The following is a 144,179-nucleotide window of genomic DNA, read 5'->3' as shown; positions in this document are numbered from 1 at the left end:
TAATTTTAGTGCTCACTGATTCATAAAAGGTTATTTTGGAATACATTTCGATAGTCCTTAAGGTGCCATGGGACTCCTTTTGTATTTGTTGATATATGAGTTTATATCTGCTTGCCATGCTATGTTACATTGCACCACAGCACACTAAAGACTTTAACAAGCAGCCATGTTTATCAAACTTATAAAACAATTACAATATTGTGTTGCCATCTTCAAAGATGGATACTTAAATTCTGGAGGAATAGCCATTTTAGTCTGCTGCAGACAAAATAACTATGTGGTACTTTAAAGACTAATGGAGCTCTTGTGACATAAGCCTTTGAGAATCAGCTGACATCCTCAGATGAATTAATTAGATGCATAGAATCAAAACTTCCTCCTCTCATTCCTGAAAATCATTTTTTAGGACTGGTTTGATGCATAAATTAACAAAATACATGTTGGTTGTTGTGGGTTTTCCGGGCTGTACATGTTCCTCAAATACTTATACCTAGAAGATAATCTGATAGACAAAGAATTATTAATATATACCTGCTTATGTGAGATAAGAAGCAGGTGTCAGGATTCCACTTAGCCTACAATAAGGTCTAAAATGATTTTGCCTTTTCCCCAGGTAGCTAGATAAGCTAAAAAATTTAATGTTTTTGTGGCTTTAACTGCTTGGCATCCAGATCTTCTGCGTGTTCACTCAGAAAAAAGATACGGAAAGAAAGCCAAGTTTCAGCAAATAAATAAAACAATAGGGGCTTGTGGCACCTTAAAGACTAACAGGTTATTGTGGTATAGGACCTATACCCTATTTAAAATGATACATGTAATGTTTAAGAAAAAAATGTAAGTTTCAGCAATTCATTCATTCTTAGATGCCTCTGTTCATATACTTTCTAAAAATGAAAACTGCATTTATCTCTTGAGTTGTGAATATATATTAAGATTATAACAACCAGAAAGAATGAACTGTTATGTAGGAAAACATGATTTAAATCAAGTCTTCTTGACTACTTATTTAAATCAAATCCACCCTGTATGGATGTAGACCTCGAACACTTACACCATAATATATCGGTCTTCAAGTTAAATTGGAAGGAAGTTCCATTGGATTCCATAGGAATTATTTCCAAGTCACTGGGTAAGAATTCAGCTTTCATCTCCAGTATCAAAGATAGCATTAAGGCATAGGAAGATCCTCTGAAACAACATATCACAGAGAATGCTCAAAATATAGGCCTTTGAGAGACAATGGGAACAACATATAGAGTTCCTCCAGCTTACACCAATGAAACCAGTGGCCCCAGCCTGGAATTACTCTGCATAGGATTGTATAGTAAATTCAGGAGAATGCAGCATATTAGGCAAAGTGGGAAATGCATCCCATCCCTTCCTTTGCCTTCCTTTTTACCTCCCTACCATGCAGCTGACCCTGGTAAGTCCACGAGAGTTGAGTTCTGCATCAGGAGATGCACTTGCCACTATGGATTGCTTTGCCTGCTTCCGCTAGCTAGGCACTGGAACAAAATGATTGCTTCAGGTAGCAGGTCCTCTAATTAATCCTAGCCTAACCTGCTTATGCCTTTGCCTTGTAGGCAGCACTCTTTTGGTTCATGCAAAACTGTGGTGGCTACAGGGACATTTTCTGCAAGTTCAGAAAGTCAATACATTTATGAGTACCCAGTATACTAATAAAATCTAGATGAATCTTAAGACCAGTTGAGCTTCTCACAACTGCGATGATGGCTCTTGCCAAGGGGGTACACTGCAGTGAAAGGAGGGGGCTTGGCCCACCCACCCAAAGCTGACAAAGCTTTAAAGTCTCACAATGGTCCTTTCCTAGAAAAGCAGCCATGTTATTTAAACTGATAGTCACTGCTTTTCAAAAAAGCCATCCGTGTGGTCTGTCAGTGTTTGAACACTAAAGTTTTCTATTTTAAACTATAGCTTGGATCTAGTGTAATGTTTCCATTAGCAGAAGGATTTCCAACTGTGGAGCACAACTTTCTCACATCCCTCATCTTGCTTAAGGTCAAAATGGCCCTCAAAATGTTGCTTCTGGGGCAATCTAAAATAAAGGATGCTATTAAGGTTCTTTATCTATTGTTCAGCAACTTAAAACTAGGAACAACTGATAAGACTATGTGAAAATACATTGCCCATTTATTCAATAGCAACAGCACCTCTGTCTAGAGCCATTATTTATAGTTTAATAATTCGATCTGTATGACTTGCAATGGATTCTATTAAATGTACTATTCTGGTAGTGATTCACTAACAAACCACAAGATGGCAAAGGAAAATAAAGACTAGTAAGTACAAATTTTACATTGGATCTCCAATTATGTATTGCAGATAGGCTTGTGATAAAATCTTGGTAAGATTATAGTTTATCAACCAGATCAGGAACTGGTGACTCTTTTTAATTTTAGAGAGCCAGCATGGTATAGAGGTTAGAATGTTAGACTAGTCTCTGCGAGGCCCAAATCCGAAACCGCACTCAGCCATGGAAGCTCGCTAGCCAGTTATGTTTTCTCAGCCTAAGCAACCTCACATGGTTGGTTCTTGTGAGAATAAAAATGGAGGGCAGAACAGCGTTGTAATCTGCTTTGGGTACACATTGGGGAGAAAATAAGGATATAATTAAATAAATAAATGTTAAGAGACTTTAGATTCTTTAAATTTGAAACCAATCGATGGAGGTTGTTTGCATCCTTTAATGCCTCACAGGTGTCTGTACTGGTTATTAACTGTAAATAAATCTGACTGACTAATGCCTCACAGGAGTGGCCAATACTTACGTACTATCCTACAGATGTTCTGAGCCTGGGGTGTGAACTAGTCTCTCTAATAGATGGGATCTTTTTACTACCAGACCTAGACCACATATTAATAGAATTAGATGGGCTATAGATTTCACACATAGAATCATAGAGTTGGAAGGGGCCATACAGACCATCTAGTCCAACCCCCTGCCCAGTGCAGGATCAGCCTAAAGCATCTCTGACAAATATTCATCCAGCCTCTTCTTGAAAACTGCCAGTGAGGGGGAGCTCACCACCTCCCTAGGCAGCTGATTCCACTTTTGAACTTCTCTGACCGTGAAAAAGTTTTTCCTAATATCCAGTCGGTACCTTTGTGCATGTTGTTTTAGCCCATTGCTTCGCGTCCTACCCTCTGCTGCCAACTGGAACAGCTCTTTGCCCTCCTCCAAATGACAGCCTTTCAAATATTTAAAGAGAGCAATCATGTCCCCTCTCAACCTCCTCCAAACTAAACATTCCAAAGGCCCTCAGCCTTTCCTCGTAGGGCTCAGTCTCCAAACCCCTGATCATCCTCTTCGCTCTCCTCTGCACCCTCTCGATTTTGTCCACATCCTTTTTGAAGTGAGGCCTCCAGAACTGCACACAGTACTCCAGGTGTGGCCTGACCAAGGCAGTATAGAGAGGGGCTATGACCTCCTGCGATTTCGATGCTATGGCCCCTTTGATACAACCCAGGATTGAATTCGCCTTTTTTGCCACCGCATCACACTGACTGCTCATATTCAGTTTACAGTCCACTCTTACCCCAAGATCCCTTTCACATATACTACTGCCCAGAAGTGTATCCCCCATCCAGTATTTGTGCTTCTCATTTTTGTGGCCCAGATGTAATACTGTGCACTTGTCTTTGTTGAATTGCATCCTATTCACAGCTGCCCACTTCTCCAGAGTATTCAGGGCTTGTTGAATTTTAATTCTATCTTCTTGGGTGTTTGCTACCGCTCCCAATTTGGTATCATCAGCAAATTTAATGAGCAGCCCTTCCACTCCTTCATCCAGATCATTGATAAAAATATTGAAAAGTACCGGACCCAAAACTGAGCCCTGCGGCACCCCACTGGACACCTTCCTCCGATCTGATTTCACACCCCAGGCTCTAATGGTACACTCAGATTTTTGTTCAGCCAGGGTATAGTCCACTTATCCATCAGGTCATCATAAATGTGGACACTGTTGTCTTTGTTGGCTTGCACTGACTGGAGATCGGATTACCATTCCTAATACAAACTTTGTTATCCGTCTCAATCAATTTACCATACGCCAATCTACAGGCGTGGCATATCTCATTATATGTAAGTGCAGTATGCTTTATGTAGGAAGTACTACCCGTCAACTTAAACCCGATTACTGGAGCATTTGTTTCAAATCCATACTAACACCTTGGAATCCCCATTGGTGGAGCATTTTTTGAGCTATAAACACAGGGAGGATAAGCTTCGTTATACTGTGTTGTATTCAGGACAAAAGCTTCCACAATGTATTCTGCAGCAAGAGAAAAGAGACATTTTGGATACATACTCTCAACACCATGAAGCCCAGCGGCTTGAAGAATGAATTGAACTTGTCCTGGTTTTTATGATTTTGTATGATTTGTTTATGAATTATTAATGAATTCATAATTTGTGCATTTCTTCATATTCCCATATGTTTTTGATATTTTCAGATTAAATTGTTGCAGGGTTCCTTTAATTCAAAGTGTCTTGGTTAATGTGTATCACTTTAAATTACTGTTGCACTGAGGTGGTTTTGCACTCAGCCGCTGCCTTTGACTCATTGGATTATGATGCTGTAAGAGTTTCTCTTGTAATATTTGGTAAGACTGGCATTTTATACTTTGTACTTTATTGATTTTATGGATTTCTTCAGACACAATTGTTCTTAAATATTTATTTTATCTACTTACTATAGTTCTTAAATGTTCTTAAATATTTATTGCAGTATATTTATGGTGGGTCAATTGTTCGCCCCCGAGGAGGTTTTTATTACGAAACATCAGGTTTCCTGCCAGCCATGAATGCCGGGCAGTTCGGGAGCATCTTTTGACATCCCGACTTCATTGGTACCACCTACAAAAGACAAAGGAAGAAAGTTCAGCATAAAGAATTTATAAAATGTAGCTTGACTTTTCTTACACTTCACCATGGAGGCTCACCACCCCCCACTGCCACAGGGTCTCTCACTCTGCATCTCTGCACAAGCTATTGAAAATGTACAAAGGATCTGCACTACTTTCCCAAAGTAGGAAAGTGGAACAACAGCACAAGCAAAGAAACAATGAGAAGGAAGTTCTTAGAGAATGAATATATGAGCAACCATACAAGATTCAGAAACCTTCCTTATTTTCTATTAGGGAGCTTCCTACTTTCATATTCTCCAGCTATGGAAGTGAAACAGGAATGACTTCAAAGAAGAGTTTCCCATTTTGAGCTTTTGTTGAGCAATAGACAATGCATACAGAATTGGTTGGAGCAGGGCACCAAGCCAGAATAAAAGTAGGATCTCAGACTAAAGATTAAATATCACTAGGGGTGATTGGAGACCAAGCAAAGTGTTGAACTTTCAAACTAATGACAACTATTTTGTCAATGTAAAATAAGATACTAATAAATAGAGAATTCAACAAACCAGTTAAGAAGACAAGGTATTACCAGAAATAACAACAAAGACACACCTCTGCAGGAAAAGGCACTTTTATTTACTAACACATCTCTGAGATTTAACAGTATCTTAAGTAATATGACAGTGCCCTCAGGTGGATAAAAATGTTAAGATGGTTAATTCCTACTGTTGTTTCTCTGTTTTCAGATGGATAGTCTTGTTGGTCTGCAGTAGAAGAGTGAGATTCAAGTCCAGTAGCATTTTAAAGACCAACTACATTTCCAAGATACGACCTTTTGAGAATCCAAGCTTCCTTTTACAGATACATTTAGAAGTGGAACTATATAGGGTTTTTTCCAGCCAAAAGGTGGGAGAGGTTATTTAAAGTAATGGTATAAGGTCTAATAATACTGTAATTAGCTTGATACAGTAGGGGTATGAAAAGCAGAAAATCAGCATCTTTAGTAAGAGAAGACTCCAGAGTCCCTATTAAGCCCGTGGTGGGAGGGTCTATTATTCCAAATTGGCAAATAAACACAATTTCAGCAATCATGCATTGTAATTTTACTTTGATGTTTGTTTGAGAGCTGCTACTCAGGTCAGCAAAGGCATGTCCTAGAAGATTAAAATGTTCACCCACTGGTTATTTAATGTTGTGATTTTTGACATCAGATTTATGTCCATTTTTTCTTTTGCAAAGGGACTGACTCATTTGACCAAAATAGAGAATGGAAGGGAATTGCTGACACTCGATGGCATATATAACATTGGAAGATGAAACAAGTGAATGAACTTGGCAGGATACGTGGCTGGCCCTGCTAATTTCCTGAACTCTCTAGTTCTGTAAATGTAAATATTTAGGGATAACTTTATTTTAAAATGTGCCCAATCTTTCTGGCAAAAGTACTGGAGCAAAAAGAAGGCAGCACAGTGGTTAAGTGGTTTGGCTGCGAATCAGTACTCTACTGGTTCGAATCCCACTACTGCCATGAATTCAGTAGGTGGCCTTGGGTAAGCCACTCCTCTCAGCCCCGGCTCCCCAGCTGTATTGTGGAGATGATAATAACACTAACTTGTTCACCGCTCTGGTTGAGACACTAATCTGTCTAGAAGAGCAGTATATAAGTGCATTTATTAATACCTCTGACCTATGAAGGAGAAAAAATATTGATATTTGAAATAAATATAGATAGAGCCTATGTGAAGCACAGTCATGTCCTGGCAAAAAAAATATGCATAGTTCTTTGATCACTGATAAAGAATTTAATTCAAAAGTTCTACATACAAATGTAATACCTACCAAAGAGGTTGTTTTCAGGCTTGCCTGCTGGTGGCGGATTGGGATCCTCCATGTGTGTTTGGGTAGATGTCTCATCAGGCTTGAAAGATTGGAAGTGTTTGGACTTAGAAGTAGCTCTGAAAGGATCACAGCTTTGAGGGGCCTCTGCTCTATTCCTCCTGACCACAGCTGTTTATTATGATTGTTGTTGTTGCATGTTTCGACCAAGATATGCTCCAACAGGATTATCAAATCCAGGCTAGGCAATTCCTATAAAAGTTGGAGGTGGAACCTGGGGAGGGTGGGGATTGGGGAGGAAGCATCTCAGTGGGGTATAATGCCATTGAGTTCACTGTCCAAAGCAGGGGAACTGACTTCTGTAAACTGAAGATCAGCTATAATTCTGGCAGATCTCCAGGCTCCACCTGGAAGTTAGTACCCCTGGGTATCCAAGGATTCTTCGAACCTCTTTCCTGAAAGCAAACAGCAGGCATAAATGGGGGAGCTGAATCTCCCTTCCGGTATCACTGCAATGCATTGTGGAGGGCTGCAACACTGGATACCATTTGTCATGGCAGAAAACTGCACAAAATCAGGTAAGTATCTGCCAAGAAGGCAGCAGCCAGTCTTTTAAAGTTCATCTTTAGCTTGCTTAGTGGTGGGAATTGCCATCAAGTCATAGCCAACATGATGACACCTGCTCAAGACCAGAGGCTAACAGAGGTGGACTGCCATTGCCTACCTCTGCATAGTGACCATGGTCTTCCTTAGAGGTCTCCCATCCAATTACTAATTAAGGCCAACCCTAATTAGCTTCTGAGAGCTGATGACAGCAGGCTTGCCTGGGCTATCCAGGTCAGGGTTCCCAGGTGTCCATTGGTGGCAGGCAAACTCCTAGGGATTTGCCCCCTCATCCGCCAATCACTCAGCGATCAGCAGGAGGTAGCAAGCACCCCTGGAGGTTGCTCACCACCAGGAGGAACCCAGGGAACATGTGCCATGCACGCATGGCAACATCACTTTCGGAGCATTCCTGCACTTCGTTTGGCGCTCTTCTGGTGCCCTAAACAGGTCAAATCGGCCCTTTGCAGAGGGCGGGAACACTCGCACAGCTGGCACAATGACTTCACTTCCAGAAGTGATGTTGCTGTGTCAGCCCTGGGGCGTGTAAGTGCAAAGGATACTCATGCCTGACATGAAGTAAGTGCCAGGGACCATACCGTCTGGCAGGAGGGGAGAGGGGACATGGCAGCCCTAAGGTCAAGGCTTAGCTTTCTTACAGAGATTAATATTGGCTTGTTCTGTGACAAGTAGATGGCCCTAGAGAACATGGAGAGGGTTAAGAGGGCTCTAAGGGCTTCTGGCTTGTTTTTCTTGCTGATCCCTCAATTTTCTTGTAGGCTGCCCTCATGAACCCGTTTGAATCCACCGGGATGACTGTGGAAGAGCCCAGGGCAGCTACTGGAGAATTAACCAGCAGGATTTTAATTTTTCCACAGCTTGAGGAAGTCAGGCATAGAATCTTTTGGCCAGCTGCAGGCAAGGACAGCTTATCGACTAAATACTTAAAACTCAGAAGCATCAATGAACTCTGGGTGGAAACCCTGGAACCCTTTGGGGTGTCAGCCAGGTTTGTTCTGGCACCTTGAGAACTTTAGAAAAGAACATGGGGATAATATTCTGAGGGAAGAGCCCATTCTAGCTCTGTGGTCCTCCAACCCATTTTCCTACTCTGTTTGGGCAAGGAAACTATTTGATCATTTTCAGGTTGCTGAAAAACCTTCCAATAAAAGAGTATGTGATTTGGTAAGAAAAATAGTGCTCTGCCTTCTCTGCCATTGGTGGTGGTCTCAGATTGGGTCCCTTGAGGGGAATGGTGTAGTGGCCAGTGCAGTGGAACAGACTTGAATTAGAGTCAGGGAAAGAGCCCTTATGCTTCTACTTGGTCTGTTTGCTAGACTGACAACTGCCACTGTGCTAACATGTCTGTACGTCTCATGTCTGGAGCTGTGCCTTTCCCCATATTTGGGCAGGTTACCACCCACCAATCTATTAAAGCTTCAGCTGCCAAGACTCCTGTCTCTTTGGTGACATTATTCTGTTCCCAGGCCAACAAATATGAATGAGCCATATGGACCCAGTAGGGGGAATTCCTTTGCCTTCCTCACATTACTCGCGGTATTCCTTGCTGAGTATGGAACTGTTACAATATTAACCTGTTGTTTGGGCCTCCATTAAAAGGGTACCATTGGAGGTTACTTTGTTGAGGGTTGAATGGCTGTTCTTCAGCTTTGGGGTTCACCTATTTATTTATACCCCACCTTTTTCCCCAATGAAAATCCAAGGTAGCTTACATAACTCCTCCATCTTATCCTCACAACAACCTCATGAGATGGGTTAGGATGACAATGTTTGACTGGCCCAAGTTACCCAGTGAGCTTCCTTGGCAGAGCAAGGGTTTAAACTCGTCTTCCTTGATTCCTAGTCCAGCAGTAGCCACTACACTGCTCTAGCTGATGCAGAAGGACTGAAGTCACAACCCATGCTTAGAGGGGGGTGGGGAGCATGGCACTAGAGAGTTCCAAACAGCCACCATGTTTTTCCCCCTCTCCAGCAGGGCTTTTGTGCTGCAGCTGCACTGTAAAACAACACTCCATCTCTTCAGGGGGAAGCAAAAATCAGGAAATGTGGATGAGAGGATGACACAGTTGAGGAACATTCTTTTCTGGCCAGGATTCTCCCACTTCTATCCCTTACCCTAACTAAGATTTGGGTTAGGGAAGGAGACAGAAATGAAAAAAAAAACCTGAAGTACAGATGGTGCCAATGGCGTTTCAGTAGGAGTGATGCTGCTACCCAGATAGGGTCAGTCTGGATGGCTCCTGTGAACCTTTTCTATTGAGTTTTAATTAACAAAACCCCTGCATATTTACAAGATGAAAGGTACTTCCTAACAGTCATGACTGCCCCACCTGGGAATCAATGGCAAATCTTATTCAGATTTATGTGAGGAAAAATGGCTAGTCAAACTAGTTTCACAAACATTTTTATCAAATCAGCCCTGCACAGGGGCCTTCATTTCCTTGTTGCTCTGGGAATGACATCATTCCCAGCACAGCAAGGAAAAGCCTAGGGGGGGGGTGTACTGTGGGGGCTCCCAGGCCTGTTTCCTATGCCTTCCCTGCCCCTCCCCCCATGGCCAGGTGAGGTGGTGGGAGGCAGAAGCCGGAGCAGGGAATGGGATCCCTATTTGTCAGTGGCATTTTTTTAGAGGTTTTTTCCTCATGTGCTGCAACATTTGGACATTAGAGGGGGTTGTGGTTAACCTCTACCTCACCCAGTTTGAGGTCCAAAATTTAAAAGAAAATTCTGTGTTTTGATTGGCTGAGTTCTAGAGGAAAAGTTTAAAATATTAAGCGAAATTTCTCTTTTTTAAAAAAACAAAACATACTCATGCACAATTGATCCTGTGCTGGTAAGAGGGCAAATTTACTGCCAAGTTCACACAACACACAGCAAATGATGACATTAGGGCCGAGAATGGTGGGGGAAGAAGGGGGGTGGGAGACCCATTGCTGGGGGTAGTTACCCATTGCTGTTCAAGAAATCAGGACACAGAGGGATAAAGGGGAGGGTGGAAGGCAGGGTCAGGGCTGACACCAGAGAAAACAACCTGCATTTCAAAAAAGCTACCATTTAACTTCACTGTAAAAAAAGACTCATTGGGATACGTGCACAGGGAGAAAAAAAATGTAGAAACGCTAGGCAAAAATCACTTCTGCAGCTGATGCAGCCTTTCACTGTGCAGAACACAAAAAATTCTGGAAAGCAGTTTGGAGACTGAATTGGAGTAATATGACCATGTATGCAGAGCTCGGAGAATACATTAAAGCTCTATGGGCCAGAATCGGCGAAAAGGTCCCATGTGGAAAAGGCCCAAATCTGGCTAAATTCGGAGTTTTGTGTCATGATGAAACAGCATATGAACAGTTCACAACTGAAGTTGACTTTACTGTGTCAAATATGTGCCACAAAAGGACAATGAGGTGTTGAACTAAGGACAAAGCAAAAAAGAATTTCAACTGAGCTACAGAGATGAGTTTCCCTGGAAGACTCGGTGGCTTCAGAGGTCAGACGCTGGAGCATCCCATCCTTTATAAACTCTCTCCCCTCCCCAGACTTTGTTCTCCCCAGGTACCAACCTCCAAATTTACAGGAATTTCTCGAGCTGGAGCTGGCAACTCCCGTGGCTATCAATATTCCCTCCTTTCTGGAGTATTTTCAGTCCTTGTCTGGCTGGTTTTGATTTACTTTGGCTTTAGTTTGTAAAGCCATATTTGGTTCTATATCTTGGGAGTTCCCTGAATAAGTAGAGACCCCTACCATATCCGTGGGTGGCCCAATTACGCTGCTTTTATCTTCTGCACAGGAGCCAACCAGTTTCCTGTGAGAAAATGATGATTGTTTTGAGTTCGTCACTAGCCAAAAGACTGAAAAGTTACAAAACTTGCATGAGACAGAGTTAGATCAGAAGTAGGCATGCAATGAGTAGAGTAAGAGTAGTTGTTCAAGTATTAATTACATTGCTTAGAAAACACAAGTCGGAAATATTACATAGTGGATAGAATGCAGCCAGCTTCTTTACTCAGTCACACTCCATTCCATTTCTCGCTACAGCCCCTGTCACTTTTGTACCAGCAGATCTCATGATGTCCAACATAACCTTTTTTTTTATAATTTTTTTATTTTTCAAACTACAAAACACTACACAGCACTACACAAGACTATCACAAGGAAAGGGGAGAGGGAAGGGACAAAGGGGGATGGAAAAAGAAAGGGGGGGAATGAACTACAAACACTAAACACTACACTTCAATGTTTTCCCTTCATACTGTCATAATACAAAAATAGCTCCATAGAATAATGATGTAGTGGTTAATCATACAGAGAATAAACATTTCAAATTCTGATTAAACTTTCCTCCCCCTTCTAGGTCCCGGACGCAATTCTCTCTGTGCAACCGCTATTGCGGTGCTCTCCTCCTCCTCCCCCCCCTCCGGCTTCTCCTTTTCTTCGTTCTCGGTGCAGCAGAATTCCGGGTTTTTATCCTCAAAATCCTTTAGTTGATCTTCTGATAGTATCTTATAGGCCTGATCTTTATATCTAAACCATATTCCTTCCGGGAATAACCATTTGTACTTTATTCCATGGTCCCTCAGAAGAACTGCAAACTTTTTATACTTAAAACGCCTTTTCTGGACTAGAAATGGAACGTCCTTCAAAATCTTGACTTTCAAACCCATAAAGTCCAAATCCGCATTGTATGAGTTATATAGGATGGTGTCCCAAATCTTTTTAAATGAAAAGTCAATAATGATCTCACGAGGCAACTGTCGCTTTGTTGCATATTTTGAAGAAGCCCGACGGACCTCCAAAATGGCGCTTTTAACCTCTTCTTTAGTCGTCCTCACGGGTATCGCCAATAGTTCCGAGACCACCTCCCACAGATCCTCATTTTCCTCCTCTTTCACGTTTTGGAGACGCAAAATTGTCTGCGTTCGTTCCATCTGTAGCCCGATCAGCTGGTTCTCAACCAACTTCAGCTCCTTTTTTGTGGCCTTCACAAGTGACGCACTTTCCAGAGCAGACTTCTCTGCCCCCCCCCCGCTACTTCCTTAATGGTTTTCACTTCGCTTTCAATTAAGCCCACCCTTTGATCAGTTTCGTTCAGCTTGTCAACAAAGGGTTTTATGGCTTCCACCACCGCCCTGCGCACCAACTCTTCGAGCGACTCTCCCTTCAAGGTAGCCGAGATTGACTTACCGAGAGTGGGACTTTGCTTCTTTGCTGCCATTTGGGGGGGGGCAACAAAATTCTGGAACTCACCGAAGGGGAAGAACGAGTCTTCTTCAGATCAACCTCTCCTTCACGAACGCTTGTAGAACAGAAGGGATTCGCTTGTTTACGGGCTTCCGCCTGTTTCTTTATTTGCCGTTTCTCGTTGCCCGGCGGCACTCGAGGCGCCGCGCACGTCTGCCGGCCTCCATAGGGACAAACAGGCAATTCCCCCCCCCCCGCATTGATTTCAGGGAGTTCTTCCCGCAGCGTCCCGGACCCTGGCTCCCTCCCTGGGAGTCCTGGGGGCTAATCCTTGCGGATCAGCCGCCCGGTCAGGGTGCCCGGTCGTTTCCTCCCGGACCAGCTGAGAGGAGCGTCTGGCATGGCTGAGAAAACGAAACCGAATCCAACATAACCTTTTTTGGTGGCACAAAATCTGCTGCTTAGTGAGGCTCATGGCTTCCCATCTGCTACTTCTTCCGGTGGCAGGTGCTTAAAAATAGGAACCGCCTGCCAACCACAAGCCCTGCCCAGAAATAGCCTTCCACTTTCCTGGAATGTGGAGCAGGTGCCACATTGGGGAATAGCGCTCAGAAAGAGTAACGTGGATCCTGAGCCACTGAGTATCATTGCTTTATGCAAAGAGACTGGGGAGTTAAGAAGCAGAATCCTACCATCACTCACCCCCTCCCCGCAACCAGATGTTATGAGAATGAACCGTGTTGTGTGTCTGTCCTTCACAGTGAAAACAGATCAGATCATTGCCCACTGTGTAAATGAGGTGCTGATTCAGAATCTGAGACCTGGCATTATCTGTATCTATAAGTGGCCCGATGGAGTCTTTGATACAAATGCCCCTCCAGCTGCTATTAGCCTACAATAGGATGAAAAGGCAGGAAACTTCCCTATTCTGACATAAAAAAGCAGGGGGGGATCTATTTTTAAACAAATTGGATAACATGGATTAGGAGATCTAAATGCTAATTTGGAATGGAGGCTCTCCTGGGTATAACTCTGAGAATTGGGGTAGGTGGGTGTTACTCCTGGAAATTTGTTTTCCTTTGAAACTAATGGAAGTTATTACCAGATTAATTTACTAATATGAGCTATAAAAGAACAACCCAAGTCTCTTTGTAACATCTCCCCTTTGACATCTTTCTGTTGTTTCCAGCCTTTAATCGTCATCAGCCTTACAGATGTATGTTTTCATGCACATGATGTGATCTCTGCCTCATGAAGGCTTATGGTGCAATACATTTTAATTGTCTGAATTGCCACCAGACTCCTGTTTTACACTTTTTCTCAATATCCTTGTCACCGAAAATCTGGTTTTTCTGCTTCTGATGTCATAAAGGGCATTGTTCTATTTTTGCAACACAGCTCTGTTGAATTGTTATAACTTACTATAGTGCATAGTGTCTCCATTGTACTGGTTTTAGTGCTTTGTTCTCTAATTTTTTGTTCAGTTTTACTAACTGTTGGTTTCATGTTTTAGACTATTATTGCATTGTTTTAATTGTGCAATCTGCCTTCTGTCTATATGAGAAAGGTTGATTATACATGAAATAAAGATATGAAAATGAAATAATTTTAGATGTTTTGTCTTCAAATTCCTTCTTTCTTAACCTTGCCTTGGGTTTGGTAGAAATCATTTTTATGTCCTCTGATCCGGCAAGACCGCTTTTTGAAGCAAGTCTCCTTGCCTTTTGGAGGACAGGGCTGAGGGTTTTGCACCCTCCTGTGACACCACTTCCAGTTACATAAATAGAAGTGATGTCAGATGTCACTAGAGATGCTCTGGCAACCCCCCCCCCCACCAAAAAAAACCTCAGTGGTTGTGCTGGATTGCTAGAGGATCCTAACAATGCACGATGTCACTTCCAGTTAGGAGACTAGAACAGATGTTGCTGCATTGCCATAATGTCCCTTTTTTGGCTTATTTTCTCCCACTGCTGCTCAGCAGCTCTTCTGCTGTAGCAGGAGGCCTGGTCCCCTTACTCTTTCTATCTGCTGCACAAATCCAGCAATGTATGAACAGTTTTGTGGAAATGATGGGTCCCCTTACTCAGTCAGGATATGTGTGCACTAAAGTGTGCTGTTCACAAGATTCCCGGTTCTGACATCTCATACCTGATATTGCCTATGCTGTCCTTCAGTTTTGGATAAGGACTGCAAACACTCCTGTTGAACAGATGGTAACATAGATCACAGATGACATGGCAAGTTAGAGCTGGCAAAGTTGCCAAACATCTGTGCACAAATACACTTCCTTTCATTCAGGTTGATATTATACATGAAGATCTTTTAACAGGGTTCAAGTAGGCTGTGAAAGGTCATTATCTTGCCTTCTCCCTACACGTATATTTGTTTATGTTGCTGCTTCAGCAGAGTTCCTTGGTGAAGGAATGGATAACCTTTCAAGCTCAGCTATTTTAACATGTTTTAACCAAATGGTTAAGCAATTAAAGTCGAACTCAGCCACTTTTTTTAAACTAGTCATCTCTTCCCTTGCAAGAACCACCCATCTTTTAGCAATCCATCTGATTAGAGTTGGTGTCTCACAGTTACACCACTTGGTGCATTCAGCAAGCCAGAATGAGGTATTGAGGTAAAGAGTCAGATTTTATCTTCGATTTCAGCAATTCCCAGGAGAGCACAGAGAGGAGAGCCAGGTGTTCTATTTCACTGCTTACTGCTTGGGCTAAGGTTTCACATTGCTTGGAGCATTTCTATGTCATGGGTTGGGAGGTGAAGTACACCCCTACACTTACACCCTCAGCAATACTCAGCCAGTAGCTAGTTTCTCATTTTAATTTATGGAAGATGACAAAGATCCCCAGTAACATGTTAATGCTTATGCTTTGTTTCAACTCTCTTTCAGATTTCTGCATGTTTTAATTGTGTTGCTTATTGGACGTTCCATCCTGTTGACTGTATTGACTTGTACTGTGTAATCTGTCTTTAGTCATAGTGAGAAAGGCAGACTATAAATAACATTAATAAAATAAAATAAACAAACATGGGAAGGATGTATCTCACTAGTATGTGTAAATACCATTAGGCTATATTACAGTCAGGAACCTAGCTTTCACTGGGTGGGCATGCTCCTGTTCCATTTGTGCACTAGTAAGGCTATATCTGGAAGGAAGATATGGCTGGCTTTTAACAACTAATAAAGACCTTTATAACATCAAATTTAAAGAAAAGCTCAATAATCATAAGAGAAGCCTTTAAGCTGGGGCCACTGGAAAAAAGAAGCAACCATAGTTCAGGACTGCTAAAGCAGTGGAAACTGCAACAGAGTGAGGAATATGGATTTGAAGGGATTTTATATACCACTTCTGTGCCTTTCAGTATTCTGTGCCTTTCAGTATTACATGCCTTGCTCTTTTTTTTTATGCTCAGGAGCCATTGTAGTATTTGTAATGCAACCTGCAAGAATATGACACTTGAAACAAGAAGACCAAAGAAGAATGTACGCTGAAACTCTGAAAGAACTGAGGACTAAACAATATACTGCTTGTAGAGATGCACCTGTAGAAATATTACACAAATGTTATATTATCCTATAGGATTCCAATAGGAATCAATACAAGAGAGCTTTTTGTAAAAACTGATTAATGTAGCAAGCTAGGTCAGCCACCTGTGGCATTATCTCTCTCAAGGCTGCAAAAGGGAGAGAGTGCAGAAGTGGGGGAACATTCCTTCCTGCCCACGGATCTCAGCTATCTGAAAGCCCCAAGGTTGCCAAGATGAGACTTCATGGCGCTGTTGAAGGTAACATTTACAAAAGGGAGGTGGGCAAAGAGGAGGCAGAAGGTGTCCTTCCTAGGGGAACAGGCACAAGGACAAGATAAGGAACTGCAAATCTTTGGAATTTCCCCAATTAAGTGGCTGACCTAGACATGCGTCTTCCAATCAAACTAACCCTAGACACCTGTGTCAAGACTACGAGCCAATAAGATAACAAATATTAGAATATTGTAATATTATTATAGTTAACCTGAGGGTATTAATTGCTTTGCACTTCTATTGTACCTTTGATGAGCTTTGGACACAAGGAGACCATCTACTTCTGTGTAAAATTGCTCCTCCATTGTTTAATTAAACAATCTATTTTGCTTCAATTCAACAGGACTCCTTGGTGTGTGTCTCTTATTGTGATTGGCGAGAGGGACACCTAGGGCACAAGTTTGTGCATAACAAGAGCATAGACTGTTCATATATTGACTCATATTTACAGTATGGATATATTTGCACCTCAAAATTTGTTCAATTGTACCCACCCATGTCTTCTTGGAACCATTTCATTGACATGTATCCCCAAGTAAGCATATCAAAAAATAGCAGTCCTAGAATTTAGCAGAGCTCATTTCCAGCCGATGTGGAATTAGGACAGGATTCTCTTTTGTGGCATCTGTGAACACCATGAGGTCTGGAGGCACTTCTCCGTGTGCCATTGTGAAGGCAAAACCAGTGGCTGGCTGCCATCATGCAAAAAATGAGGCTTTGCACTTGGATCCTCCCCATAATTCACTGATGATCCAGAATCCTTTAAATAGGATCTACAGATCAGCTATGGAGCAGTGGGGACTAGGGAGCACCAGATCACCTCTTTGCACTCTTGATGATCTTTTCTCTGTGGTTTATCCTCCCTTCTCCCCATCACCATTGGTTGTCTTCTTATGTACATGTGTTATCCCCTCTGGCTTCTTTTGTGTTCTTCCTTGTGTGTGTATGCATGTCTAGTTCACCTCCCGTGGAAGCCATTTTGTAGTAGTGCCCATCCTTTGCCTCAATATTCCAAACATGCCCACAAGCTCAAAAAAGTTGGGGACCCCAGGATTAAGTTGTTATACATGTATGATAGTCCCACTTGTACAACCATCATGGGTCATGCTGTCATAGCATGCCTCCCAGAATTGTGGTAGATCCTAGTTTATGCATGTAGATGAGGTCTGCACAGCTGGTGAGCTGCAAAGCCAAATACAGCCCATTCATAAGCCATAAGCCAACTGTTTGCAAACTGCCCAGCACTGCAAAACATGGGGTAGTCAGATCAGAAAACATGATCGGCAAGCTATGCTTAGCACCGTATAAGTCACCTTATAAGTTACATAAGCATGAGCTATTATACCCTTAAGGTCTTATGAATTTGGAGCAGAATTTCTGCTCAGAGCCAGATCCTTAATAGAACACAGCAAACACAGCAGCAGCATGGTAAAACTTGGCTCACCACAGAGGCACCACTCTGAAATTAGGACACATTATGCAGAACAAATCAGCCTCTTCTCTGTGATATTATGCAAAATTTTCATTTCTTGGCCAGGAATCAGGTGTTAGGTGCCATAAAGTTAATTAAACAAACAAAACATACATATAGGGAAAGCGGAAGGTTGCTACAAAGTGAAATATGAACAGAAGGGGGCAGACACCACCAATGAATGCTACCTGTTTAGGGCCAGTGCTAGGGCAAGACTTCAGAGGTACCTCTGGACAGGAAAGATAGACTAGACTAGTCTTGTCAGTCTCTCATCTCTTTGCAAGTTAAGTTCTTATCGTGTTTCACAACTCAACCACTCCTAGCTCCTCCTGTGTAATGGCTCAGAGCTGGAGGATTCTGCCTGGCCTATTCTGCTTCCACCCCTTGAGAAGGGAGTGGGGCTCAGTCATCGCTGAGGATTCCTGAGGTTGTAATACATTGCAGTTTGGAGGGATGGGCCGTGAATCTGATTAAGAGCTATGCTTCTGATTAAGAGCTGTACCATATTTTCTAGTTAACAGGCTTCCATCTTATACAGAACCTTGCTCCTGTTGTCATTGAGTGGGCGAGTGAGAGGGAGAGGCAGTTTTAAACACATTTGTATCAGCTGGAGATGTGGCGATATTTCAGGTGGGAAACACATAACATGTAAATGGCGGTATTGTACGTTGAGACAAAGGAAGATTCCCCATCTCATCATGAAAGAACTTGTAAATGAATGTGTGATTTCAGCCTTAGTCTTGAAAGTAGAACACTGCTTAAAAGTCCTACTTAAGAAGCTGGTTGAACAAGCTCACACATTCTAACTGTGGAGGGGTTCTAGTGAGTGCCATACCAAGAATAACCAGCGCCTTTACCATCAGAAGCTCCCAGCCCATCCCTCCTCACCTGCTCCCAGCCCATCCCTCCTCACCAGCTCCCAGTCCATCCCTCACCTGCTCCCAGCCCATCCCTCCTCACCTGCTCCCAGTCCATCCCTCCTCCACCTGTACAATTCGCTTAAAAAACTCTTACCACCTCTGAAGCCTTGAAGGATAGTAAGGAGTATGGAATTTATCGTTCTTAGTTGTCTTAATGAGAAAAGGGTATTTTAGGCATCTCTATTATACCCTGACCTGCATGTCCCGGGCTAGCTCTATCTCATCAAATCTTGGAAGGTAAGCAGGATTGGCCCTGGTTAGTACTGGGATGGGAGATCACTAAGGAAGACCAGTGTCACTATGCAGAGGAAGGCAGTGTCTAACCACCTCTGAAGTCTCTTGCCTTAAAAATTCTAAGGGATTGCCATAACTTGACTGTGACTTGACAGTACTTTCCTCCCCCACCAAGGAAAAAACAGAGTTGCGCTTACCGTAACTGCTGTTCATTGACGTCTTCTGTGCAGCCCCACATGGGACTGCGCCTGCGCAGGCCTGCCGACCGGATTTTTCTTTTCTAGCAAACGTCCACTAGGGGGCGCACGTCCGACCCAATGCGCATGCGCGGCCGTTTCCCGCCCGAGCGACATTGGGCGACGTCGCCCCCTTTCCCCTCAGTTTCTCCTTTTCCCGCCGAATGCCTTCACATTATCTGGAAGAACACAGCGGGGTAGGAGGGAGGGTTGTGTGTCTGCACAGAAGACGTCAATGAACAGCAGTTACGGTAAGCGCAACTCTGTTTTCACTGTCTGTCTTCTGTGCAGCCCCACATGGGAGACTCACAAGCCACTTACCCAGGAGGCGGGCATGTGTTCTCACCGAAAAAGACTGAAGCACTGCTTGACCAACAGCAGCCTCTTTCCCACACATCTAGTGCGTAATGTTTAGCGAACGTGTCAGAAGACGACCACGATGCAGCCCTGCAGATGTCTTGCAAGGGTACGCCTCTAAGGAAGGCCGCAGAAGCAGCCTGCGCTCTGGTGGAATGAGCTTTTAGTTCCAAAGGGCAAGGTAACTTAGCCTGCGAGTAGCAGGCCCTAACAGTCTGAGTAACCCAGCGAGAAATTGACTGGGCTGTAGCAGCCTTTCCCGTTCTGGGCCCATAATAGCACACAAACAGTTGTTTGGCACTCCGAAACTGTGATGTACGTTGTAGGTAAAATAAAATAGCCCTTCTCACATCCAAGGAATGCAAGGCCCTGTCAGGGTCACTGGAAGGGTCAGGAAAAAATATTGGTAGGACAATGTCCTGTGAGGTATGGAACTGAGTGGACACTTTGGGTCTAAAACGAAGGTCAGGTCTCAGCACCACCTTATTCTGATGGACCTTCAAAAAGGGAGGGTCCCACCTCAGGGCAGCCAGCTCGCTAACCCTACGGGCAGATGTAATGGCAATCAGGAAGGCCACTTTACAGGTTAACCATTTTAAATCACAGGTAGCCAGTGGTTCGAAGGGTGATTTCATAAGCCCCGCCAACACTACCTGCAGTGACCATTGGGGAACAATTTCCTTGACTTGTGGAAACATATTATACAACCCCTTCAAAAAAGACTTCGACAAACTGTGGGAGAACACTGTCTTCCCATCTGTTTTAGGGTGGAAGGCTGAAATGGCAGCCAAATAGACTTTAATAGAAGAATTAGCGAGTCCCCCGTCCTTTAGGGACAGGAGGAACTCAAACACAGAAGACAACTGGCAATCCCAAACATTAACTTCGTTGTCAGCAGCCCAGGCCTCAAAACGCTTCCATTTAGCTGCGTATGACCTGCGAGTGGTGTCCCTACGGGCATTCACCAAAATTTCAGCTACCCTGTCAGACATCCCCTCCGTCCCCGAATGTGCCAAGCAGTGAGGCTGAGTTTGGGTAGGTCGTGATACCAAACCCCTTCGTTGGACAGAAGGTCCGGGTTCAGTGCGAACCGATAATATGACCCCTGCGAAAGCTGCATGACATGTTGGAACCATGCCTGTCTGGGCCAGAAGGGCGCCACCAGAATTAAGTGCGGCCCATCCCTCTGGATTTTGCTGACGACCCGAGACAGCAGTGGGAACGGAGGGAAGGCATAAAACAGGTGCCCTGTCCAGCGTATCTGGAACGCGTCCCCTAGGGAGCGATGACCTAGCCCTCCCCTGGAGCAGAATAGTGGGGCCTTCTTGTTCGCCTCTGCCGCAAAGAGGTCTACGCCTGGGAATCCCCAGTCCAAAAAGATGGAGTTCAGGTAATTGTCTGCTACGGTCCATTCGTAGCTGTCGAATCGCATCCGACTCAGCTTGTCCGCGACGACATTGGTGGTGCCAGGGATATGGACCGCCTGAATGAACACGCCTCTGTCCATGGCCCAGTTCCAGATCCGAACGGCCTCGTCGCAGAGGGCCTTGGATGTAGTGCCCCCTTGCTTGTTCAGGTAGAACATCGTGGTGCAATTGTCTGTGAGCACCTGAACCGTTTTCTGCTGCAGCGTGTCTGCGAACGCGATAAGGGCATAACGGACCACTTTCAATTCTAGCAGGTTAATATGATCTTTCCTTTCCTGCTCCGACCAAACCCCATGTGCCCTCAGGGCACCACACTGGGCTCCCCATCCTACCGTGGAGGCATCAGTCGAGATTGTGATCTCGGTTTGGATGGACCCAAAGGCAATACCCCCAAGAAGGTTAGCCTCATCAAACCACCATCGTAAGGCCCGGATAATCCCTCTGGGGATGGAATATCGTTTATTCTGGGACTCGTGTTCAAAATCATGAACCGATAGGAACCACAGCTGGAGAGGTCGCATGTGCAACCGGGCCATAGGGGTGACAGCTGTAGAAGAGGCCATGAGGCCCAGTAGCCTCTGGATAGCCGTTACGGATTGGAACCTGCACTTAGAAAAAAGGTTCACCATCCTGCCAATCTTTAAGGCACGCTCCCTGGGCAGAAAACCTCTGTTTACGCCACCGTACAGTTCCATACCGATAAACAGTATCCGTCTGGACGGGGTAAGACTAGACTTTTGTAAGTTAACCAAAAGTCCTAGTCTGGAGCAGGTGAACATCACAGTATGAATCTGGGCCAGGAGTGCATTAGCAGAGGGTGCTGCTAGGAACCAATCGTCAAGATAGGGGTAGATGGTACAACCCCATTCCCTCAAATAAGCCACTACCACAGCCATACATTTAGAAAAAACTTGTGGGGCTGTTGAGAGGCCAAAGGGTAGTACCTGGTAATGGTAGGCCCTATTGTTACACAGGAACCTAAGGTATTTCCGATGATCAGGATGGATGGCAATATGGAAATATGCATCCTTGAGGTCCAGGACAGCGAACCACATGTCCTCAGGCATTAACTGGAGGACTGTGTTCAAGGTAAGCATCCTGAACCGCTTAACGAGAACGAATTTATTCAGTTCCCGTAGGTCCAAGATGGGTCGTACCCCTCCATCTTTCTTGTCTACCAGGAACATCCTGGAGTAAAAACCTAAGAGGGGGCCCTGAGGGGGAACCTCCTTCACAGCCCCCTTCTCTAGTAGTGCCACAACCTCAGCCTGTAAGTTATCAGAAGAGGATTGTACTGAGAGGTCAGGAAGAGACAACACTGGGTAAACATCAAACTGAATTTTATAGCCAACTTTAACGATATTAAGAACCCAACTATCAGAGGTAATCTCTGCCCATGCTGATGCAAACTGAACCAATCTGTTTCCAAACACGACAGACTGTTCGAATTCCAGTCAGAACTGCTTTGGTTGCGTTGCTGACTCTTTGGCATCGTGGGCTTGTTGACCGCAACGAGGGCGGTAGCTAGGCCTCCGGCGCTGAAAGGAACTTGCAGGCGGCTGGAATTGCCTGTAGGACCCATAACGTGGATACGGCTGGTATCGCTGTTGCCGTCCACGATAGCCCTGTGAAGAGCGATACTGAAAACGATTCTCGGATGGCCTGGTCGGGAGAATGCTGTAGGAACGGGCCGTCAGCCGATCTTTGCGCTTCTGCGAAAGGTAGTCATCCGTCTTAGACGAAAACAGGGACTGGCCTTCAAAGGGCAGATTCTCCACCTTATTTCGCGTCTCGACGGGTAGAGCAGTCGTGCGGAGCCACGAGTGCCTGCGGAGGACGATTGAGGAGGCCAATGTTCTGGCAGAGGTGTCGACGGTGTCGCGCCCAGCATTTATTTGCTGCCGAGACAGGCGCAAGGCTTCATCAAGAACCACCTTAGCCAACACCCTCTGGTCTGCAGGGAGCTTTTCCATAAAGGCCGCCATGCGGTTCCAAAGGAAAATTTGATATGCCCCCATGATGGCTGAATAGTTGGAGATTTTCAGCGTCAGGGCAGCAGAGGAATACAATTTTTTCCCCAAAGAATCGAGCTTCCTGCTCTCCTTGTCAATGGGCACAGCATAAGACCCTTGTCGCTGACGGGTCTGCATCTCTTCCGTAATGAGGGAAGAAGGAGGTGGATGCGCAAAAAGGTATGCACAGACGTCATCCCGTGTCTTGTACAGAGCTTCCAGTTTGCGGGATGTCGGGTACACCGAAGCCGGCTTCTCACAGACGTTGTTAATGATTTCCACCAAGCCTTCGGTGAATGGGAAAGCAATGGTCGGAGGGTTCCCAGACTGGACATATTGTAAGATTTTATCCTTTGGCTTAGGGTCGACAGCCGATATCTCGATGTCGAGAGAACGGGCCATTCTGACCATCTGCTCAGAATAGAGCCGGTAGTCCTCAGAAGGCGATACCCGACCGGTCCCAATGATGATGTCATCTGGCGATGGGTCAGATGGAGGGCTGGGACTCGGGCCTTGATAAGGTTCAGGATATTGGTAAGGCGACACGTGCCTGGGAGAACCATAGTGGGAGAACTCACTCCTAGTGTCACCCCAGTACTCCCTGCCAAACGATGGAGAGCTGGCATACAAGGAACCCTCTCTGTCATATCCACTCCGAGGGAGGTGATAAGGGCGGTCTTCCCTGTCCGCACAGTCACCAGCACGCCACGGCTGGGCAGCCCTTGGCGGAGCGTCGGGCAGGTCACCATCGTCATCACTGGAGTGGTGCAGTGGAGGCGACAGATGCGGCGATGGAGTCAAAGGCCGCTCCCAGAAGACCTCATCCGTTTGGACCGAAGCCGATTGACTGTGCTTCAATTTTTTCTTGGACTTCTTCTCGCCCTTGGCGGATGAAGCCTGATCCGCGCTTCGGTTCTGGTCCATCAGAGCCGGAGATGTGGGTAACGGATCCGATGTCTTCGGATCCGATCGGGCACTCGTCTTCGAAGCGAGGCTGGTGCGCGCCGACCCAACAATGTTTGGAGCCGATGACGTCGGAGCCGATGTCAGATCCGACGACTTAGGAACCGATCCAGCCGGGATGTTCGGTTCCGACGAAGTTCTCGGCACCTTCGGAGCCGGCGTGGCAGCCGGTTCCGACCTTGACGGGGACCTGGAACGGTGACGCTTCCGAGTCGGATCCGACTTCGAAGCCAAGTGCTTGCGACCCGACGTGGAACCCGTAGCTTCCCTCGGATCCGGGGTCTGGGACCGGGCTTGTTGGGGTCTTTCCGGCGAGCGGGAACGCGAGGTGGCAGCGGTGCTTCGGACAGATTCCATTGTAGAGGGGGTTTCAGCCGTACCACCAGCCGGTGATGGTCCCCCCAGGGTACCAGGGGCCCCCGACGCCCGCATAGCCCTTCTCCACAGCAGGGCGTTCAGCCTGTTCGCCCTCTCAGCCCTGGCCTTCGGGGTGAACCGTCGGCAGTGCTCACATTTTTCGACGATGTGCCCCTCTCCTAGGCGCTCGAGACAAACGGAGTGACCATCCGTCCTTGTCATCTTCGTCGAACAGGTAGAACAACGCTTAAACAGCGACTTCTCCGACATTCTCTCACCGATAAAACAAGTTTCCTCACAGAGTTTCCTCACGAGCGGACAGCTAGGTCTTTACCGGTCGGCGGCAAAGAAGAAACTGAGGGGAAAGGGGGCGACGTCGCCCAATGTCGCTCGGGCGGGAAACGGCCGTGCATGCGCATTGGGTCGGACGTGCGCCCCCTAGTGGACGTTTGCTAGAAAAGAAAAATCCGGTCGGCAGGCCTGCGCAGGCGCAGTCCCATGTGGGGCTGCACAGAAGACGGACAGTGAATTTAGGAATTTCTGCATGCAAAGTGAGCTGAGCCAAGTTACATATCGTTATTATTATAAGCTTCAGTTATAGTCCACTTTTCTCACTGGGACTCAACAGATTACAAATATGATAAGAACTATTCAGTGAATCAGCAAGGGAATTACAAAGTATGATAAAAAAAAATTGAATATAACAGGAAAGATTCCTGATAAAACAGAATAATAAAGTTGTACTGAGTGAGTTACAGGTACAAGAAAGTTTATTCAATCAGCGAGTACAAAGTATGATAAAATAATTCAATATAACAGCACAGATTCTTGAAAAAACAGAATAATGAAATGGGGTTCATGCTGAAGAATTGTTGTCTCAGGCAACAAAACAATGTAGGAAAAGTTTATCCCTTATAGAAGTCACCTCCTGAGTTGATCTATTATACGATAGTTCTGCCCCTTTCACAGTAGATCACTGCTACAGGTGGACTTTCACATTTTGGTTGGTGGGACCCATACCTCATCTCCCTCCAGCTTTTGACAGGAGAGGATAGGGCCCTTTCTGGGGATGTTGTAGCCTTTGAGAGAGGACTCATTGGAGACAGGACTGGCAGCAACTACCATGCAACTTGATACCACCTGACCTGCATGACTCAAAGGCTGGCTGCTTGCTATTGTTCAACAGCAGCCACCCTACAAGTCAATATGGTGTAGCAGTTAGTTTCAGACTAGACCTCAAATGCCCATTCAATTGTGGAAACTCACTGGGTGACCTTGGGCCAATTACACATTCTCTGCATAATTGACCTCACAGGTAGGGTCGGACTGCTGTTAAGAGCACTTGGAACACCTCCCAGTAGGCTGATGGCCTCCCCACCCCCTGGGCCAAGTTAGCCCTGTGAAAGACTGAACCTGAGCTCTGTGCAAAACTAGGGGTGTTGCCCAGCTGATGCGTAGCCTGCTCAAACCCCACATGAGGTGATAACAGTGGTGCTAGGTTCAGCATGCCAGAACTCAATGAAAGGCAGTGGTGCCTAGCTCAGCTTACCTGAGCCTAATGCAAATTGAGGGATGTGGCTCCCACACTGCCTGAGCCGTGTGAAAACAGGAAAACAATGCCGAGCCCGCCCAAGGTGTGCAAAGCAGCACCTGGCCAATTGGTCGATTGCTTCTTCTCTCTCTTCCTCCTTTGGGGAGCAAGGCTAGGGTGGGCTCAGGGAGGGGCCCAGTCTGCCCCTGCTCACAGGATTGTTGTGAGGATAAAATGGAACAGAATAATAGAAGCTGCTTTGAGTTCCTACTGGGGAGAAAGATGAGGTATAAATGAAGTAAATAGAAGTAGTTGAAGATGGGGAACAGATGTTTGGTTGGTAGGTGGATGGGAAGTAGAGTGAGGATATGGGGGTTGTTTGGAGGTGATGCAGGGGGAAATGAGGATCCTCTTGCAAAGAAAAGAACACTACCAAGCTTACATAAGACTATATTGTGAAATGTGGCCATTTTGAGAGTTTCTAGACAATCCTCAATCAACATTGCCATGGCTTCCAACCCTTGGTTATGTCAGCAAAGAGTTGAAAGAGGGAGCCTAAAAAATATAAAAGATAATAGGAAGGGATGGTAAACTTGGAGAGGGGAGGAGTAAAAGAAGGAAAGCTAAAGATGAAGGAGAGGGGGGGGAAGGTAGGTAGGTCAGAGGGAGATAAGAGGAAGGGCTGCAGGAATGGCCAATGCGAGGCAAAGAGAACAGCAAAAGGAACACAGAATGGGGAAATGAGATTCCACCTGAGAGTCCACACAGCCCACCCCCACACATTCAGCTGAGGAGATCTTAACCAATTGGGATTATGTGTTTCCTGTTTGTTTTCTCTGAGTTTAACAACAGCAATCTAATTGCAACAGTCTAGTAGAAGGAACTCATTGGAATACTGCCTATCCTTTCAGCGCCTATTGTTAAAGTGTATACTGCGAGAGGGTGTGGAAGATCACCCAGAAATACAAGGAATGAGCAGAGCTGTTATCTCTGTGTGACTTCCACTCTTCCCACTTCTTGATAGCATCCTTAAACACACACCCTTTAAAATAGGTATATTGCGAAATTTGCCTTCAGCCTGACTCATAATTACCACACAATAACTTTGCACTCTGTCTTTGCCCGCTCTGAACACCATTAATAGAAGGAATTGTTTCCGTCAGCTGGACTTCTGAGTGCTATGTGGGTAAACTTCATCTGAGCCAATGATCTTAATTACCCTAAAGGAGAAAATTTGGTTGATGCTGTTTCTGTGTCACTGCTAAAGGAGAAACAAAACAGAGCCTTGTTTCTTGCAAATTTCTATTTTATTATTATTTACCATTCTTATTAGAGTTCACTTGTTTCCCTTGTCACAAACTTGGAAGAGAAGTATCAAGAATGTTATAGAAGAGGTACTTGTTATCTTGGGTCCCTGAAGCTAACATTGCTGGTACAGTAACTGCTATTCAACCATCACATTGATCTTGCTAACAATCCAGACTACTGGCAATCAACACTGGGCTTGGCACAATTACAAAAGTTGGTTTATGGGCATGCAGCCTATTGGCATATTTAGCATTTTTATTAATTTCCTTCATTTATAGCCCATCTTTCTCCCCAATAGGGACCCAAAGTAACTTACATCATTTTCCTCTCCTTCATTTTATCCTCACCCAAAACTTGTGTAGTAGATTAGCCTGAGTGTGTGTGACTGGACAAGTTCACCCAGTGAGCTTCTATGGCAGAGTGGGGATTCAACTTGGGTCTCCCAGAACCTAGTCCAGCTTTCTGATCACTGCACCACACTGGTTCTTCCAATCACGCTCCGTAAGTACTGTGATTATTAGAGAAAGCCAGTGGATGATCGCTCTCTAGGCAGCTGTCCAGCAATTGTTCAGGTAGATGTTAATACATGTCTTCCAATACAACAATTGTGCAACTTTTTATCAGCTTTTTGTGTAATTGTAGTTTTTAGGATTGTTCTTGAATAATGTAAAACTCACTTTTTTAAAAAATGCAACTTCCAAGGGTACAACACTTTATTCTGGAGGACTCTGCAGTCTTGATTCAGATACAGATGTGCACTTAAGAAGCCCTCGGCATCTAGTTAGCTTTTCTATAGCGGATCATTTAATTACTGGCGAGAGGTACGCCTCAACAAAATTTTAGGTTTATTGCGGATCACGCAACTGATACTATTAGAGAATCTCTGCTTCCATTTTAATCTTTTATTAAAGCTTATCTAAAACATCAAGTACTTCTACAGAAAATACCAACCATAATTGTTACACAACTAAATTAAAAGACAACAATTACATGAGTCCATAAAAGTCCATCTTACTCCCAAAGATAAGCAGGTCACAAGCACAGTGCCCCTTCTGAGAAGAACCTTCCAATCAATTCAGCTTCCCATATTTATAGGTTTTTAAATTATTATTATTATTTTTATTTAAAACGTTTATATGCTGCCTTTCCACCCAAATAGGTTCCCCAAGATGGAGATTTTAAAATCATCTCCTAATAGCTAGCTATATCACTTGATAAGGGTGCATATTTTTATTACTTCTACCATCATATAAAGTTACCTATGCTTGAAATATATTTTTTAAAAATAACAAAACTAGCAGTTCATTCTTGCTATTTTTTATCATAACAAAGTCTATTTTAAAATAGTAATTACAAGTTTCTCATACATAGGAGTATGTGTTGGCCTTCATTCAATACACCCTATTTTTGAACTATATCTTCACTTCTGTGAAGCTTGATATTCTTGCCAGTCTCAGACACTTCTGCACCTGAGTCTCAACACATATCTGTTGATAGCGGTTAGATGGCTTCTAATCTATAAAAGGACGTATACTTGTGTTACTTCTTGGTTCTTGACCCTCTCCAAGTCTGTTCTATTCTGGATCTCTAAACTCCCTTTTGTCATGTTTATCTGGGAGGCTAGATGAGTTCCCTCTTAAATGAGCAGAAACATCCTGCATAATCCTTTTGATCAAGTCCAACAACCATTCCACTATATTTCTGGCCATATACATGACAACCTTACCATTCTATTTATTCCTTCAACCATCTTGTGAGGTAAGTCTTAATGTTTCAGCTATTTTTGTTTGTTCTGGCTGAACAAAAATCTAAACCGGGGGGTCCCCAACCTTTTTGGGCCTGTGGGCACCTTTAGAATCTTGACAGAGGGTGGTGGGTGCAAGCAAAAATGGCTGCCAGAAGAGCTGGAGCCAAGCACAAAACCTCACACTTACTAATATTTAGTAATTTATTTAAAGTAAGTAAAGTATTTGCCCCCAAGGCCTGAACAATAGTGTTGTAAGGCCAATTGTGATTTCATTTCAGAGATTTTCTTTTTCTGAATTTCAGAACCTGTTACCAGAACTGCTCACAGGCCAGCAATGCTCCTGATGCGGGATTCCAGGTCTCCCCATGAGATGCTCCCGGGCTCCACTCCTGCTAGTGCTAGGCGGGTGGTACTATTGAGTCCATCTAAGACTGCTCTCCTGAATTCTAATTCGTCAAAGTCGGGTACATCGCTGGCATCCAAATCTACTTCATCTGCTAGCTCAGCAAGAAGCTGCTTTCTGGCTAAATATGCCTCTGGGTCCTCTCCGGGTTTTTGAGACTCTGCGATGTACAGGGCTTTCAAACTTTTGGTGGGCCACAGGAATGCACAGATCTCCTTAATTGCTCCATACTGGCTGCGTGTGGCTAGCCTTCGGTTAGAGATATAGGCATTCAGGGCCGAGACTATTTCAGGGGCAGCGCATTGGCGGGCCAGCTGGGCCACATCGGAACCACTAGCGGAGGGCTGGGAGGTGGTCACATGGGTGAACCACTGGATGGCCGTGTCTCGGTTTAGGGGTCCCATACGGTCTGCTATGGCTTGGAGCTCATCGGGCCTCCAATTGCGGGTTTCCTTAACGACCCGGTCTGTTTTCCTGCCATCCTCGTCCATGGATACTATTTCCTTGGTAGATATGGGATGGAGGGGCTGTGGGGCTTCCTCGGGCTGGGGCGACTGAGATGCCCAGCTATCCTTACTATCTTCTGGGAGGGCCAAGAGGGCTGAGGGGTGCACGGCGGAAATTACGGCCTGTTGCATCCCCAAGTGTCGCTTTAGGGCCTCTAGCTCCCTCTTACAAGCTGAATGGTCCGCGGCTGCGGTTTTAGACTGGTTGTGGTCCGCCATGAACCGGGCGGCATGGGTGAGCTTAGTAATCTCTTCTTGTCCCTCCGTTAATGCGTGCTCAGCCATATCGGCACGAGCGGTGGCCGCTTCAGCCTTGTGCTGAGCGTCCTGGAGGGCGGTAGTTAGTCCTTGCTTCTCTAGTATGAAATTGACGCGTTCAGCGCGCCACTCAACTGCCTTTTCCTCATGTTCTCTCTCCTGGTCGGTTAGCTTGGTCCTGAGAGTCTGGATTTCTAGGCGCAAGGCGTCCTGCTCTCGTTTTGACCTCTCCTCTAACTCCTCCTGTGCTGTTTGCAACTTGCTAATTAGGGACACACTGTCCTGCAGGGCGGTGAAAAGTGCCCAGGCTCCATATCTGTCCTTTTTGCTAGACCTAGGTTTCTCCTTGTCACAAAAATCTTGGAAGGCGCTTCTGACTATCTGGAGCGGGTCGGGTCCCTTGAAGGAACCGGCTTCCCAGGGGCAATCTCCCTTCTTCACTAGCCACTTCTCCAGGCGGGGCACGGCGGGGTTTGCCCGGTACATTTTTTTTCTTTTTAGTTTAAGGCTGATCTCGGGGGAGGTTAAAGAGTGGATCAGCGACACCAGGGGTGGGGCAATTAAAGCTGCTCAAGGGTTTTAACAACTTCTTCCTCTCTATGTCCCTTTTGGGAGGTTTATCCTTCCCTCAGGTCCTCAAGGGTTTTTACCAGGGGGGTTTTAAGGTTCTACCTTTAGGGTTTACAGGGTATTTTAAGGGTCCTACACTCGGTTCTTCTCCACCAGGGGAGAAGGGAAAATTCCTATTCCCGTTTCAAGCTTGCCTACAAGCCACGGGACCAGGAAAAGTTTACTGGCTCAGAGGGTGCTCTCAAGCTCTCTAAGCCCAAGAACCAAAAACGCTCAGTGCTTCCAAGCCTCTGCCTAGAAGCTAAAGCTCAGGGGTCTCCCAAGCCTATACTCGGAAAACCAAAGCTCAGGGGTCTCCCAAGCCTATGCGCTCAGAAAACCAAAAAGGGTTCCCAAGCCTCTGCTCAGAAACTGCAATTAAGGGGTCTCCCAAGCCTCTGCTTAGGCAACCAGAAATGCTCCCAAGCCTCTGCTCAGAAGCCAAAATGCTCTCAAGCTCTCTGCCCAAGAACTATACTCAAAGTGTCCCCAGGCCTCGTGCTCAGAGACAAACGGTTAAACTGTCTCCAAGCCTCGACCAAAAGACTGAAAGCGCTCAAGGACTGCCTCTGCACGTCCCCAAGCAAAATGGCTCAGGAGTAAAACCACGGTACTCCCAAGCGGAAAAGCGCTCAAGAGTTCTAACAACTCCCAAGCAAAAGTGTGCCCAAGAGTCCCACTGACTCCCAAGCAAGGTGCACCCACGAGTCTAACTTAAAACTCGCAAGTGGAAAGGCGCCCAAGAGTCTACCTTAAAACTCTTAAGCACGGTGCGGCCGGCTGCCGCGGGGCTTCAGGAACCTGGCTTTAGATTCCCAAAGCTAAACTGACTGAACAACCAAACGGACTATCGATCCCTTCCCGTTTCCTCCGGAGCGGGGATTGAAGCCTAAGTGCTGGCAGGAACGGGGTTTGGACGGACTTAGGAGAGACGGGGGCGGGCGGAAGAGAATTTTATATGTGCTGCTTCAGGATATATATATCTATAGAGCCTACTTCTGGGATCCCACCCACATAGACGCGTTTAGGCGGCCCGGAAGGTGGCCAGGAACTTCACCAGTTCAGAGGTCCTCACCCACAGTACACCGGTTATAACGGCTGGAGGGCCTCGCGGTGCACCACAAAAGGCAAGTAGTCCAAAGCTGGCTGAAGGAGGAAATGGGGAAAAGCCAACCCACAAGATAGAAATGCTCGCTAGAGCCACACACACTCACACTTTTAATTCCCTGAGCTAAATTGCGCTCTTTACACTGAGGTCTGGAAAATTTTCCTCTAAGTCAGTTCGCTGAAGACACGCGTGTCGACTCACGTGTATTCACACGAACTGGGTTATGCCCGCATTCTCCACCAGTAAACTGTTACCAGAACTGCTCTTTTATTATAATGGGGAATTAGCTGTAGCAGTCTGTAACTATTAATATTAAGCGAGGATCATAACCTATGTATACGGAGGTCCTGATCCCAGACACTCTAGTGAAAAAGAGGCAGACAACGAGTCAGGTTCAAACACGTGTATTGAGTGTAGCGTAAGCCTAGCTTGCACAATCATACAAAGAACATACAAGGTCTAAGAAATACAGAGTAGGAAATACAGAGACGTTCGCATTAGCTGGTTCCCAACGATGGTAAGGGAAATACTCACTTATCCTGGAGCGAAGCAGAGACACAACAGCGAGGTGGCCCAATGCCAGCACTGGGACCACAGACGGACAGCAAGGAGGTCTGGATAGGGAATGGCCGAGGCACCGAGTGGTCTGGGAGACCAGCTTAAATACCCCAAAACGTACCCTGGGGCTGGTGCTGTACTTGGTGGTTCTCACAGATTAAAACAAAAGGGTCTAATGGGTCACTGAATGGCTTGGATGGGCCACTTTGGTAATCAGATTGTGATAAGTGACACCTCAGGAAGAGGGGACAAAAGAGGGAGGGGGAAATCCAAGTGGGCTGAAAGGATGTTCCAGCGGACAGGGCTTGTCCTGATGTCATCAGCTTTGGAATGCGGAGGTTTCTTTGAGATGCATTCTCTAAGTGCTTGGGATGGTCGGCACTTAGTTCTTCTCCGGGGCGGCTCCTAAGATATGCAGAGCGGGGCGAGGGGCTCTCGCTGCGGACGTGGTGTGCCCGCTTCGCTGAAATGGCTTCTCAAAGCAGTCCTCTTCCCAGGGTCTTCTGGCTGCCTGAGAACATGGATGCCGGCTGGGCATAGCTGGGGCTGGATAGCAGGCTGCCCGGTAGCGAGGGCAAGCTCGGTGACCGGCCCGCGGGAGGCTCCAGGCGGGAACTGACCAGGGAGCGCCTAGCCAGGCTCGCTGGAGGTTTCCCCGGCAGGCGCCCGGCTGCTAGCAGCGGCTTGGGCCCATATGAGGCAGGCTTCCATGGAGGCAGCGGGAACAACACTTTAAAACACAGTTCAAAGCAGGAAACAGGCACGGTCCGTGGCAGATGGCAATGCAGGCACGGGGCACACTTGTAACAGAGTCCAAACACACACTAGGAAGTCCAGATACAGGTCAGGGCAGGGCTGCCCAGAAAGAGAGTCCTTTGTGCAGTTAACCAAACATGGAGTCAGTAAACTACACAGTCTATTGCAGCAGCAGGGTAATTGACACGCAGGCAGGAAACTGACACGTGTATCGGAGCACACACGTGCAAAGCAGTCTTTGGTGCAGCAGTAAAACAGTAACGCAGGAAACTTTAGCACAGTTCATGGCAGGCCTTAAAGCAGGGGAGGGGGCCTACTTGGCAACAAACCAAGTGGGTAGCTTTTTGACAAATTGCTGTGTTGTGTCTCAAAGTGTCTCAATGTTGTGATTTTGGGGGATTGCAACACTAGAATAACACTACAAACATATACATTTGCATTTTGGGTCTACAAAACAGTATGTTCCTTCCATTTAGGATTGAAAAAGTAAGTCCTGGGTTTCTTAATTGGTGCCCTGCTCATTTTGAAAACTGTAGAAAATAGAAATATATTAGATATGCAGTATCTTGCCTCCCTCCAAAGCAGGAGCCTTCACATATTACTTTTAAGACCCTCTGAATTTAACTGAACATACTCCAGAACCAGTAAGCATAAAACTGCTGTCTTCCTTGGAAGTAGAAAGCTTTCACAGTTATTAAAATGACATTGAACCTCCATGGGCAGAGGCAGTATAGTTCAATGCAGACTTTTACCAGTATTTTCCTGTATGTCACTCTGAAAAATTAAGCACTGGGATGGATACAGCAAACTTTTCTGCTGGTAAGAAAGGAAAGAGAAAATTGTGTTCGTGTGTATGTGTGTGAATGTGAATGGAGGTTTCAAGGTCACAAACAAATACTATGAATGCTTGTAATTCATGAAAACTTCCTTCTGATTAAGGCAAAACTTTCCTACCTGAAGATCAGCACAGTGCACCTAATGAAAACTGTATATTGCAAGGCTTTTTCTGACCCTTAAAGAAAACAAATGGGGTGGGTCTCACTGGGGTGTCCACTGATCCCAGCACCCAACCACCCACCGAGTTCTCTTTGGCAATATTTTTGAGAAATACTGACACATCCTCTCCGTACCCATCCACCCCTGTATTTTGAAGATGTAGAAGCTGAACACACTCGTGCTTACCGAAGATCAAGAATGAACTCTAGTGACAACAACAATGGAAAACTGATCATGTTGACATTTACTAATGAGTTTCATCTGTGTCATGATTACCATATCTTTCATGAGATTGGACCACATGATTTTTCTTCCTATTTACAAATCACCTACAGCTGCAGTCTCTATGTGTAAGCATGCAACTTTATTGAGAACGTCAAGGCTGGATACACAGAGTTCTGTGCAAGATGACCCAACTGCTTATCTTCCTTCAGCGCTAACAATGACTTTTTCTTCTGAATAACGGTGCTGGAGACTTTATGTGAACCTGTAATGTGTAAATGTTTCCTTCAAAAAATAATGTGTTCCAGTTTCTGCTCTGTTCCAACAGATGCAGATGTCACACAAATTTTGGAGGATGTGCCAGAAATCACTGATAACCTAGATGTTAACAGCAGCATAGTGCTATTCCCTGTTATCTGAAGACGTATTAGTTAACGTCCAAACTGGCATGGTTAAACTATGTTTTTAAAGCTTAAAAAGCACAAAGAGGGGAGGAAAAGCTTTGTGCCCTCTTCAAGGATGCAAGCGAAGGGAGCGTATGGCTCTTCTGCACCGTCAAACTGCAGCCATCCAGATTCCATTCTGCTTCTCATGATCTCCAGAGTTCCACACGTGAAAGGGAGTCATATGATGCAGAACTGAATTTTCTCTAGCTTTTCCTGCACACATACCACAACTTTTTAAAAGCTGTTGTTAAGTCGGCTTTATGGCTTCTTATATGCTTGCAGAATTCTTACTCTGGTTGTGCTTCTCCTCTCCCACCCTGTTCCTTTTTCCTGACAGCCATCCAGATACCGCTAGAAGTTCATAAGAACACAAATGTGACTTATCAACTTTACTATAGAGAGAAATAAGTCCATAGAATTTATACTTCTGACAAGATAGGATTTCCAACTATTTACACTATAAATTTTATTTTGTTTACAATGTTATTTTTTATCAGCATATTATAAATCAAAACCTGAAAATTTCCAGGGCAACATAAAAGAGTTATATATCAATTTACTTGCTTTTATTTACATACATATGCATATCAGTGTCCTCTGCAAAGTTCTTTGGAGCTATACTGGATAGGGAAAATATTAAATTATCCAGATTAACAAATGACAAATTCTAGAGGCTTGCAGTTTGGAATGGACTAGTTACAATGTTTCCCCCCCACTATTTTAAGAGTTACAGCAAGAGACCCTCTACATTTTTCATCTTTAAAACCCATTACATTACATATTACAGTTCAAAGATTAGATCAATGGCCCGTTCTGTTTCACAACAAAGTTGACTTGCAAGTAACAGACAAGCATTTTTTCTGAACCACGGACATTACACCAATTTTAAGAGACAAAATCAATTAATTTAAACAAGATCAATGCCTAGCATTTAGCATATTTTCATTACAATTTACATATCACTTTTCGCTCTATGATTTACCAGAGTTTGCAAAAGCAGATACATCCAAACCTTCGCCATTGCTGCATTGTTCATATAAAGTCTGAAATTTTAAACAGCAAAATAGATTATCAGACACTAGTACTTTCTTCAAAACATCTTTGGAATGAAGCTTTTGGCTCAACTCCTTCATCTTCATCCCCAACTAAAGCCCGAGTACAATTATTTGCACTTGCACATATAAACTGTGCTTCTTTCTCAACGTTATCCTGGCTTGTTGATTCTATTCACAGTCTGCCCCACTGTTGAAATTTAGATAAGCTAAGTGGATAGGGATTTTTTTTTGCTTATGAAAATGGGTAATACAACAGAGATATGGATGTAGTGATGTAAAATTTCTGTTCTGTCAAAATCATGGAGAATGTTTTTCCGTTGTTCCGTAAATGTTTACACAAGATCTAAAACCTTTTGTGGAAAAATATTATTATACTGTCTATTATCCATCAAGTCACATCTTGCGTGATAGATCCCATGAAGACAAGTCAAAGCCCAATATACCTATTCTAAAGCCTAAAACAGGGATGAACAGATTGCAAACACTGGACCTCTGAGTATTTTACTTTAGCATTGTCATCTGATTTGATTTGTTGTACCATGTTTCTTGGAAGAGTGAGCAATTCAAGTCTCTTCCCTCATACCATGCAGCTCCTTATTTCTGGATATATACAGTTGCATGCACACAATATAGATTCCCCACCTCTACACCTTTTGAGTAGTAGTAGAGGATGAATGTAACAGATCAGAAAATGTACTGCTGAAAGGGGACACAAGGAGGTGGATCTTAAATATACTGTCCTTTATGTTTCTTTGCAACATTTCCCTGATGCCATTAATGTGGATCTACTTAGGAGAGAGACCTTTTGGATCTATAAATTAAATACTTTTATACCAAATGGCTTAAATATCACCTCTGATTTCTCATGTTTCCTGTAATGACTGCATCCCAGGTCAATTTCCCTTTAAGGGGCTTTTCCCTTTTGTCTGCCAGCTGTAAGTGAGTGAGTGAGTACTTATTGACTGCTTGTAACAGCATTGTCATGCAGCCTTTGCTCGACTCAGCACTGGACGTTATGTTACTGAGGGGTTAAGTGCAAGTGAGTAATTATGGGGCTTGTGCAATGAATGTTTTGTTACTGTATTATAAATGGAGTGTGGACCAAGGGCTTAACTGCAAGTGAGTAATTATGGGATTTGTGCAATGAATGTTTTGTTACTGTATTATGAATGGATGGTATACTAAGTTTAATTATCTATAACTTTGCACAAGGTCAAAAGTGGATGAAGGATACGTTGGAGTGCACATATACCATCTTTGAGAAAGGGATTCCAGAAACGGGACTCTGCACTGGTTTCCCGTCAGGTGGATAATTCTACACGATTTATGACCTACAGTGCCTTCCTGGCCAGCTATATTGTTGCATTAAATTGCACTGGACTGAGTTATTCTGTTTATGGATTCATGTATTTAGCTATGTAGCTGTGGTTATGGACTATTTGTTATACCAGCACTGAGCACTATTGGATCTTGTCACAAAGACTGTATGGATTAATATAACTTTGCATTGTGAATGGATTTTGAATATTGTATGAATTGCATGTAATCTGGCAAATTGTAATTGTATTGAATAATTGTACTGAATATATGAGTGTTCACTTTTGAAGTGGGTGTCGTTAGGTGGTCCTGAATTCTTTTGTTAACTTACTCTGTCAGGACTCTCCAGTTTCTGTTACCAAAATGGAAGTTGGTCACTTCTATATTCTCTATTAAGTACCAAATGCATATTACAAATATGAAGTTACTTATACTAGAGGTACTAATTTACTTACCCTAGCAGCTCTAGTAATAGAGTTAGGAGAGTTCAGGCCAATAAGATGACCAAGAATACGCTTCATTTCCTCTGTGGTTCCTTTTGTATCACCTAGAGGTTTATTTAAGGTTAATGTAACAAAAATTTAAAATACGTATTTCCTGCCTTCTCTTAAAAAGATAAATAAATCTTGAGGCCTACAAATATTACCACCAGTAAACAAAAAATGGCATAACAAATAAAACACAATAATATACTCTCATCACAGAAACCCAATTTGATGCCCTCAGAAAAGTGCTATATACCAAATGCCGCTTGAAATAAAACTGCCTTTCAGGTTATGTGTACAGCAAGTGGAACAGTATCTTTTTACACCGTCAGGCATTCTGTTCCTGAATGTAGGGGCCACAAACAGAAATGGTTTGGGATGATAGTGGTGACATGTGACCCACTCAAATAGAGGGCTCATCTTGGAGAAGGTGCGCAGAAGATCTCAGTTCCCATCTGGATTCATAACAAAAAGAGGTTGTCATTCAGATTTTAAAAACTCCTGATCAGCCCACATACCACTTTTGTACACAACATTCTTGTGAAGGTAGACAAACTGCAGTATTAATTTCATAATAGATATTGAACTTACTTGTTTGTGAATTGGCTTGAATATGCACATAAGGATGAATCAACAATTCAGAGACAGATATTCTTTGCTTAGGATTTCTTACTAAACAGCGCTGGGGAAAAGTTACGGGGGGGAAAATTAGAATGTTTAGTATTTAAGAATATATGCACGTGTTCTTAATATATCTACAAATAACTTGATTTTTTAAGGAGATATTTTAAGGAGAACAAGTATACCTCTTGAACTAAATCTGTATTCCATTTATCTAGTTAATTTCTACAACAAGACTTACTGTGCAGATTTAAAGGGGAACTGTTATCTAAATAATTAAGTCACTGTTAGATCTCTCATATGCACATGTAGATCCATTAAAGTTGGTCCTCTTTCACAAATATATTGGGCATTAGTAGTGGTAGATACTCTTAACAGAGGTAGGCTAAAGTATAATAAAATGTAGTTACTCTATTGCCTTTAAAATGGCAAGATGTATATTACTACTGGAACAGACCTTGCAGAGTTCAAAAATCTGTCATTAGCAGAACAGCAAGGCATTATCTGAGAATAATAAATAATGGCTAAATTCAACTTTCCTGCCTCTTAGACACTTCCGCTATAGTATATATTATTGCCAAGATAGATGGAAAATTGGTATGGAATACTAGATCACATTTGGGCACAGATTCGCTTTCTGGAATTGGGAGTTTTATTTAGATCTACAATTTTATAATGACATGAAATGGTACTGAATTATAAAAATCAGCTACTGCAGCTTTAGTCAACCACTTCAGAAAGAGTTCTTACCATCTTAGACATTTCCCTACTGACAGAAAACAAATCATGGAGAAGGGCTGTACTTGAGGGGAGGGGAAAGAGTCAGCATAGGCTGGAGTCTCCAATGGGTAGTTTGTGAGCTGCTGCAAAGCAGATCATGCATCCCCTAGAAGACCCAGCTTTTATTTCACAGGATTTTTCTCTGATAGCTTCAATTCTCTACTCTTCCTAGACCATGTTCCATCTGTAGGACAGAACAAAACTTGGTAACATGCTGGGTGGGGAGTAGCTCATGATATTTTCATCACTCAGAATTTGCTCTCATTAAAGAAAAGGTTTGGAGACTCCTGACATAGATCATTTTGTTTCTATCCATAAATGATTAAAAACTCAGAAATTAAGTCACATTTATGAATTCATGGCAACCATTCTGTCCTTATACAATTACCTTTAAGACATCCTGGAGGTCTTTTTCTGCAATATCGGGAAATGCTATTTCATAACTAGGGTCAATTATAGCATGAAGTTTTGTGATATGATTTTTTATGTGTTGAAATGGAGTTCTCCCATAAGTCATACAATATAAAATGCATCCCAATGACCAGACATCATTTTTGGGGCAGATCTAAAAAAAAAAAAAAAGGTTCCACAGACAATTAGCACTATCACTCACTGTTACAGAATATCACCTACCTGATGCCACAGAATATCACTTACTCGCTAACCGACAGGGCTCCTCCAAGTAAATAAGAACCACTAGCCAAAACTATACCTCGCCAAGAGGTTCAAAGGAAAAGTCACTCACGATTTTTAGAAACTATTTTGTTTTATATATATATATATATATATATATATATATATATATATATATATATATATATATATATATATATATATCAAGTGCATAAGTGCTAATAGTGCTTAATAAATATATAGTAATAGACATTAAACGTCATCTCACACTACATAAATCTAATAACCTTACCAACCTTACCTCATATAGTCTATCCAACAATAAATATCTGTAAATAGATTACAAAAATATTATCACAATAAATAAGACTACAAAAATACTTTTATACAAATAGAAGTCCAAGTGGTGGAAAGTCCTTTAGTTTCTCCATGAAGAATTCACTTCAATAGGGTAAGACTGGTAAGTATCCATAGTTTTATGTAACATAGCCTTGTAAATTATTTTGTGCTTCTTGTTTGATTTTTAGGTCGTTGTTGTTTCTATGACCTCTGAATCAATATGACTACTAGAGTCTACTGGCAAGCCAAAGGAGAGCACTAGAGCCAAATACTACACCTATAAGCCAACGGGTTTTGCCAGCATAGTTTGTGCAATGTCATCAATCAGCCCAAGACTTTAGAGTTTCAGTATTGGGAGCAGCAGATAGTATAACACAGGGGGATAGCCAACAAAAATTATTACAATTGGAATCTCAGTGGATTTTTTGTCTAAACAGCTTATATCCTAATCGTTTGAATAATGAAAGAGACAATTCTTGCTTTCTGTAGAGGGGTCCTTTACTTTACAATATGTTAAGAATGTGTCTATATAGTTAAGGTTGAGGCTGCTTTAAATATGGAAACTTAAACAGACTGGTTGTAAATGCTTCATTATGACATCGATCCATCAGTACAAACCAACATGGTGATGAACCACTGTAGTCTTTGGAAGCAGTGAGTATATGACCAATTGATTATGAACTGTAAAAAAGGAGAACATTTCAGTATAATTGTAAATCTTTATTACAGATAATTGACAATGTATTGAAGCCTGTGAAGAAGTTGCATATGAAACAGGAGTGGATTTTTGAAACTATGCTGGCAAAACCCATTAGCTTTTAGGTGCAGTATTTGGATCTAGTGCTCTCCTTTGGCTTTCCAGAAGACTCTAGTAGTCATCTTGATTCAGAGCTCATAAAAACAACAACAACCTAAAAATCAAACAAGAGACACAAAATAATTTACAAGGCTATGTTATGTAAAACTATGGGAACTTATCAGTCTTACCCTATTTATTTATTTATTTATTTAATTAATTCGATTTGTATTCCACCCTCCCCGCACCAGCAGGATTCCAATTAATAGAATAATATAAAATACAGTATCTTTAAAACCAATAAAACATCTTAAATATCCTACTGAAGTGGATTCTTCATGGAGAAACTAAAGGACTTTCCACCACTTGGACTTTTATTTGTATAAAAGTATTTTTGTAGTGAGGGAAAACTCTCATTCCTGGATACCTTGGTCATCCGCAAAGCAAACTTTCAGTTAGGTCACAAGGTCTACAGGAAACCAACTCACACTGATCGGTACTTACACAAAAACTCCAATCACCACCCCCGACAGAAAAGAGGCATAATGAAAACATTAGTGGATCGTGCAAGACGGATATGTGAGCCGCGCTTTCTCAATGAGGAAATTAATCATCTAAACCACGCACTTCAGGCAAATGGCTACTCCAGAAATGAAATCCGAAGAGCAATCAAACCCAGGATGAATCTAACAACCAAGGAAAAACAGTCACCTACAGGAAAAGTGTTTTTGCCATATATCAAAGGAATTACTGATCAGATGGGAAAGCTTATGGGAAAGCATAACCTTCAAGCAGTATTCAGACCCACCCGAAAAATACAACAGATGCTACGATCAGCAAAAGACAGCAGAGACCCCCTCACCTCTGCAGGAGTATACCGTATACCCTGCAGCTGTGGACAAGTTTACATCGGGACCACAAAGCGTAGCATCCAGACAAGAATAAAAGAACATGAAAGACACTGCAGACTTGGACAGCCTGAAAAATCAGCAGTGGCTGAACATAGCCTAACTCAAACAGGGCACAGTATCTTATTCCAGGACACCAAAATACTGGACAACACTTCCAACTACTTTGTCAGACTGCACAGGGAAGCCATTGAAATTCACAAGCATAAGCAAAACTTCAACAGGAAAGAAGAAACCTTAAGAATGAACAGAGCATGGGCTCCAGTTCTGAAAAACACCAGGCCAACAAAACACTCCACACCCGACAATAGCCCTGCAGAGAAGATTAGCACATCAAGCACCAATCCATATGCAAAAGAACCTCCTCAGGATACAGTGAAGCCTCCCTCCATTAGCATTCCACACCCTGGGAAACTCTTACAGAATGACTCAGCTCAACCCCACCCCTCCTGAGTAGATACAAATGACCTACATCTTTTCCACACTGTGACACTGAGAGATCTCTGTCTTTTGGTGCTACACCTCTGAAGATGCCAGCCACAGCTGCTGGCGAAACGTCAGGAACTACAATGCCAAGACCACGGCAATACAGCCCGGAAAACCCCCAACAACCATATTTTTGTAGTCTTATTTATTGTTATAAAATTTTTGTAATTTATTTATTGTATTTACAGATATTTATTGTTGGATAGACTATATGAAGTTGGTTGGTAAGGTTATTAGATTTATGTAACGTGAGATGAAGTTTAATGTATATTACTATATATTTATTAAGCACTATTAGCACGTACGCACTTTAGAGATACATATAAAAAACAAAATTTCTAAAAATCACAAGTGACTTTTCCTTTGAACCTCTGGGTGAGGTATAATTTGGCTACAGAACATCACTTAGGCAATAAGAAGAGGGCACATTATAAAACTTGATCAATGACACACCTCTTGTGATAATAATACATATTGCCCAAGGACGAAAGTTAGCTGTCGGGACAAATTAATTTACTCACAGGAAGTCAGAGGAATATATATAATTATAAAACAATATTAGAAATGAAAAGCCATTTGACAGGATCATTATGTTTAAGACAAACAAGTTACAATGCGTAGAACATGAAGTCCCTAACGGATGTAGCGATGAAGCACCCAATACAAAACAATGTTCTCTCATTGCCAGTGAACTGTGAACTATCAACCTATTTCACTAGATTATTTGTATTTAAGCCTGCCTAGTCCCAACAACTCAGTCTTTACAATTACACTGATTTACACCAACTCCAGTAGGATCTAGTCAGCTTCAGTGAACATGTACAGAGTTTATATACTGAATGCACAGTGTAGCAAGATACTCCAGTGAAATGGATCTCTGGTGTTAAAATGAGAATTCTCAGGACATTAAAGCAAGTACTTTAATTGCAGGTATTTAAAATTAGGAATCATTTGGGGGTCCCAGGAGTGTTTGCAATTAAATTTGGATTCCTTCTGTTTATAATGGCGCTTATCTTGGAAGTTTGGGAATAGGAAACTGTTTTAACTGTCCAGGCCCCTGAAAACCTCCCTGGCATCCTCAATTTGCTTGGAGTCACGGACACCTGATGCTGGGGCTCTTTGACTTCAGTTTCTTCCTGCACTTGCAGGGAGAATGAAGAATTTCCCATTTAGAAGATCCTGCCCAATGTGGGCTTTGGTATTCTACTTCTCTGGCCGTCGTCACACAGGCTTTTATTTAGCGCTAAAATGGCGCTATTTCCCAGCAAACACCCACCTTATTCCAACACTGTAGCGATTTTCTCTCTTCTGCTTTGTGCTTGATAGTTGCGCTATTTTGTGCCTCAGTGTGAATGCCTCACATCAATGTATTTCGCCTCGCAACGTCCTATGCCCTCCCTTCAATCCCAGAATCCATTTCTTCCTGCAACTCCCCTTTTTTTATTTTATTATGTCCTTATAACGCCATAGCGACATAACACAATGCAAACTTCTGCTGAAGTAAAAATGACTCAGTCGCCATGGCAGAGTCTTCAGCGATGGCGATCATGTCAGACAGGGAGTTTTCCGCGGGCAAAGGGCTATTTATATAATTTCAAAGTTGGAAAAACAAAAGGGTCATAATGTTTTGCTCTAACGGAATGTTTATATGCTGTTATTCCGTTATAGCGGAATTAAACGCCAGAATAATAAAAAAAAGGGGGGAGGAGCTGCTTCTGCGCGGTTAGAGAGAACAGAACAGAGTGCTTCAGTGTGGACAGCTGGTGGCGCGAAGAGCCGTTAGGTGACCCAAAGAAACGTTACTGTGCTGATAACAGGTAGGACACTATATGCTGTAAATTTAATGGAAGAGATGCCCGTGTGACGACGGCCTCTATCCAGGGAATGTATCTTTTCTTACGCATGGCATTCTTAAATCGACAGCTGAATGAATGATGCCATTTTGGTAGTCTCCCCACCCCCTTTACTGCTCCATAGGCAAGTTTGGCCCCCTAGGAACTGAGCTTGCTAGCTTCTGCCATCGTCCCTCTGGACTGGACCTGGGAGCTCCTCTATTGAAATACAAATAGCATTAGATGGAAGGGAGGATGCTTGCTGCTAAAACTAGTTGGTTTCTCTTCCTCTGGATTGGTTTCTTCCTAGCAGTGGGGCCCTTGTACCTGGAACAAGACGGAAAGTACTCAAAGCTTGAAGATGTGGATATACAGCACCTTTAAAAGAACTTTCTTCTTGGACTGCCCAAAACTGCACAGCTCTCTTTTCATCAATATCCAGCTACAACTCAGTAAAGAAATCTCTTCAAGGTTGGAGGAAAAATGATTTCACATTGATGAACATGGCTTTGCTTATTTTTGCCTCTGTGCAAGATCCATGGATAGTTTTTTTCTTTATATGATGGTTTATTTCAGCTGCAGTAAATATTCCAGGAGCGTCTAGAGACTTTGACAGTAACAAGTTGCAGAGGTCCAGGATTTCATCTATAAATGGAGCACTCTGCTTCTGTATCTGGTAATCTGGCCTATTACCAGCCACACTGTGACAACATTCTTCCCATTTCTAACTAATCACAAAAATGGGAAAGGGAAGAAGAGGGAATGAGGAATACCTCAGCTGTCTTTGTGTTGGAGAGACAACAGTATGTGAGCCACTTTAGTTGTATAAGTATTAGCATGGGGCATGTTTAATCCATTTGAACTCTAGGGGGCACTCTAATTATTACTCTCTATTGTTGAGAATCGATTGAATACTTCTGTTACCCCTGTACCTACTGCGCTTCCTTTTTGTGGGTAAGTTAGTTATTGTATCCTGAAGAGATCTAGCTAATGCTTTTTGCAAATCCTGTTGTAAACATTATTGAACACAACTGGTACAGTGTAGGACTGGATTATTTCCCCAGCTTTGTTAATTTTTATCCTCAAACACCAATGCTGAATCTATACTCATTCAGTGGAGGCAATTCTGGCTCTACAACTTGTGTGGTGCTTCCTTATGGAGCCGATTGGTAGTCACAACTTATTTGTTTATTTAAAAAGCTAGAAGGAGCAGCTAATCACATTTATGATGTCCCTTTCCTTCACAAAAAAACCAACAAGTCAGTGTTCTGTTTAACATCAAAATAAGAAAAAGGAAGAACTGGGAACAAACAACCACCACAGGTTTGTGTGTTTTTCATTACTACCACAATAACTCAGCCAACTAAACTCACAGAGCTAGACCAACATACGTGCGTGATTAGGAAGGCCAAGTAATGATTCTGTTAATTCATTCTTTGAAAAAATTACTGGAAGAAAACTTGATTTGTCTTTGGCTTAACCTCCTTGCCAAAACAGCAAAATCAAGTATTTCCTCTCTCTAATGCAATAAAGAGCTTCTTTATCAAGAGAAAACAGATAACACTTGCTACATACAAAGAAGGTGACTCATACTAGGGTGTGACTGTCATATCACAGAAGAGTCAGTCAGAATATTTGACTTTACAATCAAGGCCATGAACCTCAGTCACAAGCTCATTCAATGGCCTTGGGTAAGCCACTGTTCTCAGCCTCAGTTCCACATGCACAGTATGGGGATCATAATACTGGACATAATACTGGAAATCCAGGAAATCTGGATCTGAGTTTTAGGGAAATAAACAAACAAAAAATCCGAGTTCCCTGAAATCCAGGTAAGATTCTCTAATCTGGTTTGGCAAAATTAGAGAATCCTGGATTTATTCGGCCAGAGACTGAATAACCTATCCTTCCAGGAGCTAGCTGGGGATCTGGAGGGGGGAGGGGTTATTTTTCAAGCAAACTCCATCAAATTTGCCAGAAATCTATTCCTGGCTGTCCTCTAAAGACCACCCAAATTTCAGGAAGATTGGATCTCAGAGTCCAATTCTATGGGCCCCTGAACAAGGTGCTCCCAGTCACTTACAATTGTTTTCTATAACAAAAAAAATCAAATGTGACTTCTGCTGCAGAAACACACTGGAGCAGGATGCCATGGTCAAGGCACACTCCCAAATGCAAGGTCAAAGCGCAGAAAGCCCAACAGAATAAAACTGACATCACCCATAAATCCCAAGTGCCTCCTGAGGAAGCTGTTGTTTCCTATGGCGGGAAAGTTTCCAAACTGGCTCCCAGGCAGAAACACACATGGGAAGGCTGCCACTGGCCAGAGACACACTTCCAAATGCAAGTTCAACCCAGAAGAAGCCTAACACAGAGCCAAACTGAAGTAAGGGAATGGAACCCCCCCCGCCCCCCCCCTGGAACCAAAACAAAATAAGACCAACATCAAACCAGAGATTCATGTCAAAACAGAGACTTCCATCCAAATCAAACTGAAGCAAGGGACACTATTGCAACTTAGTCCAACTGATCCAGTGTTACTCACAGAAGCCAGGCAGTTCTTGTACAGATAGGCCACTCAACTTCTCCCTCTCTGCCTCATTCCCCCTTCCTCTGACCTCTGCCTCAATCCCTGTCCCTCTTCCCCATCCCCTCTTGGGAAAAAAGTGGAAGAAGCCCAGGAAGGAGGCAGTCTAAGGCTGAAGACTTCTGAATAAACCTGAATTTATCCAGGGGTCTGGATTCAGAATTCTCTCATTTAATTCAGGAAAGCTGGATTTAGCAAGATCAGCAAAAATCTGCCTTTTTTTCCTGAATCCCGGACCCAGAGTGCACATTTCAATATGGGACTAACTTACAGAATTCTTGCAATGACAAAAAAAGTGGATATGAAGAACTCTGGATACTCTGAAGTGATATTTAAATGTTACAATTTTGCTAACAATACTATGTTATGAGTTTGTAAGAAAACTATTGCTGTACTAAGTTTCAACAAGTCGTATTACTAATTTCCAGTTATTGCAAAAGGGTGTTTTATCTTCTTAAAAAATAGCATACTATAGTAACAACATTTTGTTTAAAGGGTTTTCCTAACTCTTAGAAGTATGTTAATTTGACTGCATAAAACTGAAATCCCACCTACATTTAAATATATGAAAAAAACAAAACTTGCTGTTTTTAAGATAGTCCACTCTTTTCTATATTGCATAGCACATTAGCGTAACATTCTAGTTTTTCTTCTTAAATATTTTCATTGGGTTGACTCTATCCTCCATGCCAGTCTTAAATGTCTACCTTTAATATTTGATGATGCCTACACACCACCATCACCATTCAGGCAAGCCAATTATTTTATTCCTACCATTGTATTCAAGAAAGTAAAACAATCTTGTCCCAGGTTTGCATAAATGTACTGACAAAGATCTAAACATTTAACCCTTTCATTAAGGGTAACAATATTTTACCTTTGATCTTGGTTTTCCATTCTCTGCACAAGATGACATATCTTTGATTGCCTCTGGTGACATATAGTTAACTGTGCCAACCTAATAATATAAAAAAAAGAGTTAAATATGTTTAAACAATTGTATCTGAAAGTATTCAACTTCAGGTTTGTTCTACTTATACATCACTCCAATCTTACTCCATCTATACTGGCTCCCCAATTTGTTTCTGTGCCCAATTAAAGATCTTGGTATTTTTTTTTTATTAACTACATTAACTAACAATACAAAGGGAAGAAAGGGAACAAGGGGAGGAAGGAAAAAAACCATAACAACTACAACATGCAACAGCTATGCTACACAAAATGTTTTCCCTTCATACTGCAATTATTCAAAAGTTAAAGCTTTATGTTATATTGATGGAGTGGTTGACCTTACTAAATGCAAATTACAATTTATATTCAAATTAAATTTTTCTTCCCCTCCTGGGTCCCGGACGCAATTCTCTCTGAGCAGCTGCAGCCGCAGTGCTCATTTCCTCCCCCCCCCCCTCAGACTTCTCCTTTTCGTCTTGCTTGGTGCACTGAAATTCCGGATTTTTATCCTCAAAATCCCTTAATTGATCTTCTGATAATATCTTGAAAGCTTGATCTTTATGACTGAACCAGATTCCTTCCGGAAATAACCATTTCTACTTTATTCCACGTTCTCTCAGAAGAGCTGCGAACTTTTTATACTTAAAACGTCTTTTCCGAACTAGAAATGGGACGTCTTTCAATATCTTGACTTTATTACCCAGAAAGTCCAACTCCGCATTGTATGAATTATATAGGATAGTGTCCCGAATCCTCTTAGATGAAAAATCAATGATGATCTCGCGAGGCAACTGACGCTTCATTGCATATTTTGAAGTAGCCCGACGGACTTCCAAAATGGCGCTTTTTACTTCTTCTTTAGTTGCCCTCGCGGGTGTCGCCAATAGTTCCGAGACCAGACCCCGTAAATCCTCATTTTCCTCCTCTTTCACATTCTGGAGGCACAAAATTGTCTGTGTTCGTTCCACTTGTAGCCCGATCAGCTGATTCTCCACCAGCTTAAGCTCTTTATTCGCAGCCTTCACGAGTGACGCACTTTCCCGAGCAGACTTCTCTGCCCCCCCCCCCGCTGCTTCCTTAATGGTTTTCACTTTGCTCTCAATTAAGCCCACCCTTTGATCTGTTTCATTCAGCTTGTCAACAAAGGGTTTTATAGCTTCACCAACCGCCCTCCGCACCACCTCCTCCAGCGACTCTCCCTTCAGGGCAGCCGAAACTGACTTGCCCAGGGCACGACTTTGTTTTTTTGTTGCCATTTTAGGGGGGGGGGGACCGCCAACCGGATTCTGAAACTCAGCAAAGGGGAAGAACGAGCCTTCTTAGCTTCAGATCCCACCACTCCTTCGCGTGCGCTTGTAGTAACAGAAGGGATTCGCTTACTTGCAGGCTTTCGCCTAATTCTGCTCTTTGCCATTTTCCATGGCCCGGCAGCACTCGAGGCGCCGCGCACGTCCGCTGGCCTCCGTAGGGACAAACGGGCAATTAACCCCCCGCATTGATGCCGGGGGGCTCTTCCCGCAGCGTCCCGGACCCAGCCTCCCTCACTGGGAGTTTTGGGGGCTAATCTTCACAGATCAGCCGCCCGGACAGGGTGCTCGGGCGCTTCCTCTCGAGCCCACGAAGAGGAGCGTCCGACATGGCTGAGAAAACGAAACCGAATCCTAAAGATCTTGGTATTGACCTTTAAAGACAGTTTGGGGGCAGCATATCTTAAGGACTGCTTTCTTCCATAATAAACCTGCCCGTCCACTCCAATCATTTTTGGAGATCTTGCTTTGGGGGTCCCCACTATCTGAAGCTAGACAGGCAGCAACCTGAGAAACCTTCTTGGTCAGGGCATCAAAACTTTGGAACTTCCTCCCCAGGAAGATTTGTCTGTCTCTGTCATTGTCTTCCACCACCATCTTTTCTGTTTTGTTTAAAGTACCTCCACAGTAAACTTTTACTGGCCCTCTTCCCTGGCTGTATCTGTATGTCTTATTTTATTGTTAAATACTTAAATATGCATTTTAAATACTGCTTTAACATTTTAAATGTTCTCATGTCTGTTGTTTGCTGCCTTGGGGACCCTGTTTGGGTAGAAGGGCAACATATAAATGTTTTAAATAAATAAACTTTCTTTTTGAAAGCTTACCCAAGGGCCCGGGGAAACAAGGTCTCCTACCCACCCACCCATTCTCTCTCTCTCTCTCTCTCTCTGCTGGAACACAGGGGAGAGAAAATCCCAGTTCAGATGCCACTCATGCCCAGCAGGATGGGTGCAGCTGAGGAAGTCTGCAAAAGTATTACTGCTATATGAACAGCCTGGATGGAGCCTGGTTGTGCATACACCATTCCCATATTAAGGCTGCCAGATGGCACAGTCAGCAGTGAGGCTGTGCCCCCTTGTTTAAACAATACATAGCCATGAGGTTGTTGGTTACCACTTGGATGTTTCTTCCTGACACATGGGAGTGAAGGTTAAGCAACCCTAAACAAACAGCTTTGAGTTCCAGGATGAATATATGGGATAATTTGTCCTGGGTGGTTCAGACACCATTAACTGAGATGGGCCCTGTATCCACAATCCAACCTGACAGGGATGCATCTGTGGTTAGACTGATTTCCGGCAGCCAAGGGTTAAATGGTACCCCGAACAGATGGTTCAGCTGTAGAGTCCAGCAGAGTAGAAAACAGATTATAGGTCTTGGGATATTCAGCCTTTTCAACTGGGAATCATGACTGGGATTGAATATACTGAGGAACCACAGCTGTATGTGCAACCTTGTATATGGAATTGCTGCAGTACTGGATCCTTTGAATAGAATGTCTTGCTGTAGCCAAAGCCTTTGATAACAGTGTGTTCTCAGCTGAATGGCCAGCACTCTGTTTTAAGTTGGAAAGACCTTTACTAAGGTGGAATCTAAGACCACTCCTAAGAAGGTCACCCTTTTTGTGGGTTCTAACTTGTACTTTTCAAAATTTATTTGCAGATGGAGTGCTCTGAGCACTTGCAAAATTAGGTGGACATCTCATTGCAATCAACTAATTGTTAGGGTTTTCAATCAACAAATCTACAATCAACTAATCATCAGGATACGGATAACTCTCACACCCCAGCATGTGTAAGCGGACCACGACAATGGCCACCACCTTGGTGAATACTCTGGGAACTGCTGCCAGTCTGAAGGGTAGACACATGTTCTGAAAGTGCATAGTGCTTCACTAAAAGCAGAGGCATTTCTGGTGGTTTGACCTGATTTTCATGTGAAAGTAAACATCTTGCAAGTTCAGAGTAACAAACTAGACACTCAAATATAACAAGAGGAAGACCTTAGAGATGGACAACATTCTGAAATGTTTTACTGACAGGAATTCATTGAGATTTCTGCGATCAAGAATGGGGTTTTCTCCGCCCCCCCTTACCCCAATCCCCCATTCACCATAAAGTATCTGGAATAAAAACCAGGCATCTTTGTTACTGCTTTTTTCTTGAGTAGAACCTCCACTTCTGCCAAAAGATGAGAGGATGAGGTGGGTGGGCTGGAAACAGGGTAAGAGTTACTGGGAGGTGTTTGAAACTCTATTGCATACCCCCTGGAGATCACCATTTGTCTTACCAAACATCCTACCAAGTTACACAGAAAAAGATTTCCCTTTTTTGTATGTAATGGTTCTAAGTGTGGGCTCTAATTTTCAAAAAAACTTGACTTAGTAGAATGGGTTGGTTTGGGGGACTGACCTAGACTTTCCCCTGCAAGTTGGAAACCTTCTGTGTTGTGAAAGTGGGTGACTACAGGGTGGATAAAGAGGCCTGTAAGCAGAGGTAGACTGTGAGGTTTGCTGTGCTCTACCTCCATACCCTGAGGGATAAGGCCTAAAAACAAAGTGGTGAGCCAGTGTTGTGTAGTGGTTAGAGTGCCAGACTAGGATCTGGGAGACCTAGGGTCAAATCTCTACTCAGCCATTGAAACTTTCTAGTTGACCTTGGGCCAGTTACACACATTCAACCTAGCCTACCTCACAGGGTTTTTGTGAGGAAAAATGGAGGAATTAGGTAAGCCACTTACCTTAAGTCCCCACTGTAGAAAAAGGTGGGGTATAAGTGAAATAAATAATAAACACAAGGGCCTGGGCCTCCGAGGAGGTGCAGAAGGAATTATATCAAAGGTCTTAGAAGTGAACTTGTCCTTCCTCATCTTATTCAGGACTTCATCAGTTTTATTGCTACTAAACAGATCTGTTCTTTCAAAGGGAAAATTTTCAATCCTAGTAAGAGTCTCATTTGGCACTGTCATTGAGTGTAACTGAAGTGAGTGTAAGGAGATTGCTGTGGCAAGTCTATAGGCCACACAATAAGCGACATGCTCTGCGAAACAGATCTGATGTTTAGATAGCTTTGAAGACTCTAACACTGGGAACTTAGCCATCTTCTGGGAGCTACGCCATCCCACAAGAACAACTGATAATGGGCCATAAGTGCCCCAGGGTGGCAGGGTCCTTCTCCTGCTAATCTGCCATCCACATGTTCTAACATCGGGCATCCTAGGCCTCAGAACTGCAAAACTTCCTGGGAGAAGCTCCACACCTGCATACCACTGCCTCCACCTTCAACAGACATGGGCCCAGCTCCATCCAACCCCAATGGCTCCATGCTGCCTCGGCACCCAGTGCTGGGGCTGGTGTGTCTCCTCCTGACCATGGGTAGGCCACATGACATGGCAATGAGACCACTGTGTGACTAGGCAGTGTGGCTGCCTTGTGCAGGCAGCATCTAGCGGCTCTTGGCTTTGCAGTGGCTGCGCTAGAGCTGATGGCAGCCGTGGCAGGTTGAATGCTGGCAAGCAAGTCTTTGCCACTGGAAGGTTCCCCAAAAGGACCAGTGGGTGAGTTGTAGCTGTTTGGCCTCCTGGTCGAGGGGTAGGGGGAGTCAAGCGTGGGGAAGGCGGGGTAGAACCAGGTCTGAAGACTCTGCTCCCAGACAGGGATTATACACCATACTTGGCTGTTTTAAAACCTAAGGCAGAAGAGGCCTAAACTAGCTGACATCTCACAACATAGAATAGTGAGATCTCAGAACTTTTTAACTATTTTGTGCTTTATTGCACAAGGCCCTTTGGAAGTGAGGGGAACTGTAAGTAGAAGATAAGGACAGGAGAGGGGAAACAAGAAAAAGCTGAGAGGACTGTAAGGAAGAGGAGAGGGGTACCAATAGGGGATGGGAGATAACATTGGCAATGGCTAGGGGGGGAGAGAAGGAAGCACAATCAAATGATGAAGGGAGAGTGAAAGCAGAGGGAAGGGGAAGGTGAGACTTCTCATTGCTCTTGAGTTTTCACATGTTCCCTGCTTGTATTTGTGTTAGGGGGTGCAGTTGCCCAAATGGCAAGCTTCACTCACCTGTGAATCTTTAACAATGCTAGTCACATCTGGTTGCATTTGGTTTGCAATACCAAAATCTATTAATTTTAGCATTCCATCCACTAGCAGAAAGTTTGCTGGTTTCAGATCACTATGAACAATACCTGTAAAATAATAATTGTACAAATCAAGCATGCGGTTTCAGAATTGTCATAAAGCATATATTCAGTCTGTTCTCACTCATCTATACTTATACATGAGAATGGAAACATATTTCTAAATGGGCACCACTATCCAATTCCCAGTTGCAGTTGCAGAACATAGCTAGAATAGGGTGGGCAGAAAGTGACCAGTCACTCTTCAAGCACTGCTGTGGTGATCGCTTCCTTTTCCTTCCCTGGAAAGCTACTACAGCAGTTTCTCTCCACTTTCTCATGAATAAGAAGGAAGCACACACATATACCTTTGCTCTGGATGGTAAAACACAAGCTCTCTTTCGCTTATGTGTCTCCTCATCTTTCATGCAGGCACACCCTAAAGTTACCAGCAGGCCAGGAGGAAAATGTCTTGTCTCTTTAACAGAGGCTTAAAGTGTGGAAATGGTCAGCTGAAGCTTTTCATGGAATGGTGGATATAACATAAAGCCCTATTAATGAGATAGAATATTTTTATTTATATTTATTTACTCTACCTTTTCCCCCCAAAGGGATCCCAAAGTGGTTTACATCATTCTCATCTCCTCTGCTTTATCCTCATAACAACCATGTAAGCTACTTTAGGATGAGAGTATGAGATTAGCCCAAAGTCAGTCAGCAAGCTTCTATGGCAGAGTAGGGATTCTAGCCTGGGACTCCCAGTGCAACACTCTAACCACTATGCTTCACTGGCCCTCCAGGCAGTTGGCAACCAAAGCAAACCTTCTTTCTCTGGATGGAAAAGTAGTATACTACTGACTCCTGCACCAAATCTATTCTTTGCCTCTTCGAGGGCAAAGAGAGATAATTATATATTTTTCCCGTGCAGGCCAAGTTACAATTTGGAGTGGTGGTGGTGGCTGTGATTGCAAAAATAGCAGAGGAAAGGTTTCCCCAGCCAAGCACTGCAGACTTGGCTCTGAAACACTGTAATTTTTGTACAAGCCTTCATTTTGTAACTGGCTTCACCCATCAAACCACCGTTTTGTGAGTGGTAGGTCACAAGGGGAAAAAAAATTACTTCGCTCCTAGAAAAATAAAGCCTACCTTTTCCTGAGCTAGAAAATATTTGGGAACTAACTTCCAAACACCCCAAAGAGGCAACACCTTTCCATATGATAGAAACAAAATCAAATGCTATGTTTAATTGTTCCTTGGCCGCTGTAAAACTCATTTACAGTGCTTGCAGTATGGAGAAACCTGTCACAGAGGCTTCCCGTGCATTCATATACCAGCAATTTGTTAATTCAGTGTATACATACCATAATTTTTGTACATTTCAGGCAATAACTATACCCTCCTTTCAGTGTTAATTATGATTAATATGTACTTAGTAACAACATTTTACTTTTTATGTGAACTGTTTGCCGTGTTGGGATCTGCCTGGAGCTAACTCTTGAATTATTTTTTTTTAAAAAAAAACGTTAATTGCATTACAGACAAAGCTGGAGTCCAGTCTGCAGGCAGACTGAAGACAGCAGGAACAAGGCATGTGCAGGCTAGTGAGTTGCACTGCCTAGAGTCAGCTTAGGAGGTAAGCATTTGATGAACATTTACTCTTAGCTTCCTTTGTCCAAGTAACTTAATTCAGGATTCTCTAAATATTATTGTATCTTAAAAGAGAGGCTGTTTTCATCATGGGCTAAGTAGGAGCAGGGTGAAGAACACACCCCAAAGTAGCAATTTACTACCTTGTCATGTATAGACTGACATCTCTTCTAGGGCTTGGCTTTCTAGTTTGATGCTAACACCCATGTCAACAGAATGACCCTATCTTTTCTCCCTTTAACCTACTCATTTTCAACCAAAAGAGCACACAAGCTTGTAACTATCAACAAAACAAGAAACAGTGGCAAACATTTAAGAAACGAAAGTGCTTTTGCTCAGAGAAAACAATCACATCTTTGTCTTCCCAACTGCTGCTGTTCCGGAAGATCCTTCCACCTTCAGTGACATCTCTTCAATGGGGTGAAGCACAAGGAGTTGCAATGGGAAGGGGATGGCCAGAGAAAACAGGGTTGCACTGTTTTCAAACACAGGGAATGCAATATTAGCTGAGTTCCCGGAATAGAGATATTGTAATATTTTGTCTTTGGGTTTCAGCTTTGAAGAGGACACACCTCTGTCCAAGGATTTTGCCATCCAAAGTATTTGTTCCATGAGAAAAACAGGCTCCTAGTCTCTCATAGTCTCATCTAGTGACAGGCTGGAAGATAGGCTTCGCACTGTTCTCACAGATAGAATTCTGGGTCCGGATCGCTCAAGTGGAGCGGCATGGATGACTTCAGGATGGACTGTGTTCAGTAGTACACTCTGGATTGCATAAAGTTCGGATGCCGATCCTGCAGATTTCATTCTGCAGGGTTCACCCCAGTTGACTCCCACCGGTGGGGGTACTCCATGATATTTGGGACATTTGTGTCCCTTATTTGGGACCCTTGAATAACCCGAAATGCTATTACGTGGAACTGAATACAATTTGATCTGCTTGGATAACTTTTACATTATGGCCTGAAGAAGGATATAAATATCTGAAACGAGTGAAGAGATAAAAGGCCGGCGTGGCTCGTTGCCTTCCAATCAGCCTTAGTTTTGTAGCTGATCTCTGCAGCACCTTCGTCCGTTACCCACGACGAATTTAGAGCTGACTATATCAGCAGCCCAGAGCATTACAACAAATCTACGTACAAGCATTACTACGAATCTACGCACGCCAGCAGAGAGCATAGCGGGGCGGATCCCGCCATTATCTCCCACTCTGAAGTGGTTCCTCTCCCTGATATCGGACTTTTTCCAGGACTCTTTTCTATTAATTATGCACGTTTATTGAGAGTGTTGGTCCTGTTGATTATATAACTTCATATGGTTATAATCTAAACAATACACCACAGGTGATATAAATTGACTACACATTGTGTTGTGTCCTTTTATATTTGTAGCACACTTCCTTGAGTTACGTTTGCTTCGTGTTAATTTTTTGTATCTGAGGAAGTGGTTCCTGTTTTTTCTGCTGTTGACATTTGTGTGTGTACAGCAACTCTTGTGCAAATTCTTCTCATGATCCCTAAGGGTTGTGTGGGAACATTATCAGGATAACTCTCCTTCCTCTTCTGAGGAGTAAACCGACCAGGAGTCTGAACAGGGCGAAGGAATATGTGGAGTGTCCACTACCTCCAGGACTCTGGGCTCCAAGTCAATAATTTGCACTCTGTGAGAACTCCTTTTATGTTTGGAGCACCATGGTTTGGATTTTGTTCTCTTTCTGGGTGGTTCTGGAGAGTCTGTAAGGGGCCTTTCTGTTCTTTTGGATCGGCACCCCACTTGGCTCAAGGGTGTATCTTGATTTGCCATAGCAGGTGTCACTGATGGAGTTAAAACCATCCCATCCAATGGCTCTCTAAATTTAGAATGTTGCCGGATCCGAGCAGCAGTTGAAGCTGAAGGGCTTGGTGTGCTTGAAGTTTTATCATGTCGTCGGATCCCAGACAATGCCAGATCCAAAGGGTGCAAAGTGCCTGAATTGGCCGAGAGTTGGTTCCATGATGGAGCCAGATCCAATGAGCTTGGTGTGTTCAGGGTCGAGCAATATTTTTGGATACGAGGCACTGAAGGCTGAGCCAAGTAGCTCAGTGTCTCTGAAGGCGCAATGGCCTGTGTTGTCGAATCCAACAGATTGGCGAGCTTTGCGAGAGCAGAAGATTTGGCCAATTTAGCCGTTAGATTAGTTGCAGCCAACAGTGCCCTTTCTCATAAAATGGCCTTGAACCTAGTAGCTCTTTTGGCTCTGGCTTTAGGGGTAAAGCTCTGGCAATGTTTGCACAGGCTAATGTCATGATCCTCTCCCAAGCAGACAAGTGCCAGGCTATGGATGACAGGCTGTGGCAGATAGATCCCTGCACCATTGCAGCAAGAATCCAGGCTCTTGGTTAAATGGTTTTATTCAGAAATCAGATCATTTCCACAGATATGTCCATAGGATTACTCAGAAGCAAGGTTAGCAACTAAGCAGCAAGAAACAGGTTGACAGGAATGGCAACATGTGGGAAAACCCTTCCTCTTAACTCACACATTTACTCCTTCCCCCTCCCATCAGTAAAACAGGACTTTTGGCACGAGCACGTCCTGAGAACATCTCACATATTTGCACTATCAAGTCTAGACACTGAGAAAACAGGAGAAAGCAGTGTACAAGGTCAAACGCACTGAGAGCTTCTACAGTCCGTTAGATAAGACACCTGCAACTTCAATAAGCTTGTGAAAGCAAACCAGTTATGGCATTGGCAATATGACATCAAGTTATAGCATGAAACATTGGTTCAGAACAACAGGTCAGCATCAGGCATGGCATGGATGAGGATGAGGCACAGACATGACAACAAGACACAGCAAGTGCCCATCAGTTCTCGTCATCTTGATATTGCACTGAATGCATTTCTTAAAGCTTTTTCAGCCATTCTGACCACTTTTTCCTCCTCTTCCTTCCCAGGAAAGAGTGAAATTGACAGAAGATCGTTGCAGAAAACCTCTCCAACCAGCAGCAAAGAGGAACTGAGGGTCAAGGACATCGCTCCTCTCAAGAGAGTGGGCTGTTTCGGCGGGAAACAAGCCACGCATGCGCTCTGGGAAGGGAAGTCTCCTCAAGGAATTTTATCTATAAAACCTACCAACTGGCAGGCCTATGCACACGCAGTCCCATGTGGGACTGCACAGAAAGACCAACAATGAAGCTTCATGGTGTACACAGAAACCTAGCCCTTTGGTTTCTAGCCAATTAAAAATAAATAGCTTTTTCATCTTTACAAAAGTGTATGCAAATTTAACTTTCATGCACTTAGCAGTAGTAATAACATTTCCCTAATGATGCTAAAGAAAATAAGGAAGGACTGTATAAGTGTTGGCAAGGGAAGGAAAAAGGACAGGATAGGAACTATAAGCAATGACTGACTGAATGGCTGTGTGCAGACAACTCTGGAAACTCACATCATCATATATTCTTGTCCCCACAGGAATCTACATTAGTCTTCATCTCTGTTCATCTCAGAACTGCCACACACAGCAGACCTAAACAAATCTGGGCCCTAACTAGATGTACCTGTGGGTGTTCAATCAGAAGCTTTTACTCTAGAAAATCACACTCATGACAAACTAACAGCCTTCATATCCGTCATTGCTAAATTTTCGATTAAGAACCTGAAGTTACAAGCATGTGAAATACATATTAGAGCCATAACCAAATTTGGTATGCTATTACCAAATTATCAGTTTGCCATAAAATACCTACCTTTCTGGATATTTAACGTTTCTGTTACCTAATTTAACAAGGCATTAAAACACTTGTAAAAAATAGGCTGGGTGTATGCTGTACTAACATTAGTAACAGAGTATGCTATACCAACATTATACTAACAGAGATGAAGGTCATTTCAAATATCAACAATACAGCTCCTGACAAGACGTCAATAAAAATGAAATTGTTATATTTTACATCTGATTCACTGCCATGTGTTATCTGCTGATATCAGACTTAAGATAAAACTTACATAATATGTGAACAGAAAAAAGAATTTTCATCAACACAAGAAATATGAAACAAATAAATGTATCAGGGAAGCAAAGAGCACTAAATATGGCAGTGGCGCCTTATCTGTGGAACGTACCCTTCCCCACTCCAGCAGTTCAGCTGGCATTGCTTCTATGAGTTTGAAAGGTGAAAGAGTTCTTGTTCTCCCAGACATTTAAAGGTTAGGGCTAATCTGTTCAAATCCTAATGATTTTTTGGTCTCTTTATTGAACACTACAGATGTTTAAAGCTTAATCTCAATTTTATTACTTACACTGCTATTTTTAATAACTTCTGCTGTAATACTGCTTTTGATATTTGCTTGAGTTTTATGGTCATTTTAATCATATAAAACATGTAAACAGACTTGCTGTTGATTTCATTGGAACTAATTTCTCAAATACGATTTCTATATTACTCAATATACAGTGTACATATCTAATGCAAATTTGAGTTAACTTGCAGAAGACAGCTATTCCTGGGTATTTCACTTCAGATTTCATTTATGTGCAAAGCAACACGAACACCCTTCTATAGATAACTTGAAATAATAGCAGGCATCCAGTAATGAATAAAATCTGTGTTGGGTACAGCTAACTTCTTATGCTGAATGAACTGTCCAGCTCTGAATCCAGATGCTTGGGACATATTTTTAAGAGGGTGAGGGGTGCATAGCCAAGAGAAAAATCAACATGGATAGTGAATGCAGCATCCAGAGTAAGACATGTCCCCAAAGAATCTGTACAACATCTCTAGGAATGCTTTCACTTCATGCAGGGAGGGGACTCATGCCCGATTGGAAAAGCACAAATCACTAGCCTAAATCATCTTGCAAGCAGGGACCACAGAAAATCATTTTATGAGCCAAATTACCATCCCATATCCAAGACACTGAGTCTCAGCAAGAAAGGCAGACTAAAAAATAAAGAAATATAAATACTAAATGCATTACAGAAACTAGAGACATAAATAGATTTTGATAAATACCATGTTGATGGATTGTATGGACAGCTTCCAACATATTTTTCCAGTAGCTCTTCCGTTCCCATGGGTTAATTGTTTTTTTCTTTTTAAGCCAGCTATTAAGATCAATATTTCCACACTCCATCACCATGTAGATACTCTTCTCATTTATTTCACTAAAACAAGGTTGTTATATAAAAATAAGTATTTGAGAAAGAACTTTGAGGAAAAATGGGATAATTCTGTAAAAGAAAAAAAACTCACTAGTCATAAAGTCGGATAATCTTATCACTGTGTTGTTGAAGCTTATTTAAATGAACAATCTCATTTTTATAACTTTCTATAGTCTGTTGATCTGCCTCTTCCAAATTCACATATTTGATGGCATAAAGGTGCTTCTTTTCGTCAAGTACCTGGAATACCTGAAAAGCAATAATAGGAGCTGTAGGTTTTTTACGGTACTCATCTAATCATAGATTTCAAAGCATGAAGGAAGAAACCAAGGCACTTTCTCAAACAAAGCATAGCACCTCCTCAATTGTATGTCATGATTAAACCAGGCACTAGAGAGCTAATCTCCTCTGCTGTTATGAATACAATAATCTTAGCTATATACTAGCCCTGCTTACATGCTACAGAGAACATGTATGCATTTGGATAAATGTGGAGTATAATTCACAAGTTCAGGACACTCTCTCTCCCTCTTTGTCATTCAGATGCTTTCCTGTACCAGATCCCTTCCTTTTGAAAAATTTAAAGTGGAGGTCCCCAACCTTTTGAATCTGCAGACAACTTTGGTATTTTAAAAGGGGGTGGTGTCACCCCAAAATGACTGCTGCAGGAGGTGGAGGCAGAAGAAATACCTCCTCCTCATATGTCCTGAGAAGGAAAATCTGAAAGGGGCATGGAGCCACACATGGACTAAGGAAAGCTAAGGTGCTTACCAGTTCTGATCCCCCAATGGAAACTGCTTTCATTTGAATAAAGGCAGCCAAAAACATGCTTTGCCTTATAGAGGCTGTCCACTTCTGAAAATCTTGGTGGATGCCAAGGTAAGTTCAAGTGGACACCATGCTGAGGAACCAACTTTAAAGCATGAGATTGTTCTTGATCTACTCATTCTTGAGCATATGGCAAGGATCAGTAGTTTCAACTGATTGCTGCAATTTAGGATGAGAGAAGACTGAAATATTTTCCCCTAACTTAGAAAAATTCACCAGCATGTGCTTGAGAATCCTTGAACTATATCAATGATCTAAAATTGAATTGATCTTCTGGTTGCAGAGCACTTATAATTATTTTTCTTTCCAGTTTCTTTATAGTGCTTCAATATAAGCCCAATAATAGTCTAGGCCCTTAGCCTCTCTTCTCCTAGGAATTAGACTGTGAATATATAGCAGATTGTCAGAAATCAGTATCTCACCAAGTTCAGTCTTTTTAAAGTTTTGTACAAAAAGTTAAGACCCTTTGTAAGAAAAGTGAACATCTACTGAAGAAATAGGACCTTTGTTAGTATAGACAGAGTACCTGAATCTATTTTAATCAATTCTAATAGTTGCATTTCATTCACCGGCCACCATAATCCATGCCCCCTCCCTCTTCCTGCTTTCTTCTAGGAAAGAAATATTTTCACAATTGTTATACCTGTCAAAACAAGGGACCACAAACTCAAGGCAAATGCTTTTTAAAAATTGGTATGGAAATATTTACTTCAAATGAAGCACTGAAAACGTGTCATATATCAAAATCTATGTCAATTCCGCAAGCATTTTAGAATCATGACTATTACTCACTACGTCAAAATTCAATTTATTCTTTCTAGGTATCAAAGCTTGTAATAAGAATGACACTATTAGGCCTTTTCTGTCCAGAGTTGGACCCTTGCAATCTGTTTTCAGGGTATGATAGCATGCATGAGAATGTAGCCTAAGCTGCAATTGTTCAACAACTGTTGCATGTGTTATTCAGATATTGAGAGCACAATTACTTCTAAGTCCATTAAAGTCAATGTGCTTAGAAGGGTGCGTTCTGTTTAGGATCACACTGTTAGGCTGCTATTATAAAATAATTAGCAATAGGCTATGGTCTAGTTCAAACCCAACCAAGACTTGGGCATCATGAGTGTACAGGCTTGGATACTCTTTCCTCCAACTAATTATTTCCTTTACTTTCAGTTTGACCAAACAAATGTTTCCATTACAACAAAAAGAGGCAAACTTACAGATTGCACAAATGATCTAGTAATAGTTAGTGGAAACCAGAAACGGAACCAGTTTGTGGAAGACGGATAAATACAAACCCAAATAAATATACAAACCCAAAGCCCATTAAATGACAGTCAAACTATGACTGGCCATTATGTGGAAAGTAGGTCTCCATCTATGTTCTGTATTGAAAAATATTGCATAGTCTGATTTTAGACTGTTCTTCATGTTATTTTTAGGCACTATCTAGTACATTTTTACTGGAAAGCAGTTAACACATTTTATAAATAAAAACCACACTGCAAAAATACAAGCAGTGTTTTAACACAATAAAAAGTGAACTGTTAATAGATGAATGAGTGATAAGAAGGCTAGAGTATCATGACTCAGTACCTGTTGTGCATTTTAACCTTTAACCTAGTTTATAAATATTTAGTTCTTAAAACTAGCCCATGGTTACTACACTTCTTTTGTCTCTTTTCCATAACTGAATGATCTATCTGTTCTACACTGCAGTTATATATTTTGTAAAACTGTATTTGAATCTCTAATTTCAACAATGCCTTCTTTTGCTACTTTGTAAATAACTTCACATTAAAGTATTCCACGGTCCTTTTCCTGCGTCTGAAAATGACTGATGCAAGAGATTCTAAACATTATTTCCTGCCACAGCCTTTGTGGAAGAGCTCTGAAACTTTCAAAGGTCACAAAAGATTTTGGTTTGAGTTAGCCTATTCCCAAAGGATTTGATCCTTCAGTCTAAATGACTGTGATCTAAAAAATAGGGCGAATATGTCAAAATTAACACAAAACTAGGTATCTATACTTTTTTAAAAATCATCAGACAGGCCCTGAAGTGGTGATTGTTGTTAAACTGAGATAAAGCAAAACTGGTACTATCCATTATCCTCTGGTATATTAATGGAAGCTTCTTTATGCAGGCCTGAATGGGAAGAGCAGCATCTACTCTGATCTACCTCAACTATATCCCACTATCAGGCAGTACCTTGTACTGATGGCAGGTAGTTCAGACAGAGTTGAAGCAAGCTAGCCTTGCTCCCAACCCACCCCAGACTTCTTCGTTATTTCAGCTCCAAGCACAACTGGATTCCACTCAGGACTTCTCAATCTTAATGTGTGAAAATATGCTATTATGAACACAATAGTGAAAACAGTAATAATGCAGCATCAGACTGCTAGGGAAAAATCAGGAAGGTAAGTCTTACATTATTCCTGCAACAACTAGTTGGCTTATCTGCTTGCACTCATGACTTTGCACATGTAACCATTATTGCATTAGAGTGATTTACAGCATTGCATTTGACTTACCTTACTTGAACCTCCACTGCCAATTTGTTTCAACACTGAATACCATTTTCCTTTAATAAAAATGCATTCATTCGAAGGAGCAGAAGCTGAAATCTGAATAATAAAAAGACATATTTGCACACACACTCATTAGATACTTAGCTATTACACCTATTCACTGCTTCATTTGGGTATTTCTTATGGCCTACAACATGTATCATATGCTATAACTAACAAAATAAGCAGATAGATTCTGGATCACAAAAAAAATTACATATTTCATTCACATGTTTTAAAAGTGAAGGATGCTGGATGGCAGATATGACCCTATCCAACCAAAAGTAAATACGTCCACGTCTAAAGTGACAAGGTACTACTGCAAGCAGGACAGCCATTTCACAACTATATCAGAGGTCTATAAAAGGCCTTCTAGGCTGAGGAATGGGACCTCAGCAGGAGCAGCAGGGCTGACAGAGGAGGCAACCACAGTTCTCCCAGGAGGAAGCTGTCAGGTTTTCCCTGGGGCGCCGCAGTGGTGGCGGTGGCCGAGCCCGGAGTTCGGTCGCCCGGCTTTGCCCTAGGGGGGTGGCGCCGGGCATTGGCGTGCTGCCTGCGGGCTCCTGGCTACAGCTAGGGAATATGCGGGGTCCTGCTTTGTGGAAGGAGGGGAGGTATACCTCACCCATACACCCTCTCATGCCACCAGCAAGCTCCCTCAACCTAGAGGTTCTCCGGTGCATCTCCTCCTCCACTTCCCCTGTCAATCTTCCTCCCCACCTCTCCCCATTCGCTTGCTCCCCGTTCCTCCACTCCATCTCAGTCTCTTGCCTTTCGATCCTCCCCTCCACCTCCTCAGTCTCTCGCCTTTCGCTCCTCCACTCCATCTCTCACTCTTCTGCTACACAACCTACCCCGACCATTCTCCTGAGCCTGCATTTATAGGGCATTCCGTCCTCGCCCCCTCTCCTAGGTCCCCGCCCTCGCCTGACTCGGCCCAGCTGTCTCCGCTCCCAGGTGTTCCTTCCTTCTCATTACTCCCGCTCGCCAGCCCACATCTCTCAGGCGGGGTGGGGCTGAAGGCAAACGCCTCCCAGCTGGGGCTTCTATCCAGCACATTTCCTTTCCTTTTCTTCTCCTCCCCCCATCCTCCCTGCTAGACGGGGCTGGCTGAGCCCCTCCAAGCCAGGTGTTGCGTCCTCCGCTGCCTTTGCTCGCGCAGACTGGCACTCGTCTCCCTGCACTTCACCCCCTCCCCTGGCGGGCTGGGAATGCAGCTTTCCCCTTGTGCTCGACCTGGCGCTTCCTACATCGCCCACCTCTCTGCGGAGCTCTGGCCCAGCCCATGAGTTTCTTGTCCTTTTAGGTGAGCTTGGGCATTTCATCCCTGCCTGTCTTCCCCCTCTGATTCCTCCTCTCCCCCCGCCACTGCCTCTGCCTCCCCTTTCCCGGGGCCCCCTGCGCCCGCCTTCCTTCAGGGGATTGTAACCCATCCAGGGTGCTTGGGGTATCCGACCCCGGACAGAAGCCTCAACATGGAAGGCAAGCTGGAGAGGCTTCCCAGAACAGTTGACTGGTTCCCCAGACAAATCTCTATGAAGAACTGTATTCATACAAATCCTTTTCTCCGTTTTGGACAAAATCTTTCAGGAATGTGGGCCCCAGGCTGTGAAGGGCCACACCTCAAAGTGAGCCTGGAATTAGGAGTTAAAGCAGCTGCTGGAACAAAAGCTGAATGCCATTCCTGCACACTGCCCCAGATATGAAGAGGCACCTGAATTCTGCACCAATTGAAATTTGAGTTTTCTTCAAGGGAAACAGGGCCAGCTTATTTCAGAAGGACTCTTACCTGTAATCCACTCTGCACTTGGAATGGAGTTGTTGGAGTACAAGGATGCAGATACGAAAACTGGTTGTAAGGTGTGGTCACTTTACTCCCCGGAAGAAAATCATTATTTATAACAGGAGTACTGAAACTGTCAAAAACATTTTTCATTGAAATCCTTGCAAATATAGTAATAATCTCATTATCAATCAAATATCTCACTAAATAATCAAAATCTTCATTTCCCCTCAGAACACCATTAGTTGAAATTGAACATGTAGCTTGCCTACAATATTTAACAACATGCTGATTCATGAGAAGGTGTACCGCTGCATCACCATTTTTACCATGTTATTGAGATTTATTTTAAGATTTTTAGTCCAAATTTTAACCTCAAGTACAAGATATTTCTTGGACTTCAACCAGGTACTCATACTTGAACCAATAGTTAAGATGTGCCTTTTATCTAGTACACAAATAACTGCTAGCTAATTTAAATGGTACCAAAGCAAATACCAACACAAATCTATTCACTTTTCTAAAATATTAGAACAGAACATAATACACAGAAAGTTACCAAGCCATGTAATTGTTCAGCGTGTTGTTGCATGGAGTGATGCCAACAAATGTCTGATTGTTGCTCTTTGAAGTAGTCTCTGGTGGTGAAAATCTTTTGAAAACTTGAAGCACTGGCTGTTCAAAACATCGGTTTTCTTCCTACAAAATGAAGAAAAGCTTTTATCAGTTTTCCGGTGACCAGTAACAGTACAGAAGTTACTTCTGAGTGACATGTTTGCATTGATGAAAATATAGAGGGTCAGTCAAAGAGAAACCATGCTCACATGACTTCTGTGATGCATAGGACTCCTCAAGTTCAGAGCTACTGCACACTTATTTAACTATATTCACTGCACAAGTATTTGGTTGATAATATGCATGCTAGTGGCTAAGCAACACTAGGCAAATAAGCTTTACCTACTTCATGATAGTTCTGGTCATCATCCCTAAGGGTCTGACTCTCCCTATATGAAACCAGAGCTTTGCTACATTTGTTGCAATAATGTGCTTTTTGTTATCCCTTTCCACAGAACAATTAAAAAAAACAGCTTCACCTTTGTGGGCTTCTTCAGCCGTCAATACCCTTCTTATGGGATGGTCTTCTACTAAAAATAAGGAATTTCATTTACTTTGCCAGCTTTCCAGAAAGCCATGCAAAGCAGTTTTATTTTGGTCATCAGTTTGTGAAAGATTTTCATGAAACCAACGGTTGGATCAGTTGTTGGCTAATGTTTTTAATTTGCTCTGGTATAAGCTATTTTACAATAAAACTGTTTAATATCAGTCTTTAAATATTATGCGAGCCATTAGGAAGTACTCCTACTTTGGGAAGGGAACAGCGAAAGGTAGAGTCTGACAAACAGATGAGAGCTAACATTGTGATGAGTAGAGGTGTGCGCTTTGGGTATCCGATTCGGGTTAAAAACCCGAATCAGGCCCGATTCGGAAAGATTCGGTATTTTCTAATCAGGGCTGGCCCCAATTCAGAAATACCGAAGCAAAGCTTTCTGAAGCAATTCAGATTGCTTCGGGTTAGCTGGCAGCAGCCCTTTCTGCAGGAAGTTAAAACTTCCCGCACTTTCTTAGAAGAGGGGAGGGGGAGGAGTGCGTGACTCACTACCTCTTCCTAACCCCTCCCATCTTGCAAAAAAAAGGTGGGAAGCTTGCTTTGCTAGATGTTTGCAATTACAATGCAATGCAATGCAAGCAAGCAGCAAAGTCAGAGATTCCTGCCTAATTTACAGATTGGGAGGGGTGAGGAGTGACTAGATTAGATTACAAAGGGGAGGAGGGAGGGGATTAGGGAAGGGACGGGGACTTGGGAGTGTCCAATCCCACTGCTGATTCACCTTCCAGCCAATGGAATCTCTGGAAGGAGATGCAGCAGGGGATTTAAACTAGAGGCTGGCCTTCGGGCCAGCTTCCATTGTGTTCCAGCTGGCCTAGAGAGAGGCTTTGAGAGAGTGTGCCTGTTTCTCACTGTCTCTGTGTTGTGGCCTGCCCTGCCTGGACTTCTGCTGCAAGGATCATCTGACTGACTCAGCGCTGGACTTCAGGAGACTGGTAGGAGAGTCAGTCAGTCAGTGGCTCACTGGCTTTTCTATTTACGGGTGAGGTGGTGGGTTTCTGGGGAGGAAGAGAAGGGAATTTTATTTGAAGCATTTTACTTTTAATTACTTTATTTTTTGTGGGGGTGGATTCTTGTGTGTGCGTGTGCATGTTTGTGGTGGCCCTTTTTTGCTTTGAGTGGCTGCTGGCTGGGGCATTTGTTTTTTGTTTTAAGGGTTTATAGTTTAGTGGCTTTTATTTTCCAGTTGCTGGGGGGGGGGCTTAAAGGTTTAAAATGTTAGGGGCTTGATTTTTTCCAGTTGTTGGGGGAGGGGTTAAAGGTTAATCATATTTGGATTAAAGGTTAACTTAATACTTACTAACCAGCTTCCATTCTGTTCCTGGCCTAGAGACTAGAGAGACTCCCGCTGCCGCTGCGGCTGGTAGAGGCTCTCTGTCTCCAGTTTGGCTGCAGCCTGCCACTGAGGAGAGAACTTCTCCTGGAGGATTCCTGCCTGCCTGCCTGACCGTTGCTGGACTACAGGACTAGTGAGAGAGTCAGTCACTGACTCACTGGGTTTTCTATTTGGGGGGGAGGTGGTGGGTTTCTGCAAGTCTGAGTGGGGGGAAGGAAATTAAAAGTTACTGTTGGAACTTAATTTCAATTGTTGCAGGGGGAGTTAAAGTTTTTAAGTGTTAAAGTTAGTGCTGTTAGTTTAGCTGTGTTTGGTTCTACTTTAGGTTTCCCAGAATAGTTTTAAATAGTGTTTTTAGAAGGTAGGCTAGTTGTAGGCCACTAGGCCTTCACTGAATATTTGCCCTCTGAACTAAATTGTCAGGGAACCAAGGGTAGTTCTGCCCAGTAAATAGGCTTCTGTACGAAAAGAATTAGTTAGAGTTAGGGTCTCTTCAAATTATATATAATTATACATACTGACACCCTTGAAGCCAGGCCGGGCATTTATTGTTGTAATAGGCTTCCATTTATATTGGGGTTTAGAGCCAGCTTGATTCCTGATCCTGAAGAGGAATTTAGCTGTTTGGTGTGTAGGTTTACGTCCCCCCCCCAAAATAGGGCCTTTTAAGAAGATATTTAACTGACCATATCCACTAGTAACAGAGCCACAAGAAACACAGATTTAGAAACAGGTAGATAGGTTTTTTAAAAAACTAAATTGTAAATTTGGGGTTTTTTTAACAAAAAATTAACAACAGGTAGTTAGTGTAGGTTCCAGGAGGGGAAAGAATGGCTGATAGGAAAGCTGAGAGGGGCCCTGGGGGAAAGGCTAGAGGTAAGTCTAGAGGGATGGAGTGGAGGGGGACTGCTGCGGCTATCCCCCCATCTGAGCGGAGGAGGCCCTCCCCTGGGCTGCTGCTATTCACCAGCCTGGCTTCTGGCGACAAGAAGAGGGTTCGCAAGGTCTTCTTTCCTGAGGCAGCTGCTGGAGGGCCACCCCCAACCCAGGTGTCTGAGGCAGGGGCTGGCACTGGGCGGGGGCCTTCTGCTGAGGCACTGGCCGGGGTCGCTCATTCAGCAGCTGGGTTGAGACCCAGCTGCTGGAGAAGGGGCATGTGGTGTCTCCTGGGATGGATGTGGGACACATGACTTTTCCTGCATTCCCACTCACCCCAGGGACCCGACGGATGTTGGAGGAACTGCAGGAGGAACCCCCTGCTGGGCGGTCCTCCCCTGTTTTCTCTGAGGCCAGCAGCAGGCCTCTCACGGCTGTGCAGGAGGAGAGGGTGCTGGAGGAAGAGGAAGAGACTGTGGTGGAAGAGCCCACATCTCAGCCCCTCTCTGCTGGAGATGCTTGTTGTGCTGGGTCCTAGTGTGCCCAGAGAGGGGATCAAGAAGGCAACCTGGCGCGTTACGCGCCCCCTCGTCAATATGATTGCAGTTGATGGTCAGTCTTTCTCCGTAGTAGACGACTTCAGCTTCAGTGGGCTGCTCCATGATGCCTTTCCCTGGTACACTACCCCGGCACGCATGACGTTGAGCAGGGCCGTGGTGCCCTCATTTTACAGAGCTGCCAGGGACCACGTGAAGGCACAGTTGTCCTGCCTTGCCGGGAGAACTGTGCACTTCACATCCGACATCAAGACCTGCCCAAGCGTGCAGTATGTGTACCTCTCGCTTACTGCACACTGGTGGCAACCCGAAGACCTTCAGGGTGGGGGTGAGGTGTCCAGAGATAGGCAGGGAAGGATAGGAGACCACAGGGCCGACTATTGCAAGGCCTTGCTCCATGCCGCTGTTCTCAACATGTTGCACATAGCAGAGAACATCACAGCCACCTTGAGGAGGGAGTTAGATAGCTGGATAGGCGAGGGCACCATCACCATGGGATGCATGGTGACGGATGGTGGCCAGAATATGAGGGCAGCAGCACGGCAGGTGAGCAATGAATGCATTTACTGTGCAGCTCAAAAACTTCACCTAATGGTGAAAGCTTTGCTTGGGGCGGGCTCCTCCCTGGAACCCCAGGACCCCACAGCTCGTGACTTCCAGTATCTCCTGCAGAAATGTCGGAGGCTCACGAGTCACTTCTCACGCAGTGTGAAATCCACTCACGAACTGAGCCAGAAGCAGGACAGGACAGGCATGCCGGAGCATGTCTTGATCTCTAACATAGTCACTCGCTGGAACTCCACCTGTGCCATGCTGGAGAGCTTGGTGGAGCAGCAGGCTGCACTTGAAGCGTGGGTCTCGGAGAGCGATGTTGCGAGTCAGGTGAGTGAGTTCAGCCAGGAGGATTGGCTCACCGTATCCCAGACAGTGGATGTCACGAAGCCCTTCAAGGACTTCACTGTAGAGGTCTTGTCTGACACGGCGACCCTGGGTCTGAACGCTCCAGAGTTCATTGGCCTCCTTTGTGGACCCAGACGCACCACGTGCAGTGTTCCAGTGGTGAGCGCTCATGAGAAGATCTAGTTGTACATGTTGGCAACCATGTGCAACCCACGCATTAAGGGCACTTTAGCCGAGCAGGACAGGAACTTCACCTAAGCCAGAGATGCCCTCTGTGCGCGAGTGAGGCGTAGGCAGGCTAAGAGGGGACGCCTGTCATCAGAGGGGACGTGCAAGGGGCCCAGCCCTGCAGGTCCCTCTCGCACCCCTTCTGAGCAGGCTCCCCCCGCAGCTACTACCAGGATGTCCATGGAGATGGAGATACTCCAGCGGCCTCTCGTGAGTCGTGTGAGAGAGGATTCGACAGAGGCAGGGGTCAGGGACTACCTTGCGGAGCCCTGCAAGTTGCTGTTCACCGATCCGCTGAGCTACTGGGCCAAGAAGGAGGCAGTCTAGTTGAACCTCTCCCTTGAGGCGCAGTGGCTCCTCTCATGCCCTCCGATGAGTGTGGAGAGCGAGCACGTCTTTTCTTTTGCGGGCGACAATGTCAGCCCAATGTATTGTCGAAGGCTTTCACGGCCGGAGAACGATGGTTGTTGGGGGTTTTCCGGGCTGTATTGCCGTGGTCTTGGCATTGTAGTTCCTGACGTTTCGCCAGCAGCTGTGGCTGGCATCTTCAGAGGTGTAGCACCAAAAGACAGAGATCTCTCAGCCCACATCGCTCTCACCTTCTCCCATGGAGAGTTGAGCAGTTGGTCTTCCTAAAGGTCAACTCTCGGCTCTTCGATTTCTCAGGAGTGGACTTCCAGATTGAATGAGATGAGCCCTCCTTGTGGTCTGCATCCTCTGCGAGTCTAGGACCTGGGGAACCATGCTCTTCCCTACATGAAACTTTTAGAAGTAGAAAAAAGTCCAGCAGGACGGTGGAACTCAGTGGCAAAGGGAATGCACCCTGCAATTTGGCTCCCCCCCAAAAAAATCAGGAAAAAAAATGACCCAAAACTCAGAGCAGCCAAACTTAGCGATGCTGCAGTGCTGAGGAGAATGTTGTTTGATGTTGTTTTTGTTAAAGTTTAAATGTTCATGTTGAAGGGGTGGGGGAGGAGTGGAGCAGGTAGGGATGGTGCAGGTGGGGACCAGCTGATGATGAAGGCTACATCCGAATACTAACTCACAGGTGTTTTCCAGTTAAGCCTGAGGCTGACGGGGGGTGGGGGGAACCTCTGCAACCATACTCCGCAAATGCCATTCTGTTGTGCTTGTGGCTTGGTACTGTTCTACTTAGTGGTGTTTCCCCACTGGCTGAACTGAGAGCCCAGCTGCAGGAAATGACAATGTTTCTGCTGGACTAAGTTGCAAGAGTTTCCCCCAGTTCAGTTTGGTTTGTGTGGAATGGATGTGTGACACTGTGGTTTGGGCTTCCTTGGAGTCACTATGGTTATGTTGGAGGGGGGGGCGGGTTGTAAATGTTGTGCTCCTGTTGCTGTATGCTGTCTCCCACCCTCAGCCCAGGAACTCCAAGAAATAAAATCTTTTTGCAAGTGATTGTGTGTGTGTTTTGTGATTCTCTGATGTGAGGATAGTTGTGGTACTACTGTCTAGGAGACTGTTGTGATATGTTGTGATGTGCTTTCCATGCTGTGTAAATTAAAGCCAAGAAATAAAATCTTTTTGCAAGTGATTGTGTGTATGTTAATGATTCTCTGATGTGAGGGTAGTTGTGGTACTACTGTCTAGGAGAATGTTGTGATATGTTGTGATGTGCCTTCCATGCTGTGTAAATTAAAGCCAAGAAATAAAACCTTTTTGCAAGTGATTGTGTGTGTGTTGATGATTCTCTGATGTGAGGGTAGTTGTGGTACTATTGTCTAGGAGACTGTTGTGATGAGACACTAGTGTCATGTGCCATTAATGCTGTAACTGAAAGTTAAAAAATAAAAAAATTGAACTTGATTCAATGTGTGTTTGTGTGTTATTCCGTGGTGTGAAGCTTAGTTCCCATTATAGGGAACAATAGGGAGGGGCTGGCCAGCCTGCTCTGGGGGTGGTGGCAAACTTGGGGGTGCATGTTTGTGGTTCAGGTGTGCTTTCTCAGGGATGAGCTTGCACTCAGGAGTGTACCCTCCACTGTGGCACCCATGGCCTGTGCATAATTGCCCTGGGAAAGACAGTTTAAAAGTTCCCATTAGGGAACAATGGGGAGTGGCTGGCCAGGCTGCTCGGGGGAGGGGGGGACTTGGGGGTGCGTGTCTTTGGGTCTGTGGGGCTGCTGGGGGGGTAGATTGAAAGTGGGATTACGCCTGTGGCCATGGATGTCACATTCCATGGGTTCCTGCTGTGGGAGTCTGGACATTTCCCACAACAGGAACCAATGGAGAGTGGCTGGGCAGTGGTAAGTTTGGGGGGGGGGGTTGGTTCTGAGGGGCTGTGTAGAGTGTAGCCATACTGTGGCTGCAGCCATTGGCAGCCACAATCCATGTGTTTCTGCTGTGTGGGAGTCTTCCCCACAGTAGAAATAAAATGGTATGGTGGGAGAATCACCTTTATGGCCCCCCAAAATGCTATCTCCCTAAAACTTGGCAGAGGGCATGGTAGGACAGGTAGGAGGAGCAGGTACCCTGAAAATTGGGTGCATTTTGCTTGCAAAATGCCACCCCAAGCCACCTAGAAAGACCTTTGGGTTTTCCCCATAGGGAATAATGGAGAGTGGAGGAGGATGGGGATACCTTCTTTGGGGGGGCCATAACATGGCCCCCCCGAAGTCTAATCGTTCTGAAACTTGGGGGGTCGTTAGAGGAGAGTTAGGAGAAGGTCCCCACCAAGTTTGGTTTGCTTCCTAAAGAAAATGCCCCCCCAGGCTCCCAGAAAGCCAAGAGCATGTTTCCCATTGAAAACAACGTCCAAAACTTGAAGAAGCAAACCCGAATCGTTCCGAATCAGGTATTCCGAAGCGGCTTGCGACTTTAGAATCCCCTTTATTCTGAATTCCCCCCCCCCGATTCGGTTAAACCAAATCGGGAGACCCAAATCACTCTGACCCTGCACACCATCTTTCAGGGATCCACTTTGTAATATCTTTGAATTCTGAAGATTGAAAAGATAGGTCCAGAATCAATAGCTATCAAATAGCTGCTGTAAAATGAAAAGCTTGATACATTATACCACATCAGTGCTCATATATGTGTACACTAGCCACCACATATTAAAAAGCCAGATGACTCTGGATGGTCTTTCACATTTCATTACTAATGACACAGGGTAGCTTGACAAGGAGTGCTAAAACATCACTTCAATTTTAAACAATTACCTCTGAGTTCTTCTTATGTATTGCTTCAAGATGATACAATTTAGTTCCAGAAGGATTTATTATGGACGGCTCATTTTCTTTTGAGCAGTTTTCCAAAGAAAGCGAACGCTGCTGTTGCATTTCCAGACAGACTGATCCTATGGTTCTTGGCTCTTCATGATGTACTTCAGTTTCTGAAACAATTTTTGTATCATTTTTAAAATGGGGGTGACAGAGTCTTGTGGTGCTGAATTGAGCTCACAGCTTGTGGAGGAAGCAGCTGGACCACTCTGATGGTCCAAGTTCTGTCCCCCTGGAGCCTCAGTCACTTTCAAATGGTGGATTGGAATGTTGAAAATAAAAAAAAAGCTGGAGTTTGGCAGTTTAACTGCTAGCCAATTGACAGAGATAGGGGTTGTTGGATTTTAGAGGAAGAAGGGTTAGGAGATCCATTAGGGACTTTAGATATCTTGAAGATATGTAGGGTGGTTTTGGTGCTATTCCTGTAAAAACAGTTAAAAGGCTTTCAATTCCATATTATAAGTCTGAATCAGTCAAACAAGAAACCTGCTTTGTAATCGTTATGCTTTCTCAGGTCTCAGCTCTCCAATAACTTTATTACTGTAATATTGAGAGGATTGGAGAAAAGGAAAACAAAGAAACAAACAAGCCATACATAGCACGAGAATAAACCTGTTTCTTAGTAGTTTTCATCAAGCCTACTGGGTGGTTCCTTCAAACCAATAATCCCCTCATAATAGGCCAAGGGAATGCCAGGCATTGACCTCATAAAGTACTAGAAGACTAAGCCTCAATTATAAAAAAAGTATTTTAAAAAAAAAAGGTTAGAAAGATGTGAAATTTACATCCCTAGTTTCTATGTTGGGAGACGAGGCAGGGCTGTATTAATGCATGGCTGGGCCCCTAGGCTTTCAGGTATTTCGGGTCCCTCCAGCACTTGTCTTTCACCCCACTACAGCTGACAGCTTGACACTGGTACGGTAGGTACTAGACGGCAGAACATAGCCCTATATCCACTTTGAGGGTCTCCTGAAGAATTCTATTCACAATTTTAAAAATATTTTTATTGCACAAGTAGAACTCTTCAGGAAAGCACATTTTGGGGGTATAATTGTTCAATACTGTAATATTTTGAACTAAGTAACACTTTTATTATTTATTAAAATATATAATTTATGGATAATTTGTTTAGTATAAGAGACAATTTGTTTAACTTCAATAAGGAAGCAGTTGATATCTTATTAATAAAGGTTATATAAGAGAATCAACTAATTGTAATTTATGTGGGAGTGTGCCTCATCAAAAAAAATTGACAGGCCCCTAGTCCCTGTGGGGCCCCTAGACTTCAGCCTAGTCAGCCTTATGAATAATATGGCCCTGACGAGGTATTGTAACATCATTACAGGATGGCTTTTGGCAAATGAGCTAATAAAACTGTGCTGATATTGGCAATAGATTTGTTATTTTAGACAGGTTGTAGAAAGGGATAAAGGAAGGGCTGTTGACAAGAAGGGGTGTGCTGGAAAAGTGACATTTTACAGAGGCCCAAGTTACAAGGCAAGAAAACGATGAGAAATCTGCGTATATGAACTTTGAAGAGCAGTCTTAGCTTTTTTCTCTGTTGTTTCATTTTCAGTACAGCTGAGCTTACCCTGTTATAAAACTACTCCATTGTTCTTCATGGGAACTGGGAAAAATGCACATGGAACTAAGTCAAAACTCCAGAGACACTGAAGAACCATGTCAGCCCCAACCTCACACAGTTTAAAACAAACCTTTTCTTTTAACGTCATAACTGGAATCGTACTTTTTCTTTAAGGTTATGGTTGAATTAGATACTTCTGAGCTCTCTTCGTCCCACAATTGTACTTCTATATGTTTTCTACTTGGCAAAGGCTAAACAAACAAAATACAAAAGTTTGAAAAAAATGAGTCCATGGAAAATTCCAGCCTCAGAACCTAATCTGTGTTATCAAGCAGGGGAATTTTGTTTTTGCTAACTTAAACATACATATTTTACAGGCTGTCTGCTTTTAAAGGCTCAGGAGACAGATTGAAATTACTGAGCTAGATCATTATTATATTTGTTTTACACTTAGAAAAATCATAAACAGATAACCAGAATCAAATTTCCCAGCCCACATATTGCCTTTAGATTGAAAGGTTCTTAGAAAATAAGCCTCACAAGCAGCTGTAAGGCTTAGTTGCGAGACAGACTCCAGAAGCAGTTCTACAGCCTTGATTCTCTCTTGGAGTTAACCGCACAATTTTATCATCTTTTTATCCCCTTCAAAGATCTCAGGGTGATATTTCTCTCTTCCTCCATAATTCTGGGGCATTTCTCATGTAATATTATGACCTACCTTCATGCATGTTCCTATTATCATTCAAGGTGAATGCTCCTTTATCTTCAAAATAAAATATGAGAAATGATCCTGAATGGGAAATCAATGTTTACGTTTGGAAGTGCTCATAGACCTGCATCAGTAAAACTGTGCTAATGCCCATTTTCAAGGTTTTTTTCTAGACTGCTTTAAAAGCTTGTGACAAATTATGTTGCTGAATTTAGTTATTGTGTATTTGTATCTCACATTCCTACAAGACATTCAAGGCAGCACACATGATTCTCTTCTCCATTTTGTCCCCTTAAGAATCCTGTGAAGGAGGTTAATCTTAGAAAGAACGGCGGGCCAAAGTCATACAGTAACCTTGGCCAGCAGGGATTTCAACCCAGGTCATTGTATTCCAAGTCCATCACTTAACCCTATGCTACACTGACTATATTCTTTTTTATCGTAAACTTCTTGGGAGACAAAGCTGTCACATAACTTTTAAAAAGCAAAGCATGTATTTCATAGACATGGATATACACATTGGCCAATTTAAACAAGATGGTTCTACTTCTACTTCATTTCTTTTCTATTATGATCTGCTCAGAGCTGTGGATCATTAGGTGGAGGACAAGCAGTGTACACAAGTAGTGGACTTGTGAAGTGATATAGCACAGCAGTTTGAAGTACAGTGTAGTGAAAATACCCAGATCAAATATCACTTCAGCCAAAAAAATCACTAGGTGGCCCGATAATAACAACAATATTCGATTTATAATGCAATCATCATCTCTTATTCTCGTAGCATTAGTAATACTGACATCCCTTAAAGGGTTGTTGTATAAAGCATACCTTAATCACTTGGAATTATGCAGCACAGTGATTCTCAAGTGGAAAGGAGTATATCAGGGAGTACACTGTTCATATGCCTAGTACCAATACAGTCAAGGCTCAGAAGTTTCCCAAAGTGTGGACTGTGGCTTCACTAGAAGCACTGAAAGGGAGCACCCGTGTTGCTGAGAGCCATTTAACTGAGGCTGGAGTGAAGTCATGCCAGGAGAGGAGAGGTGGTAAATAGGAGCCAAGGAGAAGTTCAATAACTGAGTAAGGGGCTAAGCTGCATGGGGTGGGGGGGCATGTTTAATAGACTGAGAGGTGGGAGGCAAGCAGTACAGAGTTCCAGGAGCTAGTCAGGTTTCCCAGTCAGTAAGGAGGGCAGAATGAACAGTCTATGCATGGCAAATCTATTGTGAACGGAGAGGGGCACAGTTTCATTCAATTGAAGAAGCGCTCGGTGACATGGGAGTTTTATGATCAAGTCTCATGACATTTTATTTAAAACCAGCTAGGAGGAGGAGGAGGAAGAGAGAAGAGACCTCAATCCAGACCATCAACACTTGTAGAAGGGGAGGCTGCTGTATAAAGAACCCACCATTCCCCTGCAAGCCTTACCTAAGACAGAAACAGATCATCAAGTTTCTTTGGGTTTGTGGGTCAGGATAAATATATCAGCAACGGCCCACTAACCTAGCTGCTACATCAGCAGAAACAGAATGACAGCTAATGTCTCATTCATGAAGCTGTTTGGTAAAGTCTGTGTGTCCTGCAACCTGCTGTAATATTGCTCTCATTTACTTCTCCATGCAATTCTTCCACGTAGGACAAATTTTGATGACAAAATTAAACACATGGGGTGGATATAAAGATGCTCCCTTACAAGTGTAACAGCACTTGTATTGTCAGAGAAAAGTTATTTTTACTGATTCCCTCCTACAGAAGTCCAGTTTGCACCAATGTTGCATGGAAGGCTAATTCCTGATTCCCGGGAATTGAAGGAGGGGATGCAGTGGATGAAGGAGGGGATGCAATGGGGGGCGGGTGGAGAATAGGAACTTCATTCTGCTTGTAGGAGACTACTGGCTGGGTCCAAAATATCAAGAGGTTATTTAAATGGCATTTTAAAGCAAAAAAAATATATTGATTTCATGGGAATGATGCATATTTAAAATATAGAAGGACGCCCACTTGTAAGTTCATAACTCTGATGCTGTAAGTAGTCAAAAATTAAGGCATAGGAAAAGATTTTTAGTAATTTTGTAAACATTTTTACCTGTTTTTACTCATTTAATTTTAGCTATTTTACCCATTTACTATTAGTATGAAACTAATATCTTGCTTCGTGGTGTTATTAAATTGCTGTTCACCAAAATAATCTGATTACATTTATTCCACACCCAAACCATTTTATCAATCACAACTGTGAATAAAAGAAGCAAACACTGAAATTACCTTCAAGCCTTCTGGATTATATGAATCACTTCTATTAGGTTTTGATTCAAGCAGAGGTGAATTGATTAAATTCATGTCTTTTGAACCAGATATTTTCCTGATTTATCAAAAAAATAGTAAGTTACAATAAAGCCAAGAAGGTTGTTTTATATCAGAACAATGTGAAATACCCTTCCCAAAATTTTACAAACATACAGAAACAACTGCATTCAAATAACATGTAGAAAATGCTATGCACCAATAAACATGAGCTTTTAAAATATTTTTGTAATACCGTAGAACACTTTCAATTTAACATTGTTCATAGCAAAAAGAAGACAAATACAAAACAGTATACAACATAATTAGAACAGACTAATGAGAAGGTGCAAGCAAAACGAGTAAAAACTCTTTAATGACTTGTATGATTGGTGATGGTGGGGTGTGTGTGTGTCAGGTGAACAGCCTCTAGAAATAAAGTGCTCAAAACAAAGCTTCCCAAATGCACTTACACAAAAGCATACTGATTGTCCTAGCAGCCAGGAGATGTACCAACCTAGCATTGTTTGTGTAAACACTGGTGGAACCTCAGTTGCCTATGCTGGGACAGCAGGGTAACATTAATTCAGAATATTTTCTACTTTTACTTAAGGAAATGTCTATCAGGTAAATTAAAAGTAACAAAGCTTTATTTTTACGCACCACTACACAAACTTTCAAGCACTGCTTCAGCAATATAATCATAAAAAATAATTAACTTCCATCAAGCATTTTGAATAATTCGCTGTTTTGTGGAACTTGACCACTACAGAATTCAACAGAACCCTGATCCTCCTTCCAGCTGCTCTTTGGGTATGTACAGACTGCAGCATGCTGGCCACTACCAACCAGTGTGCACCCCCCAACATACTGATCCTCCTACCCTCCTCTCCCCACCATAGGACAATGAGCTGCAAGTTACTTCTACCGCAAAAAGACAGTATTCCAAATAATTATACTCTCCCATCTATTTTACCAAGCTACCAATAGAAGCAGGAGAAATACAAGTATTTTTCCATTAACATTAACTTACCTCTTTATGACATTAATCAGGTATGGAACATCTATCTTCACTGAATCATCTGTATCATCATCATCTTCATTGTCACTTTTTAATCTGATAGGAACTCTCCCAAAAGGGCACTTCTAAATAATACATATATGGGAATTTACCAGATGCACAAATACGAGCATGAAAAACATAGAAGTACAGATATTTTACCTGGTTAGATTGGTTTAATTGCTTCAAGGGTTTACGTCCACTTGGGATAAATTCAGTCTGTTGAGGAGATTCATTTCTCTGCCTGAACAGAAAAAGGTGGAATATTCTACATCTACCAGCAGTTAGAAATAGAATTTAAATAATTCTGTGGAGTGTTTTATATAACTTACCCCAGACAAATGTTGGAGGCACTCCCAATAATCTCCCTTGTTTCAATTTTCCTGTTCTGGAAACTTCCAGTTATGTTTTGTGAACATGGTACTGTAATTAAGTAATTTATTAAGAGAAGATTAAAAGTGGCTTCAGGCAGGGCTTCCTAGTTTTGCAGCGCCAGGAGAAATTATACTAAACAGTAAGACTCCAGAACTATGCAAAATAAGGAAAATTAAAACATATTTGTATTATTTACACAGGTTAAAGAAATTAGATTTTTCATGGCACAACATTTTACCACTTGAGTACAGAATTTTACAATTTTAGCAAGCAATATTTTATTTGCATTACATACATCCTTGACTATAACTAAACTCAAATAGCAGAAAAAATTAACTTTACACACTGTAACTAGATGCCCTAAGCCACAGATGCCATGACGGGGCCAGATCAGGCTTTTGCCCAGCAGGGCTTCTGACTGGCCACTGGAGATATGATTAGCTGTGCGGATTTCTTAAAATGTTGCTTTGGCCACCACAGCTGCCACCACAGTACAAGGATCATCACTGCGTGACTGAAGAAAACCTATATGTATATAATAAATTATTTTAAACAATGTTCATTTTAGAAGGCATCCTGTTAAACTGACTTTCTGCCTGAAATAGTGAAGAGTTACGCATAAAGGAACTCCCTGACTTTTTGTGGTTGGCATTACTTGTGGCTCTCTATGAGCAATGGAAAGAGTACCACTATTTTAGACCATCAATGGCAAATGAACCAAATCCAGGTCCCTGAAAAGTATTTCCGCTCTTTTTTCCAGTGTCTAGCCTTCTCACACCCATCCCTTTCCCTCTGCATATTTCATTTGCCATGTCTGAAAAAAATGGTAAGAGGGAAAAACCTAAACTCCCCATGCTGGTATCACATCCTCCAAGCAAAGAAACAGCTCAGGAAGGAAGGAAGGATGTTAATGAAATCAATTTCCTCTTATTTTATTAATATAGATTTTTTTTCTCCTTCTTTCCATTATCATCGTATCTCACATCACTGGGGGAGGAGGAAGGTACACCTTGACTTAAACTGGATGCCTTTTGATGTAATGCATATTACATACATAATCCATCATGCAATCCTAAACAGAATTACATACTTCTAAGTTCATTGAACTCAATGTGCTTAAAGACGTAATGCATGCATTTGATGTAACACATATTACATACATAATCCATCATGCAATCCTAAACAAAATTACATACTTCTAAGTTCATTGAACTCAATGTGCTTAAAGAGGTCAACTCTGCTAAGGATTACACTGAAATTTGTGTACAGAATAAAACAAAAACTTGAGTCAGAGTTAAATTATACTTCAGTAAAGCAATTAAACTCACTAGCTTTTCCTTTTAAAATTAGTACTATAAAGGTACTTAGGAAAGAACAAACTATTTCAAATTGTTGGGAAGGTCCAGAGCAACACAGAAGTAGGCTTGCATAGCATTGCTGAAGTTTGGAACCTCAAGATTAATTAATTGCAACAGTGTGAGATTCAAGAAGCTATACTTAGGGTTGTCAACTCCAGGTTGGGAAATTCCTGGAGATTTTAGGGGTGAAGCCAAGGGAGGAGGGTTTGGGGAGGAGAGCAACCTCAGAGCGGTAAAATGTTGTACAGTCCACCCTCCAAAGCCATTGTTTTCTTCAGGATAACTTATTTCTGTAATCTGGCGATCGGCTGTAATTCCAGGAGATCTTCAGACTCCACCTGGAGGCAACCCTAGCTATAATTATTATGAAGTGAGAGAGTTCTCTTAAAGACTTACTTGCCAAATTCTCTTTCTCTTCTTCCGAAAGTAGCTGCCTTTTTTGTAAGCTTAAGTTTTTCAGAGCAATTTCCAACATTTCTGCGGGAACTGCACAACATTCTACAGCTTTTTCAAGAAGCTGTTTAGACTTCTTAATATTTCCTAGTGCAAAAAAATAGGCTTAGAGAGCAAAGCATAACACAAGATATTAAAAAACCCTTTGCCATTAAGCTGATCGATATTATTTTGCGGACTTCTCTTTTTTTACACACGTTACCTTCCCCTTTACAGAACCAGTGTGGCATAGCAGTTAGAGTGTCAAATCTCTGCTCTGTCATGGAAGCTCAATGGATGACCTCAGGCCAGTCACGCTTAGCCAGTCACACTCAGCTTAACCTACCTTAAAGAGTTGTTGTGAGGATAAAATGGAGAGGAGAATGATGTAAGCCAGTTTGGGTACCCATTGTGGAGAAATGTGGGATGTAAATGAAGTAAATAAATCAATAAATAAAATAAAAAACAGCCTTCCCAGCATTCATATTTCTAAAATGGAGCTCACTCCGGAATAGGACATTGGTACAACATTCTTTACTGTAACAAAAACTAGTAAACATGAGCACGAAATGTAGGCAATTTCCCAAATTCTGTTACTTGCATAAGCATAAATATCTGCAGGAAAACAAGATTTGGGTGTTCATGAGGGCTCTTTGGAGATTATAAAAAAGCTTGTGTCTTCTCCATCCACAAACTACATGTTATGAACTAGACAGAGGGGGAAACACTACATGATACAGATACCATATTAGTACTGGAAAGAGAATTAAAGCAGGCAGAAAAATCATTCAGTATATCTCTCACGGCTGTCTTTAAAAATTAAATGCAATAGACAAAGTAGCACAAAAGACTAATCGTGCCCTTATATTAAGCAATTCGCTGCAATCTGAAATAGCCGTTTTACAAGAAAATAAACCGCTACAAGAAAGACTATTACAATTGGAAATCCAGACAAAACAATCTAACAAATTCAGACATTTTGGTGAGAAGATATCTGATAATGCAGATCTACCTTCCTTTTTAGAATCATGGCTGTCACAGTATTTACAACTTGAAAAGGGAGCAACTCCTATAATCACCAAGGCTTTTCGCCTGGAGTCACAAAACAATCCAAAGTATAATAAACCAAGAGATATATTAGCCACAATCCCATACTGGAAGACAAGGAACAAAATACTAGAAATAGCAAGAAATAAAGGATCAATCCCCTACAAAGGGACAAATATTCAAATACTTACAGACTTGCCATCCACAATATTAAAGAAAAGAACTCAGATCTACAACAAAAGCATTGAGAAAAGCCCAAATAAAATATAAATGGGCTAATTATACACTTCTTCAAGTCAAAATACAAGATACAATCTACCAAGTTTTAGATCAGGAAGCTGGAAAGACATTACTGCAAGATCTTGGCATTGAGACTTTTTCAGTCAGAGATAGAATATTACAGAAAAGAAAAACCCTCAGTCCGTTATCACCCTTTAAGGAAAACAAGACCCAAGCAAGACATATTTAACAAGAAAGAAAAAACAGACTGAAATGTTAAAGTCCAAGTTGATAGCAAACTAAAATATCCTGTAAAATGTTATGACTGTAAAATGCATATATTTAATATCAGATTAGAGGCATAGTGGGGAGAGAATGGAGTTCACAGACAGGGCCTCCAGTTATTTACAGTTCTCCAAGTTGGGAGTAGTAGGCCAAATAGTCTATAGGGGGTTACTCTTGGGCTATAGAGAACTGTTATTAAGCAACTGAATTAATCCAATTTAAATAGCACTATTTAGTAAAGTAAGAGGGGACAGAGGGAGGGGGGAGGGGAAGGGGGGTTACTTTAGCAAGGTTTATAAGGGTAACAATAATGAGTATATATTATCATTGTTGGTTCTTCTATTAATATCTTTAAGCGATGGGTAAAAGGTTTGACTTCATAATACTTATTTAATCATTATATATATATTGAAAATATCTTCCTTAAACAGTATTTTTATTAATAATCTAATTATTATCAAAGTAGTTCAATCGTCTATGATTATGATATAAATCCTCTATAATAAGGTTAAGATTTAAGTTATCATTTAGTATATCAACCTTTAATTGAAATCCAAGTTGAAATACTCATTTGTAAGAAAATTCATGGTTATAAGGGCATGCAAATTACTATTAATATGTAACAGAAGATTTCTTAGTTATCAATGTTTAAACACTTTCTCCCAATATTGTAACTATTAATGTGCATAATTATATAAAAACTTTAAAAAAAATTAAATGCAATGTCATCTACTTTGATATGTTGCCACATGAACTCTTGCCAGTAACTGTAGGCTCTAGCAGCAATGAACTTCCCTCGGGAACAAAAGGCAATTCTCTCTGATTGTCAATGACATGAATCCAGCCTACTGCTGGATAAGCAGGTGGCAGCTTTGGCCAGAAGTGTCTTTTACCAGCTTCATCTAGTTAGTCAGATGCAGCCTTTCCTGGGCAGAAAAGATCTGGCCACTGTGGTGCATGACCATGTTACACCTAGACTAGATTAGTACAATGTGCCCTACATGTGGAAGCCCTTGAAAAGTGTTTAGAAACTTCAGCTGATGCAGAATTCTTCCTGGAATTGGTTGTAGGGACCATATCACTCCAGCCTTGGCCCATCTACACTGGCTCCCAATTTGTTTCTAGGCACAATTCAAGGTGCTGGTATTTGGGACCAACATATCTGAAGGACCGCCTACTCTCTTACAAAAATACTCAACCACTGCAATCATCTTCAGAAACTTACTCTAGGTCCCTCCACTTTCTAAGATTTGACAGGTGTCAACCCAAAAGAGGGTTTCTCAATTGTGGCACCAAAACTCTGTAACTCTTCCCAGGGAAATTCATCTGTCTCCTTCTGCTGCCATCTTCCTCTAGCAAGTGAAGACTTCTTTGTTTTGTTTGGTGTACCCTCAGTGATCCATCATTCATGCTCAATGTTTTAAATGTTTTTATCTCTTTGTATATTTTTAAGTTCTAGTTTTAGATGTTCTAATGATGAGTTCCAGTTGATTTTAATGGCCCTTGGGAAGCAACATAAATTTTGTTAAATAAATAAGTAAAACTTTGTATTTTCCTTATGTCAAGCTGCAGATCTAGGAAAATCAGCATCACTTATTGATCTGTTCTGAAATTCCAGATAAGTTGGAAACTTTTCTGAAGAATTCACAGCAGCTGTTCTACAAGAGAACATACAATGGTGTTGTAATAGCAGTTACTCGATATACTTTTTTGGAGCATGAAATCTTATGGAAGTAATAGATCAGTATCAATGCAGCTCCCACAAATGCTTTTTGCTACTCAGTGAAGTACAATCATTGCATTGTTTTCCTCATGCAATGCCTCCAATTTCTCAGCATCTCCTACCGTGCCAGACAATTCCACACTAAATTATCAAAGCCACTTGCAGCTGCAAGTCTTATTCTATATTGCTAAAAATGTATTAACTATTTCAACATGTATTAGAAACCATTTGTCCATTTCATTCTTTCACTTGCAATATCACCTCTTGAGAAAGCCAAAATATACTTGCCACCAAGACCTTCTCAGACACCCAATAAAAAATGCCCAGCATAACAGAACTGTCAAGGGCACTAGACTGTTCATTTGCAAAGTCAACAATGTACCAAGAAAAAGCATTGTAAGATAGGCATGTTCAATCATGTTCATCAACTCCTATGCACCAGAGATCTTTCCACCTACAACTGTGGAGGAACAAGTAGTAAGAAATTAAAGTTCCATGGGAAATTTGTGGCGCAATACTGGAGCATGGCTTTTCTTGAAAATCTTTCCCTGAAGAATTGTAATTTACATTGCCAGGTTTACAGCTGATGTGGGAAGAGAAATGGCCACATAAAAACGGCTTTTATGTCCCAACAAAACAGCTGCAAATACACGAACAGGACTTTGACCACTGTACTTCCACCACATGAACTGTACATAATATAGGTGTTAATGGCAGGTTAGTTATTCCATGGCAAAGAAATCATTCTACTCTTATGGGCTGAAGACATCCCTTCTACTTCTCCATGCATTGCTACACTACTTTCTAGTAAACTAGTTGGCAGAATAGGAAATTAAAACAAGCCCCCACTGAGTATAACTTCATTTAGCCCCAAACACTCCATATGAGTATTCCCTACTGAAGTGGACTGTTAAATGGTTCATCCATTGTAGATGAACATACAGCCTCCATGAAATGCAACAACAACAGAAAGATCTCACCAGCCCTTTCATCACACAGCCATACAAAACTTCAGAAATATCAGAGCAGAATTTTTCAGTAAAGAAAAAAACCTCAAATACATATTGATGAAAATGTAAAATACAAATACAAATCACCATGGAAGTGCATTATGAAATCTGAAAATGACCAAGGAAGAGCAGAGAAAACAAACCTTCCCTTAAAACTCTTCAGCTCAGGAAATTATCTTCTTCCCCACTCATTAACGGTCAGAGGTAACTGTTACAGACAGCCATCATACTTCACAAAATGGTAGGAAGCCTTAATAATTGGCCAAGGCCCCAAACATTACCACACATTATAATGCATGGATTATAGCATATTTGTAGCCATACAGACAACTAAGCAGCCAAAGGATGAAAATTTTACTATATCGATTATCTGTACGGAGGGAAAAAAGTGATAAGCCTCAAAAATACTAAACAAATTAACTATTTGTTGAAAGTATTTCAGGCAATCCTAGATTATGCATGAGACAAACTCATGTTTGTTACTTATTGGTAAGGTTTTTTTAGTTTGGCTCTAGAAAATTGTCAGTGGAAGCTGCCAACAGATACTGTTCTTCCAGATTTCCTAACCCAGCAGCTCTTTCTGGCCAATGGAAAGTTTGTTCCCAGGGTCACGAGACTGACCTGAAGTTAACACTCAAGCCATCAGGAGGTTGTAGTTCTGTCAACAGAACTCCACTGACCAAAGAGGAAGGTGGCAGTGATTTCACCCCATTTCCCTTTCTACTGCAGCCTTCTAACCCCTGTAGGTATTACTCTGAGTGAGTACCATGACCCTGGGAATAAACTTTCCTATGATAGGAAAACACTATTGGCAGAGGAGAAAGCCAAGAAAATCGACAGTCATTGCACAGAATCCAACCCAAGGTACTAAAACAGGAACACTTTTCTTGCTGAGAGGTTGTAAGCGCTCTCTCAGGGCTTATTTCTTCATCTGTCTATAAACTCAATATCAGGCAGCAGTATAGAAACAAAACTGCAATAACCAAAGCTTCCTGCCTTTGAGCAGAGAGTGGAGCCAGCACGCCGGTGCCAGTTCTCAAAACACAGAGAGAGACTGAATGCTCACGGTTAACTGTAGCACATGGTCAGGCCACAGACTGCGAGTAAGTGAAATTACAAGTCATAAATCTGTGAATGGTGAGCGTCTACTGTATTAACAAATTCACACCAATTAAAGAGTGTGCTGTGCTGTTTCCTAACCTTTCTAACTTTTTTTCTTTAACTGCTGGAGTGCTATTAAGTTTTAGTGATAGGAGCAGCATGGCTTCTTGACCAATTTGGGAGGTGGAAACAAAACCCACCAGAAGTCAGCAAGAGAGCGATGAACCCCCCCCCCCACCTGCCTCCAGGGAAGAGATTCTACCTGAGTTGTAACTGCCCCATCCTGGACCACTATAGAAGCTAATATTGCCATAATAGGCTAAAGCTACATTTTTACACAAGGTAGATAGCTCATACTATCAGACCATACCAAATTTAAATGTAAATAGATTTCAACAAACCTTGTGAGAGTTCAAACTGGGCAAAAGCTACATGAACAAAGGCAAGTTTCCTGCAGTTCAGTCGAGCAAGATGAAACTGGTCACGTGCCTCTTCTGGGTCTTGAATACTGCAAAGATTAATAATATTGTCACTCTGTAAGATACTCTGTATCTGTTGAGATAAGTAGTATTTTAAGGGTATAGAAAGGCCACAGAACTGAACACCAAAATATCCTATAGGAGGGAACATTATACTGCCCTCTACCATTGTAACTCTCTGCACCAGTGGTCATCATATCTCTACAAAAAGTCTTCAAGAGATACCAAAAAATCTTATTTCCAAACACAATGCAGCCACCCTAATTTTTTCTATCCTGAATAGAAAAGTTATGCCCTCATAACTTTCTATTGAACAAATACTAACATTACCCATCTACGCCCATTTTGGAGACATACTGTGTGATGGTCTGTCAACCCAAGAAGGCTGTTTTCCAAAAGGAAAATAAGCAGAAGAAGCAAGATAAAGTGTCCAAACAGATTAGAAGATAAAATAGAAGTCCAAAGTAGTTTGATTGACTGATCAGCTCATCCATGTACAATGGCCATGGCAACTTTGCTCAATGTCATTTCAGAAGATTTCCTAAAGACAGTAATTTTGTAGCAAGCCTCTTCCATCTATTTAATGGAAGTATGTCTACAAACACACAAACATTTGCTCAGTCCAACAACCTAAGTTTTTTGCATCGCAGCAAAACACGATTATAAACCAATTAAATATTCATCTATCTGCTAACTTAGAAACTGTCTGACACTCAGTTTCAACTTGTTAAAAAACCCTATTTGCCAGGAAGAGCATGAACTATTTTTTGTTAATATACATGCACGTTTAGAAGCATGAGAGAAGACAGTTGTGGAAGCTGCTTCTTTCACTAACAAGAAGACAAATTAAGAAATAGAACATGGTTAGCAATTAATCTAAAACAGTTCAAACAAAACAAATTAGTTAATTTGTATGAAGTAGTAATTTAATGAAAGCAATTTGTTTTGGTCCAAGATCACGAACATTCAATTATCTCAAGAAGGGTAAGTAAAAGGCCACAATGTATACCTGACACAAAAGCTAGCTACTATGTAACAGAAGCCAAATACTTATCTAGATTAGAAACAAAATCATAAAAACAGGGCTACATAAAATTATTCCATGGCTGCAGCAGCAGAGTTCATCAGCACTGTAGGTTCTAGAGAAGTTAAATGAATGTGCAATCCTTGTTTTGTGATGCGTATCAGTTCTTGGGTCACATAGAATTCATGCTAGGTCTACGATACTTACGCTTTCAGCTCTGCAAATCTCACCAGGATGCAAGCATAACTTTCATTCTGGCTATACTGTTCTGCAGACAATGCTGCAATTGCTTGACTGTAACGGCCAATTAATCTATTCAGTAAGCCAGTGTCAGTCTCAGGAACATACTTTTTTTCCAGTTTAAGTAAAAAACTCAACCAATCTTCAGGATTATTTGCAGTCATCATAATCTGATTAACAGTTCCAGAATTATCTAAGAAAAACAAGAGGAAGGGATTCTTGAGTTTTAGTTATATATAACAGACCACTCAAATATCTGTCCAACACTTGATATAAGAAATTCTCTTATACTACAATCCCATATAGAATTACTCCAGTCTAAACCTCTTGAAATTAATGATCTTAGAATGGATTAACTATGTATTGTTTTAAGTGCACTCAGGAAAACCATTATAAAATTTATTTTGGATTCAGAATCCCCACCTTCTTACCTTATATTCCTCCAAGGGAAACAAAGAAACATAGAACACAGAAGCAGAGCTGGAAGGCTCCACAAAGGTCATCTAGTCCAGCCCCCTGCACAACACAGGAAATTCACAGCTATCCCCCCACCTCCTTCAGTGAACCCCTGCTTTATGCTCAAAGGAAGGTAAAAAACCTCTAGGATCCCTGGCCAATCTGGCCTGGAGGAAAATTCCTTCCTGACCCTGTAGTGGTGACCAGTATTACCCTGGGCATATAAAAAAGGGACACAAGAGGCAAGCACTGGCTCATCCCTTCATGCATTCCCTCTCTTGATCTATGTACATTCAAATTCAGTCAGAGAATCATCATAGCTGTTGGATAACCACTCCCAATTTAGTATCATCTGCAAATTTAATGAGCATCCCCTCTATTTCTACCATATTTTCCTTTAGAATTTAATGAATCATTCTATTAGTCATTGCTCAAGATCATTTGATCATAGGAGGAAAGGAAAGGAAGTGTATAAATAAGTTGATTTTAATGTCTTTTTAGTTGCTTGGCACCCTGAGAACCCTATTTGGGCAGAAAGGTAGCATATAATGCTTTAATAAAATAAGTACCTTACAGTGCCATACTAAGCAGAATTATACCCTTTTAAGCTTATTTTTAGAAGGGGTAACCCTACTAAGGTTTACATTGTTAACACACAGTTTGCTGCTCCATCTCCAACACTCAGAATTATGGTTGAATTAAGTAACAGTATACATGTTTAAATTCATAAATATTTAAACAGCTTATTTGTATGTATGTTCTTAAAGTTGATTAGGAAAGTAAATATTAGAAAATATTTCAATCACCCCTCTAAGTTTCTAACCTTTTTTCACCAAAAAGCCCCCCCACAAAATATTTTTTCAATAGTTTCAGTATGTTCATAAATGGCTCAATGGAATCCCAGCAAATATTTCATTTTCAATATGTGAACTACTATGGCCACATGATGGTTAGTTTTAAGTTTTATTTTTATTGGTTTGGGGTGGCTGATTTTCACAAAAATACTGGTTTTGCAGCCGACTTAAGACATTCCAAGTGATGTATCTGCTGCCTCTTTCACTTGCTGTGCCTCACAAGATAACTACCTTGTTCATAAATCTCAAGTAGAAAATTAGTGGTTATTACATATGCTGGTACTTTATGATGCTAGAGTATATAGGAGCAAACTTCTGGATGTTACGGAAGTACCAAACGTCAGTTAACACAGGGCACTATCTTATGATGGTGCACACTGTAAAGAATACCAGTGTAAACTCAGTGTGAGCCTGGCTTGCATATTCCACCTCTTTCATAACTTTTGCAACTGTTTTACATTTACATGGCCCTCACTCCCTGCACCCTATCCCCCTCCCTTCACCACCTATATATCTCTGGCCAGTTTTTTCATACCCTCCATGCATCTGACGAAGAGAGCTGTGGTTCTCAAAAGCTTATGCTACAATAAAGTTGGTTAGTCTTAAATATACTACTGGACTTTTTACTAGTGTGAACTCTGTTTCATCTGTCAAGCATAAGTTTATTCACTTGCTACTAGACAAACCACGCAAGTGTTGGAACTTAAACTGACTTCACAAAACTGGGGGTAAGAAGGATTTTGAAGAGGTGAAAGCAAAAAACAAAAGCCCTCAAGTCTATGAGCATCTAGTCTGCTTGCAGAACAACAGGAACAATGAACATCAAGATGAAAGGAGAGAAAATCTCATAGCTGAAGGTACAGAAAGCTACAATCCTATGAACATATAAATGGAGTATAGCACCACTAAACTTAATGGGATTTAGTTCCAATTAAATATGCACAAGATTGTGCTACATACGGGCCTGTCTCCAGAAGTTAAATAACAATGAAAGTGCTGTTGACCAACTCTAGACATTTTGTACACTCTAGGCAAAACATTTTACATTCCAACAAGCTTTTTGTTGATTCTGAAGCTTTTTAAACTCTTGGGATATGTCATTTCTGTAACAACATCAGCATAGTTTACCAGGCCAGTTTCTTGCTTTTTTCCCCTCAATGCAAAATTAGCCAGAGTTAAGTACCATTTTCGTCCAGTACATATTTTTGGAGACTCTCTTCATAAAAAGTATTGTGGCATCTTAAAAGATTAACTACTTTATTGTAATAAGTATCTTGAGCTAGCCCAGAGCCCACTTTGCCAGAGGAATGAATATCCTTAGTTAGCTGAAATATATATTCACAGATACAAACAAAAGCAAGGTGAGGAAGAGGCAATTACTGAATTAGAAGATCAGGTAACACAAGGGAAAAGTGTGTTAAATTACTATTCAGAGCCAATCTGAAAATATGACTCATACTTAGTTTTCATGCAATATTCCCAAACAAGATTTTCATATGCATTTGGTATAGTTATGTAACACACTTGTATCTAGGATTGCTTGACCATCTCATTTTCTAATTGCCAGTTCCCCCTGCCCAAATATCTTTCTTCTGTTTCTACTGGTATGGTAGTTTGTTACAGAAAATGAGTTTACAGCCTCTTCTTTGTTCATTTACCACTCACTGAAACCATCTAAGCAAATGTTACAAAACAAACACATATGAAACTCCTCTAAAATGGTATGTTATGGAAGGTGACCTTATAGACTTAGTTAATGTGCAAAGTGAAGCCATCACCTGGCATTACATGAATGAACTGTGGGATCATACACACCCTCTTGGCCCACATGCTCCAATCCCCATTCCCCAGGAAAGTTTGCCAATTCAAATGAAGTAGGAATCTCTACAGGCATACCAGTCCTGCAAACTAGAGCTGTAAAACAAAATCAAACAATAGTTTTCCAGTTCTTGTTTGGAAAGCAATCTATGGGTTTATCACAAACCAAGGGAAAGTGGAAATGCAGCTTGTGAGGAGAGGAAGGAACATGCAAGACTGAGGCTGATTTATGTAATAATCATGGTTTGACTTTATATCTGAACTGTTCCACATAGGTTTGCTTTTTGTACTTAATAAAAACAAATGTAATTAAGTCACATTTCACTTTGATAAGCAAGAACTATTCACATCACTAACTTATTGCATAAATATACAGAACAAAATACTACATACCTGTTGTATCAGCTGATACCTTGGTAAAATTAAGCTCATCTGTAAAGGTGTCTTCATTTTTATATTTGCTTTTCAAGTCTCTAACTCTGCTCATAATAGAAGCTACAAACAGCCCTCTTTCATTTAATTCGTCTTCTTCCATCTTGAAAGGAAAAGAAAAAAAATGAATAAGACAGCTTTCTCCTGCAAAGTTCATAAATTTCAGAGAAACAAAAAGGTACCCTTTATTGTCAATACTTTGTTCAAAGAATGCAATGAAAGCACATGAAAATGCTGTTTTTCAGGCATTTTCATTTACCTAAAAGGATATGACTCTACCCTAAATTGTTGGCTACATTTAGACATGACCAAGGTAATTTGGTATCCTAGTTCACAGAGAGGAAACTAAGTTTGCCCAGGCACTTTCTTGCAAATGTTAGCAAATTGGAGTTTAATGACTTCCCAAACCAGAAACTTTTCAATCAAGCTCCAAATATTGTGTGCGTGGGGTGGGGGAGGGGAGTGCTAGGACAGCAAAGTACAGATTTATGTCAGCCACAATGTAGTCACACTAACTTGGAAACAAATCCAAATGAAATCAACGGGACTTACTTCCAACTAACAGTGTACTATAGCTGATTTTAAATGAGTAAAAAGTATCTTGGCAGGTAAGGAACTACCATTTGCCCTTTCCTTGGAACGCTTTGTTATGTTCCCAATCAGCCAGTTAAACAACTTTTCTAAGGACATGACATAATCATACATGCATGTGCCAGTTTGCTGGTACAACAGCAAGTTAGCAATCTTCTTATGACATCAAGATGTGAACAGAAATTGCAACATTGTCATCTGTTGAAACAGTGTAAGGCCACCCTAAAGACTTGTTACATTTCTCTCTGCACAATCTACTCCTTAACCAACTGCAAAGATTTTATAGCAATGTAGAAAATAGACATTACTTAATTAAAAGGTATTTTGCAGGAAAGCTCGTGTTTTTTTTAAATTAAAGCATTCTATATTAGTCTCAATTAAAACAAAATATAAAGTAACAAAAATAGGTAATTTTATCCAAACTTTCTCCCAGTTTTTTGGTTCAATTATGAAGGTTTATGTCACAGAGTGTATGGTAAGCACTTGCTGTCTGCTTGTAGGGTTAGTTTGATTGGCAGAGTAGGGTGGTACATGTATGGTCTAATGCATGGGAGAACCTGACTCAGGAAAGGGATTTCAGCGTATTTACAAAATGAATTCAGCCGTTTGACCCTTGAATTGAATACTTTGCATTAGATATCGGGGGGGGGGGGGGGACCGTTTCTCACCATTTTGAAACTATAATAGTGAGGTCTTCACCAGCTTTATACAGATGCAAAAAGCACCTGCAAAAATTATGCATGGCAGGGATGGCCACTAGCACCACCTTCCCATCTATATTCTGTTCCACCTTGAATTCATGGGTTTCATTTTTTAAAAAAAAGTTTCTAGTTCTTTTTGTTGTGAGATACAAGGGAAAATGTGCAAGAAATTTGTCCCAAATTGCCTGGGAAGGAACAGGGGAAGAGGAGAGACTACAGCAAGCTGGTTAGAGCTGCTAATCCCCTTCCTGATCAAATTCATTTCTTTCCTCTTTGACCCTTTTCACACTTACGGTTTAAACCGCCATTTATGAGCATTCGCCCCGATCGCAGTGGCTTCGGCATTGCACCTGTTCATTTCACACTGTCCACTGCAATTTCGATTTGGTGTCTGTGCTTCATTTCAAAACCTCGGTGCAATTTTGAGCTTTTGGGGCCTTGCAATTCACGTCACACTTTTTTAAAAAAGATTGAGCATGCGTAGTAACGTTGCAATGTTGGACCCCTTCCCCCCTTTTTGCTGATTGGGCTGTCCCCTGCCCACCGGAGAGGCAATTGGTGGCAGAGTTCTGGGGGAAAACATGTACCACTCTCATTTTTTAAAATCAAGCCAGGAAAGGGTTAAAATGCTGCCGATTAATCTCCTCCCAGGAAGCAGAGGCTTGTTTCCAAAGGGCTGTGCAAAATGCTTGGGTTTTTTCCTCCTCTTTAGCAAAGTCTGAAACATGCCTTGGAGGGAGGGAAAAGCAGCCATTTAATCTTTTCCTGTCTTTTAAAGCCAGGAAGAAAGTGCAGGAACATTACAACGTTGCAACCCATTCTTGTCTTAAAAAAAAAAAAAAGAATGTGTGTGCATGCCCTAAGGGAGGAAGGAGAAAGCAGCTATTTAACACTTTCCTTGATTTTAAAGCTAGCAGGAAATTAGCAGCAAGCTTAGAAATCATTCCTGGCTTTTGAAAAAAAAAACAGCATGCATACAGAAGGAAACCAACGAAGAAGCAGCCTTATGACCCTCAGCTCGCTTTACTAAAAAAAATGGTGGACAAGGAGTTCAGAGAGCTGAGGAGGGTGGGAGTGGTTAATTCTGCACAAACCAATCAGCTCCCAGGGAAAAGGAGGGGGAGGAGAGAAGCAAAAAGGAGGCAAAAGTGTTCACATTAGCAAAATGCGGGCCAGCTGCCAGTCGGCAGCGAACTTAAAAAAACATCGAGGTATGTCCGCAGGGGGAAAAATCGGGGATACAGCGGACAAAAAGCGGGACTGCATCCCATGACTGCTTTTAAGTGTGAAAACCTTGCAAACATGGGATGTGGAACAGGTACAAACGCGCTCTAAAAACCGAGTGCGAAATGTACCTTTGATGTCCTCAGTGATAAGTGAGGGACTGGAAAGAAAACTGGAGGGAAATTTATACTGTTTTGGGGTTGCCTCTTCTGTATGCAGTGGGAATTTGTCTCAGAAGTAGATGGGGCCATGGGAGGGGGATGGAAGCAGAAAAATGAATGCCGGTTTCAATTATTAATTGTAAGCCACCTTGTTGTAAAGTTACCCACACAAAGAAATCATACACAGAATATCTTTTAGTCACCAAACAACCGCCACTGCTAAGTTCCTGCCCACCCACTCAGAGAAATCTGAAATTAGGTCTAAAAGACTGAAAATACATAATGCTCAGGCAGGTTTAAACCCCAGAACCTTTCATAAAAGAAAGGAAGTATTAAACCCCATCATCTCTAACTATAGAAAGTAAGATATTGGGGAGGTCTAGATACGTGTAGGATGATCAGTTCTCTGAATGCAAACTGCAAACACTCCACACATGTGCAGAGTGCTTTTTTCTTACTGCTCAGTAACCACACACATCAGTCTTCTAGGTTTTAGGGAATAATTTCACTCTGAAGGAAGCTATTTGCAGGCATGCATAACTTGAGCATCTCCCATTTCAGTAATCAAGCGCTAATTGTTACTTCCCAACAGTTTTGAAACCCACCCCATAGTCTTATGCCATGCAATATCTCTTGAAAGAATAATGCAGGTACAATAATTAAATCAGAAGACTCATTCAGTTATCTTAATCAAATCACTTTCTCCTGGACAGTTGGTGCCATACTGGCACTGTAGATATATATGGCTTCTTCTAAGCCTTGCTTTTAAGACATGCCTGCTTGTGTTAGCTATTGCATGTGCCAATTGGAGACAGTAAGCAATAATTGGCACTAACAGCTGAACTACGTTTTTCATTTATTTTCATCTCCATGTTATTTTTATTTGTTTATATCATTTTTCCATGCCTTTCTCCCAAATGGTAAACCAAACTGGTTTACATTGTTCTCCTCTACTCCATTTTATCTTCACAACTACCCTGTGAGGTAGATTAGGCTGAGTATGTGACTTGCCTAATAAATCCTAGCATGGATTGTCAAAGGCTTTCACGGCCGGAGAACGATGGTTGTTGTGGGTTTTCCGGGCTGTATTGCTGTGGTCTTGGCATTGTAGTTCCTGACGTTTCGCCAGCAGCTGTGGCTGGCATCTTGAAGATGCCAGCCACAGCTGCTGACGAAACGTCAGGAACTACAGTGCCAAGACCACGGCAATACAGCCCGGAAAACCCACAACAACCATAATCCTAGCATGGAGTTTGCCTTTTTCCACGGCTGCCAAACACTGGGTTGACATTTTTATTGAGCTTTCTACTCCCAATCACTTTCAGTCTCTGCCATTTGAGGCCCCATATATATTTAAAATAAAGGCTTTTTGTTCCAATATGCATCACCTTACACTTACCCACTTTGAACTTCATTTGCCATACCCACATTTAGAGCAATTTGCCTTAGTTTTCACCATGCTGAATAATTAGTATTATCTGTAAACTTGGCTACTACACTGGTCACCTCCAATCCTAAAACATTTATGAACAAATTAAACAGCACGAGATCCAATACCAATCCTTTTGGGACTGCACAGTTCACTTCAATTGACAGACCTGTCCATTTATTCCTATCTTTCTGTCATTGTAAATATTAAAATAAAAATACCTCCATTCATAGCTGCACTAAAGTTTCTAAGCTGTTTTGTTTTGTGGAAACATTCAACAATAGAATTATGGCATGATAGCAGATTACTTTCAACGTTGCTTTGGTGGTGGATTCAATAGTCTTCATCTAAAAACCATGTCAATCTGTACCTTTAAAATATTGTTTCACCACAAAAATGGCACAACAATGTGATTCTTTACTGTGGAATTTTTAAATTTTACTTTATGTATATCCAGCCTTTGTTCCCAGTGGGGACCCAAAGCAGGTGACATTGTTCTCTTCTCCATTTATCCTTGCCTTCAATCCATGAGGTAGGTTAAGAGTGTATGACTGGCCCAGTCACCGAGCAAGCTTCTATGGCAGTGGGGATTCAAACCTGGGCTTCCCAGATCCTCTGACACTCTAACCACTACACCACACTGGCTTTTTTGATGCTTTAGTTCGATCAACATCCCATCTATTCAAAGCCATATGATTTTGATGACACACATGTGGTACATACCTACTGGAATATGGAAGTACTATTATTCATATATTTAATGTATATCATCAGGCCCCACACAGTGACTCTCAGGGTTTAAAATGATGGAGTTTAAAATGATAACACAATCTCCTCCTCAGTGTAACTCATGCCCAACTTCATCATAAAAATTGAGAAGGGCCTGCCAACACATAGGCTAAATTCACCCCCTGGGCCAGTTTTAAGCTGATCTTTGACAGCCCAATTAAATCTTAACAAAACAATGGTAAAATGTTTACTTACTTTCACTGTTTTAAACGTTGTTTTCAAAAGCTACAAGATGTCAAGATTCCTAAATCTGACATCTAAAGGATAAGGAAGGTTACACACTAGACTCATGCAGGATTCTCCAGTACAGACTTTCTCTTTACCTCCTATAAGAAATCCTCCAAGGCAGGAAAGTATCCAAATCCTTCTTAGCTAGGTGGATCACAGAATGTATTGATGGAGCACACAAGAGTATGGGGAGCTTAGTGCAGGGATCTGTCTATTCACTGGAACTATTTACTTGCATTCCCAATTAATCTATCCATCTTGTACTATATATTTACTCCCTTTTCTTATGAAGCAAGTGAGGCACTGAGTATCTTTACTAAGTGTCTGGAGTCAATTGTGAATAGATAAGTCTAAAAGAACAAAACCTGAACATTGGTCTGAAAGTGATAATAATACTGGGAGATTTTATTTAGGAGCTTGCGATTCTTATAAGAACATATATACACAGTCTGGTACATGCCTTGAAAATTTCCAATTTTTGTGAAGCATTACCTTCTGATTGTTCTTTGAATTCTGTTTATATTTTAATACAGAATTCATTCATCAAATGTCAGTTATAATTTAGCTCTCTTTATACCAAAAAAAAAGAAAAAGATTTCCATATAGATACATTTAACAGAAAAACAATGTCAGGAAGCTGAACTTTTGCTGGGAAAAGGCATCTCAAGTATGGATACAGCTTTGGTGTCTAGGCCGAGCACCACATAGCTCTTTAATGCAAGCAACAAACAGAGTTTATGAAGTAAAGTCTTAGGGTAGCTGGTCCTGCATTTTTTGCAAGGAGTGTTTGTGAATTATAGGTAGACATATCCTTAAGGGCAGGTACCTATCCGCTTTTCTAGTTTACATAAAAGGGAGTGTCTAAGGCAGAGCTTTAGGTATTGCTTCATTAACCACTCACTTAAACATATTAAAGGCCTAAAAGGGCTAGTCTTTGGGGGTGAGGCTTCCACGTACTGCAGAACAAGAAAAAACTGTTAGAGTAACAGGAATGACTGCCTCCCCTAAAATAACAAGGGATTACCACACTAAGAAATAAGATAAGGCATAAACCACAGAATTTATTTATTGTTAAAAGACAGTGAAAAGTCTATTGACAATAATGGCAAACATGGTATATTTCTATTATAACAGGCTGTAGGGTTTTACTTACAAGTTATTGACAATGGTAATATATGATTTATGCATCGTTTCTTCAGATTTAGAAATTATGTTAACACACACCTTTATTTCTTCTTCAGTGTAGTGATTCTTAACCAGGAAACTATGGTCCCTCCCAAGGGGGGCTTCCTAAAAACCCTGGTGAGCACATGGAGGCACGAGTTTTTAGGCAAACTGTTCTTCACACTTGCTTTTGACATCCAGAAGGGAAAAGCTGTTTTATACCGCTTACTCCACCCTGAGAATAAAATCTCAGATTTCTGTCCCACATAAAAAGAAGCATCGCCAAACAAATAAGACATCAAATCTAATGCTAGTGAGTTGGCTGATGGACACCAAGCATAAGAATCTCACTGAATGTAAGACTGAAATGTTTTCAGGCATAAGCCATAAATATACCTATATAACGCTGCCTTGTCAAGTGCCGCTCTTATATTCTAAGTATTTACTTGTGGTTTGGGAGGCATCCAGTGGTAACATTGCATACAGGATGAGTTGCAGGTTAAAAGTGACAGATTAAGAAACTGCTGTAGAGAATAAGAAAGGGAATCCAGCTTTATTCCTGTATATTCTTTTCTCTCTTGGCTTTACATTATTCAGTTATTTTCCAGGGCTGTAAATTGTTAATAACAAAGTACAAAAAAAAATGTTCTTTAGTACAACGGTTCTGCAATAGACGTGCAAAGTTTCAGAAAGAAAAAAGATCCTGTAGTAGAGGGAGTCTCCCCTGCCCCCCATCCAAGACATGACTATGTTGCAGGCCTCCTACTAGAAACATCTATACTGGATTTTCATATCATTTCACTATAATTTGGGGAAAGCTACTGTTTTATTCTACTGTATATAATTCTTTAAGGGAATCCTGTTTATTTTTTTTCCAATGTTAATGCTGAATCAGTGGACTCAACTCATCAGTTTTCATATTCAGACATGTAGTTCCAGAAAGTCTTCAGTGCTTTAATTTTTTGTGGAAAGTTCCCCATTTCTAATGATGCATTGGCCCAGAAATATATAATGGATGCCTTACCAAGAAAATATTAAGCAAGCGTGGCTATTTCAAAGTTATAATAAATGTTTTTTCAGATGATTATCCATCATGAGTACATATATCTTTTATTGATTTGTAAACCGGGGGAAGGGGCAGAGATAAAGATAAATAAAAATAATCCAAATTTAAAAGCTATGAATTCACCTGATTTGCCATGAAGAGTCAAATCAAAACCAAAGTTAAAATTTTTATTTATATATCAGCGCTTGGTGGTGGAAGGATTATTGTAGTCACCAGTTTGTAATGCAAGTGATGACAGTGAAATAGGTGCACCAGGGACTCTGTGGAAGAGAATTAAATTATGTTGAAATAGATGGGTGGACAACTATGTCCAAGATATATCATGTCCAGTTCTCTGGGTATGCTAGAAAGTGTGTGCCAATTTCCAGAGACTTTTTAATTTTAAACAACCTAAAGGAATTTCATTCAACATTGACATGTATCCTGTCCTGAGCTGCTGGAAATTCTTCCAGCCTAAGGAACATTCCTCCAACTTCAGTGGTTTTTGTGTTGGAAGAAAGCTTTCAACTTGGCTCAGTGGAGTGGGCTGGATCCAGTCAGCTGTTCTGCTCAATCTCCTATAATACCGTTCCTTACTGTAGCCCCGTCCCATATAGCCTTTGCCCATGATGGTACCATAATCCCCAGTATGGCCCTTTTGGTGGTCAATGCAGACCCTGCCAAACTCTCACCGTCTGGAAACTTGGCTGGATCCAACCCATTGTATTTTGGTTTTCACAAATGTCATTCCAATAAAAATAATTTCCACATAAGGGTTTTGAATATACCATTTAAGTTACAACTGATTTATTTTCACCTAATCAAATATTTCAGTTCAAGTATTTGTTGCTACTGGGACATAAAATTAGTTTGGGGTCCTTTCAAAAATGTGTTTACTACATCTATCAAAACAAATATGTTAAATTAGATAACACTATGTATAGCGCACTGAAAAAAATTCCAAAAGTTTTCTGGAAAAACTCTTTGACATTTTCCCCAGAAAACCCACATTACTGCCCACACTGCAGTAGACTAAATGTACACAGCTGCGGACAAGGATCTCTGCATACTCATCTGTGAAACAGATGGTTGGTGCTGGGTGGAGGAGCAGAAATAAATTTAGAAGAGTTGCCAAGTTCAAGATGCCTACAAAAGTAATTGACACTTGTAAATTAGCTCAGATCCAACTATATTGCCACTTTCTGGAAAGTAGGCTCTTTCGAGCAATGTCTCATCTATTTGATGTTTGTGTGTATGAGCTTGCACACAGGGCAGTTATCTCTCATGGGCATTATTCCACAACAAGATCAAGAGGCAAGGAGCATGAAGTCATGAGTAAAACAGTGATTGTTTTATGGGTCAATCAGGACACCAGAATATCTGCAACTGGTTCTCTGGCTTATTTTTAAATTGCTCATCAGTGGCTTGGGGAGAGAAGGGGATTGGAGCTAGGAGTGTGCAATCCAGATCTGGGATTCTGGAAAAAAAACTGGATTTTGTCTGATCCAGCTAAATACCGCTTTCCCAAATCAAATCAGAGAATCCAAGAACTGATCCAGGAACCCGAATCCAGACCCATGAGGAAATCCAGGAATATCTGGGAAACGTGGCTTCAGTCTCCAGCTGGTTCCTTCCTGAGCTTTTCCTGCTTTTGTTCCCCAAGAGGGGAGTGGGAGGAGGGAAGAGGAATGAAGCAGAGGCAGGAGGAGTGGGAGCAGGGAGTGAGGGACCAATCCATGCAGGAGCTCTCCTCGTCTGCCTGGCTTTTGTGACACTGGTTCAGTTAGACTAAGTTGCACAACTGTCCCTTGCTTCAGTTTGATTTGGGTGGAATTTCTGTTTTGACGAGATTCTCTGGTTTGATGTTGGTCCCCTTGATTCACTTTGGTTGGCGGGGGGGGGATTCCACCCATTCCCTTGCTTCTGTTTGGTTCTGTTGAGCTTCCTCTTGCATTTGGGAGTGTACCTTTAGCCACTGGCAGCCTTTCCCCTATATTTTTCTGCTGAAGAGTCTGCTTGGAAATGTTTTCCCCATATGAAACAATAGAGACTGGCCGGGGGCACCTCCTTCAGGAGCCCATAGAATTGGACGTGTGGGTCCACTCTTCCTGAAACTTGGGATGTCTTTAGAGGACAGTCAGGAGTAGGTTCCTTGCAAATTAGGTGGTTTGCTTGAAAAATGATGCCATCCCAGCCCTCGAACAGCCCCCAGATAGTTTTCACATAGGGAATAATGGCGGAATAAATCCGGGATTCTCTTATCTGTCTTAATCAGATCAGAGAATGTCTCCTAGATTTTAGGAATCCTGGATTTTTTGATGATCCCTGAAACCTGGATTCAGATTTCCCAGATTTTTTGGGGGGGGGCACACCCTTAGCTGGAGCCATACCATGCAAACCATTCTCTTAACCTGAAATGGCTCCCTAGAGATATATTCAGTACCTATCATTCAATAGAACAAACAAGAGGTAGTGAATGGAGGTGGAGTGGATTTGAGGTCAGGAAAAACAGCATAAGAGAAAGCGTTAAAAATCTCTTCCTCCACATTGCAACTCCAACCTGACAGTCTCCATCTGAAGTTGCTGCTTAGCAATACAAAGTGTGTTGGAGATCTAATCATGAACCTTCTAGTATCTTGTCTAGTTTGTCTTTACCATATCTACATAGTAAGTACAATAAGAATGTCAAATGAAATTCTAAAGGAGGCCCACAGAATTTGTGACTAGTTAAGCTAAATTCACCACGTCAACCATGTTTAGCAGCCCAACAGGCACCACTCACATACACTGGATGTTTCTGGAACACTTACAAGACTCTGATGAGCAGAGTTTAGTTTACTGGATCACAAACTAGGCAGGTCTGTTTTGGGTAATCACCAAGGCTGACATGAGACAAAGTTTAAACACAAGGATTTAGCTAAGGAATCATTTCAGTTATTGAAGGAGAGTAAAGGAGCTTAACATGTTAGCCAAGAAAGAACTAAACTGTATTCAGTTCAAGCTAGAGAAGACAGAAGTAGTATAATTCCATAAGGAGCATTTGCACTAAAACTTCAAATAAAATAAACTTGGAGGCATTGGTAGTAAATAGAATCACTTTGTAGCACAAAAGTAAAAATATCTACAGACCACAAAATCTTTCATAATCTAAGAGAGAGATCTTAAAATAATCCTTTAAAATTAATCCCAAGAGTAAGATTATACACAGCTTGTTACAGACTTGTCCTTGACAGACAGCGATTTCCCACACTTCCACATAAGAATTAAGAAACATACAACTGTTACACCAACACCTAGACACAAGCCCCAAATCTCACTCTTGTGGGGGCGAGGGGAAGACTTGTCATTTGCAATTACAATGTCAGAAAGTTATACAACTCTTCCCAGTGGCAACCAAGGATTTTGCTTAGTATGTTTCACTGATTAAACCGGATAATTTTTTTAAAAACAAATCACTCCCTCACATTCTAGTGATGCCAGCATCTTGAACAAATACAGACTTGCAAAAGGTTAGTAGCAAGCAAGTCCTTTTTGGAACCAAACTGACACTATCTCCTGAGGCAATGTTCCTTTTCTCCCTCCAAAGCAACAGTGGCTTCTCATTCAAGAAGTTACTTACATTTCTTTCAAATGCGCATAACAAACTCATGAGGGTACATGGACTTTTTAGTGCAGATTTCAGGAGTTTCTGTACTAATGGCCTATCCCATATTATGGTTCAGAAATCAGGAAGAAGTAAAGCCTTGAAGTGAAAGCAAGAGTATGTATGAACACACCCCTGTATTTGGCTTGACACACTGGATGCCCAGTTAAAGATGTGTAGGCTCCTAAGGACCTGACCTAGATGGCCCAGGCTAGTCAAATCTCAGCTGCTAAGCAGGGTTGGCCATGGGGTCAGTATTTGGATGGGAAACCACCACGTAAGACAGGGTCACTACATAGAGACAGGCAATAGCTAAACCATCTCTACTAATTTCTTGCTTTGAAAAACCAATGAGGTAGCCATAAGTCAACTGCAACTTGATGGCACTTTACACACATACAGGCTCAGAAGAAAAAGGCGCGCGGGCAGGGGTGGTGATAAAAGCACTTTTTTCTTCCTGTTTTTTCCCTAAAGATATTTTCCTCCATTTTTTTCCCAATCGCGGGGAGCAATGAAATGAACTCCTCTGAAATAGTTTCTGCTTCGGAATGAGTAAAAAAAATTTAAGATGAAGTATGAAACTGTCTAGTAGTAAGATTATTATGCAAGACAAATAGCATTAGAGAACATTAATTCCTATGCATGCTGTAAACAGACTATTTTCAAAGATGTGTTTATTACTTAAAAAGGTAAAGATAGTCCCCTGTGCAAGCACTACGTCATTACTGACCCATGGGGGGAATGTCGCATCACAACGTATTCTTGGCAGACTTTTCATTACGAGGTGGTTTACCATTGCCTTCCCCAGACAGCTACACTTTACCCCCAGGAAACTGGGTACTCATTTTACCAACCTCGGAAGGATGGAAGGCTGAGTCGACCTTGAGCCAGCTACCTGAACCCGGCTTCCAAACATGCCTAATTTTCTTACAAGGACTATGCTGAGAATTATATACTGCTGAAGAGTTCAGCGTTTAACATCCAATTTCCAGACGTGCTGCTAGCCCTGCTGTCACTTTATTTGCGCAAATCAAATTTTGTTGTGAAGAATTTGTGTTTCCTATTTTCAAGGGGTTTTTTTTCTATTTTTCAGATGGCAAAAACTCAGATACATGTCCTAAAGTACCAAATAGTACAGCACTTTGAAGAAAACTCTCTCTCTACTATTGGGTATATCTGCAAGTTTGCTTGTAGAATATTAAGATATTTGTATTTTTAAATTTCAGAAACGTATACCAAATCACATATTTATATGAGCCAAGTTATAAGTGATGCATTTTTGTGTTGCTGGAGAAGATTCTTATTTTAAAAAATTATTGGTAGCAGAGAGTATCAGTAGCTCAGAACTGGACAAGGAGACTGCTACCAAAAATTGAATCTTGGCTGCTTAAGGCTTAGTATATTATGCTGCTGAATAAGGTAATAAGGTAATGCTGAATAAGGTAATGACATAAATACCTTTGGGAAAGAAAATCATACTCACAGGAAATATTAATATAATACTTGGCAAGCTTTTGTCCTATATTGAAACAGGATCAAACTGGAGGAATGCCTAAGTGTCCGGGGTCCGCAACCCAGCTCCCGGACTTACCTGTAGAAAAGGACGGGAGACCCCCAGGAGACATCCACCCAGATGCTTCCACAGGCACTTGTCCAGGGGGCTGGAACAGTCACAGCACTCCAGCAGCAGAGCCAAGAGGCTGGAGCAGCCACAGCACCCCAGCAGTAGAGCCAGGGGGCTGGAACAGGCACAGCACCCCAGCAGCAGAGTCAGGGGGCTGGAACAGGCACAGCCCCCCAGCAGCAGAGTCAGGGGGCCCAGAGGCTCCAGGGAAGGCAACACAGCCAGCAGCAAGTGTGGGAGGGGAAGAGCCAGAGGGGAAGCCTGCCAGGGAAGGGCAGCCACGCCCAGCTCCAAGGGACAGGCAGCCCAGATGCCGGCTGGAAGGGCACCTCGTGAGTAGAGGCAGAGACGGCCAAGGCGTGGCACCTGGAAAGGCCCTGCCAGCCCAGTCCTGCAGGGAAAGTTAAAGGAGAATGAGCGGGGGAGAGAAGAAGGCACACCTAGAGAAAGCCTCAGCTGGGACACCTTTACATTCAGCCCCACCCTGCTAGAGAGGCAGGGAAGGCCGGGAGGAGTTAATGGAAGAGAAGGAACACCTGAGAGCAGACACAGCTGGGCAGCCTCAGGAGAGAGAAGGAGCTTGGAAGGAAGGGCGGAGGCAGCCAAGGAAAACCCTATAAAAGCTGGCTCAGGAGAGCATTCAGGGTGGGTTGATTGAGTAGGAGTGATGGAGAGGAGGTGGAGCGGAGCAGAAGCAAGGAGGAAAGTTGGTGGTGGAGGAGGAGGAGATGGCAGAGGTCAAAAGGGATGAGTGGCACAGGTTGAGCAGGCCAGCAAGTGGACTGAGAGGGAGTCTGGGTGAGGTATACCACCCCTCCTTCCACAGAGCAGGATCCTGCAGTATCCCTGGCACCCCTCTGACGTCAGGGCTGGCTATGCCGGGGCCCCGCCCAGCAGCAGCTGCCGCAAGACCTGACACTAAGAAATGCAATTTTGTTGTACATAATTGGTTATATAAGGCAATAATAGAATGGAAACACTATTTCTACTATGTATAATAGTTGTATTTGCATAAACTGATAGTTTTAGTATTTATATATTATAATGAAAAAATATGAAATAAGGTTAGAGCCTGGTAGAAAGTATTATACATATTTCAATTTCCCGCCCCCTCATTTTTTCACTCATGTTTTCCAAAAAATTACTTCCCTTTTAAGCACCCTTCAAAGGCAGCCCTTCTCTTTATCTAAACAACTTTAATTTCCTATCACTGAAGAGACATGTGCATGTTGGGCAGAGGCAAGAAGCAGACTTTGCATACCCAATTCTCTGCCAACACACTGCTCAGTTGGTAAGGCCGAACCTAAGACACTGCACTGCATATTCTGTTATTACCCCTGAAACTGAAAGAAGAGGAAAATGACAAGAGGTCGGTCCAGATCGTTATTGCTTAAAATACTGAAACTCATGCCCACGACAGTCCTCTTTTTAAGCCAGCCAGTACCAAGCTCTCTTTATTTGAAATGTGGACCTGGATAGCCCATGAGAGCCCGTTCTCTTCAGATCTCAGAAGCTAAGCAGGGTTGGCCTTGGTTAGTAATTGGATGAGAGACTTCCAGCAAAGACCAAAGTTGCAGAGGCAGGCAATGGCAAACTACCTGTCAGTCTCTTGCCATGAAAACCCCACCGGGGTCGCCATAAGTCAACACTGACTTCAGGGCAGGATTTCATTTTCAATCTGTCTATACCAATTTCCTTTTCAGTTCTTCAACTGGATGTCTTTATTTCTTCAGAATGGCCAGTTATATCCAGATAGTTACACTTTATGGCATGCATAGTTCTTTCATCCCTTGTTTACACTTACCATCTCTGGAGTTCAGCATATGAAACTACCTTATACTGAATAAGACCATTAGTCCATCAAAGTTAGTATCATCTACTCAGACTGGCTGAGCTGTCCAGGGTTTTATGTAGAGGTCTGTCACATCATCTACTGCCAGACCCTTTTAACTGGAAAATTCAGGGATAGACTTTAGGACCTTAGGACACAAGCAGATGCTCTGCCACTGAGTCACAACCCCTTTTCTTTCTTCTTAACTAATGCAGGCTCCAGGGTGGATTTGATTTAAATCAAACTGATTTAAATCATGATTTAAATCACTAGTCATTAAGGCTTGATTTAAATCATAGTTTTCTACATAAAGACTAATTCTTGCTGGTATAACTTTAATATGCAAGTAGATGCCTGCCTTACCGATAGGTAAAGGAACTTCATTAAAGTATTCCCAAACTGGGTCTCTTTTACGGCCTGCTGCCATTATAGGTTTTTTCCTCCAAAGAAAGAATGTGATAAACCTCAGGTCATACACACAAAAGATCCAAAGACTTGTGCAGTATTGTGCTCAAAAAGTTTCACTTTCATTTTGTACTGCTTGCCCCTCCCTCCTCACACTTAGTTTCTTCTTGTGCAGATCTATTCCACTCCAAACAATCAGAAAAATATTGTTTCTATTCACTGAACTTCTTGAAACTTAGCACTGGAGGGGTTGATTTTGTCTTCATAGGTTTGTAGAACAATAGGATTAAGGTCTTTTTCTCAACTCTGTTCATGTTGTAACATTTTTGCTGTGAAGAAGAGGCATGTGATCTCTGCTGAGCTGACACAAATTCAGTTTTGAGAACTGCAAAACCAAGCATCTGTGATAATATCTTGTAGGCAGAGAAACTGCCCAATAATCTTACAAAAACCTCTGGAAGAGCATGACATTGTGAATGGATTAATGGAATTTATTTACCAAAAAAAATAAACATATACAGCCTTATTCTACATAATTAAAAACTAATATTTATTTCATGATGGAATAACCTTTGGATGGTAATATATTTTCCTCAAAAAGCATTTTATTTAAAAAAATCTGATTTAAATCAAAAAAATCTGATTTTTTTTATTTTTTTTTTAAAAATCATTGATTTTTATCCACCCTGGCAGGCTCTAATCTACAAAGAGGGATGTTCATTTGCCAAGCAGCAATACAAACACTTAAAATCGGGCCAGGAAAAAAAGAGAGAATGCAGCTCCTTTTCCTGCTTTCATAATTCAGGGGCATGTTTGGAAGACCTGTGCTACCAAAACAAAAAAAGAGACAATGTGGTGGGGCCAATATGAGTCTCCCCTACCCAAGGTAAATTTCTGTCCTCCAAGAAGAGTCAAGCTACAGAAGAAACACCTCTCCTTAGACATTCAAGTCACATGACTTTTCTTTACTTATTTTCCTTGCTGCCTCCCAAACATCTGGTGAACAGTAAAAGTGACTGTACTAATATAGTGACCCTAATATGTATCATACACAAGTTACGTTGCTTACACTGAGATCTATATATACAGATCAATTCTAGGGTGTTCTCACGACAATCCAGCTATTATTGCTTTATGGCTTCAATTGCATTAAGTTCACACTTATCTTCACAGGAAGGAGACAGACTAGTTAGTCTGTAATTAAGCAGCTTAAGCCCATGTACACTGGCATGAAGTTAAATGAGATTTATTTAAATAGTTAGGATTGTGAGTGTTATAGTTCAGTCCTATGCAGTTACTCCAGTTTAAATGCACTAATTTCAGTGGGTTTATATTGAAATAAATCTGCACAGGCTTGCACTCAGTGGTGGACTGGGAGGCCCAAATGGCCCTGGAAACTGGCTGAGAGACGGCTTGTTACTGGTGAAAGGGAAAGAGAATGATACTTAATTACAGTGCTGACATTCAATTCTTGTAATATGTATGATGCATTAACTGTAACCTACTTTGAACTTCTGATGGAAAACAGAGTACTAACAAGAACAAATATGTGTTGGAGAGTGAGCAAAAAGTTACAAGGGGATAGGTGCCAACAGGAAGACGAAGATATTTCAGCCTACCCATTTGAACTACCTTTTATACCCAACAGTTACCATCTTGGTCCTCAGGAAGATGACACTCATTTCGTTGGGTACCAGTTAGATTAAAAAGTGAAAGAAATGTTTATCAGAATTATCACACCAGGCTATCACTTACTACTGGAAAGAAATACATTCAATAGGTAGAACTATTAAAAACAATACAGTAATTACTTCAGCTATGCTCAAATACTAAAAAGGACCATTAGCAAAATAAACCCACTTTTTGAAGATGATCATCTCTCAAAAGACCTGCAGTAATTAATCTCAGTCCACAAGCAGAAAATCATAACACTTCCCACGGCGTAAAGCACGGAGCCCACGGCAAGGCACCACCAACATGCAGGACGCTGGCCCAAACGCTTGCCAAACCGCAAAATCGCATTGGTATGCCATTCTCGTGGGGTTGATGTGAGAATAAGATAAACTGGAACCCTCCCCCCCCCCCCGCTAGGTTGTCCTAGGAAAAGAAGCAGGAGGCAAACACGATTAACAAGCGCATAAATGGTGTTTCGGGACTACTGAAAGGCGCTCGTCCTTCTCTTTGCTTCAGAATGAGTATCCCATAAACAAACTCTCACGGATATTGAGCAGTGACCAAAAGACGATTTTTCTGTAGTGGTCCGAGAGCGTAGGAGTCGACAGAAAACAGACCTTCGAAACGCGGTTGCCTCACAACAATTCCCTTTCCCCGCCGGCCGCGGGACCTCCCTCTTCGCCTTGCTACGCTTGAATTTTGGCGCGCCTCAAGAAGGCTTTCCCCACTCGAGCGAAGCCCCCTCTAACTTCTGTCTAAGACACCGCCTAGTTTCTAGACCTGCAATTTCATTCAGGCACTGGAATAAGCGCCTAAAGACTCCAGAGCTTAAGCCTACTCGTCCGCCTGCCCTCTTGGAAGGTGATAGGGGACTGAGGTGGGGGCGTGGGCTGGAGCCGACGACGGGGCGGAAGTGGCACGTCCGTAGCCGGCAAGGGCGGGAGCGGGTCAGCAGTTAATGGAGCTGTACTACAGAAATAAACAGCTTTGTGTGGTAATTTTGGGCCCGCTTTCGGGGGTGGGGGGGTGCGCGCGTGTAGGCGTTTCCTAGTTTTAAACGGATAGTATCAGTCTTGAAAACTCCTGCCTGAATTACATGCTCCTTTCTTTGGCTACATGAAAAGATGAACTGGTCCCAAGTACTGGCAGTACAGTTGTTAATACATTCAGGAAAGACTGATTCAGGTAGCATTTATAACACTATTTTCTATTCAAGGCGTTTTAGCTTCAGTAGACGATTGACTTAAAAATCCTGATCTACACTGCTTTTGAAGCAGCCTGTTAATAAACCCACTGTAGAAATATCCTTTACGAGAAAAAAATGCGTAATTTTCGAATAGATTGATTGATCTCTGTTAAAATTATTTCGACTCAAACATACCAGGCGGAGTGGAGAGGGGGTTTGGGGGGAGGGGGGAAGAGGTAATAAGAAAAACACTCTTAGAAGTTTAGACAATCCAGGAAACAACTTTTGCTTTCTATATTAGATCACGGAATTTAAAAGCAAAGATCCTTGAAATGGGAGGCAGGATAAAACTTTGATCTAAATTATTTTAAATGGATCCCTCCTGAATTCACATCATTTTTGTGCTGAAAACACAAAAACACCATTGTAGAATCATGGAGCTGGAAGGGACCCCAGGGACCATCTAGTCCAATTCCCTGTACAATGCAGGAAATTTACATTCTAACCCCCACCCCACCATGACCCCTGCTCAACACCCAGAGGAAGGCAAAAAAACCCTCCAGGATACCTGGGCAATCTGGCCTGGAGGACAACCTCTTCCTGACCCCAAAGTGGCCCTGCAACATTATCATACCACAGCTCATATCCTTGTCCATAAACACCACAATAAAAATCATATTCTTGTTGGTACAAACCCACTGTAGAAAACATGAACCTTCATGATTTTAAAATTGACACACTCCTGCTGCTTCTCTGTTGAATCACATATCACATCAGTGTATGTAGATTTAACCACAACATACATAGATCCACTGTTTTATGGCACCATCATGCAGCAACATGACCTATATATGGACTCCCTTCAAAATCACCATCAAATGCCCACTGATTACCCAAAAAGAAAAAGATCTGGAGCTTTGTAGCACTGCCTTGGTGCAAAAACATGCATCTAAGGTATGAATCTTTATGGATTTTCACAATTTGTACATTAAATCCACAAAAATCAACTATATTTTCACACATGACATCAACTGATTCCACCACAAATCTACAGATTGAGTGCATCATGGTGTCACCATAGCACAAAAGCATAATCACAGAAGTCAACACTTCAAGGATGCCTTCAAGTTTTATGCCAAGAAACTGCATATTCACTATCACATACATCAAATCCATGTCCGCAGCATCATTTTAAAAAGGTATCCAGAACTTTATGGCATCACCATGCCACAGACTTCATAGGCAAAGACAAGAATCATGATTTTTGCATGGAGTATTCTAAAATCTATGTAAAATCAGGTATCTCATTACATGGCCAGATTCTACCTCAACCTTGGAAATGCCCTTTGGCCTGTTCTCACTGCCCAGGTATTAGCAGGTATTCACTCCCTCCCAGAAATGCAGGCTTGAGACATGTAGTGGCTAAGAGTGCCAGACTAGGATCTAGGAGACCAAGCTTTGAATCTCCACTCTGCTACGGAAGCTTGCTGAGTGATTTTGGGGCAGCCATACATTCTCAACCTAACCTAGCTCACAGGGTTGGTATCTGAAGAGCGAAGCTCTGACTCTTAAAAGCTCATACACTGAAAATCTTGTTGATCTCTGAGGTGCCACTAGACACAAAGTCTGCTGTTCTACAGCAGACTAACATGGCTACCCATCTAAAACTATCACAGGGTTGGTGGCGGGAGGATAAAATAAAGAATAAGCTAATTTGGGTCCCCACTGGGGACAAAGGCAATAAAATAAATTCCACTGTTAAAAATCACATTGTAGCATCATCCTAGAGGTGAAACAATATTATGAAGCACAAATAATAGAAAACTTCGGAATACCAATGTAAGAAGCAACATCACAGGAAGGCCTTGGCCTCTATGCACTGCTTGGAACTCTAGGGTAACTAGATGGTTGCTGTGTGAAATAGTACCCTGGACTAGATGAACCATTGGTCTGAGCCAGCGGGCTATGGTCTTATTTACATAGAGTAACAGAAGTCATAAAATATGCCAAGAAAAAGAACATAAAAGCTTTCATTCATACATATATAAATCAGATATTTCAAATTTGTTTTCCATATAAAATTCAGTGTGTGGAATCCTTGGGAGTGCTGTGAAGAAGAGCACAGCAGCTTGGATTACCATCTTCAAAATGGGGCCAGGATTTCTCACACAATTACAGATGATCTCTTAATTACGTAGAAGGTAAGGTCCTCTGGAGGAAATGGCAGCTTAGGTTGCCAGCAAGTTCCTCACTGGCTGCACTGGATCTAGGACTTGTACAGGGTGAAGCCAGCCGCCACCACATTCCTCCTTGCTTGCAGCACCCAGGCTACACAGCCCCTGCGCCAGCACAGGATAAATCCAGACACAAACATCTTCCTTGTCAGCTGCACGCTAGCCACGATCCTAGCCAAGCTCTACTGAACCCGTGGCCCTCCTTGCCGGTCACAATGAAGGCTGCCTGGTGGGAAGGATAAAGCCACGCACATGGCGCTCCTTCCCCGGAGCAACCACATCGGGGGCTGGGGGGGTGAAGAGGAAGGAGCATTTTGTACGCTCCTTCCCCCTCTCCTCCTTAATAAATATTATAATTCATCGTAATCTGAAGGCATGACGTAATTTCAAGAGGATACGAAAAGCGCTCAACTCCCAACATCACAAAGAAAGCAAATGGGCGGTCTATGCAATTACTGATAAGTTTTCAAGAGGCGCGTATTACATTTTACATATAAAGAGGGAGAGATAGGGAAGCAGGAGGAAAGAAGCGTGGGGGGCGAGGATTTTAATAGGGCGGCAAATACAACCGCAGTTTAAAAAGACACACACCCCTTTTCTCTCAAGCTGCCAGCCCAGGGGCGAGGAAGGTTGACTCACCGGGGCTTGGGGGCTCTCGCCGGCAACGTTCCGCAGTAGGGCAGGCGGGCAGCGGAAGCTTTGCAGCCGGAGTACTCCGAGGGACCGGGGGAAGGTGGAGGAGAGCCGGGAAGGCGATTCCCAGCTGGAGGAGATTTGTGTTTGAATTTCGCTACCAGTAAACAAGCTGGCTTCTGATTAGCCCGTCCAGTAAACGCCCACAAGATGAGGCCTACACTTAATTGGGTGAAGCGGCATGACTGACATGTAAGCAGGCCACTCTTTTGGGCGGAGCCCCTAGGAAGGGTATGAAGAAAACACCGCCTGGGCCCTCGAGACTCGTTCACAAATTCCCCCCCGCCCCCGCTGCCGGGGTCTTGCGCTGGCTCTGGGTGACATTCTTGTGGTTACTTCGCTCAGCCGGCTTCCTCGGAGGCTGACGTGGAGGTTCTGCTCTCCCTGGTTGTCTTTCCCGTTTCTCTTTATCATTCTTAGCCGTTCTACACAGATAGAAGGGGCGGGTGCGTGTGAAAGAGATGAACATGGTTCATTTTAGCACAGGAGCAATCCCGAGGTCTCCTCATTAAAACTATACCGCTCTCAAGGGTATTCAGAACAATGACGACGATCACATCCTCTGTTTCCTGCAGCAACCAAGTTTTCTCATTGCAGGGAGCGATTCTGTGCAGAAGCATGTATGCACTAACACAGCTGCAATTCCTGTAAGGGCCAGTCATGAAGGAGGTGTGTAGGTTCGCCCAAATGCACAGCCTGCCATGGTATTGGGTTGACTTTATGTGAAGCAAGAATTCTGAGCAGTGAGTTGTGGCAATGAAACTTGTCTCCATCTCATTGTGCTCCTGTGGTATTCCCCCCCCCCCCCGGTTTGAATGATGAGCCCAAGATGATGAAGTTGTCCCCTGGCAGGTCTACTCAGTGCGAGAGCCCAAAATAGACATGTTGCCAGTCTGTGCAGTGTCCCTAAGCAGATGATGGTGCAGTCCAGCAAGGAACATGATGAAGAAATAGAGAAGTGCAGGAGGGAGTGTGTGGAGGCCAGTCGCTGAGCTGAGCTGAGACCCTTGAGGAGACAAAATGGGACCACCAGGTAATGAAAGAAGCACTTCACCCTTAAGGAAGCAGCACTGAGCACTTTGAAGACATTGGGGGAATTCATGCTGTAGCAGCATGAATCCATGGAAAGCCTTGGGGCCAGACTCCTAAGTATTTGATCTATTTCCGCTATTTCTGCCTTCATTTCAAGTTAAAAGAGATTAAAAGACCAAAACAATTTTGAAGGTTGACAGACAGCAGAGTGGGTGGGGCCTATCCAGTGTACTGAACAGATTGTTGCATGTATGAGAGCATGCCTACTGCGGAGAAGTTAGAGCTGTGTGCTTAGCTGCAATGAATTCATGCCTTTTGAGGCTAAGGTTGTCAAAAAACTTTTGACAACATTCCTCAATAAAGGTGGGAATAATCTCAATAATCATGTGATAAAAGGACGGGGCTTCATCTGGACTAGAAAATACTTAAACAGAACACAGAGGATATGAATGAGTGGTAAATTCTTACAATGGGGAGAAGTAAATAGGGTTGTGCAGGGACTGGGACCAGTGCTATTTAATTTGTTAAAAATTGTTTGGGAATTGGAGGTAAGCATCAAATTGACTGACAGTGTGATCCTAAACAGAATTACTCCAGTCTAAGCATATTGATTTCAATGGGCTTAGACTGAAGTAGTTCTACTTAGGATTGCGCTGTAAATTTGCAGAGGGCACTAGATTATTGAGGATCATGAGAACCAAAGCAGATTATATGAATGTACGTGCCGTCAAGTAGCAATTAACTTATAATGAAAAGGACTTTCAAGGCAAGTGAGCAGTAAGTGAAAACCATTTCCTTCCTTAAACAGAGTGTTCCTTGGTGGTCTCCCATCCAAGCAGCAACCCAGTTTAGCTTCTGAGATCTGATGAGATTGAGTTATACTATACTGTTCCACATCCCCCAAAGAAGTCTGAGGTCCTCCAAATGGATGTCACCAAATTGAGTGAGTAGATACCATGTCCAAGTAAAATGTGAGTATGTATAAAGTGATGCACATTAGAATGAAAAATCCTAACTTTAAATATGTGCTGATAGTATCTAAACCCACATTGACTGGCTAGGAAAGAGATCTGCAGGTCATTATGGATCAGTTAATGAAAAATATTGTGTATGGCAGTATTGGAAAAGGTAGATTCCATTCTAGGGATAATTAGATGGAATTATAAACAAGACAGTGTCATGATGCTCTTGTATAGATCTGTGATGTGGCTGCATTCGGAATGATGGTGCAGAAATGGACAAATTCACAAGGAGTTGGACCATCTTCCTTATGAGGAAAGGCTTAGGAGTCCGAGGCTTTCATGTATAGAAAATATCATTAAGGGGAAACGTGCAAGATGTTTATAAAAATATGCTTGGAGCAGAGAAAATTGCTAGAGAATTATTTCTTCCTCTCCATAATACTAGAATTTAGGGTCACACAATGAAGTTAATGGCAGATTTAGGGCAGACAAAACAAAATACTTCTCTTAGAGTGGTTGGCTTGTGGAAGTCACTGCTGCAGGTTGATGTGATAACTGTCAGGAACTGGATCAAGCCAGATGTTTCCATGGCCAGGCTGGGAACTGAGCAAGGGTGACATTGACCTGACATGCATTCGTCCCCCACAACAGGAAATGCATCAGTAAGGTGCAGGGAGGAGAAGGGGAGTCAGATCAGTTCTGTGACTCACTTCCCCCAGCAGAGAAGCCACCGTTGCATTGCCAAGACTCAGGACAAAACCAGAACCCAGACAGCGCTTGGACATGGAGAAGCTGCTTGCTGTATGTGTCGGCCACAATAAGATGCTCTCCAAATACTGAGAGGGGAGGCCAGTGAGAGAGAACCGTAGCCCGCTTCCATTTACAAATGCACTTCAGAAGCAGAGAAGGACAAAACTGGCTGGTGATGACATACACCCATAACTAATTTCAGAAGAAGCAGCTGTTAGGGCTGCAGTTGTACTTTTTTCCAGTCCTGGCAGAAATAGCTGAGTATTTCTGAACGTATTCAGGTTCCTTTTCAAACAGAAAGAAGCCTTCAAAAAGAATATAAGTGCAAAACGCTCCTTGGTATTTAAAGAATAGCTTTGTGAATTAAGGGGGAGGTTGGGAAAAGAGGTGGTGGAACTCACTGGGTACCATACACATGCGTGTGCAAAGCATGTGCATGCTCCCGGGACTGCGTGATGATGCCACTTTCAGGAAGTGACATCATCATGCAGGCCATGGCCACACTAGGACCACTCCTGTGCTCCACAGGGGGGGCGATTTAGGCTCAAATCGGCCTGGAATGCACTGATGCCATGCGGGAGAGCACTCTCCTGCCCGGCAGCAGCCCAATACTGGCCATTTCGGGCCAAACTTGGGCCAAATCGGGCATGAAACAGCTCAGATTGTCCTGGAATGGGCCGCCGCCACACGGGGGAAGCCTCTCTGGCCCAGCAGCAGCCTGATCCTGGCCGTTTCAGGCCCAAATTGGGCCAAAACAGTCCCAAAATGGCCAGGATTGGGCCTGAATCATCCTGGAACAGGCAACTGCCATGTGGGGGAACCCTCCCCTGCCCGGCGGCATCCCATTCCTGGCCATTTCTGGCCCAAATTGGGCTGAAACAGGCAAAAAATGGCTGAATCGGCCTGGAACAGGTGCTGCCATGTGGGGGAACCCTCCCCCACCCAGCAGTGGCCCGATCTGGGCCATTTCAGTCCCGAATTGGGCTGAAACGGGCCCCAAATGGCCGAAATGGGCCCAAAATGGCCAAAACGGGCCCAAAATGGCCAGGATTGGGGCCAAATCAGCTTGAAATGGGCTGTTGCCACGTGGGAGAGCACTCTCCTGCCCAGCCACAGCCCGATCCTGGCCATTTCGGGCTCAAATACCCACTAGTCACATGGGTATTTTTAAGAGGTGCCAGAACACTGTTCCACGGCATTCCAGCTTTCTAGAGACAAGAATCTGGTTTTTGTGCCCTAGGATGGCAGTGACTTCACAGCGGAAGAAGTGGAATACCAGCTCTGCTTTGAATTGGATGGCTGTCCTGAATGACATTTTGAAGACTTGTAAGTGTACAGTCTCATCAAATATATGTCACAAAATGGTACCAAACATCTCTGTAGTTTTCCTAAGTGGTGTATATGGAACATCACAATATATATGCTCAAGCAGAGGTCCATGAAGAACTTGCAGGGTGAGCTCATCCCCCCACTCTCTCTTGCTTTTCCCTCTCTGGCAGCACCTGCAGCCTTGCCTACATTTTAACTCATCCTCCCCCATTCCAGATGACTCAGGTCAGGCCTGATGCACTTAAGAGGCCTTGAGCATCTAGTTAGTTTTCTTATATAAAATCATCTATCCCCTGGCAAAAGGTACACCACAAATAATATTTTAGGTTCATTACCAGGTATAGTACACAAATGATACTATTACAGTCTCTGCTTTCATTTCTAAGCCTTTATTATTAAAACATGATTATTCATCATTCTTAATATTAGCTTAATCAACTTAAAATCATACCATTATAACTACATAGATCATTAAAGGAGAGCAATTACATGAGTCCAAGAAAGTATCTTACCCAAAGATAATTAGGTCACAGGCATGGATCCCCTTCTGGGAAGAAGCTCCCCATCAATTCAACTTCTCATATTTATAGGGTTTCAGAACCATCTTCTAATAATAACTCACTGTCCCACTTCAAAAGGGCTCACGTTCTCGGCTAACTAATTATCATATAACTTCAAACACCATACAAGGTTATCTATATTTGAAACATTTTCTTAAAGTATATAAAATTGTTAGTTCTTGCTATATTTTATTTTAACAAAATCTATGTAAAATCAATGATTACAGATTTCTCATACATATGAATATGTATGAGAAATTTGTTATCTTTTGGACTTCGACCAATACTTCTATTCTTCAGTTATATCTTCAGCTTGTATGAAGTTGTACATTCTTGTCATTCTCACAGTATCTGCACCTGGGCCTCAACATATTACACATAACAACAACAGCAAAAACAACAACATTCAATTTATATACCACCCTTCAGGACAACTTGACACCCACTCAGAGCAGTTTACAAAGTATGTTGTTATTATCCCCACAACAATTACCCTGTGAGGTGGGTAGGGCTGAGAGAGCTCTGGAGAGCTATGACTGACCCAAGGCCACCCAGCTGGCTTCAAGAGGAGGAGTGGGGAATCAAACCTGGTTTCCAGAATAGATTCCCGTCGCTCTTAACCACTACACCAAACTGGCTCTATTATCTACTAGTATGGGTTAGATGGCTCTTCTAATCTACCCAAGGCCATACAACTGTGTTACTTGTCTGTTTTGTGCCTCTCTCCAAGGTTGTTCTATTCTAGTTCTCTAGACTCCCTTCTTGGCATGTCTAGCTATGGTGCCAGGTTAGCCCTATTTCCATGTGCAAAGACATTTTCTAGGATTTTCTTGGTCAAATCCAGCAACAGTTCTATATTTCTAGCTATGTCTGTGACGTCCCTATCTTCAGCTTTCCCTGCCCCGGCACTCCTTCACTTTCCTTGTCCCACACCTCCATTGTTATGTTTCTCTTCTAGTCCATTGTCTCCCTTTTCCACCCTATTATTTTGCTTTCTTCCCTCCCCCATCTCCAGATTTTGCCTTTTGTTCTTCCCCCTTCAGCTTTACATTCTCTTCTGTCTTAGACCTTTTTTAGTTTCTCTCTCCGTCTCTCTCTCTCCCTGCCCCCTGCCTCAGCAATGTTGGTTGGTGATTGCCTAACAACCCCCCTAATGGCCTCCCAAGATTTCGAATTGTAGTCTTGTGAGACCTCAGTGGAATGTTTTTTCTTAAAGAAGAAGGCATTAATTCTATATTTTTTTGGAGGGGGTTTCTGCAAACCTAAAACTTCCCAGGCATGTAGAAAAATCCCTGCTGTCTAATTCTGGAGTTTTTGATCCACACACTGTGGTCTGGTTCAGGATTAGATATAATGATTTGCAGGGCTTTTTTTCTGGGAAAAGAGGTGGTGGAACTCAGTGGTGGATCTCAAGACTGCACAAGGACATCACTTTGGGTCAGCTGGAACAAGGGGGGAGTTATTTAAAGTTTAAATTGCCCTCTGCGAAAATGGTCACATGGTCGGTGGCCCTGCCCCCTGATCTCCAGACAGAGGGGAGTTTAGATTGCCCTCTGCGCCATGTGACCATTTTCAAGAGGTGCCAGAACTCCGTTCCACCATGGTCCAGCTGAAGAAAAGCCTTGATGATTTGCGTTCACAAAACATAATTTTTACCGCCCGTGTATCTGCACTATACTGCAAATACAGCTATCATCCAGCAACTCTAAAGCTGTACTACTGTGATAATTGTATGTCTATTTCATGCTTCCTCCTAAAGTTTGTGTTTCTGTTCAGAATTGCCAGCATATAAACAAATGGGCTCTAGGAAACTGAATAGGTCTTATATCTAATAGAATGGTGTGGTAACCAGAACAAGAGTATTGTATATATTTTTAATTTCTACTGCAGTAAAAAAAATATCCAAACATTCGTCTTTCATTGGGCTACCACAATTCTCATCAGTTTGTTTTCTTTGTTCACATGATGGAAATTTGAGTGGGAAACAGGTAGGTCTGAAGTCTCATATTTAAAGAGAACAGTACAGTTCTTACTGTTTGAATAAAAATTCCTCAAAAGTCAGTGCAGGCTAAGAATCATGCAGTAACACATTTTAAGCCCTCTCAAAAATACTTTGAGTCCTCAAAGTAGGAGTGTCCGTAGACCAGAAGGACATGTAGACTATTGTTGTTAAACTTATGTTAGTATTCAGTAAAAGCCCCTCATATATTGATGAAAATATAACATTCTAATAGACAGCTCTGAAAAGCTGTGCTGTCTCTTGTACACTACTATGATTTCTTTTTCCTAGACAAGATTTAGTGTCTCCTTATCAGCAGGCTTGCATGATCGCGCTGCACAATGATTGCTATTCTTACATATTTGTTGTTAGTTTGTTCGCCAGTGAGGTATGAGCCCAACATATCAATAAGAATTTGTGACTACTTATTCTGGAAAATTCCCGTTTATTCCATAGCCAGTGCTGTAGAGTGATTTTTATATATGGCAAATTTATCTTACAGTTGTTTAAGGTATATAGAAACTTGTCTGTGTAAATCTAGAAACATTATTTTAATCTGATTACAGTCTACATTAGACTTGTAAATAAAGCAAATTATCTTGTCACCTGCGGTTTATAAGAATTGCCTCTTGGCAACCAGACAAAGTTTTGCAAATGTTATTTCATTTTTCCTTTTGGACTACAAATGGCTCATATGCGTTTGTGTGGGCAGAAAATTAATAGGAATGTTGTGGGACAATGAGTTCCATAGTCTTGTTTACGAAGCTGATCTCCGTGTTCACGGGAGCTGAAGTGAGGCTTGCCATTTTAAGATGATGGAAGGAAGGCCTGAGACAGGTGGTTGGTGAAGCAGAAGAACAGACTCCCAAGCCAAGTCTGGATTGTTTTCCTTGGTACACCTCTCCTTCTGAACTACATGTTTACTCTGCATCAATATCCTAATTTTATTTTGACTCATTTATTTCACAATAATTTGCATGTGTTCCTAATTGTTACTAAAAATTGATTATATAATAAAGTATCCAAATCATTGCTCCACTGTAGTGAATCCAAGCTAAATCCAAACTAAATTCATGTAATTAATCAAAGCTAAATTCACCACCTCCAAGAATTAAACTAAATATATATGGAAAAAAATAGATCTGGTATCCAGAGATCATGAGGGGCTTAACATTCTGATTTTTTTTCTCTTTTAAGCCATACGCTGTCTTTTTGAACATATGAATCAAAAGCAATAAATTAGAGGTGTCTATCTGCAGGCTTCCTTTTAAAAAAGAAAAAAAAATATGACCATGGGAATTCAAGGTTTAAGAAAAGCATATTTCCAGGCCCTACTCTAAAGCAATTGTGTGCAGACAGCACATGATTACTTAACATGGGTGTAACAAAAGCAGGTCATCCACAATGTAGCCACATATAATATTCTGTTGATTTGCAGGTATATCAAATGTTTAGAATGAGGATGTTTTAATTTACTGGGTAAATTTAATGAACTGGGTACATGCCTTTTAAATATGGGGTAGGATATTAAACAGATGTGATTTTCCCTATCGCAGTGTGCACCTATAGTTTTCTGCATTAAATATGCAGAAGGTACTTTATACACAAAATAAGTGCATTCAGGCAATGTACTTAAAATGGGAAATGGGACTGCACCTGCTAACATTTGTCCTCTTCTATGTGTGTTCAATTCAGAATCTACACACGTGCAAACTGTATGCACCTATGTTTTGTCTACATAACATGTAAATTCTAGAAAAGAAGTATTTCCAACTGTATTGACAGAGTCTTATGAACAGTTTGTATATGTGTCAATTATGTGTCAAGATGCAGCTGAAAAGTGTAAGTAGGAGGACATGTGTAGTAGGGAGACAGGGCTAGCCAGTTACTTCAAAATGCATAGTCTAGAACCTCATATATGTAGCAACATGCTAGCTGGAATGCTAAAACACAGTTGGAAGAGTTAGGTAATGGTTAGAATGTCAAACTAATATCTGGGAGACCCAGGTCCAAATTTCCCCTCTGCCGTGAAAGCTTGCTGGGTGATTTTGGGCCATCATACACTCTTGGCCTAACTTACTGCACAGGGTTGTTGTGAGGATAACATGGAGGAGAGGAGACAGATGTAAGCTGCTTTGGGTCCCCTCCCATTGGGGAGAAAGGTGGGATAGAAATTCAGTAAATAAAAATAAAAAGTAAATAAATAAATGTAAGTTGATGAATCAAAGAAACAAAGTCTTTAGCCCACACCCCAACATTTTCTTAACCTGAAATGATCTATGGAGATGCTTTTTAGTGAACTCCCCAGGACTGTTGCTGGTCAGGAAAACATGACAAGAAGGAAGATAAAAGCCCCTTCGCCACACATGCCACTGTCGCAATCTGAATTAGGGACTATGCACGCAGGAATTGAGAAGAACCCATAACGCTCTAGTTAACTTTGCCCATTCAAGTTACCTTTGCTTTGATCTAACCACTTTCTTTCACTCACAATTTTATTACATCCCTTAACATCCCTAATAGCCAATATCTTGCAAACACTGAGGTATGTGGGATAACAATCTAAGGGCCAAACTACTCAATACATTTTTGACAAGTTGAGCCTGGGTCCCCTGGATCCACCTCACTTTCCTCAGTCACACAGCAACACAGGAGCCAATTTCACTCAGGACAGTAATGGGGGGTGGGGCTCCTGTCTTCTTCCCCACAAAGGGTCCTCAGGGAAGAGTTTATCTGCATAACTTTGGAGCTGCTCATGCAGTGATTGTGGAAAGCTTTCAAAAACAATGAGCAGTTGGATAATACTGTGAATGGGGGGTGCTCCCTTGCACAGGGCTATCCTTCTTCCCGGCCCTGCTGTTCCTTGTGATACTCAACAAACTGATACTCATCTACAAAATATTAAGTGGTAAAGAGTGCAACAGTGAAGATAAATCAGATGAAATCCCCTCTACCTACTTTTCTCATCAAGAGGACCAATGTCTTGACCAATTTTTGTTTACGTATGGAGTGGTGAGGACATGAAATTTGAAGTTCATTCACACTTGAATGACAGCTCAAATCCCACTAGAATACTATCTGTATTTTTGAAGCCGCTTTGTTACATGTGTTCCATCTTCTAGATTTTAAGACACACAGCATCCATTATGTTTGTATTCTTGCAGTATTATTTTAGCATTCTTTTTTTTTTATATAAATTTTTTTTATTTTTCATAACTACAAAACACTACAGACTATCACAAGGAAAGGGGAGAGGGAAGGGACAAAGGGGGGTGGAAAAAGAAAAAGGGGGGGAATGAACTACAAACACTAAACACTACACTTCAATGTTTCCCTTCATACTGTCATAATACAAAAATAGCTCCATAGAATAATGATGGAGTGGTTAATCATACAGAGAATAAACATTTCAAAATCTGATTAAACTTTCCTCCCCCTTCTAGGTCCCGGACGCAATTCTCTCTGTGCAACTGCTGTTGCGATGCTCTCCTCCTCCTCCCCCCCCTCCGGCTCCTCCTTTTCTTCGTTCTTGGTGCAGCAGAGTTCTGGGTTTTTATTCTCAAAATCCTTTAGTTGATCTTCTGATAATATCTTATAGGCCTGATCTTTATATCTGAACCATATTCCTTCCGGGAATAACCATTTGTACTTTATTCCATGGTCCCTCAGAAGAGCTGCAAACTTTTTATATTTAAAACGCCGTTTCCGGACTAGAAATGGAACGTCCTTCAAAATCTTGACTTTCAAACCCATAAAGTCCAAATCCGCATTGTATGAGTTATATAGGATGGTGTCCCGAATCTTTTTAGATGAAAAGTCAATAATGATCTCACGAGGCAACTGTCGCTTTGTTGCATATTTTGAAGAAGCCCGACGGACCTCCAAAATGGCGCTTTTAACCTCTTCTTTAGTCGTCCTCGTGGGTGTCGCCAGTAGTTCCGAGACCAAATCCCACAGATCCTCATTTTCCTCCTCTTTCACGTTTTGGAGACGCAAAATTGTCTGCGTTCGTTCCACCTGTAGCCCGATCAGCTGGTTCTCCACCAACTTCAACTCCTTTTTTGTAGCCTTCACAAGTGACGCACTTTCCAGAGCAGACTTTTCTGCCCCCCCCCCCGCTGCTGCCTTAATGGTTTTCACCTCGCTTTCAATTAAGCCCACCCTTTGATCAGTTTCGTTCAGCTTGTCAACAAAGGGATTTATGGCTTCCACCACCGCCCTGCGCACCAACTCTTCGAGCGACTCCCCCTTCAAGGTAGCCGAGATTGACTTACCGAGAGCGGGACTTTGCTTCTTTGCTGCCATTTGGGGGGGGGCACCGACAAAATTCTGGAACTCAACGAAGGGGAAGAGCGAGTCTTCTTCAGATCAACCTCTCCTTCACAAACGCTTGTAGAACAGAAGGGATTCGCTTGTTTACAGGCTTCCACCTGTTTCTTTTACTTGCCGTTTCTCGTTGCCCGGCGGCACTCGAGGCGCCGCGCACATCTGCCGGCCTCCATAGGGACAAACGGGCAATTCCCCCCCCCGCATTGGTTTCGGGGAGTTCTTCCCGCCGCGTCCCGGACCCTGGCTCCCTCCCTGGGAGTCCTGGGGGCTAATCCTTGCAGATCAGCCGCCCGGTCAGGGTGCCCAGTCGTTTCCTCCCGGACCAGCCGAGAGGAGCGTCCGGCATGGCTGAGAAAACGAAACCGAATCTATTTTAGCATTCTTATTCCCAGACAATAATGTGAATTATTGCCTCCAGCACTTTGCAGCCTTAAGGAAAGGGGTTTTTTTTTCCACTTAGAAGATGCAAAGTTCCATCAATCCTAAATTCCATCAGTCCTAAGTTTCTGAGCAAACATGCATAGACTCAGGCTGCTAAGGTGGTAAGCTTCTACCCCAACAGAAAGGATATTTATTATTTATTTATTTATTTATTTAATATATTTTTATTCCCATGCCCTTAGCAAATAAGCTCCTAAAGCAGCTTCCAAATAATTACAATAACAGCAACAATCAATAGCAGCCAACAACGAGGCCAACAATAAAAGCAGAATCAGTAAAACAAATGGACTATATAGAGATGTTCTTCTTTGTTGTTCCGTTTAATACTAAAGTGGCTGGCCATATTATAGACAATGTAGAGATATCTAGTTGTTCAGGGAATTTCCTTTGCATGCCACAAATATCTCTTTATAAATTGAACAAAAGGGCAGTGGGGGAAGGGGGACAACAGCCAAAGACTGGAAATGCTTCAGGTATTAAATGTTGAAGCAGCAAAGCATCAGCAGGGAAAAGAGAAGAGAGAATTAGTCTGCGTAAGCTCTTGAACGTTTATAGAAACCTGGAAGAGGAAATTTGAAGGGGTAGGATTTCCAAACTCTCCCTAGACTGATTTTACATGAGTCATCAGCTCACAAAACTATACATGTCAATTAGAGAAACTTGAATAGGAAACAGCGTAAAATAAATAATCCAGAACTCAGAGGTATTTCACACTCGAGGGTTAACGTGCCATTTCTGAGGAGTTGCCACAATCACAACAGATTCGGATCGGCACCTGCACGTTTCATACTGTCCGAGGAGTTTCGAATTGGTGTCCTGCATTTTAACAAGCCCCGATTTTGTTGCACGCTTTCTGGGGTTTTGAATTCAAGTCACCTTTTATTAAAAAAAAAAAAAAAAGTTTGCACATACATTGTAACTTTGTGATGTCACCACTTGAAACCCCACCCCTCCCTATGCACATCAATACTGCATCTCTGTGCAGCCATTTTCACATTTGAAAATAGCGCTGAGGGGTGTTGAGAGCTGATTGTCCCTGCCCAGCAAATTTTCTGGCCACCAGGGCTTTTTTCTGGGAAAAGAGGAGGTGGAATTCAGTGGGTTGCCCTTGGAGAAAATGGTCACATGGCTGTTGGCCCCACCCCCTGATCTCCAGACAGAGAGGAGGGCAATCTAAACAAGAGGTTCCGGAACTCCGTTCCCCCACGTTCCTGCTGAAAAAAGCCCTGCTGGCCACCATTGGTCTCATGCTATCACGTGGACCCTGAGTGGATGGGGTGTGGTGATCTTTTTGGAGAAAGACTCCCCATGTTTGTTTGAATGCTCTTTTAATGCTGGAACATTACTGTCCTTTAGAAATATTTTTAAAAATTACAGAAAAAGCTGACAGGGTGCTGAGGAGGGTGGGTTTTATTAGATCCACACAGACTAATCAGCTTAAGGAAAAGGAGAGGATGGTGTAGAGAAGCAAACAGCTCAAATGTGATGACAGAAGCTTAAGAGGAAGCCATAGCAGCAGGATGCAGGGGCAGAGGGGGATGCAAGGATAGAAGCCAGAAGAGAGGAGAGGCTGAGCAGAGGCCTCGCCGGAGGGAAAGTCTCTCACGCCCCTTGCTCATTCCTGGCCTTCCGCCCTCCTTCGCTCCGGGCTGCACATAATCCCCGGTTCACAAACTCGCCGACACTGGCAAGGGCAAGAGATAGCTGAGCGAAGATTAAAGTCGGCTTAGCCCCAGACCACACACCAAGCATCTCGTGTTTTGCAAAGCTAAAGCTCTCCCCTCCCCCCACTTCCAGGGCTGCCTGCTAAGCCAAGCCTGAGTTCTTTGGGGGTGTTGCTCAGAAAGAGGCTCTGTGGCACAGAGGGTGAGCATGTGCACTTGCACCCCACAACTCCAGCCCTGCCCACCTCCCTCCCGCTTTGCGCTCTGCTTTCCCTGCTCGGGCCAGGCCAAGCAGGCGCCCGGCTCTCTGCTGCCAGCCAGGCGGGCCGGGATGCTTAGCTGCACAGCCACCAAATGGTGAAACGTTAAAAAAGGGGGTGGACAAAGTGGTCAGGGAGCTGAGGAGAGAGGGTGTGGTCAGATCCACACAGACCAATCAGTTCCCGAGGAAAAGAAGGGGAGAAGAGAGAAACAAAAAGAGGACAAAAGTCTTCACACTGGCATTAATCGGGCCAGCTGCGAGTCGGCAGCGGGTTCAAAATAACTTCACGGTATGTCCACGGGGGGGGGGGGGGACATGAAACAGGTGTGGAAACACTGTAAAGTACGAGTGTGAAAAGTCTCTTAAATACACTCAATATGAATGAATGGCTTCAGAAATTATAGTGTATTAATGAATAAAATAGCAGCAGCTAAGTATTCAGGAGAACAGAAATATTTTAGGCAAGAAATGTTTGCAAAACAATGACATCCTTTCGTTAATTTTTGGAACCAGACATATAATTCTCCTAATCTCCAGCAAGAGATTCTACTTTATGCTTAAAATACCTTGTAGTTGTGATAGTTATTAACTAACTGTACATTTTAATCTCTACTATTTAATAGAATATGGTAATGATATTGTCTATTCTTGTATATGTTATCTTTTTATTTATTCTTGTGTATCTTTGTACATTAAAAAAATTAAATGAAGGGCTTGTGATGCCCTTCTTATGCATCTGAATTTACCTGGGTGCCAAAGGACAAGGCAGCGCCGGATCTAGGATTGCCCGCGCCCACACCTCCCACGACCACACCAACTTCCCACACCTCTGTTCTAAGCACATGCCAAAGGCTTAGGGGGTACACACTTTTACTGGTTTCAGTGGGGGCTAGCAGTCTACACAACAATACTGTAAGCCACTTTGGGTCCCCATTGTGAAGAAAAATGGGGTATAAATGGAGTAATAAATAACACCTTTAAAGGTCTGTTGGAAGCAATAATCAGCCACTTTCCAATGCAGATAAATTGTATTATAATAACTGTTGAGTAATTGCTCATTTCCCATAATGTCTTTATTATATGGGCGTCTGTCATCCATTATTTATAACATACTCATTAAAGCTGGTGGGAGATGGCCAGTGGCCCCTTTAGATGAGACCTAGCTATAAATATCCTTTTCAAGTGATATGCTGTTGAATCATCTTCTGTATTCCAAGAATGATAATTATTATACAGAATTAGATTATTATACAGAGTTAGATTAAATTCAGTATCTTGTTCATTATTTGGCCTTTAATAAAGCAAGACAGACAGAAAACTAGCTTATCTGTAAACACAGATTACGATTATACCTGGTAAATCATTCAACAATAGAATTCTGACGTTTGTTCAGTCTTGGTCTGTGATTCCAGAATAATGATTACGCAATTAATTATCATATAGAATTCAAATCTACATGACAGCCCTTATTCCCTTTGTTCAGAATGAAAGAAAACCGGTGCCATTCAGCTGCTTTTGTAGAATGGGAAGCCTGTAAGGGGCTTATGACTGGGGGGTGTCCTTGGTAATTACATGATGTTGTCGCAGTTTCATCTTGGCAAAATAGCTCCAAACTTGAATTTCATTTCCTCATTCTGAAATCAGTGACAATAGTTACGTCACAGGACTATGAAGCCTCATTAATTAATATTTGTAAGGTATGTCACCATTAAGGTAATGGTGAAAGATAAACAGAAATTGTCATCCTTTTTGTAAAAAGAACAAGGCATTCTCTGCATTCATTTCATTTAGCAATATGTGCCAGACTCCTCATTCCAGTAAAGAAAAGCTATTTCGTCTAGTGATCAATCATGTTTACTAATTAACCAATTTATTTGTATTCCTATTTCAATTAAAGATAATCCAGTTTGAAAATCTTAAATTGTAATATGTTTACATGTGGATTTTCTCCTGATTGGCTGTATCAGGGCTTTCTTTCTGGCGAAAAAAGCAGGGGAACTCTCACCCGGGGCACCCCTGTCACAATATGTGCACGCGCAAAGCACGCACATGCTCCCAGGACTGTGTGATGATGTCAGTTCCAGGAAGTGATGTCATCACACTTGGTGCAGCCCCACCCCCCACCCCCAGGAGAAAGAAAGAGAAAGGAAGGGAAGAAGGAAGGAAGGAAGGAAGGAAGGAAGGAAGGAAGGAAGGAAGGAAGGAAGGACATGAAAACAAGGAAAGATATGAAAACAAAAAAAGGGAGGGAGGGAGGAAGGAAGGAAGAAAAGAAATACATGGAAAGAGAGAAAGAAAGAAAAAGAAAAAGAAATTGTTTCTTCTAACATTCATTGTCAAGAACTATTGAATTTCTAAATGTATGGAACTCCTTAGGAATTGTCATATTTTGAGTTTTGTATGGTTGTTTTAAGTTAATGTGGAATGGGTTTTGTATGGTTATGTTTTAAATCAGTGTGGAATAAATTTATTAAAAAATTTAGAAAAAGAAAAAAAAAGGAGGGAGGGAGGGAGGCTTCAGCTGGGAGGGGAGAATCTCCCTCCTCTCAGCTGAAGTTTAAAGCCCATTTGGGGCTTCCCTGGCTTCAGCTGGCCAGCAGGGAAGTCTTGGGCTGCAGGGAGAGGTGCCGGAACGCCATTCTACCACGTTCTGGCTGGAAAATGCCCTGGTTTTGGTTAGGAGTGTGTACCAAAATTGTATTCAAACATCCTTTGAATTTTTTGTCAAAAGCATTTCTTCTTTATTATTTTATTCATTTCCATTAGTTTCAATGGGAAACTTGGAAGAAATTCTCAGGGATGGTTTTTAACATTCAAGGGTTCCTCCCAGCTAATAGGGGGGAGGGGGGAATCTCATCTAAACAGCAACATGATCGTATCAACTTTTGCGATAACCCTATAAGGTGGACCAGTGTAATCACTATATTGCTGATTTGGGGGGAAGGGACAAGACTAAGACAGAGTGGCTTGGCCTTAAGTGAGTGAGATGAAATTTGAACCCAGTCCTCCCTCAACACAGCTCATTCTCCCAGATTCTGGTTGTTGATTCAGCTTCCCTCTCATGAATTCCATGTGAAGTATCATCATGGTATAGGGGTGGCATGACAAACTGCCCACTCTTTATCTTACTTCTCAATCTGTGACTCATACTACCTACAGATACACTGAACTGGTAGCATGTATACACAGGGTGGCTGACCCCTGGACCTGCCTGCTCTACTGGCTGGACTTGTATGGCTTCTAGTAGTTGTGTACCAGTTGGCTATTCGCTCAGCACTGTTGTGTTGAGTGAGGGGGAGGGAATGAACTTTGTGAAGATCTGTGATTAGAGAGCATTAGGTTCTATTGCTACCTGATCATCCCTTTTGCTCCCTGTGACATTATTTTTGCTGGGCAGACATCCACAAAGTGAGTTTTGTCTTCTTTTCACTCAAGTCCCCATTAACTGTCTTAGTGCCCTTTCCCAGTACGCTATCAAGCTTACTGTGCTGTGAGATTGCTTTGGCTAGACTCGCTGGCCTTTTTTTCCTTTGAAAAGTTTTGTTCCCTTACAAGATGTGTATGTTTATGATATAAAAAGATAAGAAGGGGACCCACAAGGACTTGTGGGGCAGGGGGGGTCTCATTTTGCTCTCTCCCACTATTTCCTCTTTTCCTTCCCTGAAAATCTCCAGAGCAGTTCACATTGTTCTCCTCTCCTCCCTTTTATCCTCTCAACAAATCTACAAGTTAGACTAAGAGTGTATGATTGGCCCAAGGTTATCCTAAGAAGTGTGCACCAAATAAATAAATAAATCCAGATGATCTACTGCCAAGCTGTACGCTAAAGCTGCATCTGCTCAGTCCCTCTGACAGAGATTCTCATCTGTGTGATCTACAACAAAGATTTCTGGAATCACAATAGTCACTGGATATAGTTAGAAAACAGATCAACAGTGCCAGAATGTTACTAAGGAATAGCCTCCAAGATAAGCCCAAACGGGACAAGAGAACACCACTAGTAGTCACTTACAGTTCCCAGCTCAAATCAGTTCAGTGCATCATTAATGACTTGCAACCTATGCTGCACAATGATACTGCTCTCTCACAGGCATTGGGAGACAAACCTTTTCTTGCCCACAGACAGCCCCCCCTCTCCAACTTTGAACAACTCCTACCTCACAACAACGTGCTTCCCAACATGACACAAACTCTGGGACCAGAGCCTGCAATAAACCAAGATGCCAACTCTGTCCTCATATTCACTCCAACAACACTATAACTGGGCTTAACAGCACCAGCTATACCATCTCAGACTCATTCATCGTCCAACATTATATATGCCATCAAGTATCAGCAATGCCCTTCCATGCTCTATATTGAACAAACAGGTTCCTTTGAAAAAGGATAAATTGACATAAATCTGATACCAAAAATCACAACATTCAAAAATAAGTGGGAAAACATTTTAATTTTCAAGGACATTGCATTGCTAATCTAAGAGTAGTAGTTCTCAAGCAGAGAAACTTCAAAGGAGAATTATAATGCAAGATTGCTGAAACTGAGTTTATTTGCAAGTTTGGAAAATGGATCCCTCAGGGCTGAATCGAGACATAAGCTTTTTCTTGAATTATTGATGCTAATTTTCTGCACTTCGCACCCATGCTCTATCTAGCAAATTATAATATGAATTATAGCTAGCCTCCTAACACTATAATGTACAATCCCACCCCCCACCCCCAGACTTGGATTATAAGGACTCCTTCCTTTTTCTAGTTCTCACGTCTAACCAAAGGAGCTTTGATCCTTGAAAGCTCATACTCTGGAAATCTACTGGGTCTTTAAGAGGTGCTACTGGACCCTAATCTTGCTCGTCTACTGCAATCCATTACTGCTACCAACCTGAAACTAAATTAGTTTAAAGTGGATCCTAAAGAAATAAGCCTGGATGTGTTTTGTAGAACAGAGATCATGGGAACGACAAGGCTGAATGGCCTGAGAAATGGTCATCCCCTGCATTCTATCTAGTTAAGATTATGAGAACCCAATTTGGGATAATTGCTCTGATGAGCTTGACTTTGGACAAGATATCAGGTTCAGCAGGCAGAGGATACTGCTAAGTAATTTAGGGTTTTTATTTATTTATTTATTTATTTATTTATTTATTTATTTATTTATTTATTTATTTATATTTCAATTTATATATCGCCCATCCCCTGGGGCTCTGGGCGGTGAACAGTTTAAAATCAATAAAAACAAGAAAACAACAATACTCAAATCAATATACAAAACAATAATGAAATAAATTAACCAAGTGCAATGGTGGGGAGAACCCCCCCCCCAAAGGTGGGAGGCCGACATGGCACCGCCCCCTTCAACCACCAAACGCCTGGCGGAACAGCTCTGTCTTACAGGCCCGGCGAAATGATAATATGTCCCGCTGGGCCTGGGTCTCCATTGACTGAGCGTTCCACCAGGCTGGGGCCAGGACTGAAAAGGCCCTGGCCCTGGTTGAAGCGAGGCGGGCTTCCTTAGGGTTGGGGACCACCAGTAAACATTTATCTGCTGATGGAAGCGGTCTCCGGGGAACATACAGGGAGAGGCGGTCCTGAAGATATGCCGGTCCCAACCCACTCAGGGCTTTAAAGGTAAGAACCAATACCTTGAACCTGATTCGGAATTCAACTGGAAGCCAGTGCAGCTGGCGCAGGACAGGTGTGATGTGTGACTGGTAAGGTATACCAGTCAGGACCCGTGCCGCCGCATTCTGGACCAGTTGTAGTTTCCGGATCAGGCCCAGGGGTAGCCCAGCGTAGAGTGAGTTACAGTAATCTAGCCTTGAGGTAACCGTTGCATGGATCACTGTAGCCAGGTCCTGGGGCATCAGGTAGGGGGCAAGTTGACTGATAGTTTAAGTAGTCTATTGTTTTACTTATCCTGTCTTTGCACACTTTCTACCTATGTAATCTTTATGCACAATTCTTAATAAATATATTATTCTTTACCATTGTATGGTGCTATTAGGTATTACACTTTGATCTGAATCCAGCACTTTGGCCTTTTGGCCCAGTTACCAATTAACTGTTTTAGTGGAACTCAGCAGGCAAGTTGTCTGCCTAGGAGGGCTGACTTCTTGGTTGACAAATGGTATGGCTGGAGACTCTATTTCCTTGGTCTGCCTAGAAGGGCTGCCTAGGAGTGCTGACTTCTTGGTTGACGAATGGTATGGCTGGAGACTCTATTTCCTTGGTCTGCCTAGAAGGGCTGCCTAGGAGTGCTGACTTCTTGGTTGACGAATGGTATGGCTGGAGACTCTATTTCCTTGGTCTGCCTAGAAGGGCTGCCTAGGAGTGCTGACTTCTTGGTTGACGAATGGTATGGCTGGAGACTCTATTTCCTTGGTCTCTGAGCTTAGCATTAATAAGACCTAATAATAAGGTCCACTGGGGGACCTGGCAGCCCTAGGCAAGACCCATCTTTTGACTATGAGATTGCAAATTGAAAATTGATGGCCACTTCATAGGTATTATAGTATCTCAAATATCGTCCAGGCTCCATGGGGAAGTGGCTTCATTTCCATGGCTGATGGGACTGCAACTTGGTTCAATTTTTGATGTCTTTGTTCCAATAATAAAGAGAATATAGTTTTCTATTAAAGAAGAGAGGTCTTAAACAAAAATAATCACCAACAAAATTGCATAGCTTTACCTACTTTCATTAACAAAAACAGCTTCACTGTAGTTTATCTTGAAAGATAAAAACACAGAGAACACGGGTTTTGTGATGCTCAAACATTTGAACACAAACACATTGGTATAAAACTTTATTAGCTGTTGTGCAAACGATAAGGAATTGGACTGTATATTCTATTAATTTCAATGCTGTGGATAAGTTAAATAATCACTTAAGAAAAGCTCTGCTGGCTCAGGACAGTGGTCCATCTGGTTCAGCATCTTGTCTCACACAGTGACCAACCAGTTGTCCTGAAGGGCCAACAAACAGGACGTAGAGGCTGAGGCCTTCCACAACATTCCTTCCTAGCACTAGCATTGACATCCTTACTGCTTCTGAATGTCAAGGTTCCCTTAAGTCACCTGTCCACCATGAATCTATCTAACCTCTTTATAAAGCTATCCATGCATTAGCAATACTATGTCCTCTGGCAGTAAATTCCATCATTTAATTACTTGTTGAGTAAAGAAGTACTTCCTAAATCTATTGCCTATCGACTTTGTTGGGTGCAAATGAGTTCCAAGGACATAGAGAAAAAGGCAATCTCTTTCCATTCATATAGATGTTCACTTTTAATAAATTTGATCCCAGAATTCATTCCAAATATATTTGTTTCTTAAGATAATTAATATATTTTAGTCCACCTTTTGTTTAGCCTACCCAAAATATTTTAGCCTACCCAAGTGCCAAAAGAATTACCTGTGCATAGAACCTGTAGAGGAACACATGATCTCATACATGAATTCAAAGAAAATGGAAGAAAACCCAAGAGTCATCTATTCATAGCTATCCCTCCCATCACCTCCCTCAGTGATGCCTGCTCTGTGCCCAGAGGAAGGCAAAAACCCTCCAGGATCTGGCCAATCTGGACTGAAGGAAATTCCTTCCTGACCCCAAAGTGGTGATTTGCATTACCCTGGGCAAGAAGGAAGAAGAGTGCTCAGTGGTTGACCAGGAAGCACAGGATGCTGCTATATTTTATTTTTATTTATTTATGTTATATCCCTAAAGCACTATTTGTGGAAGTGTCATACTTCTCATCAGTGAAGCCCTAACTCCTGTACCTCACAAAGAGCTCTAATATATCCCAATAGGCCCTCTCAATCTTTTATTTTTGACATTGTATACCAAAGACACTAGAGCCATTTTCTCAGGGAAGATTAAAACAATTGAGATGACTGAAGAATTCTTAGACTCCTCTTAAGCAGGGAGGGGGGTAGTGTACAGGAAAAATGGCACCACACACCTGACTAATGAGACCATGTGGAAATGAAATTTCTTCATGGCTCCTTTTTGGCCAGTAGTACCCACAATCAGTGTTAGCCCAAGCTCTGCTGGGCTGTGAGCTGACCAGGAGAGGGAGGAAGACCTCCCTTGGTTCAATAGAAAGGACCAGACCAGGAGAAGAAAGTGCTGGGAGAATACACTCAAAAGAAGCATGTGAAAGTATACAGGGAATCTCCAGTGAAAGGGAAGAGAGACTATGCTTCTAAATCATGCCCACGGGATCGTCAGACTACCCCCTGAGGGAAGCTCACGGCAAGGAGATTGAAGATGGAGGAAAGGAATGTACTCCCATGAAGGAATGTAGATGCCTCCAAATCATGGCTATTGCAATGAATTGAATTACTTTTTCTCTGGACTAGTATCATCTTGATGGGAAGAATGGATGTCTGATAGGGAGGCTGCCTATGTTTTGTGAGAATTATATGTTGCATATGCTAGTCCACATTGGTACCAATAAAGGGGTGTATTCCAAAAAATCTTTAGCTTACACTAAGAGCATAGGTGTGAGCAGGTACCCCAAAATCTTGTGAGCTCAAGATGTCATGAGTAGGGGTATGCAAACAAAAAAAACCAAGTCTGAATTACACCCAGAAATTAATAATTCATTTTGTTAAAGCGGTTTCCAGAAGGTTGAACCAAATTGTGATGACACAATCCCACTATAAAGTTTGTGTGTTTCATTTTGTTTCAGTTCTTATCTCGCAGCAGCAGCAACCAAGATTTTGTTTTCCTTAACAGCATTCACCAATCATATCCTAAGGAGAGAGAGCCCTTACGTTATTAATTAATTCTGTTGGAGGGAAGGGGGAACATGCACAGTATTCATGTGTGCATCTTTTTTTCTCTATCACTCTTGGGCAATGGTATTGTATCTCTGCCAATTGGCTCCTTGCAGGGGGAGACCCATTCCCAGCCATTGGCTTTGGAAACGTTTGGAAGGGGGAATATCCAGACTTTAATCATAGACTGCAATTCTAAGACATTTCCCTGGAAGTAAGCATTATTGAATAACATGGGACTTACATCTAGTAGACTTGTTTAGGGTTGCTTCCTCCCATCCTCCAAGCCATTCACCTACTCTTTCCTTTCAAAAACAATCCCACCTGCCTACAGCAAGAGGAAAACTGATGGAAAAAACACAACTTTGTTCTGCAGGGGGTGTCTGACAATCATGCTGCCTACCTGCCTGCAATAGAGATTGGTGGCAAATAATGCAAGAACACCCCTCATCATGGGAATAGTAATGCAAAGCACAAGGAAACCTGGCATCAACAGGCAGCAGCAGGATGCAAAGGTAATAATTTATTGGCATTATAGAAAAATTAAAAAGTGAACACAAAGAAGGACTGTTTTTAATGCTGCTGCTGCACTAACCCTTTTCCAGCCAGTTACCCACCATTGCGTGAACCCACCAACAATCGTCTTTTTAAAGGTCCATTGTTGTTGTTATGTATAGTGTATTTATCCCAGATTAGCAGGATAAATAATCAAAGCTATTGACATTTCCTTTACGAAGGCAGTTGATACAATCATAAACCCAGGAAGGATGATTTTCTCATCTCCAGATTACTATCAGCATATCCCTGTCAATATTTTCACCTACCCTAGGTACATTTCCTATTCATATTTAATGCCCCTTCTACCATATCTTTGTTACACTATCCTATAACAGCCTGGACCACAAATTTGCACCAATAGGATCCCAGATCCAAAAGTTCACTAACCAAGCATGACTCAAAGTTTATCAACAGACAACTATGGTCAAAAATTCTGGACCAATGCCAGGGAAATCCTAGTTTTGCACCAAAATGGGTCAATAGCCGATTTGCTTCATTGGCATGCTTCATTGGAATTAAGTTCACAATAAGGGCATTCTAAATTCTCTATTTCTATAGGTGGTTCCCCTCTAGAACCACCTTCCATCACCATGAGCGTGAAATCACTGGACTCCTTGCCTTTCAGGAAAGGCAGAGTAGGATTTCATCTTTCCTCTTCCAGTTCCCTTCCCCAGATTAATCCTTTATGCTCTATTTACCAATTTAATTTCTCTTTTCTGAAGTACGGAGCTTTGTCAGGGCTTGTCGCAGCTGCCGCTGGGCAGGGCACCGGCTGGGCCGGCCCTGACATCAGAGGGACGCCAGGAATGCTGCAGGACGCTGCTCTGTGGAAGGAGGGACGGTATACATCACCCAGACTCCCTCTCAGTCCACTCGCTGGCCTGCTCACCCCCTGCATCCTCCATCATCTCCTCCTCCCAGAACTCTCCTCCAAGCCTCCACTCTCACACTGCTCTGCTCTCACTCCACACCATCACTCCTTACTCACACCCACCACCTCAGAGCGCTTCCTAGCCACCCTTTATAGGGTTTCCTTTCTCCACCCCGCCCTCCTTCCAGGCTTGTTCCCTCTCTTGACTTGGACCAGCTGTGCCTCCTCTCAGGTGTTTCCCTCCTATCACTAATCCCTTCTAGGCTTCCTTGCCTTGCTGGCAGGGTGGGGTTGAATGTGAGCCATCCCCAGCTGAGGTCTCCTTGGCCTTGCTCACGAGGAGCTGCCCCAGTAAGCCTTTGAGCTGCTGAGCTTGCCTGGCCTTGCTTGCGAGGAGCTGCCCCAGCCGGCTTTTGTGCTGCTGAGCTTCCCTGGCCTTGCTCGTGAGGAATTGCCCTGGCCAGCTTCTGGGCTGCCTGCTCATTGCTGCTGGGCGGGGCTACCCATCTCCTCCCCCAGAATGCCTGTGGCAGCTCCACCTGGAGGGGCTTGGCTCCTAGCAACTCCTGAGCCAGGCTGCTGTCCTCTAGCTGGGGTGTGGCTCTGGGCTGTAGTGGCTGCTTCTCCTCCTTGGCTGGTAAGGGCTCTGTTTGGGCTGCTGCTGGGTCCCTATTCCCTCTGCCTTGGCCCTTTTCCTCTGGCCTGCTTAGCCCCCTCTCCTCCCCCTGGAGGGTGTGACTAGCTGGTCTCTCCCTGCTCCCTCCAGCCCTCTGAGGCTTTGGCCTTTCGCCCCTTCCCCCTGGAGTGGGCAGGTTCTGGACCTGGTTGCTGGCTGGGGTGGCAGGGCCGCTGCCTCCTGGTTGCCTCCCGCTGTTCCCTCCTGGCAAGTCTGGGGGCTGGGACTCAGACCCTGGACAAACTTTAACTCTTAAAAGCTTATATCCTAAAAACGTTATTGGTATCTCAGGTGCCACTTTTATCAGATCCTCTGTTCCACTGCAGACCAATAAGACTACCTACCTGAAACTAACTTGTCGTAGTTTCTCTATTTCCCAATAAGGACTAGCTTGCCTTACCATCTTCCAGCCCTTTCCCCTGCATCTTGGTTAAGAACTCCTTTCCTTCTGCCCTAACTTCCACCTCCCATTTATTCTGATGCACCTTTTCCTCCCAGTTCAGATATCTCTTCATCTATCACCTTTCTCTGGGTTGGTTTGCTCTGGACTAGCCAAGTGGGAAGAACATAATTTGGAATATCTAGTTTAAAGTAACACATGTAAAAAGCTTGTCTCCTTCCTATCTTTATCTAAGGTTTACTGCGTAAGGCTGGAAGTCATGCATAAAACAGACTGAAAAATTCCTTTTTGCCCCTGGCTGCACATGTGTAAGGGGCACTCATGCATGACAGGCTTAGCACAGGAACTGATTTGGGTAACAATCTTTTAAGTAGCTGGTATTTGCCTGACTGATAAATCTGGATTAGCAATGTACATCTAGATATCTATGCAAAACATATGAAAGTTCTCTAGTGGTCCTACACTGTATGATCATACTTTGAAAGGTAAAGGGAATGGTGAACAGAAACAGGGCCTTATTGTAGGTGGTGCCTTGACTTGAGAGTTCCTTTCCTGCATTGGTACACAAGGCACCAAGCTTGTTAGGCTTTAGGTATCTACATGAAAATTTCTATATTTTCCCAGTCATTTGTCTCCAATGTCACTATTGCTTCCTCTAGAAGGAGAAGCCACAATGCAAGGATAGCTAGCTCATTAGCTGCTGTATGAGCAGCATGATGATGCAATCCTAAACAGAGTTACCCCTAAGCCCATTGAAGTCAATATGCTTACAAGAGTGTAAGTGTTTTGGATCACACAATGAGACTCTCTGCTGCAGCTCTTCACTGGGTCCTAGAGAGTGATCTTCTTTGTAAATAGTTGCAGATGCTGACTCAAACAAAGTACCACCTAGTGGCTATTTTGGCAAATGCCAGATTACCAAATGCCTTTATCTGTGCACAAGGTAAACACTTAATGATTATTTTATTTATTTACTTCATGAGGAACCAAAGCAGTTTACATTGTGCATCTCTATTTTATCCTCTCAACAACTCCTTGAAGTAGATAAAGTAAGAGAGTATGAATATGAATGGCTCAAGGTTAACCAGAGAGCTTCAGTGGTAGAGTGGGGATTCTTATATAGTTTTCCCCCTTTTTAAATCATTTCTATTAAAATAACAACCCATTTATAATTATGGATAAAAACAGATGTTAGGAGAGATGCAGAACTGCTGCTGCATCATTTCTCTATACCTCTATTCCTTTTAATATCTAATTATCTAAATCATATCTAGTTTCATTCAAAGTGTGATATTCTGTAAGCATTAAGCCACTTTCACCTCATCAAATTGGCAACTGATGGTGAAGGCAGGTATTGTGCAGCACAATGTCACACTAGATGCTGTGTTAAACTAGATATTTAAAAAAAAATCGGATAAAGACATGGAGCTGATTTCAGTATATTATAACATCTAGTTCTGCCATATATGGGGTTTTGCATTAAAATGTTGATATTTTTTTGCTGAAATTTGAATTTTTAAAAATTAGCATTAATTGAAGCCTAACATCACCTCATTGTTCATTCACAGATAAAGTCAATATAAACCCCAAATATATCAGAAGACACCCCCATCCTAAGCATAGAAACTGAGAGTCATATTGATTTCTGTGGTCCTACATGGATTGGAAAAATGAATTTCCTTGGAAACAGACCATCTTTCTGCTAAACTAGATAAAGGTTTTTCTTTCCCCATTTATATTATTCAGTCCTAGCTCCATTAAACAAAAGCTTTACAACTACATTTTGTTTTTGAGGTGGGGATTTGCTTTAAGTCACTAATATTAGGAGAAAACCCAAATAATTAACCTTCTGACTCTCCTCTCAAAATTATAAAAATTGCAATAATGATGAACACAGTCTCATATCAGACCTCAAATACTCTCTATACTATCCATAATAAAGATTTTCCTTTCCTTTTTTAAACTTCAAAGTAGCTGTGTGGGGTTGTTAATTTGATCAGAGAAACTCTTCTGGGAAGGATGTGTTTATACCTTTCCCTGATCTAAATCATCTCCACATAAAGATACTCTTAGCTCTGTGTAGGACAGGGGATTTAGATCAGAGAAAGGGCACAGGAGGAAAGCAATAAACACATCCTCCCCAGCACTGCATTCCCAATCAAATTAGTAGACCAGTATGGTTGCTTTGAAGTTTAAAAAAAAAGGTGGAAGATCCTGATCACTGAACTCCCACACCACATCTGATCTGGGACTAATATCTGCTGAGATCATTGAGTACTTCCATGTCACAGGCAAAGTTCTGGGCAATTTCCTGTCTCCTAGGAGAACTGTACACCTGTTCTTTATACAGGAATATCTCTCTTCCATTTATTGATCCAGCGATCTCATTTATATGGAAAATTATTGTGAAAGTTTATCACAAAGGGATTTTATAATTAAGTAGATTTATAATGCACATGGTCTAGTAGTAAAATATGAATACTGCCTCACAGACATTAAGGAGGTTTAGGAAACTATATCTCTGATGGACAATTGCAGCTGAGCCCTCTCTCTGGGGTCACACATGGATGGCAGAAAAGGTCACCAGGTTCCAAGGCCCCCTCCCATAGGCAATATATTGCTCTAACAACTTCACTCTCATCACATCATACAAATACTTAAATTGCAACCCTTATCCAAGTTATTTCAAAATCCTACACCAGTGTAATGGCATGCAGTTTGCACAATCAACACCCATCCCCCTGACTGTATTGCCATAAGCGACTGCTTTAGAGGAAGATGCCCTACATTAGGTAAATATTAGTACAGAAATCAGGATGCAAAACGGTATGTGCCAACAAGCACACACCTTAAGGTAGCTGACACACCCATTAAAGTGGTTGTTGTAACAATAGTACACACCTGCAATGAGACAGCCACTATAAAGCTGGATTTGTTAGGCACAACAATGCTTTAGATCTGACCAAACATCATCATCATCTCTCGTATTGACGTTGATGACTGAGTGCCTATCTGTAAGGATGTGAAATGGGACTGCTCCACAGAAGATAAGGGGTTCTGCTTGCTTGAAGGATTCTGCAAATATATAGAAAAATACTTTGTTAAAAAATTAAATCCCCAGCCAGCAATGCAGAAAAGCTGTCAATTAATAAGAACCCTGTCCACAAACCCATACAACTCACTATGAGCATATTCATTGACCTTTAGTGGATCCATAATGTTCAGGGCAAGATGAACAAAAATGGAATACAGGTGTATGAAACTGAAAATGTGGATATATTTATTTAAAAAGTTAAACTCTCAAGATAGAAGAATTGAACCTGTTGTAGTACAAATGCCAGCTAGCTGTCAGAGATGATTTTGGACTACATTAAGGGGCAAAGTGATAAGAAACCCTTTAAAAGGGAAGGTTTACTGGTAGCAGGGCCTAAGTAGTATGTGAGTGAATGCATAAAAACTGTTCTGAGGAACACCAGTAGCCACCTTCAACCTAAGACTGGGACAGGCAATCACTGGCATGCATGTTGAACAGCAGCATGCTGGATTATTTTTCTCAACCCCAATAACCTTTATTAACTTCTTTGGATGGAATATGGTTGTTCAGTAAAGAGGCTTGAAACTATATTTTATTTATTTAAAATATTTCTATGCCACCTTTCCTTCCAAAAAGGGCCCCCAAGGTATCAAACTCCAAAACATTAAAATATTAAAAACATTAAGTGATATGGTCTCTATGGCCCTCTCCAGTCAGCTTTCTTGCCACAGCATTCTGTACCAGCTGTAGCTTGCAGACAGTATTCAATGGCAGCCCACATACAGCTCATTGTAGTAATCTAGATCTTTTCTGCTTAGGATGGGCCACAATTGGCTCACCAGCCAAAGCTACTGAACAGTACCTCTGGCCAGCACTGCCACCTGTTTATTCAACGAGAGGCCTGGTTCCCCTAGCATTCCAAAGCTACAAACTGCTTCTTTAGAGTGACTGTAACCGCATCCAGATAAGGAGATATCCCAATCCCTGGATCAAACCTTCCCCCTACCAGTAGGATTGCTAACCTTCAGGTGGAGCATGGAGATTCCCCAGAATTACAAATGATCTCCAGACAACAGGTTTCTTTAGGAGTGAACACGTGACTGCTTGCTTCAAGGCAGGGGCAACCTCCTCTTCTCTTTGGGAGGCATTTAATGTCTCCTTGACCCAGTCTGTCAGCTCCCCCTGGCAGATTTAAGCAGCCAGGAGGTTAAAGGGAAGTACAAGCATTGCTAAGAGTATATGCAAGTACAACTGTGATGGAGTGCACTTTAAAGAAGGTTTCCTAATTGCAGCAGTCAGAGAGCTAGAAGGGAATTAACAATTGCCTGGAATGAGAGCCTGATTGACAGGCTGCTCCCTTTTCCGATTTGCCAGTCAGAACCAACCTTCAGGGTGACAGTGGATTGCTGACAGGATTTTGGATTAAGAAAGAGTTTTTGAGTAAGTTTGACAGGGAAGGTCAGACAGGTTCCCTGCTGGTGTGAGGGAAAAGAAATCTTTTGCCCCACTGTAACATCATTGTCTTGAGGGAGAATTCTAGTTAAGAGTTCCAAGTATAAAAGCCAGCACAAGCTGAAACCCATTTAAACAGCCACGACAAAATGGGGGGGGGGGGGTTGGCAAGAGTGAGTGGGCAGTAAATGGAGACTCCCATTCAAGCCAAGTGAAGAAGGGTCAATTCTTCTTAGGAGAAGATTAATTCCTGCCCAGTATCTAAAGAGGGGGCTTGGCTCTGAAGAGAACCCCAAGTCTGTTGTGAAGGGAAAACAATTTTGAACTAATCTCATGAAATCTGAGTTGTAAAAGGGAACTCTGTGAAAAAACATTGCTGTAACCAAAGTATTAAACAAAATACTGCTCATTGTTAAGGATTAAGAATATAGAAACTAAGCTATGACTTAAAGAGTCTGACTTAAAGAGTATTGTGTTCTACAAACAAATTTTACCTCAGTTCTTTCATTCCCCGACTGCCCTTATTCCATCTCTGCCTCTTCAATAAAGTTGTTGTTTCTTTTGAATGTTATACTGTCTCTAGTGCCATTTCAAAAAAGAGGAAGAGGGCTTCTGCTTTTCCCCCATCAAGTTTCTGGGCTGGGCTAAAAAGCCCAAATTATAACTGCTTATCAGGATAGGACATAAAACGAACTTTAAAACCACAAATACTGACATGTTACTTGGGGCTACTCAGCCAGGTCCCCTAACTCCCCTGGTGGGAGATCAGGGGCCTGGCACTTACCTTGCTGTTTTCCTGTTTGTGCATGCATGTGTGTGTGTGTGCACGTGCTCCTGGCCATTTACTACCATATTTGAGGAAGATGACCCCGAATGTAAGACAAGCCCTTAAAATTGTTATATATTTATACTCACACACATTTATTACTGGACATAATTGTAACTTGTATGTGAATGTAACACGATACCCTCTTTTTTTAATGGAATACCTGGTAGCGGGGGCTAGTCTTGCATTTGGGTAAATACTGTCTTTTAGTCTACTTATACTCAAAGCCATGCTCTCAGACAGAGTCCCTCCAATCTCACTCTCTGGAGGTTCAGACCATATCTCATAAGAGCGAACAGATTTTTCTCTTTCACTCCCTTTTCCAGTCTGGCTCCTCCAGCCTTCCATGAGTCCTGATTGGGTGTCAGCTGCTCTGTACGCATACCAAACAGGAATAAAAAGGATTTGTGATTGACAGAAAGGGGCAGGATTTTTGAGTGAGAAGCTCTACCACTAACCTGTACTGCTTAGAAACGCACTTCCTTGAGACCCTGGCAGTTTCCACACATCTTACTTTCTGCTGGAACATCGCAGAAGACAGCGTCTTCGCATGCGAAATCGCGCCATGAAGACGCAATTTCGTGCATAAATCCCAGATGACTGCGTCTTCCTGGCGCGATTTTGTGCACGAAGACGCTGTCTTCCACGATGTTCCGGCAGAAGGTAAGACATGTGGAAACCGCCCCTATTTTCCCTGGTCTCATTGCAACTCCATAAGGATAGCAGCAGCAACACCAGAGTTGGGGAAAGGCTTTTATGGTCCTTTCACACACCTTTGTAAACCATTTAATATAAAGCCATTTGTGTCCCATTCGCAATGCAAGGTTGAGTTGCTGTTTTTTGACAATCCGTTTATCCTGTTCTTCAAGTGTTCTGTGAGTTTCTTATTTGCTTCAGAGTACTCTTTGAAATGTTTGTGGTGCTTCTGAAAGCGCCACCTTTTTACTTTTACAATTGCAATCTTAAGCATGATTATGTTTTAGAGCTTGCAGTCTTATATTTGGATGTCCCTGCAAAATAGTACTTTTTAAAAAGCCCTTAAACAACTCTATCACTAGCTGTTTGAAATACCTTCCTTTTTTTGTTCTAGTATTGGCATATAAGACTTCGAGATGTACAGCAACATCATCTTCCTCAATATTTCTTTCATATATACCCTGGATAAAACATCAGTAACTCTTTGTCTATCCTATATATCATTTATAGTCATTTTTTCTGTAGCGCTAGCAATTATATCAATTTATGGATTAGACTAGCATTAATCAAAGGTTTTCTGGAAAGTCTTTCAAAGGTCTATGGTCTATTTATACAGTCAAAATTTCCCATTAGGGCAGTCAAGGAGACCTCTGACCCTGGACCCCTTGTTCCCCAGCACTGTTCAACAGGGCAGTGTGGTAAAATGGAGAGGCAATTTGACATTGCGCTGCAACTTTACTTCCAGTGCAAACTGGAAGCGATGTCATCACAATATTGTAGAACTCAACCCAAACTTTATGATTAGACCATAAAGGTTTTGGTGAATCCTAGAGTGTTGTGCTGATGCAGCAACATCACTTCCAGTTTGTGCTGGAAGTGATGTTGTGGTGTCAGTATAACAACAATCAGGTAAGCCCCACACCCCACAATCTCCCGCCAGGTACCAACCTTTGCTGGGAACCCTATTCCCAATAGACAAATTTATGGAATCACGTGCAACCCAAAAAAATTACCAAGATCAGGGTTGCCATTTCTAGCTTGGGAAATTCCTGGAGACTGATGCTTAGGGAGGCCTGTGTTTAAAGACAGAAGGGAGCTCAGCAGGAATCTGATGCTATAGATTCCACCTTCTAAAGCTGTCACTTCCTCCAAAAGAATTATTTTTTGTTGTCTGGAAAGCGGTTGTAATTCCAGGAGAACTC

The 144,179-nt window shown here is 42.4% G+C and overlaps 1 protein-coding gene across 3 annotated transcripts; it reads right to left on the bottom strand.

Moving 5' to 3' along the window:
* Window positions 1-35,209: 35,209 nt before the first annotated feature.
* TTK (TTK protein kinase) lies at window positions 35,210-112,399 on the bottom strand. Of its 3 annotated transcripts, none has more exons than XM_054983136.1 (22): window positions 112,306-112,399; window positions 91,699-91,840; window positions 88,145-88,370; window positions 86,836-86,942; window positions 81,014-81,157; window positions 79,217-79,307; window positions 79,047-79,128; window positions 78,858-78,970; window positions 77,807-77,903; window positions 74,963-75,083; window positions 73,188-73,360; window positions 65,504-65,643; window positions 64,951-65,077; window positions 63,126-63,218; window positions 59,857-60,014; window positions 59,617-59,768; window positions 52,915-53,039; window positions 47,462-47,542; window positions 39,392-39,568; window positions 38,194-38,284; window positions 37,573-37,664; window positions 35,210-35,788 (listed from the first exon to the last, which is right to left on the bottom strand). In XM_054983136.1, exons 2-22 carry the CDS (start codon window positions 91,838-91,840, stop codon window positions 35,717-35,719), a joined length of 2,604 nt encoding a protein of 867 aa, XP_054839111.1. In that variant the 5' UTR covers window positions 112,306-112,399; the 3' UTR covers window positions 35,210-35,716. The 3 variants fall into 3 exon arrangements, with proteins under 3 accessions (XP_054839111.1, XP_054839104.1, XP_054839119.1); XM_054983129.1 differs by lacking the exon at window positions 112,306-112,399 and adding an exon at window positions 108,864-108,927; XM_054983144.1 differs by lacking the exon at window positions 112,306-112,399 and adding an exon at window positions 93,323-93,394.
* Between the last annotated feature and the right edge of the window lie 31,780 nt (window positions 112,400-144,179).

This window comes from Eublepharis macularius, chromosome 1, assembly GCF_028583425.1.
Source record: "Eublepharis macularius isolate TG4126 chromosome 1, MPM_Emac_v1.0, whole genome shotgun sequence".
Lineage (NCBI taxonomy): Eukaryota > Metazoa > Chordata > Lepidosauria > Squamata > Eublepharidae > Eublepharis > Eublepharis macularius.
The sequence above is the reverse complement of the archived record's forward strand: the minus strand, read 5'-3'. Positions and strand labels throughout refer to the sequence as shown.

Coding starts and splice junctions, on each gene's coding strand:
- TTK (XM_054983136.1), bottom strand. CDS start 91,840: ATGGAAGAAGACGAATTAAATGAAAGAGGGCTGTTTGTAGCTTCTATT. Junction 79,129..79,216: donor GCCTCCAACATTTGTCTGGG/GTAAGTTATATA, acceptor TTTTCTGTTCAG/GCAGAGAAATGAATCTCCTC. Junction 38,285..39,391: donor ACCTCCAGGATGTCTTAAAG/GTAATTGTATAA, acceptor ACTTTTCCCCAG/CGCTGTTTAGTAAGAAATCC.